The following is a 124,046-nucleotide window of genomic DNA, read 5'->3' on the forward strand; positions in this document are numbered from 1 at the left end:
GTAAGAGCCAAGAAAATATAAAATAATTAAATGGCCATTTCTTTAATAGCAATCAACAAATATTTGCCAAAAAGTAAATCGTTTTACCCATAGGTAATAAAGTTAATATCTGTTACCACAAAACTGGAGGTCATCAGCATCACCATTATTGATTCCTACTGTCTGGCTCAGGTTCAAGGTCTTCTTTCCCAAGAGGCAGGCACAGCAAGAGGTTCCTCAGCGTTGGGTCAGAGCAGCCTGCACAAATTAGGCTAACAGTTAGTTTAACAAATTCAGATGACAGTGTAACCAGTGGGGAAATGTGCAAAAAGAACCCTCATGTGGCCAGAACATTTGAATAAACAAAATGGTACAATGAGTTCAGACAGAAAGAGCACATTGTTCCTGGAAACACAGTGAAAGTTGTATTTTCAGAGAAGTCGAATTTCAAGGGGTGAGTTAGAAGGGGAGGACGTCCTGGTGGAGGCGTCAGCGTGGCACAGTGGCAGAATTCAGAGGGTGTATGGAGATCTGTAAAAGTCTGGGTGACAGGGGTGCAACAAAAGCATGATGGACACTGAACCACAGTCACAGATTCAAATCCTGACCAAACCTCACACTGGTTTTTGACCTTGGGAAAGTCACTTTATTCTTTTAAAGTCACTTTACTGGGAAAGTCATAATTATTTTGAGTTTCGGTTCCTCCTGTGTAAAATGACTATAAAATACTTACATTTTGTGCTGTGAGGAGGAGAGGGAATATTTGTAAAGTATTTGGCAGGGAGTGCAGACACTCAATAAATGGTAATAAAATTGGTTAGAAGGTTTTGAACAGAAGAAGTGAATGAGCAAAGCAGTGATTTGGGAAATTAACGTAGAATCTGTGATGAAAACGGGCTGGAGAAAGAAAGTACTAAGTCGAAAACTAGTTAAGATGCTTTTTCAATCGTCTGGATGAGAGGTGGCAGGGGCGGAGGGCAAAATAGGACATCGTCGGTGGAGATGCAGCAGCCAGGGGTCCCTAAGGGCGGCGGCTACAAAGCCTGTGAACCTGATATAACACCTGCCTGGGGACAGGGCCTGAGGGTGGAGGCCGGGCAAAGCACGCGAGGAATCCGAAAGTTCTGCAGTTTAGCGCCCAGGTACCTGAGAGAGGACACGGCGGGGGACAGTCTGGGAGGGTGGGGAGAGGGGTGTTCACCACCGCTGCCTAAATCTCACACCGGGGCGCATCTGTTTCAGGCCCCCAGGGAAGAGGTCAGAGTCAGTACTGGAGGCAGGGCGAGCAGAGGTCGACCAACTCACCCACCGCTCCGCGCCCCTGGCAGGCGGTCGGGAAGAGGCAGAGCGCGGCCCCTGCTCCGCCCCTCCCGCCGAGTCCCACCTCCCCGAGCGCGTTCCGAGGGGCGGAGCCCGAGGCGTCCCGCCCACCCCCACCCCCGCTCGCCTCGCCTATTCGTCACGCTACACCCTCCCCGCTCGCCACGCCCATCCGTCACGCCCCGCCCGCCCCCCCCACTCCGGGTAGACCAGCTGACACCAGCCGCAGCTGCCACCCAGCTTCTACCCGCGCATCCAGAGCGCCGCGGCGACACCATGTTGGGCGTAATCAAGAACTCGCTGTTTGGGAGCGTAGAGACTTGGCCTTGGCAGATCCTGAGCAAAGGGGGCAAGGTAGGCCCACAGGGCTGCCGGGGACCGGAAGGGGGGCCGCGCCCACCGCACCCTGTTCGCGGCTGGAGCGTGGACAGGTGGGGCAGGAACGTGCCCGGGACTGTGCGTTCTGGCGTCTGCCCTGACCACGGCCCTCCGATGCCCAGCGCTTGGACTGGGAAGGAGGGGAGTAGGAGGTCGGGTGCAGCGGGGCGAAGGGCTCTGCTGGGAGGAGGGGAGACAGAGGCAGGATGGGTTTGAGGGGAGAATCCCAGCTTACCGAGATGGACTGCGCCTCTTGAATGCATTCGTCCATTTAAACATTCCAAACTTGATGAATATTTGTTCGCTGAGAGGCCTTCGGTTGCAGGAAAGACTGGAAAAGTGCTTGTCCTTGAGAAACTCCCAAACTGTCCTTGGTGGAGAACTGAATATAAAAGAACAAGATCTGCGCTGCGAAGGAGATAACTGTTCAAGGCCGGGAGCGCAGGGGAAGGAGCAGTCCGTTCAGCCAAAGGGTGATAGTGGGGCCTGCGCAGAGGAAGTGCCGTCAGCTAGGCCTCCGGGGTGTGCAGGAATGCACAGAAACAAGAAGAGCCCGTGCAAAGGCCCAGAGCTGTCAAATGGCTTGTTGGCCTGTGGGAGTTGGACGCCTAGAATACAGGATGAGTGAGGAGGGCATCATTGCAGTTTTCCCCCAAATTAACATTAGTGCTCACCCAGGCAAATTGGACTGCCCCCTGGAAACAAGAAATCTGCCACTAGACGATCATCTCCTTGTGGACAGGTACTTTGCGCACCTCGCGGCTGTATACTCAGCTCCCTGCCCAGTGCTTCATCTATTAAAGGACCGTGTTGTCTGGGGGGCCAAAATCAGGTACCCATTACATTGATCATCACACAAAAGCCGTCAACTAGAGTCTGGACTCTTCAAGCAGCTATAGCCAGAGGCCTGTTACTTCATCTGTCTATATCTGTTTCCTTAGCCTTACGTAGAATAAGCACTTTAGCCCTGATCAAAGGTGACCTATTCAGGTGCCTACAAGCAGTCAGGCACATAATGAAAGTGAGTGACAAACTATAAGGCAGGGTGCGAACTGAGGCAAGTTGGAGACAGAGAAGTCAAGTCCCCATCTGCAAACGGTAATTCCAGGCAGTTGTCATGCAGTGATGTGAACCAGGGTTGCTGGGTTTTTAAGGAAAACCAGCAATCCAGACTCTTCATGTGAAATCTCTAAATTTAAAATTTATTCATTCAACAAATAACTGTTGAGTGGGCCAGGTACTCTTATAGGCAACGGGGATAAAGCAGTGGACAAAACTGGCAAAAATCCCTTTCCTCATGGAACTTCTTTTTTAGTGACTAATGAACAAGGAAGTCAAGTATTTCATGTATCAGGTGGTGATCAGTGCTGTGATCAAAAATAAAGCAGGGGGGCTTCCCTGGTGGCGCAGTGGTTGAGAGTCCGCCTGCCGATGCGGGGGACACAGGCTCGTGCCCCGGTCCGGGAAGATCCCACATGCCGCAGAGCGGCTGGGCCTGTGAGCCATGGCCACGGAGCCTGTGCGTCCGGAGCCTGTGCTCCACAACGGGAGAGGCCACAACAGTGAGAGGCCCGCGTACCGCAAAATAAATAAATAAATCAATAAAAATTTAAAAAAATAAAGCAGGGGAGGAGGGACTAGAGAGTGTTAGGGGTGAGGCTACGGTTTTAAGTAGGACAACTGTGTCAGGTTTTTTTTTTGCGGTACGCGGGATACTCCAGTCGTTTGGTTTTCTGTTAGCCCCTTATAGTACAGTGTCACCTGCCACTGATTTGGTGTCTCCAGGGATAAATGCGGCTCCCTGATCAGTATCTTCCCTCAACATTTGATAAGAATATGGAGCCATACAGGATATTGTTACCAGGCTGAAGCAAATCATTTAACCTGAATGAACCTCAGTTCCTGCAACTGTAGAAAGGGTATCAAAATATCTTCCCCATCCACTCCCAGAGTTGCTAGAAATATTAAATTAAGAAACATGAAAATGATTTGTAAACTAATACGCCCTACAAATGTAGTAATATTGTTATGTGGGAACTCATTTCAGCTCCACTCTTACTAGCTTCGTGGTCACAGCTCACTTAACCTCTCTGACGCTAATCACGAGAGAAAATAATAATCCACGTCTTATAACATTGTTTTGACATTTAAAGGAGAAAACCAATTATAAATTGTTCAACAAAATACCTAGCACTTGATTGTTCGCTTTCCCTTAGTTTTCCAGGTAATTTGGGTTAAGTTACTTAACCTCTCAACCACTCTGAACCCTGAAATCCCTCAGCTGTAAGATGAGAATGACAGTGCCTTAATTGACAATTAATTAAACAGTCGAAGATTCTTGTCATCTTTTTTAAAAAAATATACAAATTTGGGGTTTTGTTATTGTGAAGAGAGCCTCTTTCTGAAATGATCTCTCTCTTGCTGGAAAGAGTCTGGGTCAGAAACCGTTGTTCACTTTCCTGGGTGAATGAATATATTACACAGGGTGCCCCATGCAGCTCAAAGTCAGGCTCAACCAGATGTTCAGAGCTGATTCCAGGCACCCAGTGGGGAGGCCCAGGCTGCTGCGGACCTTATCAGGTCCTTCTGCGTTTCTTGGGGAGAGAGGAGGATGCATAGCTCTCTGTGTGGGGTTGGGTGGGTCTTGTGGGTACTGAGAACAGGACTGATATTAGTAATGGACATCTTTATGGGATTTGTTTTCAGCCTGTGCACACTGATTAGGACCCCACTGCCTGGCTTGGAATCCTTACCCCACCTCTTGCCACTGTATCTTGGGCACGTTACTTAACCTCTTGTTTTCATCCGAAAATGAAGATAAAAACACTTACTTCTTCACAGGGGTGTTTAAAATAATACGTGACACATAGAAAGTACTCAGTTAGGTTGATCATTATTATAATAATTATTGTTGTTTTCTTATAGTGAGAAAGCTGGCTTCCCAAATCAGCATGTATGCCAACCACAGCAGGTGGCCAGAGAAAAAAAACAGCCTTGCAGAGGACCTTGCAAATCTCATAGCAAGAGGCATTCTTGCAACATCTCTGTCTGGGACTTGAACTTGACCAGGGTTCCCACTGAATGTTGAAAACTGCTATTTGTGGCCACTGGCTGAAATCCTCATCTAGTTACTGACGTGGGAGCACAAGCTAGCTGAATGTGGGGTGAGGGAAGGCCATTATTTTGTTACCCGTAACAAGGAAATGCACTCAAGATGTTAAATTTGAAGAATCACATGTGCTAACCGTGTTAACGTAGGTGCTTTATTTTCTGCAGAAATAGAACTCTATTTAAATTCAGCTCCCTGGAAAATCAGAATAGTTGGATAATATCCATCTCTCAGCGCTAAATTTTCATAGTGATCCAGTGGTTCAAATGAGAAGTTACAGACATAGGTGCTATGAAAACAGGCAGTACCTGTTGGAGAACCACCTTCAGACAATGTGGCGCAACCTTCCTCCAGGATGGATATATATAGTTAGGCTAGGTTCTCATCTCTCCAGCCAGCTATGACTACCATATTCCTTTCATTAAAGCCAGGCTTCACTCCACGGCCTCCTTTCCCACAAATCCTTATAGAGGGCCTACTATATATGTGTGTAAGACGTGGTCTTAGATGCTGGGAGATACAGCGGTACACAATACAGACAGTCCCTGACCCCATGGGGCTTACGATTGCAGTTGGAGATTAAACACACTATTATTCTGTTACAATTTCCATGTAATTATATTCCATTATAATTCCATTGTAATTATATTCCATTATAATTCCATTGTAATTATAATTACAATATACTATGTTGTGAAAATACAAGGGCCTATAAAAATATGGGGAACCTGTTTTAAACTGGGATCCTCTCTGAGGAAGTGACTTTTAGGTTGCGACCTGTTGGGTGACTGGGGATTCATTGGGCAGAGACAGGAAAGGAATCCCCCAGGCAGAGGAAGAGGCAGGTACGGAGGCCCTGAGGCAGGAATGACCGTGGCGTTGAAGGAAATAGCAGAAGGCCAGTGAGGAGGTGCTCTGGGTATGGCCGGCAAAGTAGGAAGAAGCTCAGTGGTGCCTGGACCATCACAGATAAGTTAAGAACTTGGTGAATGACAGCGTTTAGTCGGGGGATTAATTAACATGATTAATTTATATAGAATGTTCTGTGTATGTTCCCTGGGCAACACAGCCTCATTCACAGCTTTGGTTGCCCCTTATGCTGATGCATCCTAACTGATCCAGGCCCCTGCTGAGTCCAGACCCTTGTGCCCAACTGTACAATGGACAGTTCGCTCATCTGTAACAGGAGACAGATAAACCAGTGGATTTGTAAGCGCCCTTCCAGCTCTAGTGTCACCTGTCTTTGAAGTTCGTGGGAAAGCAGGATCATTCAGGAAGGAGAGGTAGAGTTGAGCTCAGCCTTAAAGGATGGTAGACTTGTCATGGGGGCTGGGCTCCCTGGATCAACCTGGATTCCTCTCTCTGCAGCCGTTCCTTTCTGGCCGTGGACTTTTCTGCCTCGGGGAACAAGCTGAGAACATGCTCACTCAAGACTCAGACACACCTGCAAAACCCTATATTTAGATTACAAAAGTAGGTTGAACTAATTTGGGGTAGATGAAATGGACTTGCTGTCAGATCACCATCACTGGACTAATGGTTCCAAAATCCAACTCCCTGTGAGAGCCTTGAGATCTTTGGAAATCTGACCCCTGCCAGAGTCTCTGGCCTCCTTTCTTGCCATGCCCTGCTGGACAGTTCTTGCTCCAGGGGCAGTGAACTACTTATATTTTTCACCATCATCATCATGTTCTTCAGCTCTTTGCTTTTACCCCTAGGGTGCCCGCTACCTGAAATTGCCCTCCCTAAACTATCAGAGCATTTACTACATCATATAATAATTATGTAATTCTTCTCACCATCCAACGAGACTGCCCGTATCATATTAAGCTCCAAATCTGTAGCACCTGGCAGAGGTTTTCAGTAGATGTTTATTCGATGAATCAATGCATCGGTGACTGAATGCCCAGTTGGATGATCTGTAAGCACCTCAAATTCAGCTTGGCCTACCCCAACTTGTAAACAGACACCCATGTCCCCCAAACTAACCTAGGTGGTCCTCTTCCATGCTCCCACACTGCCCTGGAGCACCTTTCCCCTTAAACATGTCGTCAGATTATAACCTGTTTTCCTGGCTACTTCTATTAGACCATGCCTCCTGATGTCAGGGACCATGTCTTTCATCTCTTTAGTTGTTGGTTGAATGAATAAAGGAAGGAAAGAAAACAAGGAGAGAGCCAGCCAGCTCTTTCTCCCGTGAGAATTGGTCATTGGTTTCTTCATTTGTAAGAGAAGGGGCTGCATTGAATGGCTTTTGATGGCCCTGTTCTGAGTGTGACACGAACCTACAAATGTCTGTCAGAACTAACTACCTCAGTAGCTACAGAAAGAGGTTAAAAAAATACCCAGTTCATCCCCTGTGGAGCATAGAGCGTTGTGACAAGCATTAGACCAGAGTTTGGGGATTTGAATTCTGGTTCCAGCTTCACTCAGCAGCTGTGTGGTCTTGGGCAACTCAGTCTCTCTGGTTCTTCATTTCCTCTTTGGTAAAATTAGTTTGATTGGGTGAACCTTGAAACCTCTTTCAGGCTGAAATTCTGTGACTCACAGAGTGACATTTCTGGAATTTAAAACATTTTAAGTGGCAAGACTCAGTGGGACCTCCAAAGAAGGCTGGGTCTGGTCTCTGCTATGACAGACAGGGCCAGAAAGAGCAAAATACCCCAGGTTTACGTAACACAATTTGCTACTGAAGGCTCTTTGGAAGTGTCAGACTCACTAAGGGGAGGGCCTCATAGCAGTCCTCAGAATTAGTAGGCACAGTACCGCAAAGTCAAGGCCAGTTTGTGGCCTCTCGATTCTTGGTCTGGTGCAATTTCCCCTGCCCCATGTGGAGGGAAGTATATGAAATTGGCGCTCAGGGTTTATGTTCAGATTTCCCTGACCCCTTTCTCACTACTCTCCTTCAATTTTGCATTACAAAAACAATAGGTGTTTTTGCATTCTAGGTATACAATTATAATATTAAGTGTACTTTTTCAGACTGTATAGGCCACTCACAGTCCTACCCTCCTCTAGAGATTCATTATATCCCCTTGGAAGTTGAATCTTCAGTCTAAGATGTTGTAGGAAGGCCTGTTTGACCAGCCCGGGACAGCCAGGTCCTCTATCATGTGTCTATTTTTTATAATCATTAGTAAGAGAGGCACCTCCTTAATCAATAAATAAATATCTTTTGAGCATCTAACATGTAAAGCTCTGGGATATAGTTTCTGTCCAAAAAGAACGTCTAGCAGATTTTTCAAACTGTACTGGTGTTCCATTACCAGATAGTAAAATTAATATAGATCAAGGTTTTTTTTCTTTTAGTGGACTAGACTAAAATTCACTTGAGTAGAGCAGAATAGAAATAAACAGGATAGAAAGAAAAGGCATGTTGCTATGGAGAACAGTATGGTGGTTCCTTTAAAAACTAAAAATAAAGCCACTATGTGATCCTGAAATCCTACTGCTGGGCATATATCCAGAAAAAAACATAATTCGAAAAGACACATGCACCCCAATGTTCACTGCAGCACTATTTACAATAGCCAAGACATGGAAGCAACCTAAATATCCATCGACAGTTGAATGGATAAATAAGGTGTAGTGTATATACACGATGGAACGTTACTCAGCCATAAAAAAGAATGAAACAATGCCATTTGCAGCAATGTGAATGGACCTAGAGATTATCATACTAAGTGAAGTAAGTCAGACAAAGATATATATCATATGATATCGCTTATATGTGGAATCTTTAAAAAATGATACAAATGAACTTATATACAAAACAGAAATAGATCCACGGGCATGGAAAACAAACTTATGATTACCAAAGGGTAAGGTGGGGGGAGGGATAAATTAGGAGTTTGGGATTAACATATACACACTACTATATGTATTAAATAGATAACCAACAAGGACCTACTATATAGCACAGGGAACTATACCCAATATTTTGTAATAACTTATAAGGGAACAGAATCTGAAAAAGAAATATATATATATATATATATATATATATATATATATATAATTTCTGAATCACTTTGCTCTACTAACACAACATTGTAAATCAACTATACTTCAATTTGACAAAAAAAGAAAAGACATGTATCATAATGCATCCAGTCCATAAGGGTGAAGTGTTATTTTGTGAAGCTTTGCTTCAAACGTGTATGTTCATGATAGGGTGTGGTGTAAAAATGTATTTCTTGTTATGGATTGTGGGTTTTTTTTAAGTTTGAAAGCGCTGCCTTACAGTATGTTCAGGAATACAAAATTTTTTCATATCAGACATCAAATGATGAGGAGGAGTAAGAGGAGTGAAAGAGAGCTGTGTGGGTCTATAGGGAAAGGGTAATGACCTTAGGACAGAGACTCAACACAGAGAGGGGATCGCTGCCAAGGAGGAAGGGTTTGGGGGGGAAGTGACAGTGCAGCTGGTCATTGAGGGGCATGGGGGGTGTGACTTAGTGAGACAGATTGGGAAGAGGAATTGCATCTGGGAGTACAGTGTGAAAAGAACTACTCTGATGCTTCTTGAATTGCAGCCCTTCTACTAGATTGAGGCTAATCTTGGGGCCATAGAGTTTTGTGGGATTGTTGCTGTATTTCTTTGTTTCCTCCTTCTCAATTTTCTCTTCTCTTTTCCTGGGTCTCCTCTTATTCAGAGGTTGGATCTCTTGGCTTGATCCTTTGATTTTCTTTTCTATTTTCTACTTCTTGGCCTTTTTACTTGACTTTCCAGAATATTTCCTTCAATTTTCTCTTCTAGCCTTTCCACTGAATTTTTCCTGTCTGTTATATTTTTAATTTCCCAGAGCCCTTTGATCTCAGAACGGTCTATTTTTATAGCATTCTGGGGATGTTCTTGTTGGTTTGGGTTGTAATATCTCCTATTATTTCTCTGTGAATATTGATTATATGAAGATTTTTATGCTGTCTCTACATCTGTAAGACATCTCAGAATCTGTTTGTCATGGCCCTTCATACTCTGGCCTGTCTCTTCCCTGTCACCAGAGTTGGGCTCTTTATGGAAAGTTCCTTAGCAGTGTGTGCCTCTGGTAACTGGACTTTCACTGTTTCTAGAGTCATCACAGGTTGCTACTTTATATCTCTCAAGCGCTGCATATTCTCTGCCTCTAGGGAGAGGTCTCCTATGAGGAGAGGGCCTGTGAAGGTGGGAAGTTTGCCACAGTGGAAGTGACTGATAAGCCTGTGGATGAGGCTCTACGGGAAGCAATGCCCAAAGTCGTCAAGTATGTGGGAGGCACCAATGACAAGGGTGAGTATCCCTGAAGGATTGGCTCTGGTCTCATAGGCCAGGGCTGCATAGTCTCACGTCCTCGATGGAAAACACAGGGAGGGGCCACAAGGCACCTGTCACTACCTGTTTCGGTGGCACGCGAACTTGCTGTGCTCCGTGGGCAGGGAGGCTCTGGGAAGACCCACTGACTTCATGCCAGCCTTCCCCGACTTTGTGGGATCCCCGCTCAGTAGCGCTGAGTTCATGCTTCTCTTCCAGGTGTGGAGATACAACGCTGATTGTTTGTTTATTTGTTATTTTTTAACCCTACAGTGCTTATCATGTCTTTGGATTGGTGGACTGGGTAAGGTGTGCCCATGATAAGCCAGGCCACAGAACAAGGCCAGCTTCTGACATGAGACCTCTGCCCCCAGGCTGGCAATCTCCAGAGTCAGCCCCCTGGTAGCTCAGATTGTGTGGGGATACTGAAGATCAGTGAATGATGATTATGGCTCTGTTCTGGCAAATAAAGAGCCTGAGAATTCTTAGGCTGCTCCCCTCTTAGTCTTGGCAGTCCGTGGGAATTCCCTGGCGGTCCAGTGGTTAGGACTCAGCGCTCTCACTGCCAGGGGCCCAGGTTCGATCCCTGGTCGGGGAACTAAGATCCTACAAGCCGCATGGCATGGCCTAAAAATAATAAACAAACAAACAAATAAATAAATAAAAAGACTTGGCAGTCTGTGCTGGCTGCCTCCCTGTTTTTAAAATGAGAGGCCTGAAGTTTCAGTGTGCCTATTAGCATGTAAACCATATTTAAGTACGAATTTAACTCTTTAGCTAATTTGTCCTGCACTTTGGAATCAGTGCAAACCCAAAATGGGTCAGAACACAAGGTGAAGAAAGAGACAATGTGTTGAATTTTTAGGATATATCTCAAGCTGATAATTGAGAAAGTTAGAAACTAGTATTAACCTTAGTAACATTTACTAGGACCAAAGTAATCAGGCTTTGGATATAAGTTGACCAGTAGGAGGTCAAGAAGAAATCTTTTCCTTCTTAGCACTGTCATAACATTTTCTTTAGAAGAAAATATGTGTAAAAATTATAAACTCATTAAAAATTTTTTGAAAATAACAAAACAGCACCCCTAATCCATCTTTTCTAATATAATCACTGTCATCTTCAAATGTAATTTTTAGGGCTTTTTAATAGGTTTTTAAAATGTAATCATAGTGTTTGTGCAATACATCCTGCTTCTGTTACTTATTTCATGATTATTTTACACTGTAGTTAAATAGTCCTAAGCATAACTATTAGTGGATAAGTCAAATTGCATCACGTGCCTATAATTTACTTAGACATATTCCTATTTTGAACGTTTATATGAATCCCAATTTTTCACAATTATAAATTCTGCTGCAAGGAAAATCCTATTACCTATAGCCTTTTCCCTATTTTGGATTATTTCATTAAAATCAACAATTAGATAGGAAGTAATTAGATACTGATATATTTACAGTCTTAAATATATATTACCAAATAGTTTTTTCCAGACGAGTTGAATCACTATGCTCTTACCTCCAATATATACAAATAAGAGGTGTTTTGTCTGTGTCTGATGATATGTTTTAATGCCTGAAATACTTATTATAAATTTCAAGAACAACAAATATTGTCTTGGAAGAAGAATGAGACCAGCAGATGGTCCATGGGCCTGAGTAGGTTCTGTCTCTAACAGCCACGTCCCTCTGTGGGGTTTTGTGTTTTCAGGAATCGGGATGGGGATGACGGTTCCTATTTCCTTTGCCGTGTTCCCCAGTGCCGATGGGTCCCTACAGAAGAAATTAAAAGTCTGGTTCCGGATTCCAAATGAGTTTCAAAGCAACCCACCAGCTCCCAGCGATGACAGCGTTAAGATCGAAGACAGGGAAGGCATCACTGTCTATTCCACGTAAGGAAACGATTCTTTAGGCATACACGGGTAGCACTTGAATCATCTGCAGTGAGCATTTGCACTTTCTTTTTCCAGTTTTGAGATGGAATTGACATATAATATTGCATTCGTTTAAAATACAGCATAATGCTTTGATATATGTTTATCTTATGAAATGATTACCACCATTTAGTTAACATCCTTCATTAAACAAAGTTACAAATTTTTTTCCTGAGATGAGAAATTTTTTTTTTTTACAAATTTATTTATTTATTTAATTTATGTGGCTGCATTAGGTCTTCGTTGCTGCACGCGGGCTTTCTCTAGTTGCGACGAGCAGGGGCTACTCTTTATTGCGATGCGCGGCCTTCTCATTGCGGTGGCTTCTCTTGTTGCGGAGCACGGGCTCTAGAGCACAGGCTCAGTAGTTGTGGCGCACAGGCTTAGTTGCTCCCCGGCATGTGGGATCTTCCCGGACCAGGGCTCGAACCCGTGTCCCCTGCATTGGCAGGTGGATTCTTAACCAGTGCGCTACCAGGGAAGTCCCCATGAGAAATTTTAAGATCCACTCTCTTAGTAACTTTCAAATATACGATACAATATACAATATTGTTAACTGTGGTCACTGCTGTACATTACATCCCCAGAACTAATTTGTCTTATAGCTGGATGTTTCTACCTTTTGACCACCCTTAGCTAGATCTCCCACCCTCCACCTCCCCACCCTCCGGCAATCACCAATCTGTTCTCTGTATCTGTGAGTTCAGTTGTTGTTTTTTTTAATTCCACGTATGAGTGAGATTATACAGTATTTCCCTTTCTCTGACTTATTTCATTTAGCATGATGCTTTCACAGTCCAGCCATGTTGCTGCAAATGGCAAGATTTCCTTCTTTTTATGGCTAAATGATATTCCATTGTATGTATGTACCACATCTTCTTTATCCATTCATCTGTCTATGGACCCTTACGTCATTTCTACACCTTGGCTATGGTAAATAATGCTGCAGTGAACACAGGGGTGCTGATACCTCTTCAAGCTAGTGATTTCATTTCCTTCAGATATATACTCATAAGTGGAATTGCTAGATCATATGGTTGTTCTATTTTTAATTTTGTGAGGAACTTCCATACCGTTTTCCACAGTGGCTGCACCAATATACATTCCCACCAGCAGTGCATAAGGATTCCGTTTTCTCCTCATCCTCACCAGCACTTGTTACTTCTTGTCTTTTTTCATAATAGCCATTCTAACAAGTGTGAGGTGGCATCTCATGTGGCTTCGATTTTCATTTCCCTGCTGATTAGTGACGTTGAGCACCTTTTCATGTACCTCTTGGCCATTTGTATATCTTTTTTGGAAAAATGTCTATTCACATCCTCTGCCCACTTTTTAATCTGACACGCGTTCGATCCCTGGATATAGAGAACATCCCCTCAGCTTAAGCTGAACATCTACATTAGCCACAGCAGGGTTCTGGGAGATTCAGAGAATATCTAAGTCAATCTGTAGTTTGGGGTCATGAATATCTGGGGAGCATAAAGGGCTAGAGATACTTCACTTTTACCCCACACTCCCCTTGAATGCCAGAAGGGCAGGGAGCGTTTGCCAGAGCCAGACTGCTACCGCCTTAGTTATTCATGGTCTGTGGGCCATTCAGCAGAGCACATGCGCCTCCTATTATTCTACTCCTGTTTCCAGGGCTTTACTTGGGGTCCAGTTCCCTTGACTTTAGAGAATAGCAGGTGCAAGTGGTTGCGTGATTTTATTCTTTAGGCCTCAACCTCCCTGCAGAAGCCGGGTCTCTTCTAGATAATCAGTGACTCCCCAGTTGTTAAAATCCTCCTGTGTGACAGGAGCCTCCACCTCTTCTGCTCCAGCCCTCATTCAGGCTTTCCAGCCTTCACGGCAGAGGCTGCAGAGAAAGCAAACTCTATTTAAAGATACCTAGACTATCTATTCCCAGAGCTGGGACTAGGGTGAGGAAGCGGGCACACCTGTTGTGCAAAATTTAAGGAGACACTGTCTCACAGTTGTCCAAGTGTATGTAGGGTTGGCCCTGAGAGTGAGCACCTCCTTAAATCTTGAGCCCCAGGTGTCTCAGCTGTCTCATCCTAACTTCCCACTCTGTCGTCTCCATCCTCTTTCCTGCGTCTTGGGAGGCAGCCTGGTGTAATATGATGAACAAGTATATTCTAGTTTGAATCCTGGATGATGCTTGGGAAGTTACTCAGCCTCTATAAGACTTGGTTTTCCCATCTTGTAAGTGCTCATAATATAATCTACCTCACAGTATTATTGTTAGAGACTATCTTTCAGTATTTACTGAGATGCTATTTATAAACTGCTTAATGTGTATGACCTGTAGTAGGTTTCAGTAATTATTTCCCTTTGTCCCTTCTTATTTCATAAGAAATGAGGTTGACATGATTAAATCAGGTCACATAAGACTTCAAGCAGAATGGACTAGTTTCTAATCATTTCTTTTTCCAAACCCAGGATAATAACTTGGTCCCATTTTTTTCTTTTGCCTTTAACTTTTTAGTAGGGAAATTTTCAAACTTATAGAAAGATAGAATAAGAAAATGAAACCCTACGTACCCATCACTCATCTTTAATGAGAATTAACTCAAGCCCAATTTTGTGTCATGTGTATCCTCACAACTTCAACCTGGTCCCGACCCTAAATTATTTTTAGGCAAATTCCAGGCATTATATTATTTCATTCATAAATATTTCATTGTGACTACTGAAGACTTTTTAAAAATACAAAAATAATATCTTATTATTCCTAAAATTTTAACAATTCATTACTGTTATAATAATTTTAAATATCCAGTGTTCAGTTTTCTCCTACTAGCTCATAATTTGTTCCTACAGTTTGTTTGAATCTGGATCCAAATAAGATGCATCCATTGCAATTGGTTGGTACATCTTTTAAGCTTTTATTTTATCTGTTGATTTCTCACCACCACACGTTTTCATTTTTCCTTGCCATTTATGGATCATTTATCCTAGTGTTTCCCACAGTCTGAATTTTGCTGGTTTCCTTACTGTGGCATTTTAACATGTTTCTCTGCCCCTGTATTGCCTGAAATTAGTAGTCAGAACTAGAGGCATAATCAGATTCAAGTTTGAGTTTTGGGCAAGGATATTTCAAAGATGGTGTTGTGTACCTCCATCAGGGGCTCATGATGTTTGCTTGCCTCTGTTTTTGTGATATTAGTGACCTTAGATCACCATTTCCCAGATGCCACGTTTCCTTAGAGGTTGTCAAATGATAATATTCTCTATTTTTCCTTCTTCATTTATTAGCCGGAGTACTTTGGTAAAGAGAAACTTCCCTTCATCTACTATTTGGTTTCCCTGAGATAGAGTTGTAGAAAAAAGGCCAGATACCTTCTCTTTAGCTTGATGCCTTCTCTTTATCCGTTTTCAGAATAATGATTTCATTTCTTAACATCCTCCAAAGGGGAGGCAGTGTTGATCTCTGGTTTTTGAGTACCGATATAAACATATGAATTCAAACATAATTGATGTGTTTCAGTTCTTTGCAGTTATTATTCTCACTGATGCTCAAACTGTCCCATCTTTGGCCAGTGGGAACCTCTTCAAGTTGGTTTCTTGGTCCTTTTGACATGACCCTGGTAATCTTCAGTAACTTCCTTGGTTTCTGGTAGGACAGGATATTTCAAGCACATCTTGACATTGCTTGCTCTAGAGCTGGAATTAGCCATTTCTCCAAGGAACCTGGTTCCTTATGGTGGGAAAGGGAATCTCTTTAAAAGCTACTATTCAAGCCAGGTCTATCGAAGTTTCCTTTACTGCAACCTAAACAGAGAGGAGAGTGACAAAGACGGCATCTAGCCTGGCTCAATGAATTTTTTTTAACCTGTTAGCATCTGATCCTGTTAGCCTCTGTTCATTCCTCCACTAGCCACTAGGTGTCACTGCACAGTCAAGTGTGCGTTTAAAAGTACCTTTCTGTGGAAGGCAGAGTGGATGACATAATAGAAGGCACAAGTACTGTTTCAAATACACAGTGCATCCTTAACTCAGTCTTCCTTTTTTATGACCTTGTGAAGGGATGTCCACTGATTAGCAGTATGTATTACCAATACTGTTTAAATGAATAGAAGGCTATGAAAAATTAACGTGATCAGAGTTTTCTCAGTATTCACAAGAGGCAACAGAGTTGTCCTCACACTTCGATGAGTGGCCTCATTCCAGACCACTGTCCTCCCTCTGTGTTCTATGAAGGCCACTTAGGTTAGAGCTCAGCCTCCTCAGTGCAATTCAACAGAGACCAACAGCAGGAGAGTTTCGATGGTGTTAACGAGACTTTCATGATCTTAATGAAATGTCTGGGTATAAAGGAAAGAGTTGGAAACAAGGAGCTCATTGTCGGGGTGACCTGTGCTCCAGGCTCAGCTCTACCACTTAATGGCCAGAGGACCTTTGGCATCTCACCGAGCCTCTCTGTGACTCAGTGTCCTCATCCGTGAGATGGGGGTAAGAGTAGCGCCCCATGGGGTTGTTGTGAGGATGAAATATAATATCCGCAAGTGCCTGCATGTTGCTAGACGTTAGGGAAACACTCAGTGAATGCCAGCCTGTTCTCTTCCTGACTTCACCACCCTCTGAGAAGTAGGTCAAGTTGTACTAGAGTTAACAAAAAAGTCAAGCTACTGCCGATACACTGGAGTTCAAACCTGAACTCTAGTAATTATGAGTTTTATAACTTTGGGTTTCTGAGCTTCAGTTTTCTCATGTATAAAGTAGAAATTAGGACGCAGTTTAGGGAGGGTCCAGTGAGGTTGTGCATGTGACGGCACTTTGTCGGCCCTGAGGCAACACCTCTAGGGCTGCCGATGTTGCTTCTCTCTCTCTGAATGACCAGGCCCCAACTGAGGCCACTAGCAGCTTGGGAAGTTCGGCCTAGAGGAAGAGGAGTTTGGAAGAAAGGGTCCAACTGCTAAGCCTCTATGGTGTTCCCATATTACTGCCTAGGAGAGCTACAGACCACTACAGGCCAAGCTCCTAGAGGGTTCCAACGTTCATCTGTATCACAGGAGGTTTGGGCCATGGGTGACATAATACAGCCTTGCCTACTTGGCCTGCTCAACACGCAAGCGCTCTCCTGTCAACCTCCAGGGGCCTCACCCGACCATCCTATTGAAGATAGCTCCTCTTCCTTTTCTGTCCCCTTACTCAGCTTTAGTTCTCTCCACATCACTTACTGTCACCTGCTTTATATACCTATTTGTTCATTTATTTACTGTCCTCTCCCTCACTAGAATGTTCTTGCGGGCAGGGCCTTTGGCTGGTTTCTAAGTGCTCAGTTAAAAGTTGGTGAATATTACATGCCTGTTGGATATTTTTCATAAATTGCAAAAGAATATTTTATGACTTAGCACCCAATTGAATGTGCCTCATTCTAAGTTTGTAAACTATGTTGTGCTCACTTGTGTCTTTTCTTTATCCAAATAGTACTTTACTAGTATTGTCCCATTTGTAATTATGTGGAAGTTTTCAGAATAGTAAATAAATGCTTGTGGATTGGAAAAAAAAAAAAAAAAAAAGTTGGTGAAAAAGGGGAATTCCCTGGCGATCCAGTGATTGCGACTCCGCGCTTTCACTGCCGAGGGCACGGGTTCAATCCCTCGTCTGGGAACTAAGATTCCACAAGCCCCGTGGCCAAAAAAAGTAAAAATAAAACAAAACAAAAGGGGGGATTTGAGGGCTCTTTAAAAAATTTTTTTAATTAAAAACAGAAAACTTGGTGAATAAGTAAATGAATGAAAGTCTTGGACCTTGCCACCTGCCCTCCTCTCTCAAGATCTCGGCCCCTCTCGACAGCTTCAGCTTCAGCTGTCACCCTTCCATCAGTAACTCTCCTACCTGACCTCCATCCAGCTCCCTTAAGCGTCTTACCATTCCTCAGACTCAATGCAAAGACAAAGGCGAGGCCATTTACGCATTCATTCATTCATTCAAAAAAATCACATCTTCATCATTCATTTACTCTGTGCCAGGAAGCGTTTTAGGTGCTGAAAATATAGCAGGGAACGAGCAAAGCTTCTGCCCCTTGAGGTGGGAGAAACATTGTAGCGGGGAAAACAGACAAAAAGCAAATGTCTCGAGATATTTCAGGACAGTGTCATTCCAGAGATAAGAAGTGGTATCTGAACTGAAATTATAGGGAAGCCTATTTCTACTCAAAAACAAATAGATTCGGGACTTCCCTGGCAGTCCAGTGGCTAAGACTCCCCACTTCCCATGCAGGGGGCTCAGGTTTGATCCCTGGTCAGGGAGCTAAGATCCCACATGCCGTGCGGCACAACCAAAACAAAAAATAGAATAAAGTGAATAAATAGATACATGTATACATACATTCTGGCATAATGTGTCTCAGAGTAAAATGGACAGATGATGCGGTGCTGAAGCCCTAGCCCTGGAGGAATTCAAATACCATCTGAACAGATGTGCGACAATTAGGCACGCAACGTTTGTCCCAAGTGGCAAGTTTGGCTGCATTTGACAAATGTTTATTGGGTACCTCTGCTATTTAAGCCCCTTCCCCTCTGAGTGCCCCGCCAGTGATAAGATTCTGTAACTAAAACCTAATCCATCACCATTCACTCCCCCCCACAGCTGCTCAGTTGTCCCTTTGGTCTAGTACTTGGAAGGGGCTTCAGTCACTATTTGCAGGTGGGTGAACCCAGATCAACATGGCTAGTGCATCGCCGGGTAAGCCTCCTCGGGTGGCTCCCAAGTCAACGTCTGAATGGAACTCACATTCCTTCCCACATCTGACCCCCAGTGTTCTGTCTTCCTAGAGGCCCCTCCGTCCTACCCATCCCGTCCACATCCATCCTGACTCCTTCATCTTCCACGTCAGTGTTGGCCGAGTCCTAGTCACCTCCTGGCTGTGCCTTCCCCTCCATCCGCACGGCCACGGTCCTCATCACCTCTTGCCTGAACCGTTGCCGAGGCCTCCTTCGTGTTTCTCGTCCCTCCACCTGTGCCTCTTCTGAGATGTCCTTTTGTCTCCGCCAGCCCTAAAGCACAGGACCGATCGCACTACTTCCCCCTGCTGTTTGGCTCTGGCTGTGGGCCTCGCCTGACTCTGCCCGAGGTTTGGGACCAAGGCCAAGATAGTAATAAAATAAGAAGGGAGATGGGTGGACTTTGGGTTGGGTCCCCAAATGTTTGGCCAGGCAGTGAAGCCTAGTAAAATGCCTTGTTGTGGTGTGTACTGTCCTCCACAACACAGCCCCACTCCAGGGGTCTGCCTAGCCTCAGAGCATCCCACCCACACCTCCCAAGCCCCGCCTCAAACACACACACATACGATATCCACTCCCAGACCTTTACTCACTCTCCCAGCTCCTCTCAGCCCTTCCCCAACCTCTGCTCACTGGAAGCTCTGTGAGGGCAGGAATTTTTGTCATGTTGTTCATTGCCGGCATCAGAAGAGACGCTCAAGAGATAGCAGCTTGATATCACGTCCGTAGCATCCTCCCCTAAATGTTCTAAGTCAAAACCAATCCTTCCCTGTTCCCTGCCCCCAGAACGTTCTGTGTGTACCTCCGTTCTGGTGTTTTCTCCTGCCCTGCCTAATCTTTATGTGTGTCTCTGTCCTGGCCCAGGTAGAAAGTCTTCCCCATCGTCTTTAGGACTCTATGCTCTCGAGAGCGTGTGTTTCCCGCCTGAGCGATGCTCAACTCGATAAGCCTGGTTCAATCTGATTGAATGAAATGCCACACGGGGTTAAGCTTCTTTCCTGTTGATGTGGAATTATCAGCTCTTCCGTCTTATGCTTCTCCTGCTTAGCACAGGGCTATGTGCGTGGCAGACTATCTTGTGAAAGTTCTAGGCCACGTCGGATGGTCAGGCTCAGAGTCATTCCATCTCTCCTCTTCCTCGCTGCGTGCCTGCTCCAAGCACTCCCTGAAAGATAACACGTTCTGATTTTTCAGACCTTGGACCAAAGTCTCCGTCTGTTAACCCGCCTCAATGACGCCTGCGTCATCCCCCCCCAACCCCAACTCTTCCAGACCTGTTTAGACAGTTCCTTTTGTATTTCTGGAATCCAGGGCATGTGTGTCCTTCCTCGGTTCCCATGGTAACCAAATTCTTGGGAATACTGAGCTCTGACTACAGAGCCCTGGTGGTGAGCAGCTTTGAAGAGGGAGACTTAGACACTTGTTAACAGGCTTGCAGAAATGATGTATAGACTTCCTGTTGCTTTCCTTTGAGAAGCTCAGAGCGCTTTGCTTTACGGAGCATTCCTTGACTCACACTCAGATGTGCCCGTGGGCTTGGAGAACTGGAGCGGCAGCATGGTTATCCTCCGAGTGCTGCGTGGAAGCTGAGCCTCCTTCACGTCTTAGGGCTCTGCGCCTGGGAGGGTTTGGTTCTCTGGCTTGTTCGTGCAGTTCTGTGATGGGGGTTTGGGTCAGCTGGTTAGACTGGCAGCGGGGAGCACACGTGATCTGTTCCGCAGCTCATCGAGCTTTGCTCGTTTCCCAGTAGAATGCTTCCTTGATGAAGCAATAGGGAAATTTTCATCCTCATTATGAGCATCTTAGCCTGGGAAAAAATATAAAAAGTCAAGGGTTTTTTGTTGTTTTTTTTTCTGGTAATGAATTTAAGAATCCCTGAATGATGACATTCTCTGCATCACTCTCTGCCGGGTCTCCTTGGACTCAGGTGGGTCCTTCTCAGTGGCCTTTGCCGAGTCCTCATCCTCCTCCCAGCACCGGGGGACTAGGATTTCTGAGAACAGCCTGCTGACTTTCTGTATGCTCACCACGTGGGCCTCATCTCCCTCTTCGCTGTGACCATAGCCAGCACCTACTCACAGGTGACGCCCAAGTTTCTGTCGCTAGACCCGTCTCTTTGCCCGGTCGTATCTCTGACTCCAGTTCCTGCCCAAGTCTAGGGAGGTTTCGCAGTGCCCAGCACACACTTAGGGGCTCAATAATTGTTGCACGAATTCGTTTCATCGAGGCACCTTCATAGAAATATGCCCCAAACCAGATGAAAAACCCACCGACCCCTCCTCTCCAAAGGGACTCTTCAGCCCCGAATCCCCCTTCTGGTTGACGGTGTCAGTTTCCATTCAGAGACTTAACTGGAAGCCCTGGAGAATCCTTGACTCCCTCCACCCCACCCCCGCCCTGGCCTCTCCCCGCCCCATGCTCACCTCCCACATTTGCCTTTGTCCAGGCCTCCGTCATCTCTCCGTCACTCCGTCAGCTGTTCCTGGCCTCCTGTGACTCCCTTCCCCTCATCCCCCCACCCCCCCACCCAGAGGGGTCTCTCCAAAATACAGTCTGATCACGGCAGTCCCTTAACTTTAAAACCCCTTCCTGAGTCCATCTTTGCCTCTAAGGTCAGGCTCAGAGTCCTTAGCGTGACCTTCAAGGCAGTTTCCAACATGGCCCCAGTCCATGCACTTTGTTTGAATTCCCACCACTGTGCCCTTAGTAGGTGCTTCAGATTTTATTCTACGAGTGAGTGAAGATGGAGGCCAACAGACGTTGCCCTCATCTTTAGGTCTATCCACCTGAAGACAGCAACTTCCGTCATTTATCCCAGACTGTTCGTTTAGCCAAGAGGTCTAGTATGTGTGATAGGTGCTCAGAATACACCAGTGGGCAAAGAGTGACAAAGATCCCTGCCCTCGTGGGGCCTGTATTCTACCAGGGGCCTCAGACCATAAACAATGAATAACTTATATAGTATGTTAGAATCAATTATATAGTATGTTCGAAGGTGAGAAGTTCTGAAGAAAGAAAAGGATAGGAAGGGAGGGAGGGAGGGAGGGGAAAGGAAGAATGGGGAAGGGGAGGGTGGTTACAAGACTGAAAGCATTTTTAGAGGCGGCCTCATTGAGAAGATGAGGTTGTTAATTGAGCCAGTTCATCCTTAAGGTCTCTTGCTCGGTTCAGGATCTTACTTTACATCCCCATTATGTCTCTCACCTCGGGCGTCAGGGAACTGAACGACGGTTCTGAGCAAATTGCAAAGTAACAACAATAGCTACTGTTTGCCGTGCGTTTCCCACGTGATGGGCAGGAGGCTGAGTGAGGAGTTTGCAGGGTTTTCTCTCCTTTGATCTTTACAACCGCCTTCTGAAAGGGATGCCCTCATTCCTACTGAACAGAGGAAGGACCTGAAGGTTAGAGAAATGCAAGCATTTGCCCAAGACCATGAGCTAGACGGTGGCGGAGGTAGGATGTGAGCGCACGGCTAGCCCTTTTGCCTCTCAACTGATGAATGAAGATATTTGAGGACCACTCCTTTGGACGTTTGTAGAAACCAGTAGCTTAAAGAGCCAACATCATCGATTTACACAGAAAACAGCTTCGTATCGCAGCGTGAGAGGGGGCTGCAGAGGCGTTTCACACCTGATCACCCCACCCCCATCCAGCATCTGATTCGTTTCAGACAGGTGGTCCTCAATCTATAGACATTCTTCGAAAATAAGCCCAGTGTCTTACAGGCTTTTATTGTCAGAACAATCCTTCCTTAATATTCATCCTCTGCCTCCTAATCCCGTTTTATCTCATTTGAGCCTCAATGAAGCTAGAACTCACCTTTCTCCATCTGCCTTATAATCTTTCTTCAATGGACTTGAAGGACCAAGCCTCCTGTCTCCCAAACTGGTCTCAGCCCTGTCCATGTTCTGTAGCCATTGTCTAGACATTAGAATAACCTACTCCTTAGAGATGAAATCCTGGGTATTTTCAAAGCAGTAACCCTGTAACCAACGTGCTGAATGCTTAGCGAGCATGACTAACCGCGTATAAAAGAGCAAAGCATGAGTCAGAGAACCCCACCCAAAATAATGCATTTGGCCGAATCCTGGCTTGGTGCAGATTCGGACCTTTGAGTCATAAAGCTCGTTAGAAATGGGGTGTGTTTGACGCTAGTAAAGATTGTAATGCAGCCCCAGATTTAGAGTGCTATATTTAGGATAGGTAACAGGATGAATTTTGGAGCGCAGGCAGGTGACGTAAGGAGAGAATAATAGTTGTGAAAAGACAAACTTTATTGCTTCTCTGTCTCCACCTTCTGCCATCAAGAGAAAAGCCTGATTAGGAAAAATCATCTTTACTTACTAGAAAAAGAAGGCTTTCCTGATTTGAGCAGGAGAAGGGATTTATTAGAAGTGATTTCTTTATCTGGGGCATACTTAAAGCTTGCCTCGGGGCCCTGCCTTTGGTAGCTCTGTTTTTGTTTGTTTGTTTGTTTTTTAACATCTTTATTGGAGTATAATTGCTTTACAATGGTGTGTTAGTTTCTGCTGTATAACAAAGTGAATCAGCTATACATATACATACATTCCCATATCTCCTCCCTCTTATGTCTCCCTCCCACCCTCTCTATCCCAGCCCTCTAGGTGGTCACAAGGTAGCTCTGTTTTTTAACAAAGCTGCTACTTGTCCTTAGAACTGCTCTGCAGTGGGAGAAACATGAGCTCCAGCTCCACCCTAACTCCCTTGGTTCTCCTTGCCGCCAGCTGGCGACAGAGAGGCAGGGAAGAGAGGTGACTGGAGCAGCAGAGGAAGCTAGAGAAAAGGGTAAGGGCATGGCTTTGGGAAAAGTCAGCCTCCCATCTCTTCACGAAATTTCAGAAAGGGAAGGGAAGCTCGCCTGTAGTACAGGCGACTACAGTACCGGTTCCAGACTGGTTCCAGGGCCCTCACAGATACCAAAATCCAAGGATGCTCGAGTCCCTTATCTAAAGTGGTGTAGTATTTGCATATAATCTACATACGTCCTTCCATCTACTTTAAATCATCTCTAGATTACTTATAATACCTATTACTGTAAATGCTGTGTAAATAGTTGATGGCACATGGCAAATTTAAAGTTTTGCTTTTTGGAACTTTCTGGAATGTTTTTTTTTTCCCCCAAATATTTTCAATCTGCAGTTGGTTGAATCTGTGGGTACAGAACCCCCCGATGCAGAGGGCCGAATGTAGTGTGTTTCAGGCCCTGCATTAGAGTTTCTTACATCCGTGATTGTAGTTAATGCTCATAACCGATGGGAAGAAAAAGGAAACATGTCCCTGTTTTACAAACGAGGCTCACGCTCAGTGAGATCCAGTCCACCCCTGTAGGAAGGGGCGGATCTGAAATCTTGCCAACTAGAGCATGCTTGTCGTAATAAGAGTAGTGACTCTTTTGAAATCCCCCCATCTCTCTGAGACCCTGTCCTGTCTGAACCAGTGACTTGCTCTGTGTCCTCAGGGAGTTTGGCGGTTATGCCAAGGAAACTGACTACGTAGCTCATGCCACCCAGCTGCGCACCACCCTGGAGGGCACAGCCACCTGCCGGAGTGACTTCTACTACTGCACTGGGTATGACCCTCCCATGAAGCCCTACGGACGTCGCAACGAGGTCTGGCTGGTAAAGAGCAATGAATAATTGGCTGAACTAGAGCTCCCTGGATGCTTGCGTCTGTGCCCACTTCCTCCAGGAGGAAATGAAGTTCCCTGTGCAGCTCCAGCAGGGCCGACTTTCCTTCAGAGCCAATCAGTCACTGCCAACTTCCTGAAATAAGCACGTTCCAGATCCTGAGACTCTTGTTCTCGTGGAGGGAAATAAGGTACCCACGATACATATGCCTCCTTCTAAATGACTTAGAAAATTCCGTGCTAGACCAGAAAAACCCAGCAGCATTTTCCCAGCTCTCTGGATCCCTAAAAACTGATTTTTAAAAATTATTGAAACCGTATTTTTGTTATTGAGGAAGAAGTGTGATTTACGTGTGATCTTTCATCTCTGATTCTTATAAGAGCTTTCTTTAAAAAGAAACTGGAAATAAAGATCTTTGACTTAAACAGCTGAGACGAATCCTGTGTAGTTATTTTCCAAGATTCCACAGGTGTATAGATACTATTGATGGTGTTTACTGTCGCAGGAATCCTGTGTTTACAGTTCCAAAGTCCTTCAGAATAGAAGCCCAAAGATCCCAGGGAAGGAGGACATTCACCACGTGCTTGATCGTCTCTAAACCACAGACACTTACTGTGACTGTGTCACAGTGATTCCATGCTCTGAAGTTGAGGAAACTGTTTGCAGCTGTGGGCCACAAAGGGTTCCAGGGACCACAAAGATAGACCAAGAAGAAAAAAATCACTACCCCAGATGCATAACTGTGGAGACGGGAAGAACTGCCCAGAGGGTTTATGCAGGATGATGAGATGAGGTTAGAAAAGCTGGGGTCCAGTTTCATTAACTCAAGAGGATAGAAGTGAAAGAATCAATGTGCATCTTGGCCAGCAGAGAAGGAAAGGGGACTCGAGGCTGTGAGGGGCGGTGGGGAAAGTAGCTAAGCTGGAACCAAGTGCCTGGGTGAGCCAGTAAGGATGAGAGCCAGTGGGTCACAGCACTGGGAGGGCGTGCCATCCTCCCAGGGTGCGCAGGGCCAGTCCTGTCAACAGTCCTCCATGGGGTTTGCTAAAGAGGAATGAGAGCTATGTCTTCACCTTTCCTGGCCACCTTTCAAAACAGTGGTCTCTTCTAGGGGATGGGCTTCCCCCTTTCTGAAGATCATTGGGAAATCACAGTGGCTACCGGCCTTGACTGCTGTCAGAGGCCATGCTGGGTGCCTCCCATGCACACTTTATGAGGGAGGTGCTGTCATGACCCCCATGCACATGAGGAGCTGAGAGTCCCAACATTTGTAATGTTTGGACTTACTCATTTCCTTTTGTTCCATCTCTCACACTTGATAATATGTTTGATGGGAAAGAGGTCGGCACCTGCTTTGTTCTCCATTATATCCCCAGCACTCAGCTCAGGGTCATCCATCATTTAAGAATGAATTAAGCTGTAAGTAACAGAAAACTAAACCAGCAGTAGCTTAAGCTAATAAAATTCTATTTTCTCATGGAGCAGGACATCTAGAGATAGGTCAGTGGCTCAGTGCTTACGCCTCTGTACTTGCTTTGCTCTTTTCCTCATGATTACAAGATGGCTGCAAGCTCCTGCCATCTCATCCATGTTCAGGGCTGGAAAAGGGGAGAGAAGGAAAGGCTGTATTAGCTGCATCTGCCCCATTTTATGAGGAAACAAAAGCTTTCCCAGAAGTTGCCCTAGCAGATTTCCACCTACATCTAATGGACCAGAACTGACACTTGGAGCCACCCATACCTGCCACGGAGATGGGGAAAGTGTGTGTGTTTGGCTTTCCAGCCTCTATGCTGGGGAGCAGCAGAGGAGAATGATTTTCAGAATGGCTTTGGGGTAGCTAATCTCCAGGGTTTTCTGCAAAGGGACGATGACTAGGTGTGTACATCTGGAATCAAGAGTTAGGGAAGGTGAGACATGAGAGACAGCTGGAGAGATGGGTTGAAGCCAGGTTACAGAGGATCTTAAAGGTTTTAATTCTGCATTTTCACTTCCGAGCCAATGCAAATGGCTCGGGAGCACTTTGCTGCCTCTCTTCCAGGGTCTCCTGCTCCTTTGCTCTCGTCTATCCCTAAAAACCCCAAACAGTGGAGCATCATCGGGTGGAGAAGGGAGGGCTTTCAGGCTCCTGCCCCACAGTGAGGACACAGGTGACTGACGGGACGGCATCAAACAGTGAATTAAGAAAAGAGAGGGACAGGAGCCAAGGAAATAAGTTGTTTATCCTCATTCTGGATTAAATAATGAAAAATAGAACAACAGAGACCAGGGTTGCTAGTTGCCAATCTATGGACTAATGAAGCAATCTATTTTGTTTTTTAAGATTTTTTTTTGATAGGGACTATTTTCAAAGTCTTTATGAATTTGTTACAATACTGCTTCTGTTTTATGCTTTGGTGTTTTGGCCCCAAGATATGTGGGATCTTAGCTCCCTGACAAGGGATTGAACCCACACCCCCTGCGTTGGAAGGCAAAGTCTCAACCTCTGGACCGCCAGGGAAGTCCCTAAAGCGATCTTTTTTCCCCAACTCCAAACCACTTTCTTGTCCGTATCTTTCCCAAAATAGAGGTCAATGAAAAGACCCTCTGGCCCCATCCCTCTCCTCCTCTCCCTAGAGGAGTAGAACATATGGCCGGTATTTTATTTTTTATTTTTTTTATTTTTGCGGTACGCGGGCCTCTCACTGCTGTGGCCTCTCCCGTTGCAGAGCACAGGCTCCGGACGCGCAGGCTCAGCGGCCATGGCTCACGGGCCCAGCCGCTCCGCGGCATGTGGGGTCCTCCCGGACCGGGGCACGAACCCGCGTCCCCTGCATCGGCAGGCGGACTCCGAACCACTGCGCCACCAGGGAAGCCCTGGCCGGTATTTTAGATTGTTGTATAATTAAGTTTGAAAACAGTAAACAGTAGAGATATTAGCAAATATTCAAACTGCACTCTAGGTGTAATGCTCAGAATCACAGCCTTAAGGCCACAGCCTCCCTGGAGTTGCATGTATAAGGATGCTCTGCCTTCCACCACAGACCATCTTCCTGTGCCATTAGTATTCTTGTATGCAACTCATTGTGTACATGTATACAACGGAATACTACTCAGCCATAAAAAAGAACGAAATAATGCCATTTGCAGCAACATGGATGCAACTAGAGATTATCATACTAAGTGAAGTAAGTCAGAAAGAGAAAGGCAAATGTCATATGATATCACTTATACGTGGAATCTAAAATATGACACAAATGAACCTTTCTACAAAACGGAAACAGAATCACTGACATGGAGAACAGGCTGGTGGTTGCCAAGGGGGAAGGGGTTGGGGGAGGAATGGAGTGGGAGGCTGGGGTGAGAGATGTAAGCGATTATATCTAGAATGGATAAACAACAAGGTCCTACTGTATAGCACACGGAACTATATTCAATATCCTATGATAAACTATAATGGAAAAGAATATTAAAAAAAGAATACATATATGTATAACAATCACTATGCTATACAGCAGAAATTAACACAACACTGTAAATCAACTATACTTCAATTTTTAAAATATTGATAAAATTGAAAAAAAATTTTAAATGTCCCTTGTATGTTCTGTGAGTACCACCTCATAAATTTTGTCCTGCATGTACCACAACACAATTCTACACTTTCCTGCTTATGTGAGTGTTTACAGGCCGTCAGGTGATTATGTATAAATACCGTGGGACTCTTGGCTGAGCTCAGGGAGCTGGTCATCACCTGTTTAAGGAAGACCTCCTTCATTTACATTTGGCTTCTCCACTCTTGAGTAATGTTACCTTGATCTTGAGCACAATAATTAAAGCTTCATAGCATGCCACACGGATGGGTATTTATTTGGTCGAGTGTCATGGGTTTTGCCTTTGAATGTATATCCTTGACAAACTCCAGGTTTTTCCTTTAAAGTATTTGGTTTCTATAAAAACCAGCATTCTCTAGGAATTAGGGGATAGTCTCAAGCAGTATCTACAAATGCAGAATCAAGAACCAATCCGTGGGGACTTTCCTGGTGGTCCAGTGGTTAAGACTTCACCTTCCAATGTAGGGGGTGCGGGTTCGATCCCTGATCAGGAAGCTAAGATCCCACCTGCCTCGTGGCCAAAAAACCAAAACATAAAACAGAAGCAGTATTGTAACAAATTCAGTAAAGACTTTAAAAAAGGTCCACATCAAAAAAATCTTAAAAAAAAAAAAGGAACCAATTCATGTAAGGTGAAAATGGCCAGAGTTGACTGAAGGTGTGGCAGGCGTTGGTGTGGGCTGTGTAGAGCTATCGCATAATCAAACATCAGGTAAAACTTGAATTACCAGGCTTCCCTGGTGGCGCAGTGGTTCTGGGCCCGTGAGCCATGGCCGCTGGGCCTGCATGTCCGGAGCCTGTGCTCCACAACAGGACAGGCCACAGCAGTGAGAGGCCCGCATACCGCAAAAAAAAAAAAAACAAAAAACAAACAAACCTGAATTACCTTTTCCTTGGCAATGAATTAATTAGACCCTCATCAAAAAGTCAGTTTATGAGCTGGCCCAAACACAGCCACTTCTCAGACCATGCCTCTTCCTCTCTCTTGGGTTCCTTACCCTCCAGCAGAACGAGAATAAATGCTGGTTCCCCTGCACTGTTCCCCACTTTACTCGCTCTGTTCCCACACCTAGAATCCACCCCCCACGTCTCCCTATCCATCCTCTACCCATCCCTCGAGTCCCAGCTCAAGAGTCTTTGAATTCTTCCCTGAGCCCTCCATTTACACCCCTCTTTCTAGTGATTTATAGTCCCCACGTCACCCCCTAGCATAACGGTATGTGTACAGTAGACACTCAATCTTCTTAATGTAGATCCATTTGAATTTTTAAAAGTAAGTTATTGATAGCTAACATTTATTAAGCATTCACTGTGCAAGCTCATTACACGAATTACCTTATTTATTAGACACCACAGTCCTATGAGGCAGTCACAGGCACTGTCATCTCTCCCCATTTACAGATGAACTGGAGCAGCTCAGAGAGGTTCGTTAACACGCTCCAGGCTACACAGATGGTACCCAGCTGAGCCAAGAGTGGAACGCAGGCAGTTTAACTCCAAGACCAAATACTACTAAACACTCAGTTCAATGTCTGTTTTCCTTGTCTGGCAAGATAGGAAATGAAGCAGAATGTGACTCTACACATGAGTGTACTGGGTGGATGCTCCCTCTTCCCCGTATCATTTATTCCGAGGCTCCGCCACAGTGGCAGTGGTATAATCCCTATGTCCCTAGGGCGTATGCCGCTGACCGGAATGCAGATAAACAAACTCCATGAACTTGCAACTCCAGAAACAGCACGGAGACCCAGCAGCAACCTGTTTGCCCCCTGTCACAGCAGCAGCCCTGTCTGTCTTCTCTCCCTCTATAGATTAAAAGTGAGCTAAGGGCTTACCCTGTGGCGCAGTGGTTGAGAGTCTGCCTGCTGATGCAGGGGACATGGGTTCGTGCCCCGGTCCGGGAAGATCCCACATGCCGCGGAGCAGCTGGGCCCGTGAGCCATGGCCGCTGAGCCTGCGCATCCGGAGCCTGTGCTCCGCCACAGGAGAGGCCACAACAGTGAGAGGCCCGCTTACTGGAAAAAAAAACAAACAGTGAGCTAAAAGAAGTTCTGGTGTACTAACACAGGACCATTGTCCCACATTAAATAATGTCTACAAAATATGGACTTTTTTTTCTTCAGGTTTCGGTGAGATATAATTAACATACAGCACTGTAGAACTTTAAAATGTACAGCATAATGACTTCCATACATCATGAAATGATTATTATAATAAGTTTAGTGAACATCCATCATCTTATATAGAAACACCATTAAATGGAAGCTCCCTGGTGGCCTAGTGGTTAGGACTCTGGGCTTTCACCTCCAGGACCCAGGTTCAATCCCTGGTCGGGGAACATCCCACAAGCCATGTGGCACAGCCCAAAAAAAAAAAAAAAAGAACCAACGTTGAAGAAATAAAAAAATATATATTTTCCTTGTGATGAGAAAACTTCAGGTTTACTCTCTTAACATCTCTCCTGTGTAACAGACATCAGTGAGAATTCTATTTATCCTGTTGTGCATGACATCCCTAGGACTTACTCATCTTATAACTGGAAGTTTCTACCTTTTGACCACCTTCATCCAATTCCCTCTCCCCCCACCCCACGGCATATGTGCCTCTGAACATATAATGCATGTATGTAATCTTGTTGTCTCCACTCCCAGAGTCCTTTCCTCCGGGCTGCCACGCTGTGGACTCACACAGGGTATTTGCCGTGTGAGCAGACCCACAAATAAATGGGGTCTCCTGAACCAGAGGCAGAGCCCAGCAGAGCCTCAGCCACTCTAAGAATCCGGAGGATCCTTCAGCACTTGGATGCATCTGCAAGGGCTCCGTGGAGGAAGGAGGGTTTGGGGAGTCGGTTTCATCCTTAGCAGAAGCAGCTTGGTACGCAGTGGAGGACGCCTTCCTTGCCTCCTGGCCTCTCTCTCGAGGATGAGGATGTCCCACCTGCCAGACAAGGCGGATCCTGTCACTTGTGCTGGGAGCCAGGTCTCGCCCTTCCCTCGGAATTCCCATCTGTTTCACTCCGTCCTTATGACTTCAGTCTCTCCCTCTTCCGTGGCGCTTTCCTCCTACCACATAATCGTGCTCCCTCGCACGCTCCAACGTGAACAGACGAAAGCCTTGCCTCGGTCCCATCTGGCTTTCCAGGCACCATGTCAGGGCTCCCATTTCCCCCACAAACTGCCTAACAAGTCACTCCGCGCACAGTGTTCGTCTCCGTCGCTCCATTCATACACAGGTACTTCCTCTGAAACTGATCTGCATCCACAAAGTCCAGCAGGCACACTTGGTCCCCACTGGGTTGGATACTCCTCTGTACCAGCTGACACTGACACCTCTCCTTCCCCCTTGAGTTCCTCCTTTGGCACCTGTAACCTGTCAATCTGCAGGTGCACCCACCTCTGACCACTTCCCTCCTTCCCTCATTGGCTTCTGTCTCCCGCCCAGCCCTTAAATGTTGGCGTTCTCCGAGGTGGGGGAAGGGAGGATGACCTACTCTGTCCCCTTATTACCGCATCATCTCTGCACACTCTCCCAAGATGAGCCCATCTGTGACGATGCATATCACACCCACTGGTTCTCTGACCATCCATGTCCTGGTGACTCCCAAGCGCTCATTTCCAGCCCATCTCTTTTCCTGACTTGATTTTTTTATGCATCCCATCTCCTTTCAACATGTGACCCTCAGGCATGCAGAAGTAAGAAATGGGTTCATTGCTGAGACATACTCTGAACTGTCCCTCAAGTTTTGTCCTGCATGTTTTGTGACAAAAAGCATAAAAACTTTGAAATAACCACTTGTACGGTCTCATAAGGCACTGCTAAGATCCATTCTCTCTTGCAGGAGGTGGAAGTATTCATTTATTCTTTAAGTTACACACATCTCAGAGTACAGAAATCTCAAGTATTTGTCAGCATGTCTCACCAACTAAATGTGATTTTCCTGAGGGCTGATATTTAGTAGTATTCATTTCTGTACTCTCAGCTCCCAGTGAAAGCTCAGTGTATGATTGTGGGATGAATAAATGAATGATTATGTTTCCCGATTCTTGCAACTGCTGAAAGCAAGCTGGGAAATAAGGATGCAGAGGGATAGCCAGCCCACCTGTGTGCTCTCCAGCTTGGTGTATATCTGCAATGCCAACAGGAAGCTGGACATAAAAAAAGTACAAAGAGGCAGAAATAAATCTATAAGCTCCAGATGCACAGATCCAACGAACTGCTTGATGTATCCACACAAGTAATTCACAGATTTCTCAGACTCGACATGCCCAGAACAGAAGTCTTGATTCAGACTCTTCCATCCCCCCAAACCTTTTCCTCCCTCCACCTTCCTCCACTCTCTAAATAGCACCACCATTTATGAACTTGCTCAAGTCAAAAAACCAGAAATCAGGGCTTCCCTGGTGGCACAGTGGTTAAGAATCCGCCTGCCAATGCAAGGGACATGGGTTCGAGCCCTGGTCCAGGAAGATCCCACGTGCCACGGAGCAACAAAGCCCATGCGCCACAACTACTGAGCCTGCGCTCTAGAGCCCACGAGCCACAACTAATGAGCCCACGTACCACAACTACTGAAGCCCACGGACCTAGAGCCCGTGCTGCACAACGAGAGAAGCCACCGCAATGAGAAGCCCGTGCACCACAACGAAGAGTAGCCCCTGCTCGCCACAACTAGAGAAAAGCCCGCGCGCAGCTACGAAGACCCAACGCAGCCAAAAAAAATAAGTAAAAAGATAAAAATAAAAAAACTGGAACTCATCCTAAGAGACAAATCTTCCTTATTTGCTGGATGGACCTCAGGCAGTTTCCCCTCCCCACGCAGCTATCATCTGAGGTCAGAACATTCCTCCTGCCAACAGGGCCATTCCCCCCCCTTCCCCAGGAAAGCCCCCATTTCATCTTGATGGCTTGGCCTCCCAGTGTCTCTTACAGGAGATGGAGGGGCGGGTGGGGAAGAGTGGGGATCCTCTCCTGCGGCACGAATTCAGCCGCAGTGCCCGCAGCCGTGCCCGGTCAGGAGTGGGACTCTGGGAGAGCACACACCTTTTGCTGACTCCGCCTCTAAGTCTTCCCCCTTCGCCCTGCTTTAGCCTGTGCTTATTGTTTGTGATATTTGGCTCCGCCCTCTGGCTAAACACATTCTGAAGTCCTTCTCATCATTCATTCATTTCACAGGTATTTCCCGAGCCCCTGCCATAAGCCAAGCACTGTTCTGGGCAATTAGATTTATCAGTGAACAAAACAGACAAAGACCCTTGCCCTTGTAGGGTAGGGAATAGAGAGAGTGAACAATTCTTTGTTACATTATATTTTAGAAAGCAATAAAGGCTGTGGAAAATTAAAAAGTAGAGCGAGGGGCTTCCCTGGTGGCGCAGTGGTTGAGAATCTGCCTGCTAATGCAGGGGACACGGGTTCGAGTCCTGGTCTGGGAGGATCCCACATGCCACGGAGCAACTGGGCCCATGAGCCACAACTACTGAGCCCGCAACGAAGAGTAGCCCCCGCTCAACACAACTAGAGAAAGCCCGCGTGCAGCAATGAACACCCAACGCCAAAAATAAATAAATAAAAAAATTTTTAAAAGTCATTAGAAGAATGAACAAGCCCATGAGTGAGTTAATGCCAACAACATATTTCTAGGGAGAGGTTCTAGGAGTAAATAAATGGGCTACTTTAATATGTAAGACCTAACATTTGAATTTAACATAATCCTTTGCACGCTGATAATTAAGGTATAAAAGTCCTTTAAAATTCGTAGTACTCTTAGGCTAAGCAGTCTTACTTAACTTTTGGTGTGGTTTATACCATCATGTTGCTTTCAAAACTCTTTAACTAAGCCCAGACCAAATGATCACAAAAATCCATTTTTCCTTTATGTAAATAGACCCACAGGGAAGAGGAAACATTTATTAAGCTTAAAGAGATCAAGACACTTGCCCAAGATCATAGCAAACATCCAACTCAAGTCAGAGGGTGAGCAAGTGCTCATTTGATGAGACTAGTATTTTTCAAGCTTCTTTTTCATCCCAACCCAGCATCAGAAATACATTTTACCTTTCAATCCAGAACGAGCGCTCACACATACACACACGTAACACATGTTTTATGAAAAGGTATTTCCCATTACTACCAATGGTAAAGTAAAAGCAGAGTAGGGGAGAGAGGGAGGGAGGAAGAGGGGAGCACAGGTGATTTTTAGAGTAGCGAAACGATACTATATGATCCTGTAATGATGGATACACGTTATTATACATTTGTCAAAATCCATAGAATTTACAACACAAAGAACAAATGTAAACATCAGAAACAATAGACTTCAGGTAATAATAATGTATCGATATTAGTTCATCAATAGTAACAAGTGTACCATATTATTTCAAGATGTTAATAATAGGGGAAACTGGAGTAGGAGGTGGGAAAGGGGGAGAATGGGAACTCTGGATGTTACACTCCATTTTTCTGTAAACCTCAAACTGCTTTTTCTAAAAAGTCTGTTAGGGACTTCCCTGGTGGTCCTGTGGTTGAGACTCCATGCTTCCAATGCAGGAGGCATGGGTTCAATCCCTGGTGGAGGAATTAAGATCCCACACGCTGTGCAGCATGGCCAAAATAAATAATAAAAAGTCATTTTAAAAAGCATAGCAGAGACAACATAACATAGTATTTTATTGATATTTATATAGAATGTAAAAACTTTAAATAACAACACAGAAACAAAAATTTAGACATGATTTTTATTTAGTGAACAAATGTGCTTACCTGTTTGTAAATTCATTCCATGGACTACCTGAGGAGAAAGCAGTGTGTACATCCGGTACACTGTTGGACCTGGTTCTTTCCCTTTTTAAATCCAAACAAAATTGAAAACCCTAAAAATTCACCCAGATAGGTTGTTGTTGATTAGTAATATAGTAATACTCTCTATTTAGCACTGGACATTTTTCTTTAATCTTAATTCACATGATAAACATAATGTCTTTTTATCATTCTTCAGTATAAGAATTAAATGCGGGCTTCCCTGGTGGCGCAGTGGTTGAGAGTCCACCTGCCTATGCAGGGGACACGGGTTCGTGCCCCGATCCAGGAGGGTCCCGCATGCCGCGGAGCGGCTGGGCCCGAGAGCCATGGCCGTTGAGCCTGCGCGTCCGGAGCCTGCGCGTCCGGAGCCTGTGCTCCGCAACGGGAGAGGCCGCTACAGTGAGAGGCCCGAGTGCCACAAAAAAAGAAAAAAAAAAAAAAAGAATTAAATGCAATCATTTATTATCTTCGTTGTTCAAGTTTAATTCAATTATTGATTCACAGTTTTGAAAAGCAAATGGATCTTGTTCTTTTAAATATTTATTTATTTATTTGGTTGTGCCGGGCCTTAGTTGCGGCATTCAGGCTCCTTAGTTGTGGCATGCGAACTCTCAGTTGCAACATGCATGTGGGATCTAGTTCCCTGGCCAGGGATCGAACCTGGGCCCCCTGCATTGGGAGCGCGGAGTCTTAACCACTGCACCACCGGGGAAGTCCCTCAAATGGATCTTTTATTCAAACATTTTTCTTTCAATCTTCATATTTTCCTCGAAAAAGTAATGATTGTGACCTTGAGAGAAAAGCAAAATGTAACAATGCATATCTCTAACTTTATTTCATTCAAACTGACTTTATAACCTTCCATTCTATGTGTTACAATTATGTTGGGAACATACAGCAGCTAGAATTACCTTCTTTATAAGGAAAATTTAAAGACTTTGGAATGAACATCCTTTCGATGGAATGCTGGTGCCTCTGAGATTACCTGATCCTATAAAGATGTGTGCCTTTGGCTTCGACTAGGCTATTTTAGAACTCTATAGAAATAAACTTTAACTTGTAGAAAACTCATAGCAATGCAAGTAAGTCTTGCATTTGACATGTACATAAATCCTGTTTAGCGAAGGTTTAACTGAACTGCTGGAACAAGAGGATCCATTTCTCAACTGGCTTTTCCATTCCCATGTCTGGTGCTTTGGCCATGATGGCTGGAAGGCTGGACTCAGCTGGTGCTGTTGACCAGAGAACTTACATGTGGTCTCTCGTGTGGCTTGGGATTCTAAGAACAAAGCAACTGTGTCTCAGGAGAAAGCAGCCAGAGACCAAGCATTCCAAGGGACCAAAACTGAAGCTGCAAGGCATATTTTGACCTAGGCTTGGTAGAATTTGCACATCATCACCTCCACCCCATTTTATTGGTTACAAGAGAATCACTAAGGCCAGCCAGGGCTTCAAGTGGAGGGGAATTCGACCCCATCTCTTGATGAATTACAGCCATCTTTTAAAACCACCATGTCTTTTGGAATCCTTGAATGTGTTTGACATGTTAAAATATATCATGATTTTCTTCCAAAATTGTACTTAAGAATGTCCCAAAATCAGTTAAACGTGCACTTTTATTATCCAAATACCATGTCCAAAAATATCTGCCAAATGAGACAGTTTTTCAATTCAAGAAATCTACATCTTATTTCTGAGTGTATGTGTTATGCTTAGCTTAGTATTTTACCATCTGGCAACCAAGAATTCCACCCTGTACGTAAGTGGATATAGCCAGCTCCAACATCTGAACAAAATATGTCTAAAGGTTTTGCTCACTGGCATTTCATTTGATTTCAATACATTTGTGAGGTTCAAGTAAAATTTCTTTAGGTGCCAAAGCTTCATGATGAATAAACCATGGTTGTTAGTCATTTTTGTGGTCATATTTGTTGTCTAAGCTTGTAATTCCTCTACAGTTTTCCAGTTTAAACAGCTGAATTAGCAATATATTTTTGGGCTTCCCTGGTGGCGCAGTGGTTAAGAATCTGCCTGCCAATGCAGGGGACATGGGTTAAATCCCTGGTCCGGGAAGATCCCACATGCCACAGAGCAACTAAGCCCATGCACCACAACTACCGAGCCTGTGCTCTAGAGCCCGCGTGCCGCAATTACTGAAGCCCGTGAGCCACAACTACTGAGCCTGCAAGCCACAACTACTGAAGCCCACGCGCCTAGAGCCCATGCTCCGCAATAAGAGGAGCCACCACAATGAGAAGCCCGTGCACTGCAACAAAGAGTAGCCCCCGCTCGCTGCAACTAGAGAAAGCCTGCACACAGCAATGAAGACCCAATGCAGCCATAAATAAATAAATTTATTTAAAAAATATATATATATTTTTTCCAACTCAGAGATCATATCTAATCCAGTTGTAAGTGAAATTAAACACCACCAAAAAATCCTTTTGTAGGAACAAAATTGTGTTATTTGTAATGAGGTGGATGGACCTAGAGTCTGTCATATGGAGTGAAGTAAGTCAGAAAGAGAAAAACAAATACCATATGCTAAAGCGCATATATGGGATCTAAAAAAAATGGTACTGATGAACCTAGTGGCAAGGCAGAAATAAAGACTCAGACATAGAGAACGGACTTGAGGACATGGGGAGGAGGAAGGGTAAGCTGGGACAAAGTGAGAGAGTAGCGCTGACATATATACACTACCAAACGTAAAATAGACAGCTAGTGGGAAGCAGCCGTATAGCACAGGGAGATCAGCTGGATGCTTTGTGGCAGAGGGGTGGAATAGAGAGGGTGGGAGGGAGACGCAAGAGGGAGGGGATATGGGGATATATGTATATGTGTAGCTGATTCACTTTGTTGTACAGCAGAAACCAACACAACATTGTAAAGCAATTATACTCCAATAAATATATTTTTAAAAAAAGAAAAAAATCCTTTTGTCACTCATATCTGATCTAATCGAAAGTGTTGGAAATTTATATCAGTGCTTTTATCAAGCTGAATCACAAACTCTATATCAGACTATAATTGCACTAAAGCGTTGCTTCCCTATGTTCTGCACTAGTACAGATTTGGTGAGATATTCTGAGATATTAAGAGGTTTAATTTTTAATTTGTCAGCTGATCTATCATTTTACCCTCAAAAATCATATGTACTATTCCATACATACTGGAAGAATAATTTTTAGCAGCTGTATGACCCGTTTACCTTTTTGCCACTTAATACATTGTTAAATAGATTATTAGAAGTCTCTTTCATTAATAGTAGATGACAACTTAGAAATCATTGATAAATTTATGTATTTTCCCTTCGGAAACGTGAGGGACTTATTGACAGGTGACCATGTTATTTTCTCGGGTGTGTTTTTAATTTTGAAGATTTTAAATTTTCATTTGTAAAAATTTCATCACAACTTATATAATGTCTCTCATTTTTGTTAAGCTTTGCATATTTTATTAAATCACACTTAAATTATCTTCATTATAAGGTTTTGCATCTACTTCGTCCTTTTCAGAATGCAGCTCAAATAAAATAAAAATTTTTATTGGTCAGCATTTTTCTCAATAATGTCATGTTTACACTTCCAGATCGAGAAGTTGAACTTGAACATACCTCTACATTTTTCCCATCATCTTCTTTCTACTAATAATGATAAAACAACCCAGTATAAGAGCAATGAATATTAGTTCAATTAAAATGTTATAATAGGGACTTCCGTGGTGGTGCAGTGGTTAAGAATTTGCCTGCCAATGCTGGAGACACGGGTTCGGTCCCTGGTCTGGGAAGATCCCACATGCTGTGGAGCAGCTAAGCCCATGAAGAGTAGCCCCTGCTCGCCGCAACTAGAGAAAGCCCACGCGCAGCAACGAAGACCCAATGTAGCCAAAAAAAAAGTTATAATAGCCACCAACTGGGGAAAAAATGTCAGATAACTTCCTTCCCCCCAAATACTCTGAATACTAATTAAATAATACTCAGTTGAGAGTCTTCACAATTTCCTGACCCAAATAAAACACTGCGGTTCTTCACAACTAACTGCACATTATAATATACAATTAAACTGTACAACATTAACGTCCTGATAGGAAATTGATCAAGTTAGCCATCATATACCAGAAAACTGAAGGAGATGCCCAGGGCCAGCTACATAATTTGCAGGGCCCAGTGCACAATGAAAATGTAGGACCCTGCTTGGACATAAGTCAATCCCCCGTTTCCAAGGGCCCATCACCCCAACCCACGTCAGACAGGTGAGCCCAGTGGAATGTGGCAGCCGTCGAGAGACAGGGGAAACCAGGTGACGCAGTGCACCTGGGGTGGCATGGAGGGGTGGCTGAGAACCTGTCCCAGAGAGACAGGGAGGCGATGAGACATAGACACCATGGAAGGCAGGTCATGCATGAGCCAAGGCTCCAAGCCCCCAGTGCCCGCTCCATTGTCCCATCTGACTTCACTGATAAAACACAAATTCAAAGATTAAATTAATAAGAATTTCAAAACAGTGACAGCAAAGCATTAGATTCCAAGTACAGGACACTTCTGTGTGTTGGGCCCTGAACAATGGCACAGGTGGCCCCCCCATGAAGCCAGCCTTGGAGAGGGCAGTGAGCAAAAGAATGAATGACGTTCCCGGCTAACTCACCCCATCTCACACAGCTAGCTGGTGCTCACATGGTTGCCATGACAGCTGTTTGGGGATGAAGGGTATGTGATGCGCTCTCCTAATCTTTTTTTTTCTTTTAGGTCATGACCAACTTATCACATCTAAGGGCTTATCTCTCTTAGGGCCTGTCCTCACGAGGTGAGAAGTGTCAGGAAAGCAACCTGGTACAGCAGCAAGAATGGGACCAGGAGTCAGACAACACTGGGGCGCGTCCCTTCGTCACTCTGGGCCTCTGCTTCCTTATTGCTAAATTCCTCATGTTATAATGGTGGCTTCCTTATTATTATTATTAATGAAAGGGTTAGACTAGGTCACCTCTAACATTCCCTCCAGCTCTGTTTCTGGGAGAAGGAAACAGTGCAAATAGATGTTTGGCAAAAGGCATTTGGCCTCTTGACTGTTTTATCTCCATTTTCAATGGACTCATTGTAATCAGTATAATTTGATTTATCAAAGCCATATCTGAGCTGTTTGGTGTGATGTTGTCACCACATAAAAGACAAAAGTAAAGAGGTGTGAGTAATTTGGATGTGTGTAAGCAAAGGAAGCCCTCATTTCCTTAGGGCCCAGAGCAGATAGGCTAATTCTATGACTCCAGATTTTAAAATAACAGTAATTAGTACCTGTGACAGTTCTTTTATCTAAGGTGTTCATAGGGCTTTGTTGTCATTAACCCATTAATTCACCTGCCTCAAGCCATCATGGGGTCAGGAGGAAGCTCCTTAGAAGACTAACACACCAGGAACTCAAACCTCACAACAGTGAGCAATGCCATGACTAAAGGCCAGCCAGAACTGGATGGGAGGAGAGACAGGGTCACCAAAATAGTCCTCTTGGAAGAATTAAATGGGAAATCTTCCTGTTGGTCTACTAACAGCAGTTTCACAGCTCACAGGGTCTTTGAGTGAATCCTCCTGGATGTCACATTTTAGCATCTGGAAAATTCCTTTACGCTTAACGTAAACTTTAGATTAGCTTTTACAGCTTCAGACAGACCGTGATTATGCCCAAAGCAAGTAAAGGGGAGGACTCTTCTCCCTAGAATCATCTTCTCTCAGAGGAAGAAAAAAGCTTTTTAAAGTTAAGGAATCTTGGGACTTCCCTGGTGGCGCAGTGGTTAAGAATCCGCCTGCCAATGCAGGGACACGGGTTCGAGCCCTGGTCCGCGAAGATTCCACATGCTGTGGAGCAACTAAGCCCGTGCACCACAACTACTGAGCCTGTGCTCTAGAGCCCGCAAGCCACAACTGCTGAGCCCACCTGCCACAACTACTGAAGCCCGCGTGCCTAGAGCCCGTGCTCCACAAGAGAAGCCACCGCAGTGAGAAGCCCGCACACCACAAAGAAGAGTAGCCCCGCTCACCTCAACTAGAGAAAGCCTGCGCACAGCAACAAAGACCCAATGCAGTCATAAATAAATAAATAAATTTTAAAAAATAAAAAATAAAGTTAAAGAGCCTTTATATGATAGAACACCACTGCAGAATGAATTTGTCCAGGATTTGTTAAGATTCTGATTTATTGGCAGGTGGTTTCCATTTAAAAACATTGGTTGGAAAACCACACTGCTAAAAAGTACCTTCACATGGCCTGGAATTCTATCATTAGAATCCTTCAATTAATCAACCCATCCATCACCTAGGAGGTGCTCCCCACAGGGCCAGGTGCTATGGGGACATAAAATGTGGAGCCTAACCCCCAAGCAACTACAAGCCTAATCAAGGGAATGAGACCATTACAAATAAAAGTAATTAATAGATGTATTATTTAAATTCATTTATTGCTTATAGTTATTAATAAATTGATTAATACAAATAAAATGGGCAGAAAATATTATTTCCATCATTTTGGACAGCACAGACCCTCCATGTTGTAGAGTTCCCAGCAGGAGTGATCAGTGAGGCCCAGGGTGATCAGGGAAGCTCACAGAGGAGATAAGATGAACTAGACCTCAGAGGTGGGGAAAGTGTATTTGGGTAGGAAGCAGGATCAATGGGAATTGAGCACAGAGGATAAGTGGGAGGAAAGCAAAAGGCAGTTCAGGGGCTTCCCTGGTGGCGCAGTGGTTGAGAGTCCGCCTGCTGATGCAGGGGATACGGGTTCATGCCCCAGTCCGCGAAGATCCCACATGCCGCGGAGTGGCTGGGCCCGTGAGCCATGGCCGCTGGGCCTGCGCATCCGGAGCCTGTGCTCCGCAACGGGAGAGGCCACATCAGTGAGAGGCCCAAGTACCGCAAAAAAAAAAAAAAAAAAAAAAAAAAAAGCAGTTCAGGACAGGGACAACCTCTAAGAGAAGGCAAGCAGATGGGAGTGAGAAAACCAACCTGAATAAAACCCAGGGTCAGGAGACCTGAAGGAAATATGGTTGGATGGGGGAGGGAGGGGCCAGATCACAGGGACACTTGAAACCACACTAACAAGCACTGATTGGGGTCTTCAGAAGTCCTCTGTCAAATGCAAATATCCATATATTCAATATCCTATAATAAACCATAACAGAAAAGAACATGAAAAAGAATATATATAAACAGCAAAGATATATATATCTCTGAACCACTTTGCTGTACACCAGAATCTAACATAGCATTGTAAATCAACTATACTTCAATTTTAAAAAATTAATTGTAGATAACTAATAGGGACCTAATGTCTAGCACAGGGAACTCCACTCAGTACTCTGTAATAGCCTACATGGGAAAGGAATCTAAAAAAAGAGTGGATATATGTATATGTATAACTGATTCATTTTGCCGTACAGCACAAACTAACACAACATTGTAAATCAACTATACCCCGATAAAAAATTTTTTTTAATAAAATAAAAATAATAATTCATTTAAAAAATGAAAGCAGGGAAAACCTCCAAACATTTTTTTAAAAGGCTAATATCCAGGAAAAGAACCAAGGAGTTAAGTAAATTTGAAGAGGAGCTTGGGGGGTGGCCTGCGGTCAGCATAGCCTGGACCCTGTACTGTGCGCTCTATTATACATCACCACAGAGAAAAAGAATATGTTATACCCATATCAGCTGGAACTTTTACCTGCAAGTTCTCCTATCTTGGGCCCTGGGAAAGACCCAATGGAATGAGACCCAGAAAGAGTACCTTCTGATGGGGGTGAGGAGAGCAAGGAGAGAGGGAAATTATACCAAAGGCTTTGGCAATCCTGGAAGAGCTGGTCCAGGTAGGGACCCCACTTGATGGGCAGCCAAAGCCTGAAGAAGCACCTCCACAGGAGAGGAAAAGAAACGGGCAGAGCAGAGAAGACAAATCTCCCCTAATTCACACTGATGCCAACCACTGGCCCTTTTAATGTGCGTAACCCTTCTTTATGGCCCAGTAAACGTCTTATTCCTCTGGGATGGATGCTCTTTTGGATCTTATGATCAAGATGTAGGGAAGACTGGAGATGGCTTTTTAGGGAGCAGGTCAGAAGAAGAACAAAGTGTCCTCACGTGAGCCCAACAGAGGGCCTCTCACAGCCTCCAGGTCACATCGGAGGCTGTGGGGAGGAGGCGGTCTTTCCTAAAGCCACACCCCTTTATAGGCCCTGCAGGAACCCGAGTGCGGGCCTCCATCCTTTCGCCCATTTGGGGAGAGATTAAAGACGCTGAGGTCGTCTCCTTCTTACTCATTGGCAGTTACAACCTCGCAGCCACTGCAGTCTCGGCCTCCAGCGTGCACACAGAGGAGGTAAGTGGGACTGAAGGGGCCATGCCTTCAGCTGTCAGCCTGGGTCACTCCAGGCAGCTGGCTTGGGAATAGCTGGAAGGGAGTAGATCTAGGGGTATTCAGCTGCAAGGTACTTGTTTCCAAATGAATGTGTGTGATGTTCTTCTAGACAACCCCAGGCAAGGCGTAGAGTTTGGCGCTAAACTCTCCAAAAAGTTCATCGAAGGCAGAGACCTTTTTGTAAAATTCTTTGACAGACCACCAGTGGGTATTTAACTGTAATGAGCTGCCTTGGATTGACTTGAATTAAAAGAAGGAAGAGTCATTAAAATGACTGGGAAACATCATCTGCCTGTCTCCTTCGAGCTGTGCCTCATGTCTTGAATGAGCAAATGGTCCATTCATGTTGACAACCCCTGTTCTGGAGCCTCTATAACTGGAGTCCTAACCATCATGCAAATGTTGTCACATGCCCGATTTTTATGAAAAAGATTCCGCCTTAGCCCTCAAAAAGCCTTGGTGGAAGTTATGACGTGAAAATTCATGAGTTATCTGGAGCCCCTAAGCGAAGATAGTTCTCCTTTCCCAGCAGGATAGAGCTAGGATAGTTTTGAGGGGTTGATAGTTTTGACCTATTTCATTCAGTAGGTCCAGGTGTCTTCATGTGGGAGTCAGAGATGTTATAGTGTCCTGCCCAAGACTACGCAACAGGGGTTCTTGAGGGTGCAGGTAAAGTTATGAAGTTATGTTTGTTCCTGGTTTTTTTTTTTGTTTTTTTTTTTGCAGTACGCGGGCCTCTCACTGTTGTGCCTCTCCCGTTGCGGAGCACAGGCTCTGGACGCGCAGGCTCAGCGGCCATGGCTCACGGGCCCAGCCACTCCGCGGCACGTGGGATCTTCCCGGACCGGGGCACGAACCCATGTCCCCTGCATCGGCAGGCGGACTCTCAACCACTGCACCACTAGGGAAGCCCCTGTTCCTTTTTCTTTTACTTTTTTTTTTTTCCACGGGAACAAAAGACCATTCTCGTGAGGTCCACCTACAAGTCACCATGTATGAGTTCTGCAAAGAGTCCACTGGGGACTATAACTTCCTCTGTGACACCACGGGAGCATGGGGCATAGTTCTGGAGTCCCTGGCAGCAGTTGGCATAGCAGTTACAGTTTTGCTGCTCCTGGCATTTCTCTTCCTCATGAGAAGGGTTCAAGACCGCAGCCAGTGGAATGTCCTCCCCACCCAGTTCCTCCTCCTCCTGGGTGGGCTGGGGCTCTTCAGCTTTGCTTTTGCCTTCATCATCCAGCTCAATCAGCAGACTGACCCTATCCGCTACTTTCTCTTTGGGGTCCTCTTTGCTCTCTGTTTTTCGTGCCTCTTGGCTCATGCCTCCAACCTGGTGAAGCTGGTCCAGGGTCAAGTGTCCTCCTCTTGGATGACAATTCTGTGCATTGCTATCGGTGTCAGCCTGTTGCAGACGATCATCGCCACTGAGTATGTGACTCTCATCATGACCAGAGGTACGATGTTTATGGATATGACACCCTGTCAACTCAACGTGGACTTCGTGGTCCTCCTGGTTTACGTCCTCTTCCTGATGGCCCTCACGTTCTTCGTCTCCAAAGCCACCTTCTGTGGGCCGTGTGAGAACTGGAAGCAGCACGGAAGGCTCATCTTGGTCACCGTGCTCATCTCCATCATTACCCGGGTGGTGTGGATCTCCATGCTCACGACAGGCAACCCAATGGGACGACCCTGTCCTCTACATCGCCCTGGTCACTAACGCGTGGGGTTTCCTGCTGCTGTACATCATACCGGAGCTGTGCTTTCTCTATAGATCGTGTCAGCAGGATTGCCCTCTGCAAGGCAATGCCTGCCCACTCCCAGCTTATGAACGCAGCTTCAGAGCGGAGAATCAGCAACTCTCAAGAGGTACTTTCCTGGGGAGCTTGGGGAGGCTCTCCCGTAAGAGAAGCAGGAGAAAAAACAGGGCAAGAGGATGAGCCAAGAGAGAAAGAAAAGGGAATGGTCAGAATTTAGGTGGGTGACTACATAGCTCCAGCCTGGAGATGGGGACACTCAGAGTCAAGGTTAAACTTTTCTGAATAATCAGTTCCTCCGAAATACAGAGATTTATGGGGAGAGGCCAAGACAGAAATGACTCAAAGGCCCTAAATAGAAAGGGTGTGGCTCTGAGTAGCCATGCTGGATAAAGAAAGGCACCCACTATAAAATGAATTAACCAGCCCCAAATTAGGCGTGGGCCATGCCATTGCATGACATACCATGCTAAGTGCAGATGTTTTGGCCATCAAGTGCAAAAGCAACCCTGGCACCAGTGACTGACATTTTTCAAATTTAAGTCTCAAAGCCGACTTGCCCAAATATCATAACAGACTGATATGTACGACTCATCACCTCATTAGAGTCTCAAAGCCCAATAACTTCTGGATTCCTACTTTGTAAATCATTCACTCCTTGAAAGCCTTCGAGGTTTACAAAAAGTGACAGGATGAGCCATTAAGTCAGAATTCTGAGCAGAGTCTCAGATGTGTAATCATTAATAGAAATAAAGAACTTGCTTATGTGACATTTTCATAATAATTTCTGGGTCGGATTTGTATCCTTATATAAGACCAAGCCACCTGACTCTATACTGTTAAAGAATAAAATATATTATCCATGACAACAAGGAGGCTTGGACCCCCATAACCTGGGGGAATTAGTGGCTAATTTCAGTTTTCTGGAAATAGGTCAAAACTCATTAATCCCTTTCTGAAATATCTGGCCTATCATTCATAACCCAGTATCACAGTTTTACATCAAATTTTGTGTCTTAATAGGCATCTGATTTCTCACAGTGTATTTGTAATGTGCAAAGATGATGTTATTTTATATATTGTATAGCGCACATTATGCTCACCAGGCTCAAAAAAAGTAATAGAAGCTTTCCTTTTAAGTCATACACTTTTTTTGAGCTGTACTCTATGGCTAATTACATACTCAACTTCAATCCTGTTCAGATGGAAGCATCCATTCATTCTTTTCAGTTCAGTTGACCATGAGTTGGAAATTGACACTATACATCCTTCTCTTAAGAGTTTTTCATTGCTTTTGATGATGTGAGGTTTGGGGCAGAATCACAGAGTTGATCTTTCTTGAAACTACTTCTCATAGTTCTCACTGAAAAATAGGATAAAACTTCTTCTGTTTGCTTTGTTGCTGTTATGTTTCCAGGAAACAAAAGTCAGAGAGAGAGAAAGAGAAAGTTCTTAGAGTTTCATAATACCCAAAACGCACTGGGACTTGTAATGATCAATTTTCCATACGGCCAAAAGACTAGGCAGGTGTTTAAAGTGTTCTAAGAAGTGTCTTAGTGGAAAAGCAAGAGCTTTCAAAAGCACAATGTTTCCTTATAACTATCCTATTCCTGGAGCATGGTTAGAAAATCCATTTCTGCCAGTGATAGCCATTGTCAACGTAGCTCAATATTTTGTGGCAGAAAAAAAATCGATAGTGTAGAAAAGAACATATAGATTGCTCTCCAAAACTAGGCAGAATAACCAGAAACTTAAGCTTAGAGAAGGAAATCAGAATTTAGGTCACCTAGAAAAAGTACAAAAATCAAAACTTAGAAGAATGATTAAAACGCAAGAAACAGTACAGGATGACACCTAGCTAGGAAAAACATACAAAGAGATACAAAATAAATAAGAGCCAGACCAGTACAGTATAATAACAATAACTCAAAAAATCCTAAGTGTTGCTGTAGGTCATGAACTGACAGTGGGAGCGCAGCTCACGGCTGTCTGTTTTTGTTTGCTCAAGGAACAGTCATAGTGTTGTGTAAACAGACAAGTGGTCAGCTGGAACAATCAGGTTGTTGTTCTCAGCATCTGTCAGTCTCTGACAAGAATACCCGTTCCAGCACCGAGATGCACTGATGAGAATTGTGGGAGAGGCTGGGTGGAAAACCACAAAGAAGATGAAGGGGTTATAACGTCAGACCTACATGGAAAGGTTAGGACAATGAAACTGAGATGGTAGTTCTCAAGCTTTATGTGCCTTTCTCATGGACATTCAGGTTCTCTCTAAATTCTGTACTGAAACACAACATTTTGTTCCAGTCCATGAGGCGTGCATTTGTCATGTGACTCTTCTGATTTATAGCTATGACTCCAGTCACATAATTATTTGATTTACCACTGGGTTGTGAGACCAGAATTATTCAGTTGAAAGAAGAGTTAGACAAGGGATTAGCAGGGAATTTCACACGTATGAATACCTCTCTCCAAGAGGCTGTTGTCCTGCTTTCTGTCTCCAGCTAAAGACGAAGGGTAGAAATAGACTCAAATTGAAGCACAAAGCATTTACATTAAATACAAAACTAAGAGTCGGTACACGCTGAAATAGATGAGCAAAGCGGATTAAGGACTTCATTTCCTTGGAAGTCTTTCAAAAGATTAGTCTTTATCTCTCGGAAGTGGCTTAGGGACTTAGTTCGAAGATATAAAAACATCCTGATGGAGAATGAAAATGAAATCAGGCATATTACTACAAAACACCAAACAAATGGGTATAAATATTCTTTGCCCCATGTTATAAACGTGTTTCTTAAAAACTGTAGACTGGGGCTTCCCTGGTGGCGCAGTGGTTGAGAGTCCACTTGCCGATGCAGGGGACACAGGTTTGTGCCTCGGTCCGGGAAGATCCCACATGCCGCGGAGCGGCTGGGCCCGTGAGCCATGGCCGCTGAGCCTGCGCGTCCGGAGCCTGTGCTCCGCAACGGGAGAGGCCACGACAGTGAGAGGCCCGCGTACCACAAAAAAAAACCCAAAAAACTGTAGACTGATTGAACTTTTAAAATCAATTGCTCTTTTAACTGAGAATTTTAAATGTGATATAATTTGCAAAGACCTTAAATATAGAATATCAGCCATGAATCTTTGTTTATGAAGGGAAAGCTCCTGTTCTAATTATTGCCTGCTTTATCTGTTTTAGATGAATTAGAATATTGTTATATCAAGTTTGCTAAAAGCAAGACCCCTGTATATTTTAAAGGAGCACATAATTGTGGGTATTTTTTCTATCCTGTGTTTAAATATCTACAGACAAATCTAGTATGACTTTTTGAAGGTATTAAGACAGAAATTATGAGGCTATGAAATGTAAAAATGGGTCAATGAATATCAAATGATGTAAAATGAGAGAAAAATGTTCTTGCAAACAGAGGTCCTTCAGATTGTTTTCCTTACAGCAAGTACCAGGCATACCAACTTTTGGCAAACATAGCCTTTTTTTGGACAATTCTCAACATTTTTTGCTTTAAGGTGCCCGCCTTACTTGGAGAAACCAAATTTGGATGGTCCCAGGCAGCGTCATTTTTGTTTGTTCTTTCAGGGGGACAAGCCTGAACACCTCTCTTTGTCACTCTCTAGAGCTACAGGTCACAAAGAGTGAACTGGCGTAAAGTACAGAAGAAGACGTGAGTCTGGGCAGGATTTGCTTGGTGTGAGGACAGACCAGGCGAGGATAATGACATTCTCCTTGTCATGATGCTTGTGTGACAAGGATAATGGGGCAGCAGAAAGGGTGCAGACCCTGTCCTCACATGCCCTGCTTCGAGGCTCAGCTCTTCGAGGCTCAGCTCTGCTTCTTACCAACACTGAGACCCAACCAAGCTCCCCAACCTCTGGGAGCTCAGGCTCCTCGTGGTGAAGTGATGGCCATCGTGTCCCTGCCCCCTCCAGGTATCAATGTAAGATCTTACTTACTCAACTCGGATCCATACCAGGAGCTGGTGGCAGGATTAATAGAGAGAAACACTCAACTTTTTGGTAAATTCATGAACAATAACTCAAGCTGGAGAATTAGGCTTCTCTGATTTATGATCTGGTCTGATGAGACTATTGGAAGAACACGGGTTACCAAGGGGCTGAGTGGGAAGGAGCCTTGTTATGCTGCAAGGAACAAAGTTAAACCAAGGATTCCGTTCATCTCTGCTGAAAGAAGAATGTTTTCTTTTCACAGGATTCAGTCCCTCTAAAGAACACCCATAGGAGAAGGATGTCGGAGCATCAATTATAACTATACCACTACCACCATCACCAATTATAATATACAAAGGAGAGCACTATGGTGCTTTCTGTATTTCATGTCCTAGTCCAAGGGCTTTATGGATATTGATAGATGTAATCTTCAAAGCAACCGTATGAGATAGATTGACTATCGTGATCGTGACGAGCCCTCTTTTACTCCCATCAGGAAACAGAGGCAGCAAAACATTAAGGAAGTTGACCGCAGGTAACACAGCTAACAAGTGAAAGGGCAGAACAGTCCGTGCGCTCAGCGCTGCAGCCGCCAAGCAGGAACAAAATGACACGGCTACATCCCAGACCATCAAAGGACAACTATGTATCGAGCAAGGACCTGGTCTAAGAGACAGACACAGCTCTCCCAATCCCCACCGCCACAGCCATGACAGTATATTCCTTTTTTTTTTGCGGTACTTGGGCCTCTCACTGTTGTGGCCTCTCCCGTTGCGGAGCACAGGCTCCGGACGTGCAGGCCCAGTGGCCATGGCTCACGGGCCCAGCTGCTCCGCGGCATGTGGGATCTTCCCGGACTGGGGCACGAGCCCGTGTCCCCTGCATCGGCAGGCGGACTCTCAACCACGGCGCCACCAGGGAAGCCCGACAGTATATTCTGATGCAGCTGAATGTCCCTGAAAGAAAAGGCAGCTTGAAGGGTTTGTGTGAGGGTGAAGAGATGCAAGCTCACGGCTTTTTGCCTTGGGGACAACAGGGGATTATAAATACGTATGAGTGTCAGATCTGTTCTTATTACCAGTTGTCTAAATGTATCCTGGGCCACGCTGGCTGCCTCTCTGAGTCACTGTCTAGCTCCAGCAGCCCAGGCTGCCCCGAGAACTGGGCTGGGTCTGTCAGCATCATCTGGACGCCCAGATGGGTGTACCAATTTTAATCCTTGCCTGCAAAAACAGAGGGACACTGCTGAGTAGGACTGGAAGTAACTTGCATTTGTGCCGTGATGGCTTGAAGACACACAAATCCGAACAGCTAAAAATACCACTTTGGGACACAATTGTTTTATTATGAGGATCAGAAGTCACTAAGATCCAAGAGGGAAAGCCGTGCTCAGACTGTTTGTTCAATGAACTGTACTAGGCAACTCTAACTAGGTTAAACCCTCTGGTCTGTTATCTGAGAATTTGCCTTTTCCTGGAATGACACACAGACCAGGACATAGCTATATCATTTGCTGTAATTAATCCTCCAGAGGGCATTTACACGAGAAAATCTTTACTATCTCCGCCAAGAATTTCTCAGATTACTTTCAGTTTCCAGTAATCCTGCAAAAAACATTCTTGTTAATGGCTAAGAGGGAAGATGGTAAAGTAGTTGTGATATGGATAGGTTCAACATTTTTTTCTTTTTTTTATTATCAAAAGATTAAATGATGGTGAAATGATAATATTTCAAGCATAGTTTTGGAGAGTATTATCCCCTATGTTGCCTCAGAAAGCTGATGATGGCATTTCTTCTTTTGCAGACTGTTGATCCCACACAGGAGGATTTCATCCCTTGGGCTAAAGTAAGCCCTCAGCAAGATGCAGAATTATAAAGTCCACAGGAAACACGAGTAGTGAAAACCCAGAAGATCATCCTAATGTAGCCCTGATGGGCCACTGGAAGCCCATCTGCCAACAAAACATCGGCTCATCCTTCCTTCCCTGCCACCTAGTCCTCTCTATCCATCTGGACCCTTCATCAGGAGACTGCCCTTTCAAGCATAATTACAAACTTGCTGGCCACCCTACCGTGACTATGTGTCTCTTTCTTCATTCTTTTTCTTTTTTTTTTTTTTTTTGGCTGCATTGGGTCCTAGTTGCACGTGGGATCTTTGTTCCAGCGCTGGAGCTCAGTAGTTGTGACACACAGGCTTAGTTGCCCCGCGGCATGTGGGATCTTAGTTCCCCGACCAGGGATCAAACCCGCCTCCCCTGCGTTGGAAGGTGGATTCTTAACCACTGGACCACCAGGGGAGTCCCTCTTTCTTCATTCATGTAACTGAAAGATTCCCTTCCCCAGTAATGCTAGGACAAATTGGGACCTCTTACTAATGGGACCGAAAGACCTCAGTTTGATGAAATTAGGGTCATGCTAATATGACAAATTATAGATGTCAGTAGCAACTTAGTACTGGATTACCCCCTAGTCATTTTTATAAAGGGGCCCTAAATATGATTGACCCAGAATTTGCAATAAAATTATAGCAGAACCCTCAGGATCTCCACAATTGTGCATCTCATGGGCTTGCAATCTGGCAGGTTTCTCCCGTGATGTTAGCACCCTCATGACAGTGAGTATGGCAGCTGGTGTGACTGAGGTCAATGACCTGCTTTTTTTTTTTTTTTTTTTTTTGCGGTACGCGGGCCTCTCACTGCTGTGGCCTCTCCCGTTGCGGAGCACAGGCTCCGGACACGCAGGCTCAGCGGCCATGGCTCACGGGCCCAGCCGCTCCACGGCATATGGGATCTTCCCGGACCGGGGCACGAACCCGTGTCCCCTGCATCAGCAGGCGGACTCCCAACCACTGCGCCACCAGGGAAGCCCAATGACCTGCTTTGATGAACTAAAAACAGCAAAGGAAGAGCCACCCGAGTTGATGCTCATAAAGGATTTCAGGCGTACACGAAAAGCAGAGTCCACCTGTCTTGATATTTCTAATGCACTGATGCCTCTGCCCTAATTACTTTTCCTTCATCCCTCATGCAGCTTCACATCCTTCCCAGTGGATATATCCATCCTTAAGACCCATTTGTTAGATATAACAGGTATAACAGGACCAGAGTCAGAGGCATGTTGCCCTAAGGGTTTTTAGAGTCTAATTCAGCCTCCCATCTCGCAGATGAGAAAACAGAGCCTCAGAGAAATGGAATGACTTGTCCAGAGTCACACGGTAGTTTGTATTGGGCCAGATCTTCTGACTCTCAGGCCACTCCTCTCTCACTCTACCAGGCTTCTCCATGCCTGTATTTCTGTATTAACAAGTAAGGCGTGCACCCTTGAGAATCAAATGTGATATTTCAGACCAGTGACTGTTGAGCGCCTGCTATGTGAAAACACTTTGAAAAGAAACTAAGACTCCATATATTGAAAAAAAGCCCTTTTAATGACCACTGCACAGCATGGATGAGTATGTCCCGAGCACCTGCAAGGTACCAGGAATTGTTCTCGGACTCAGTCCTAGGCAGACAAGGCACACAACACTGCTCTGACGGGGCTTACGTTTTTCGTGGGGGAAGATAACACAATGCAGAGAATTTCAGAACACCACTTCCTCTGTTATCAAGTCCAAACACATACTGCTCACAGCACAACAGGCCAATCAGTCCAGAGACAAAGTGTTGGGGCAAACAATGGCAACTTTATTCGGAAAGTCAAAAAACCGAGAAGATGGAGGGCTAATGTCCTAAAGACCATCTTAACTCAGAATAGAATTCAGGCTTCTTCTATGCTAAGGGAAAAGGGGAAGCGGGAGGGTTCAAGATTAAAGGATAAAGGTGGATTGCAGGCTTCTTGGAGCCACCTGGCCTTCAAGGGAAGCATAACTGTGTTCTTCTGCTTGCTCACGTAGGCTGGATCCCGAGGCTTCTGCAAAACTTCAAGTTGCTAGCAGTTATTTTTACTTTACCATTCTTACCTCTGCTTAGTTGCAAGGTTTCTAGGCTGAAAGAGAACTTATCTATAAGTAATAGTCATAACTAATCCAGATCCAGTCCGTGGTATAGAAACTTTCTTCAGGAGCTTAATGAACTATTTGGGTACAAGCAACATTTCTCTAATGTTTAACTCTTGATGTGCAAGGCTAAAGTAATGGAATACACATGCTGAAGAATAAGAGAGGCAGTTTCAACATGGTGTTAGTTCTGTTCTTCCTCTGTTACACCTCCTTTTACAGACAAGGGGAGGGACTTGCCCAGGATAATATAGCTTGTTAGGGGCAGAACCGACTAGAATCCAGGTCCCCAGCTGCTGTTCAAGGGCTCACCCTCTACACAGTGTTCCAGCGATTTCATATATTTTTCTGCTGCACTCAGATTACCTGCTCCTTTTTAAAATCTGTGCCCTGAGCAATGTTCTCAGCACAAGCAAGCACCTAGGTGAACGACCAAAGAGTTTGACCTTCTGCTCTTATTGGTAATAAAAGAATAGAAAATGTTTAAACATTAAGACTCTGACCTACTGATTAGGTGGCACACTATTCAACAAACCACATAAGAAACCTAATTTGAGAGAGAAGAGCAAGCCATGCAGGCTTACATCTGCTCTGGAGGAAAACCATCATCACTGATCCTCCCAGATTTTATCCCCAAAGTGATGACAATGACACCTTCAACATAATTTTGTTTTGTTCAGTTTTGTAGGTGAGAGGTGTTTGTCAGCTGACAAATGTCAATAAACCTATTAAAGTCATATAGGATGGGACTTCCCTGCTGGTGCAGTGGTTGGGAGTCTGCCTGCCAGTGCAGGGGACACGGGTTCGAGCCCTGGTCCGGGAGGATCCCACATGCCGCGGAGCAGGGGAGCCCGTGTGCCGCAGCTACTGAGCCTGTGCTCTGGAGCCCGTAAGCCACAACTACTGAGCCCGCGAGGCACAACTATTGAAGCCCATGCACCTGGGGCCCGTGCTCGGCAACAAGAGAAGCCACCTCAATGAGAAGCCTGCACACTGCAACAGAGAGTAGCCCCCGCTCACCGCAACTGGAGAGAGCCCGCGCACAGCAGTGAAGACCAAACGCAGCCAAAAATAAGCACATAAAATAAATAAATTTTTAAAAAACTATTTATGATATGCATATTATACTCAATTACTCAATTCAACATGGAGTATCTGAAGATCTATCATTTACTGAATGCAAAAGCTGTTTATTCACTTAAATATTTTAGGTCATCCTCTTCTGATTTTATTTTTCTGATTTTATTCATTTACCGAAAGAAAGGGTATCAATGAAAAAATTCATTACAAAATACCTTCCTGCTGGAGGGAATTCCCTGGTGGTCCAGTAGTTAGGACTCCATGCTTCCACTGCAGGGGGCCTGGGTTCAATCTCTGGTCAGGGAACTAAGATCCTGCATGCCACGCGGTGTGGCCAAAATAAATAAATAAATAAATAAATAAATAAAATGAGATAAAAGAAAATAAAACACCTTCCTGGTAGAGCATGGCTGGTTTGCTCAGTAGAGCATGGTGCTAATGGAATACCTGCCCAGGTAGAATTAATATATCCTTCATCTTGATGAATTTTTTCCTGATCCAGAACATCAAAGATTTGTTTCTCTCTACATTAAATTTCATGATCTCTCCATAAGCTTAAAGGGTCTTTTACTTATGCCTTATTTCAACCTGTGATCTGGTCAGGTTAAAGTTTCCTCATTCTCTCTACCCATTATTCCTTCTTCTTTCTTCTTTTAAACAAATGCTCCCTTTTCCTAGGATTATATCTACTTCATATTGGCCAGATTCATGCCTTCTTATCATTCTTTTCCTCCTTCCACAATCAGCTCCGAATCTACCTTTTCCCAGAAACTTTCTCTGATGACATGGAGACACAGGGCTGTCACACACCAAGGCTTACTTAACTTATGGCAGAATAAAAGTCTCTTTTTTTCTTCAAACTCAGATGGTAAACAAGATACTTCTGTAGCATCTTTCTCTGAATAAGCCTAATCATCTATTTCAAAAGTACACAATTCATGAGAAATAAACTAGAAAATCTTGTTTTCTCTTCCTGTATTTTGTATCTGAAAGAAGTGCTTCTCAGTTAACACTAAATGGGAGTGAGCATCCTTAACTTCTGAGAAGTCAAGCTTGACACCTGAGTAAAGAAAGACTTTTTCTTGGAGTTGTTTAAAATGTCTTTTTTAAAAAGATATTTATTTATTTACTTATTTGGGCTGCGTTGGGTCTTAGTTGCATCACGCAGGATCTTTCGTTGTGGTGCGAGGGCTCTTCACTTTGTTGCGATACACAAGCTTCTACTTGTGGCACACGGGCTTAGTTGCCCCGTGGCATGTGGGATCCTAGTTTCCCAACCAGGGATCAAACCAGCGTCCCCTGCATTGCAAGACAGATTCTCAACCACTGGACCACCAGGGAAGTCCCCGGAGTTGTTTAAAATGTCTTAATGGCTCAGACCAGTTTTAAGCTGCTGGTCTCCAGTGAGAGATCATGTTTGCTACTCTTCAAAGATAGATTAGTTAGAATTATGTTTGCATTTTAACCTATATCAGAACTTATTTATTCAAAGGACTTCAAAGCGACTACCTCAGGAGGCATAAAGATCACCATTACTTAAAGCATTATTAGAATGCCTTTCCTGGACTGCCTTCAAGAATGTCTCAGAGGGCTTCCCTGAGGGCTTCCCTGCTGGCGCAGTGGTTAAGAATCTGCCTGCCAATGCAGGGGACATGGGTTCGAGCCCTGGTTCGGGAAGATCCCACATGCCGCGGAGCAACTAAGCCGGTGCGCCACAACTACTGAGACTGTGCTCTAGAGCCCACGAGCCACAACTACTGAGCCCACGAGCCACACCTACTGAAGCCCGTGCACCTAGAGCCCGTACTCCGCAACAAAAGAAACCACAACAGTGAGAAGCCCGCGCACCGCAACAAAGAGTAGCCCCCGCTCGCCACAACTAGAGAAAGACGGCGTGCACCAACAAAAACTCAACGCAGCCAATAAATAAATAATAAATAAATAAATTTATTTAAAAAAAAAAAAAAAGAATGTCTCAGGAAAATCAGAGGGATTGGGTTGCTAGGATGTCCAAACTGTTAGATCAGAGAGGTGAGTTCAGGAATGAATTTCTACTGCTGATCTCATCCATCACTCAAAGAACTACCAAGTACACTTTGGAAATACCATCTGCTATCTTTCTGGATTTTTTTGTTTAATCTTTATGCACAGGCAAGGTACACACTTGCAAGGCATGTTGTTATTTTGCAGATGAAGAAATTGAGGATCAGGGAGATTAAGCCACTTGACCAAGGTTTTAGATAGTAAGAACCTAATTCTGGCCACGCCACGCAGCATGTGGGGTCTAGTTCCCCAACCAGGGATCAAACCTGGGCCCCCTGCACTGGGAGCGTGGAGTCTTAATCACTGGACTGCCAGGGAAGTCCCTGGATTTTTCTAAAGATAGTGGAACTATTAGAACTTGAACCATATTTAGGATGTGGTTAAATCAAGTCTGGGTTTGGAAAAGAATCCTCTGGGCAGACTTTTTTTTAATGTGAAAATTTAGAGGATTATATTGACTTTTCTATGTTCTTAGAGAAACCCATTCCCATCTAAACGTTTGATATTTGATCTGAGATTTATTCACATTTTTACACATGAATTCTTTAATTGGAGGTTAATGTAATTTTTCATTTCAACAGGATTTTCACATGATTACAGACACAAATTGTGGAGTCACAAGTTCTGTGTCATCACAGGACTCAAGATAAACTAAACTGGTAGGAATTTCAGTTGCCATCCATTACTGTCCACTAACTGTAGGATATGGAGTCTATGCTGTGAAGCAGATAGAGAAGAAGCTATCCATTTAAAAAGGTGTAAAACACAGACAAAGAAAAGATACAAATTATGCCATTGCATATATATTTCAGTTTGTAGAACTGACACTTCTTAACTGTAACATGTTCTTTATATGATATAAATGCACTAAGGGAGCACATTGTGCTTTTAAAATTCCTTTTTGAAATTCACCCCCTAATTATTGTTATTAAGAGTTGAAGACTTTGTACATCTTCCACCTGCGTATAAGGAGGCGGGCTGGGCTTTTTAAAATACATGCTACAGAGGGAACGTTTGGATGTAGTTTCCACCTGGACTTTATTTGCATGCAGAAGAAACTTGTATAGACTTCATCTTCAGCTCATTTTAAAATTCCTTAATGTCTAATTCAGTGGCATCATTCCCAGGGCAATTTGTTTCTGGAAAAACTGAGCTTTCCAATTTTTGTTTTGAATATATAGCTGATTCAGACTGAAAGAATGTTTTCTGTGGTTCTGTTCTTATTAGGGGTTTGTTTTAAAAGCAAATGAAAATCTATGGAAAAGAAATGAGAAGATACCTATAGCAGGAGGAGATCTTAGAACATAAAGATTTGGGTTGACTGGTGCATTAGGCTAATAATAATGCGTTTTTAAATAGAACTTATTTTTTAGCATCTTACAATTTACAAATGGTTTTCACATCCACTGTTTATCTCATGTGATCTATTGGATGGATTCGACAATTTATTTATTTATTTATTTATTTATTCTTAAGATACTAAGAATCTAAAACTGCCCTTGGGCCACCATCACTTGGCTGTGTTGTACAATACAATCTGAACTATAAAATAAAATAGACACATACCTCCAAAGAATCCTTATTTATGGACAGAGATGTCACTGAAAGGTTTCCAAAGAAGACTGTGCTTTAGCTATAGCCGTTATTGCCATGTCCTGCTGTTGATAATGCATTTTTCTGAAGGCTAGAACAACTGGTAGAAATGGCTATTTAGGAAATAAGAAAAGTCAGTCAATTTTATGGAAAATGTCAATTCTGGGAGTCAGCAGTGCTGTTTGCCAAATGTTTCCAAACTCTCCTGCCATCCAGGCCCATGGTAGGATGGCACTTTTTGTCCTTTTTGAGGTTGGGTGGGACCACAACATTAATTCTGGCCAATAAGTCGGAGCAGAAATGATGTCATTTCCAAAGCTGATTCCAGGCAGAAGCAATTAATTGTTGGTCCAACAAGGTCAAGAACTTTTTTCCTCCACCATGTGGCAAGCAGAGAGCTTCAAACAGTGGCTGCTGCATCCATCTGGGTTCCATGATGAACATACGGTGTGAGCAAGAAATAGAACTTTCTTATTGTAAGCTGCCCAGATTTGGGGTTGTTACCTCCGCCTGCCCAGCCCAGCCTAGCCTGACTGACTGTCATAGCCACTGAACCAATTGTCTGGTACCTTAACGTAAAACAAGGAGGTACTTGTCTGAATATTTTACTTTACCACTTGTTCTTCCAGTGTTCTACAAAGGCACCCTTAGATTAAAGAAAAACCATCCTGAATTTAACTGATATAGGCCAGACCTCTCTGCCAGACGTGTAGCTTTACAGCTGTTCACATAATTACACTTCACTGGGACAGCTGCCATCATAAAAGCTTGCAGAGGGCGAGGTGGTAACTTAGAGTCACTCTATCTCAGAGACCGAGGGCAAGAAAGACTTCCCAGTAGAGGTCAAAGCTTGAGCTCTGTCTTACGTGGGAGGCAGCTAGGAATTCATGGGGCAGATGACGTTGGGAATGATACTTTGAGCAGCCGCTAACAGGGCGTCTTTGTTTAAGGTAGAAAAACGTGCCCGCTCTGGGTGGATGAATCAGAAAACATGCCCGCATCCCCCAGGGATGCAGCCTATGCTAAGGGCACGGAGCTTGGTAAGCAGAGCAAGGCTGAATTCCAGCCCCACTCACCATCTCAGCCAGGTGTCTTGGCGCAGTGCAGACATCAACAACAACTATGCCACTGACTGCAATGACCCAGATTTGCAGGGCTGAAAACATGCCAGTGCAAAGGCATAGCTGCAAAGAAAACCAAGGCGTATTGGAGAACTGCAAGGCATTCATTATTGCCAGCGCAGAAACACACAAAGCGGAAAGCAGTAAGAGATGAGGCTGGAGAACTGGGCTTCCTCGGCTCACACCGGGCTTATATCCCAAAAGCAGGAATCTGGATGTGGGTGTGAAGGACAGTGAAAGGAGCGGCCGTTCAGCCTGGAAGCTGGGGCAGAGGCATGTGTATCCCTGAGCACGCGTATCAACAAATCCTCCCACATTTTGAACCTAATGGAAAAAGTTAACAAAAGGTCTCCAGTCAAAAAAAATCTAGAGCCCTTCATAGCACAATCTGTTCACACGCCTTTGTCAACCCTCATAAACCCCTGGGAGGGACCTGACAGGCACACCAGCCCGGGAACCGCAGCCTGATTGGAAAAAAATTGTTCCTGTTGCAAAATAACGCAGGGTCGTGAAACAAACAAACCGTGAGAGCCTGTTTTTTATAAAATGTCTCTGTGTTGTTGATCATGGACTTTTTGCACTAATTTTGGTTTTTTTAAATATTGTAATTTATCTTGATGACTGAGGGTTTTGGCGCTCCCTTGAATTTTGTGCCGGAGGCAAGAGCTTCGCTCTCCCCGCCCTGGCCCCAGCCCTGCGGATGGATCAGATTTGCCTGGTGGGAAAGGGTGGGACAGCGGCTGGAGAGGGAACCCTGGCTGATGTTAGAATTACTTAGGAAGTTTTAAGAGCTCTCCATGGCCTGACCTCACCACAGACCAATTTAAATCAGAATTTCTGGGAGTGGAGCCCAGGCATGGGTATGTGTTTAAATCTTTCCAGATGATTCTGTTTTGCAGCCAGGCTTGCAAACCACTGCAGTTAAACAGATATTTAGGCTTCGCTGTACAGAATGAGGAAGAGGCAGGGGCCAGGATCCTGACCTGGGTAACTCGGAGGATGATGCTTCCACTTTGTGAAAGAGGTGACCCCAGGTGGAGGGTCCAGGAGGAGAAACAGATCTGGAAATGGAGAGGACAGCAGATGAGTTGTTTTGAACCAGTTGAGTTGGAAGTGGAAATGCACAGATGAATATAAGGCCGTGGAGTTCCACCAGAAACAGAGAGTTTCGGGAATGAGCTTAGAGGTGGAGGTGGGTGTCGTGAGAGGAGATGAGCTTTTACGGGGAGCATGAGGAAAGGGCCCCAGAATGCCTAGTGGTGGAGAAGCCTGCTCCATCCCTAAGGGGATTCTCTCCTGATGCCGTTGCTTCCATAGCCACTTCCACCTTTAACACTGGGAGGTCTCCTCCAAGATCCCTCCAGAGACGGAACCCGAGTCCTGTTTGCAGAATCACACTATAGCTTCCAAAACAAGGAAGACTGAGCGTCTTCCTCTGGGTTTGAGTTCAAAGGTGGGGAAGGCAGCTGCTGGGGCTCGCCTGGAAGATTGGTGAATTAGAAAATGAGGACACATGTGGCTAACTCTCCAACGCCTTTCCCCAAACCTGCCCAATCAGAACAATCATCCGGGATCCTTGTTACAAATATAACATCTCATACCTGGATCCGGACCTACTAAATCAGAACCTCCAGAGAGGGCCCGGGGACTCTGCCTTTTCAACAAGTTCCCATGTGACTCTTAAGATAGTATGAGTTTGGGAAGTGCTGCTCTGTTGACAAGAGAAAGCTTCCTCTTTGCTCTGGTTTGGAGCAAGGACTGCCTGGGCTTTTCCAGTTTGGCCCGAGAAGGCAGAAAGTGATTGGCTTGATATCGCATAATCAATGGAAATATTTTATGAGTCAGTCCTGTCCCTAGGGACACTCAGCTTCCAGTTTGCATCTTCTTCTCTCCCCTTGTCCCATGTAATGTTCAGCTCACTCCGACCCCACGCCTACCGCATCCCTGCTGACCCTCGCCCACTCCCATCCAGTCCCAACCCAGGACACACTCACCCAGTTTTCCTAAGAGAAAATGTTGCCAGAAGCAGCTTACTGCCTTGAAATTTAAGAAGATAAATCCTTTCCGAGCCTCTTTGCTGACACTCTCATCTATTTCCAGTTTGGTTTGTACAGTCTGAAAGGTCCTTGTTCATCCATTTGGTTCAAGTCAGGTTAGAAAAGGAATGCACTTGAAAAAAAAAACGATTGCCATAGATTTTGGTGGGGCTGGGGAGGGGGGAATCCATCTAAACTGCTTCTTTGATTTTTGCCTTGGGGGCTGCTTTTCTCTTTTCTCATATTTGAAGTTTGTTCTTATGTAGTTCTCCTAGGAAACAGCACTTTCCCAAGCTTGACAAAGAAAAGCCTCAGGGAAATAAAACTTGGACGTGATGAAATGCACTCAGCCCAAAAAGTAAAGAATTTCCTTTCTTTCCTCCAAGCTTCAGGCTTGTGAATAGCTTTTATCACATTGGAGTTAAGTGTTCTTGTATGGAAAGAAACAAAAAAATCGGATGGTTGATCAGCTGAAATTCATCACAATTATTTAAAGATAAATGACACCGAAGACACCAGAGCAAACTAGAGGGAATCTGACAGTGGTGCTCTCTGAGGGAGGTGCCATAATCCTAATTAGCCTGTGACAAACAAAAAAATTACCTTTCTCCCCCCAAATGTATTGGTTCCTACAACAAATTCTCCTATGTGTGCAGGCACTGTGCTAGGCCCTGGGGCTACAGGAGGAAACAAAACAATTTTCTGTCCTTCTAAAACATTCAGAATAGTGGGAGAAGCACAAGTAAAACAACACAGAAATGTAATTGCAAATTATAAGCGCTCTGAAGCAAACATACTGATGACTCAGAAGACCAGCTGCTAGGGGAGACCAGCATTAAATAGACTGGAGGTGGGAGGCCTCACTAAGGAAGCGACATTTGAGCTGAGATGCAAATGTTGTGAAGAGGAAGGGCTGCAGCGGCGGGGGCAGGGAGACTCCAGGGAGAGGTGTGTAGAGCTGGGCCCCCTGGAGGGAAGAACTGATGGGGAAACTTGCCTCGGAAATGAGTGATTGAAACGTTAAGAACTCGGGGACTTCCCTGGCGGTCCAGTGGTTAAGACTCCACGCTTCCACTTCAGGGGACACGGGTTCGATCCCTGGTTGGGGAACTAAGATCCCACATGCTGCGCGGCACAGCCAGGGGGGAAAAAATATATTAAGGACTCTACGTGGAAGGTTCAGAACCAGATAGGAGAGAGACATTAAGTGGAATAGACGACAAGGGTGGCAAAATGTTGATTCCCTAGGCACTGCGGCAGCAGGCAGGGTTTGGGGAGACCAGAGACCCAGACTGGCTACGTGGAACAATGCACAGCAGTGTCCATTTACCCCTGTGTGCCTTAAATTATTTGTACCACTTCTAAGTGTCCCAATAGGTGAACTGATTTGAAGGCCCTACTTGAGGCTTTAGGCCCAAACCGAACCATCTCATGAAAACCTACTTGGGATTAACCTTGACTAGGTATTTAGGTTATATGCTCAAATTTCTTCACTGTATATGGAAAGGCTTTCTCAGACTGGAATGCATTTCTGGCTGATGGGACACTCTGAGAAAAGCAGGGGTCTGGGAAGCTGGAGAAAGCGGGGTAATGCCGTCTGGCTGTGACCCAACCCTTAGGGTACGTGAGATTGTGGAGACCAAGGTCACAGGGATGGGTCATGCACCCTGAGTAAGGGACAGTGGTTGGCATGCATCCCTTCTCAGCTACGCACTCAGCAACCTTCTGATCTGCTACTGATTTGAATGGAAAGATGTTTTCTTTGGAGTGATAATATGTATGCATACAGGCAGCGACTGGGATCATGGATAATCGCTTCATCACGCTTGTGGGAATGGCTCTCCGTACCTTACAGTTCCATCTGATCTGTGGCTATAGGCAAGGGTAGGTATGTGTATTGCCGGGGGGAGGGCTGGGGGGTGGAGTGCACATGTGCTTAAACAGGCGGACACCTCACACATGTACTGGGATTTCAGAGACTCCCATAGGCTGCTGGAAAATATATTTGCAGGGCATGAAAACTCTTCCATTTATCCCTTACGTGGACTTGATAAAGAACAATTTTTTTTCTTTTTAAACCAAGGCCAATTTTTTTTTTTTTTTTTTGGCCGTGCCATGTGGCTTGCAGGATCTTAGCTCCCTGACCAGGGATCAAACCCAGGCCTTGGTGAAAGCCCTAACCATCCTAACCACTGGACCACCAGGGTATTCCCAAGAACACTTTTTCCCCCTATCCTCTTGTTTTCTCCTAAAATTAAATGCAACACACACACACACACGCATGCACACGCCCCAGTGACCTGGGGAAAATAAACGGGTTCCGGTTTGGTGTGTCACTGCCTCCAGGTGTGGTGTGTCAGGAAAATGAGGGGAGAGAGGCCCCAGCCAGTGCCTTTGAAGGGGGTGCGGAGTGGGGGGGGGGAGGGGCAATGCAGTCTGAAGAACCACATGCCGGGGCCTGTGCCTTCAGAGGCTGCTTCTCCTCACAGCGTCCCCCTCTTTCATGATTCAGGGAACTCAGAGGGAAAAAGAGCCATTCTTCATAGGAGGTTCTGTGATGAGGTCAAACCTCTGCCCAATATCACAGAGAGTTCATGACACTCTGGGAACTGGAACTTAATGTTTTCCTGAATTTCTGATTCTTAAGTCCTTAACTTTTATTTCACCTTACAATGCTTTTTTCTTCATTATTTTGCCATTATTTGGTTGATGTTACAACCCTTCCTCCCGCCTTTCAACCCTCTCTCCCCATCTCCTCACCCCCACGCCCACACTTTCTCCCCAACACAGACTGGGTCCTCCCCCTCCCCTCTCCTCCCCCTTCCTCCTCCTCTTCTTCTTCTGCTCCTTTTTCTTCTCCTCCTTCTCCTCCTTCTCCTCCTTCTCTTTCTCCTCCTCCTTCTCCTCCTTCTTCTTCTCCTCCTTCTCCTCCTTCTCCTTCTTTTCCTTCTCCTTCTCTTTCTCCTCCTCCTTCTCTTTCTCCTCCTCCTTTTTCTCCTTCTCCTTCTCCTTCTTTTCCTTCTTCTTCTCCTTCTCCTTCTTCTTCTCTTTCTCCTCCTTCTTCTCCTTCTTCTCCTCCTTCTCCTCCTTCTCCTCCTTCTTCTCCTCCTTCTTCTCCTTCTCCTTCTTCTCCTTCTTCTCCTTCTTCTTCTTCTTCTTCTTCTTCTCCTCCTCCTTCTCCTCCTTCTCTTTCCCCTCCTCCTTCTCCTTCTCCTCCTCCTTCTTCTCCTTCTTCTCTCTCCCTGTCTCTCTGTCTCTGTCTCTGTCTCTCTCTCTCGACTAGCTAAGTACAATCAGATGCTCCCTCTGACCCTCATCCTGGTTCCCAAGTGCTCACAGACTTCATGGGCTCATGACTCAGAGGACTAAGCTCATGCTGTACAAGCGCAACCCACAAGCCTTTTTGATTTTGCTGAGCAATACAAATCATAATGTTCTTAGGCCATGAATCACCCTTGAAGAACAACATGGATTAGTAGTTTTTGAACTTAAGACATAAGTTTACTCTTTTGAGTAAAGAACTAAATCAGGCAATATTTCGGGCATGGAGTGCATGTACCCAAGGCAAGGGGTAGGGGCACACTGGTTTTTATAAAGTTCAAGTATCGTTGCAGAGGATTCTACATCATCATCATCATGTCCACAGTAATGCAAAATTAAACATAGCAAAAACTCTATTCACAAGGCACCTTCCATTCTAAAGCAAGGCTATGAAGAAGGGTTCTGTAAAATACAACTACCAGCCAGGGGATGGATTAAGACACCCAATAATAACACTTACTAAAAGGTGAGGGCACCAAGAACACCAACGCGGCAAGTAAACATCCAGAGCCCTGAGGGTTACAAGACGTTATCTAGTCCGGCCTCATTCCTAACACAGAATTCCCCACATCATCCTCAGCAGAGCACCCTTGACCTTGAACACTTCCAGCAAGAGACAACCCACCACTTTGCAGGCAGCTCTTCTGGGATCCATCTCCCTAGAATTTCTAATCCTGGAGCCGTCTGCTGTGCTGCATGATGACAGGTAGTTGAGGCGGGCTGGAGCTGTGCATAGGAGACCCAGAGGTGGCCCTCCAGCTTTGACTCCCAGCCCTCCCATTTGGCAACTGTGTCACTTGGACACTAGTTAAACTCTTAATGCTTCCATTTCTGCAGCTGTTAAATAAAGGGAGATGATGATCATAATAACTCATATGGTTTTTATAAGTATTAAAATATATGAAACAAGTAAAGCACTTAAAAGGAGCCTGGCATAGAGGAAGCACACAATAAATGTTAGCTGTGATGATGGTCATACACACTGCAAAGTCTTCTCCTTTCCAGATGAAATATCTCCAATACCATCAACCATGCTGTATATCATGTAGTTCTAAAAATAGCTCCTCCGTTAGAAGCTCCTCCATTACAGTGAGATGCACAGGAATGGATTTAATATTCTGATGTGGTATAACCTGCCCCAAGTTCAGTGGGAAGAGTACCTGCCTTAACCTAGACTTCACAATGGTATCAGGGCTGCCTTCGACTGAGTTGGCTTTTTGTCTGCTTGGTCCTTATCAGTCTTATAAACACCTAAAACTACCAGGTTTTTTTCATAAAAATTGCGGTCGAACCAAGTCTTTCCAACCTATACTTATGTAATTTATTTTGGAGGCACGAATACATTTACATCTATTAAACTAAATGCTTGGTCTGGGACCTTTATTCCAGTCTACTGCAATACATTTGTATTCTGGTTTTATTATTCAGTCTTTCCTAATTTTGTGTCATGTGAAAAATTTGAGAAATATGCTTTATTTTTATCCAAGTGGTCAATAAAAATGTTACCCAAACAGATCCAAAAACAGAGCCCTGTGGGACACCACTAGAGACCTCAAGCTAATAAATGACCTTTTCTTGGATGTTTGACTTATGACTCCACCTAACTCTATGATCATTAGACCTGCCTTTTTCATGAAGATAGCTTGTTCATAAAGATATCATGCTAGATGCAAACTATTATATATAGAATGGATAAACAACAAGGTCCTACTGTATAGCACCAGGAACCACATTCAGTATCCTGTGGTAAACCATAATGGAAAAGAATATGAAGACAAATATATAGGTGTATAATTGAATCATGTTGCTGTGCAGCAGAAATTAACACAGCATTGTAAATCAACTATACTTCAATTTAAAAATTTTTTTAAAAGATACCTGCTAAAACAATGTATGCTTTTACTATTTCAATTTCTTGTGGGTAAAAAAATAGTTGATCTGGAATTATTCCTCCTTAAGAGAAAGGAAGTAGCTTTACATAATCACAGGGTATGGTGCTAACTTCTACCACCATGTCCCAGAGCTCAGGGCATAGCTACATGGGTTTCTCAGAGCTTTTTAAATTGAGTTGATAAAAATCCAGCAAGTTTGATAGATCATATTATGGAAGGGGATCTGACTCAAAGCAGCTGGTAACCAAATTTCATTCAAGTTTCATCTTCTTGGGCTTCCCTGGTGGCGCAGTGGTTGAGAGTCCGCCTGCCGGTGCAGGGGACACAGGTTCGTGCCCCGGTCCGGGAAGATCCCACATACCGTGGAGCGGCTTGGCCCGTGAGCCGTGGCCACTGAGCCTGCGCTCCGCAACGGGAGAGGCCACAGCGGTGAGAGGCCCGCGTACCACCAAAAAAAAAAAAATTTCATCTTCTTTTCTGTTGAAGATCATGGTTGGATCTGGTGCTTGAGATCCACTCCACACACACAACAGCTCCTTACAAAGTTTTCCTAAGGACTGCCTCCGAAATCTGCCATCAGAAACCGCCTAGGGTGGTGATCATTTTGTAATGAATATAAATATGGAATCACTATGTCGCATGCCTGAGACGAATATATTGTAAGTCAATTATACTTCCATCTGAAAAAAAGAAAAAGAAATCGCATAGGGAGTGAGAGATTGCCAAGGGGATCTATAGCTCCAGGCAAAGGAAAAGAACAGGGGCTGGGTATGGGTTTTTGACACAGGCTGGGACTCAAGGAAGTGGAAGGATTATTACAGCAACTGGGAAAATGAACTGTTGCCTTTCCCTTGCAGCCCCTCCTTTGACAGAAGGAGGCTCGTGTGGCTTGGAGGTTGCGGAGGAGTGACCTGAGGTGACCCAGAAAATGTCAGTCCTCACCCAGCCCCTCTCCCCACAGCTTCCATGCCCCGGGGGAGGGATGCCTGGAGGAGAAATCCGGGGGCAGGAAAAGCATCTGGGGAGGCAAAGGAAGATGAGAGGAGAGCTTAAAATATATGCTGACCACAGTCATTTTGTCTGGTTCTTTCCTCAAACACCCACTTTGGGAAAAAAAGTGTCTAAAACGGACCACACAAGTGTTGACAGTAGAAGGAGCACGGTACCAGAAATCTGAGCCCAGTTGTCTTAAGTCCTTCAGGACTGAATTCCCTCCTCTGTAAAATGAGGGCTGTGGTTACCAGCTACGGAAGCTCTGTGACCTTCTCAAATGCTAACGTTTTAGGCAGTGGAGTGTCCCACTCTGAAGGGTCGGGGAAGTGGTGGTAATCAGGAAGTTGCAGAAATTGGGGTCAGGCACCCATCCTCTGCCACACAGACTCCTCTGCATACCTGGAAAACCTGAAGCCAAGGAGGCAAAGCATTATCTGTCCCCATGGAAGGGATGCCAGAAAATGACCACAGGTGGACCACAGAATTTCCAAAGGCGGCTGGCTATACCCTGGAGGCCGAGTTCCCAGATCCGGGATCTCAGCAATCGACATCTGAGAAAGATTTTTCTGAAGCTGCCACCTCCAGTTCTAAAGTAATCCCATGTTTCAGGTTGGGGCTGGAACAGTGGCAAACCTGCAAACCCGGTAGCAACAGGAGGAAGTAGACAAGGAGGGGAAGATTGGCGGGGCGCAGTTCAGTTCTCAGGGATGATGATAAGTCTAGAAATGACAGGAGAAACCCCAGAACGCATGGGGAGGGGATTTCACCTCTGCATTTCCAGGGCCAGACTGTACTCTTGGTTTTGGCAAACTTTCCCTGACAAAAGCCAATGTTCTCACCACATAAATACTCGACATTAATAACAACAGCCTATGAGACCAGTATCTGTCAAGATGCCAGGTTGCATGCAGATGAGCTGGAAATACCTTGGAGAGTTTCACAAAAATGAGACACAGGGCAGTGAAGCTCCGGGAAAGGAGATGGAACGTGGATTCTTTAAAGAAGGTGGGAGGGAGGATGCAAACAGCTCACACGTTCAAGCCTTTTAAAATGGGACACGTTTGCCTCAGGCCAGCTGAGTAGCTGCAGCCCTGCCTCGTACCCTTCACAGAAGAGCAGCTGTGGACTTACGCTGAGTCCCTGAGGGCCGATACCTGAGGCGTCACCGCCATCCAGTGGAACCAGGGGGGATGACCGCTGTGCACGGCCTCAGCCTAAAGCGAGAGGCAGAGACGACACTCGGTCTATTTCTCAACTGACAGTGAAAGATGAGGGGAAGCTTGTTGAGCTTCATTTCATTATCACCCATTTAGTTACAAGGAGATGCCGGTCTGGTTTCCAGCAATCAATCAACTGGCGTCACTCAAGGACCAGGCTGGGCTAAATCTGCATATTCTATTTCAGCCCAGGTGGAGATGGAGACTTACAGGAGGGCTTTGAAACACTCTTCTCAGTAGCATAGCGATTCTCAGATTCCCAAGCCTCCAGTCCCTGAGATGTCCCTATTTCAATAAAAAGCGTTTCATTATGTCCAGAAGACAGAGACCTGAAGTCAGGTTAGCATGGGTGACGGGACAGGGGTGACAAGTGCTATTTGAATGGGCAGCATTCTTCTGCCACCTGGAAAGAAAAAGAACTGTGAGGTGATGATCTAGTTGTCCAAACTGTACTTCTTTCTTTTTTTAATGTTTTTGGCCACGCCACATGGCACATGGGATCTTAGTTCCCCAACCAGGGATCAAACCCATGCCCCCTGCAGTGGAAGCGTGGAGGCTTCACCACGGGACTGCCAGGGAAGTCCCCAGACTGTATTTCTTGGAGGAGAAACCAATCTCCAGCGATGGGTGCCACTTCCATGCCTTCTCCTGGTTTTTTTTTTAATTTGTTTTTGTTTTTTTTAATTTAATTTATTTATTTATTTATTTTTGGCTGTGTTGGGTCGTCGCTGCTGTGCGCGGGCTTTCTCTAGTTGCGGCGAGCGGGGGCTACTCTTCGTTGTGGTGCGCGGGGTTCTCATTGCAGTGGATTCTCTTGTTGTGGAGCACGGGCTCTAGGCGCACAGGCTTCAGTAGCTGTGACACGTGGACTCAGTAGTTGTGGCTTGCGGGCTCTTGAGCGCAGGCTCAGTAGTTGTGGCACATGGGCTTAGTTGCTCCGCAGCATGTGGGATCTTCCCGGGCCAGGGTTCGAACCCGTGTCCCTTGCATTGGCGGGCAGATTCTTAACCACTGCGCCACCAGGGAAGCCCCCCTCTCCTGTTTTTGAAGACGCTTGAGGATGGTCATCATGGGGCTACAAAGGCCTGGCACATGCTTTCCTTAATAAGAAAGCAAATCCAGAATATTTTGTGCCTTTACCTCTCACTCAGCCCCCTTTGCTTGGTTGACAGGCCAGAGACAGAGGAGGAAAGAAAAGAGGGAAGGAAATACATGTTTCTTGAGTATCCACACTGTGATAGACAATATCCATGAAACGATATTGTTTTCTCTTCACAACAAACCTCACTGGGTTATGGCCTCTTTGGGAAGACTTGAATAGTCTAGAAGGATCCAAATCATCATTTGAAATTCCCCTTTTCAATACAAAGCTGGGCTAATGTGAGTGCGAAGTCATATGGGAAACAATCAACTAAATCTCTGTGGAATGTCAATATCCCTAATTCGGCAAGTCATTAATTCCTCTCCAACCTCTCCCCAGAAAACTGGGTTTTCTTTGTGATGAGAGCAGGCTCTTAGGTGGTCACTCCCTAACTCAGCTATAATCTCGTCAAGGTCATTCAGTTTCTGTGCATGGAGATTTCTTTCTTTCTTCTTCACCCAAAAGCGAGTTTCAATTGCCCTGCCCCACAAAGCCGTTTCTGGGATTAAGCAAATGATCATTGTTAGGTGCCCTTGTCTTTTCCGAGAGATATTATGAACCAATTCTGTCAAATTAGGGATCTGGATTTATCCCCTCCTACCATTAAACCTCAGATGAAACCAGAAACTGCCTTTGAGGTCTCTTCCCTGTCTGACCCGGGCTGCCAAACCCCATTCTGAAGTTGCCACTTCTCTGTTTCCTGGAGCAAAACCTCAGGTCCGTGACCCTTCCCAGCTTCCCCCTCACCTTTGCCGCTCACCCCCAAAACTGGGGAACACACACTTGTCGTAGACGTAAGGAGGAGGAAAGACAGGTCAAGTCCACGCCCAGTGGGACTGAACCTTGAACTTCAGCTCCCACGTGAAGACGAGAGCTAGCCTGCGACTCTCCCCGTGTCCGGTGTCCACCGCTCACACTGCCACAGCAACAGTCCAAGAGCTGCCACCACACCTTTATTGCATCTCCAGTGAAGAACGGTGAGTAACTTATTTTACAAGGCACACTCCCCCGTGAGTGGACAATACCCACTTCCAGAACGCAGGGGGTGAACACGGTCTGAGGAGCGAGGGAATGGGAGAAGAATCAGTGCTTAGAGCACCGAGCAGAACTTAGAGCAACCCAGTGCACACATTCTCCTGGCAGAGAGAAACTGGGCTTGTCCATGCTGGTGAGGGCTGGAGGGAGATCTCCCGGTGAAGCACAGGGCAGGGAGGTGAGTCTGGGGACCAACAGTGAGTCTGGGAGTGAATTGGCGCTGGGGACCCTGGTTAGGCAGCATCACAGAGGTTAGCAATTTTCGGGTGACTTTTAGCCTCTGCCATCCGGGCCTGAAGGGAGGTGTGGGTAAGTTGGCTTCCAGTGTAGATGTGGGTGGGGTGATCTGAGAGACAGGCCTTTGCTGGTTTGCTCAGGTTTGCAGCTCTGCTCTGAGCCAAGCGATTCTCACAGAATCAGCCCACAGTTGGAAAAGTTGGCTTCTGAGGCTGATTGAGCCAGTGTGTGGTCAGATGACCAGAGCCTGAGTCATGTGTAAGATGGCAGGGATGGTTAGCCTGAGTCATGTGTAAGATGGCAGGGATGGTTAAGGGCCACCCTGAGTTGCCCGAGACTCCCACTCGAGAGAAGTAGCCTAACTATGGGACAAAGGAAACAAGTACAGTGCTGCTGAGAACTGCGGTCCCGTCGGTCCTCATTAACCCCAGAACAGAAGAATCACGGCTGAAGGCTGCAGGGAGGCGAGGTCTTCCTGTGATGTTCTGTACAGCTTCCTGGGAAGACTCAGGACTCAGCCCACATCCCATGAACTCCCCGCTGGCTCTGCTGACTTGCTGTGTTCATCCCACCCTTCGGGACATGTTAACTGACATCTTTCCTTCCTTCATAGTCACTGTAAGGGCTAACCCCACTCTGGGCCCGCGGAATGGAGAAATCCTTTGGGGAGTTCCGATTCTGAAAAGAAAACACCCATATTGTTCAACCCACTCCACTTCCCGGCCATTGCCACAGCACTCTGCACTCCAACCTGGGCAGGAGTCTAACTTTCCTTCCCCTCCTCTAAGCCCTCCCCTGCCCTGCACTCCAGTCTCCTGTCCCAATCCCATGAGGCAGATTACAGGAAAGTAGACCCGCGATCCTTTCTAGGAGGCATCTAGGGGCCATCAGAGTGGCAACATCATCTAGTCCCAAAGGACAAATGCTCCTGGGGTGCTAACACTGCTGATGAAAAAGGAGAAAGAGCTCACCAACCTGCAGCGGGAAATGGGTGGAGTACAGGGCATAGAACGTGTCACCTGTCTCTTCAGTACCTGAAACAGACAATGCGGATTAGGTAAATGTCAGGGTTCCCTCCTTGACAGCCCCCACCTGTGCTCGCCCCAGTTGAGTTATTTATAAAGCATGATGCTTTATCCCTTTAATCCTCTGTCTCCCTGGTAGATGGTCAGTTTCATGTGGAGGAGACTGCGTCCTCAAGCCCAGGCACAGAGTCAGCCCCAAACTGGTTGAACAAATGAATAACTAGCCACGTATAATCACTAGGGAAATGCTTTCCAAAACCTCTCCAGAGCCCTCCTCATCCTAGGACCAGTCCAAAAGCACTTTTTTTTTTTTTTTTTTTTTTTGCGGTACGCGGGCCTCTCACTGCTGTGGCCTCTCCCGTTGCGGGGCACAGGCTCCAGACGCACAGGCTCCGTGACATGTGGGATCCTCCCAGACTGAGGCACGAACCCGTGTCCCCTGCATCGGCAGGCGGACTCTCAACCACTGCGCCACCAGGGAAGCCCTCCAGAAGCACATTTGACACCAGTCTTTTCAGACATAGATCTGGCTGGAGGTGTACCTAGAGAGAATCTCACTGGAGATTTACCCACTTCCTTACCTGCCCAACCAGGGGGGGAAAAAGTCATGATTTTCTTTATGAAGGGATAGAACCTGTGAGTAATTGTTTTCTGTGTATTTAGGGGAAATCAGAGGGATTTTTTTTTTTCACCGCACCACGCAGCATGTGGGATGTTATTTCCCCAACCAGGGATGGAAGCCATGCCCCTTGCAGTGGAAGTACCGAGTCCTAACCACTGGACCACCAGGGAAGTCCAAAATCAGAGGGATTTAAACTCAGGAACAGACGAGTAAACACATACGCTCATCATGAATACGATTTAGGCAACTCCCTGGCAGTCCACTGGTTAGGACTCGGCGCTTTCACTGTCATGGCCTGGGTTCGGTTCGATCCCTGGTTGGGGAACTAAGATCCCACATGCCGCAGGGCACGGCTAAATAAATAAATAAATACAATGTAAAGCAATCCATTTATTTCCCACCAAATTTACCTGCTCAGTTTACTCAATAAATACTTAAACACCTTCTGTCTGTAAGATATTGTGAGGAATAGAAGGATTAATCAGAATGACTCCTGCCCTGAGGGTGCCGCTGGAGAGTCCGGAATACATGACAGCTACACAAATAACTATGCAATGAGACAGACTCTGATAAGGTCTAGAGTTAGGCGGGCAGAGCAAAGGCTGAGGGAGACTGGGGAATACGGACTCTGCAAAAGGGCAAGAATACGGAGGGACGCGTCAGGCAGAGGACAGACGCTCTCTGAGCCCAGACACGCAGGCAGGAAACTGCAGGGACTTGGTTTGTTTGAACTGACACACAGCTTCAGGGGTAGTGGGTTCGGGCTGTGAAAAGCCTCACCAAGGATTCAGGAAATGCAGTGGATGCTGGGGCGCCAGTGAGGCGTGTGGGCAGGAAGGGGTGGTGGCCAGAGAAGTATTTTAGGGAGGGGAGGCCGGCAATGGCCAATGGGATGAAGGGAAAGAAGCATTAAAGGACAGAAGACTAGGGACTTCCCTGGTGGTCCAGTGGGTAAGACTCCGAGCTCCCAATGCAGGGGGCCCGGGTTCGATCCCCGGTTGGGGAACTGGATCCCACATGCCACAACTAAAGATCCCACGTGCCGCAACTAAAGATCCCACGTGCCGCAACTAAAGATCCCACGTGCCGCAACTAAGACCCTGCACAGCCTAAATTAATTAATAATAAGGGAAGGAAGACTAGTTAGGGACCAATAACACAGAGTCCAAGCGTGAGGTGACAGAGTGAGAGTGTCCACTGGGAATGCACAGGAGGGGGTGGGTGGTAAAATCTCCCCTCCGGCCCTCCCCCTCCCTTCACTCTTCCCACGGCACAGGACCAGGGCTGCCGAGAGAAACACCGGCAAGCTTTGCACTGAAGGCTTCAAGCGCAAAGAAATTTACTAGCTGGAGCTATGAACCTGGCCTTGGAGGTCCCTCACTCCTGTCCCATACCCACTCCCTTCCCCTGATTAGGCCCAGAGGCTGATGTAAACCCAAGAGACCAATAGTTTCTGGCTATCAGTGCAGCCTGGCTGCTCAGGACTCCAGACAAGAGCAAAATTCCCTCCTGTGGGCCCCAGATGGGCAGTAAAATGTATCTCTTCAGGCTACATCGAAATCCTCAGTAAATTTATGGAGATTCCCATGGGTTGATGATAAAAGAGCTTTCTCCCCACTCTGTGCTCTGTGGTCACTGCACGGCTGGGTTTTGTGCACTCAAGTCTACAAAGGCTCCACATTTCTGGAAGGACTGCCTAGTTGACATTTATAAAGAACACTATCTCACCCACTTGTCTCTGGGAATTTATCTAACCATTCTTTTTCCATTCCTTTGCTCCATTTTGTTTTGATTCAGAGAAATCTACATGGTATTGGGTAGAACATACTAGATAAAGACCACCAAGGCCAGCTTCTAGTTCTACTTGTCTCTAATTCGCTGGATGAGTTTTTCTTTTTTTAATTTTTATTCATTTATTTGTTTATTTTTTGGCTGCATTGGGTCTTTGTTGCTGCACGCAGGCTTTCTCTAGTTGCAGCGAGCGGGGGCTACTCTTCATTGCAGTGTGCAGACTTATTGCGGTGGCTTCTCTTGTTGCAGAGCATGGGCTCTAGGTGTGCGGGCATCAGTAGTTGTGGCTCGCGGGCTCTAGAGTGCACGCTCAGTAGTTGTGACACACAGGCTTAGTTGCTCCGTGGCATGTGGGATCTTCCCAGACCAGGGCTCGAACCTGTGTCCCCTGCATGGGCAGGTGGATTCTTAACCACTGCACCACCAGGTAGGTCCCTCTAGCTGGACGATTTTAAGTAAGATCTGAGCCTTGGGGACCTTATCTGTTCTATCGGGAGTATGGCCTGGTAATCTTGCATGTTCCTTACAGTAATAATATCTTATGATTCTCCCCCATTTTCCCACAAGGGATTCTCTACCCAGCCAGGCTCTATACCTTGAGTGATTCCCTCTTGCGAATAAGCTACGTTCTCCACACCATAGCTCTGCTTCATGAGCTGAGGTTTACAGAAAGCATCCTCCACAGGGTAATCCATGGGGTTCCGTTGCTTTGTGAGCAGCTGAAGCTCGGGTGCAATATAAGCCAACAGGAAGACCCAGCCATTGGCCACCAAGGCTGAACTGAGGATGGTGTCATCCCACTGGGGGCCAGGGGTAGGAACAAAGAGCAGGGTGATCCACGTCACCCAGATGGCAATGGAGAGGAGCGTAGTGAGGTAGATGTGGGCCCCGTGTCTCTTCCAGCCAGAGAAGGATCCCCGAAAGGTGAAAGAGGCCGTGAAGAGGGTCAGCATCATCAGGAACAAGACGTAGATGAGCAGCATGACAAAGTCCTCGTTGCGCCGATGAGGAGAAAGCTCAGAGAAGATGTTGACGTTGGTCCTGTTCATGGTGAGGACCACATACTCGATGGCGATGACATCCTGCACCAGGCTGAAGGCCAGGGCCAGGCCCAGCATCGCCAGCATGGAGAGGGGCTGCCTCCCTTGGACCAGCTTCGTCAGGTTGAAGGCGTGAACCAGGAGGCAGGAGAAGCAGAGGGCAAAGAGGATGCCGAAGAGGAAGAAGCGTGTGGGCCCCGTGCTGCCGTCGAGGCTGATGATGAAGGCAAAGGGGAGGCCAAAGATCCCCAGCACACCCAGGAGAAAGAGGAACTGGGTGGGGAGCACTTTGCGCCTGTTGGAGTCCTGCACCTTACAGATGAAGACCAGGAGGGCGATCATGAAGGCCACCGAGGTCACAGCACCCACCGCAGCCAAGGCCTCTAAGACGATGCCCCAGACTGCCTTCTTATCACAGAGCCTGTGGTACCTGGGGTCCAGGTCCGAGCGGCAACCATCAGGGGCAACTGTGCCCATTCTCGTCCTGCAAGAAAGCAAAGTTGCAGGTGGGGGTGAATCTCCCCACAAACTCAGGCACAGAGGACCAAAAACGATTTGGAAGCTATTTTCGTATATTTAGCCAGGGTTTTGCCCCTGAACTTACAACGTTAGATCAAGCTACTAGCTGTTCTCCACCTCTCATGGCAAATTCTAAAGGCTGATGAAGGGAAGAAACAATCTCAGACCTTCCTCCCCGCAGTTTAACTATATTAATATTTACCCTGAAGCCAGAAGGCCCAGGGCTCTGATGAGGTGTTTCAGAGTCACATCTCAAAAAATACGTCACAAATAACTTGCCAGGGTTCCTGATATGTTTGGCTAGTGTTTCCTTAAGAACTGGTGAACATGGAAATAGGTAACCATAAAGTTAACACTTTGGGAACTCCCTGGCAGTCCAGTGGTTAGCACTCAGGGCTCTCACGAGTGGGATCCAGATTGGATCCCTGGTCAGGCAACTAAGATCCCACAAGCAGGGCAGTGTGGCCAAAAAATTTAAAAAGTAAACACTTTAAACATAATTTGTCAGTCTCCAGTTTTTTTCCACCTTGGGCCCAGCCTCAGATATTATTTGTGAGCATCCCATTCTCCCATGGACAAGAGGAGTTATCTGAACTGTAGATTTCTCTGCGGAAGGCCAGCCTTCCCCTCTCAGCCACTGGGTCCTCTTCTTCAGCTCTGAGGTCACATATTCTTTTCCCTTCTTAATTAAGGCTTGTAAGGATGGCTCTGCTAATCCAGAAAAGCAATGGAAGGGGTCTTCCCTGTCATAGGGTTGGCCACGCATTGCGGCTTCTTGGATCTTAATTCCCCAGCTAGGGATCGAACCCATGCCCTCGGCAGTGAAAGTGTGGAGTCCTAACCACTGGACCGCCAGGGAATTCCCCATAGTGAGCTCTTAATTAGCTACCTGTTAGGAGGGATGGCCTGGATGACACAAAAACAGTGGGTGACCCAGCAAAAAATATTACCAATAGCTAATGCTCATTTTTCCTATGAATCAGAAACCCTTCTAATCACTTCTCATATATATAGATTTATTAGTTTAATTTGATAGCAATCCTATTAGGTAAAAATGATTATCCCTATTTGACAGATGAGGAGACTGAGGCAGGGAGAGATCAAGTTACTTGCCCAACATCACACAGCCAGGAAATGGCAGATGCAGGATTTGAATCCAGTTTATCTGGCTCTAGTTGAGGATCCCTGGTCTTAATTACTATAGGTGCTACCTCTCCAGGGAGTTCTAATTGGCCTTAGAATGCAATCTGAGATATTCCCTCCACCTTCTTTCCCTCATCAGATGCCCCATAAACCAGCTACTTGTGGTCCTAATTCTACTCTCTTAGTTCAGCCCCACGAAGGGTAGGTGCTCCCAGGTGACAGATGATCCACAAAGCAGGTAATCTACTCACCCACTCAGGGATAATCAGACATCGACTTGAGGTAGTGCAGCTTACTGCCTATACATCTGTCCTTAATCTCCCAGATCTGCTGCCTTTTTTCCTTCCACAATCTCCATGTCAATTTTAGACCCAGCTGATTTCCCAAACCCCAAGAAATCGAATTCCTAGGGATTCAGGGCACACGTGGGAAGATGAGTTGGGAAATGGGAAGGGAAAGGAGTTTGTATATTTCCTCAAATGGATGATTCTCAAATTCCAAAGTCAGTGTCAGATAAGAGGTTGAAATTCAAGACCGCTGTGGTTTTAACAGCTTCTCAACAAAACTATAATTTTTTTCTGAACTATATTACTGTTTATAAGTTTCTATGGCACAATTCTTTTTGATTTGTTGTATACAATGTATGCATGTAATTTTTTTTTTTTGCTCTAGTTTTTCTTTTTCTGATAGGATTGCTCACTCAACAGAGAAATCTTTTGAATTGACTAGAAGACAAATATTGGGGGGGCGGGGAGCGGGGCCAGAGTTAAAAGAAGGGAAGGCTCATTGAGACCCCCTCCATAGAAAAGCACAGGTGAAAGCTCTTGGCCTCTCCTAGTGCCAAATTGGGAGAAAATGTGCATAAAGAAATCAGCAAGAAGAAGACAGCTAGGATTGAGAAGCAGGAAAAAGCAAAAAATATCCAGAGTCCTGCCTCTTTCCTTATAGCAGAAAAAACAGCTCAGAATTTCTGCACCACATACACATAAATGTTTACAAACAAGATTTCTCGGGCCCTTCACAGTACTGCAGGGGTGCTGTGATCAACCCAAGATGAAAAAGAACGCCCTCCCCTCCCCTTCCATCTTGTCTCTTCAAAACCAAATCACAAAATATGACACAAATGAACTTATCCATGAAACAGAAACAGACTCACAGACATAAAGAACAGACTTGTGGTTGCCAAGAGGGAGGGGGTGGGGGAGGGATGGATTGGGAGTTTGGGTTAGCTGATGTAAACTATTATATGTAAAATGGATAAACAAGGTCCTACTGCATAACACAGGGAACTATATTCAATATCCTGTAATAAATCACAATGGAAAAGAATTTTTTCAAAAAAGATCAAGGACTTCCCCGGTGGCACAGTGGTTAAGAATCTGCCTGCCAATGCAGGAGACACGGGTTCGATCCCTTGTCCGGGAAGATCCCACATGCCGCGGAGCAGCTGGGCCCGTGAGCCATGGCCGCTGGGCCTGCGCGTCCGGAGCCTGTGCTCCGCAACGGGAGAGGCCACAACAGTGAGAGGCCGGCGTACCACAAAAAAAATAAAAATAAAAATAAATAAAAAATTAACGATGACCCTTTAATATCAAATATCCAGTTAGGGTTCATAGTTCTCAATTCTCTCAAACGTCTTTTTTTAAAACTTCTGAGTAAGTAATTTTCTATCTGAGTGACTAATTTTTTTGGAATTATCCTTCCTAATTCACCCTCTCCACCCCTTCCCCAGCATGACAGCGATTTTGCAATGGGTCTGAAGTGTCCTAAGCACTTTGAAATTTGTCAGAGAGAAATCAAACTCACCAAACGCACTCACAAGCAGGTCTGCACTAAGGAGGCGCTGGGTCACATAGGGAATGGCCCAGATGAGCCAGCAGGAAGGTGGCTGGGGACAAAGGACAGGGCTCTGAGAAGCTGAGGTCTTCTAGCAAGCAGGGTTTGAGGAAGAAAAGGGAAGCATCAGCATTTAGGATTAGAAACCGCCAGGAGCTAAAGCAACAGCCTCCCAGAAGAACCTAAGGGCTGGAGCAGATGGAGAAAATGAAATGGAACTGGTGGTCACGGGGACATCGTATGACCAGAGTCATAACCAGATTGTGGTCCGGTTATGTCTGCTCATAACCAGAGTCAAGGGCAGACAGACCTACGGGAATCCCCTGGTGGTCCAATGCTTAGGACTCCGCGCCCTCACTGCCGTGGCCCGGGTTCAATCCCTGGTCGAGGAACTAAGATCCCACAAGTTGCGAGGCACAGCAAAGACAAAAAAGGGCAGAGAGACCTAGGGTCCAACCCGGAAAGGACTTGCTCCTACAAAGACCAAACGGGGGCAGCCCTGGCCGCGGCTGGGCTCCTGTCTAAGTGACCCCAGGTGTCTTCTGGTAGCGTGGATCCTGAGCAAGCAGAGCAGGTAAGCAGAGGGAGTTACTGGAATCCAGTCATTCACTCCCACTCACTTCCCTGATTGACTAAACCCTGCACTCTGGAGGGAGACGGTGAGGTTTCAGCGTGTGCAGCCTCTGGCCTGAGACACGAGACAGGACTTTGAGTCATGAGGGTGAGACCCTCTTCACTTATTACAGAAGCTGAGCCAACTACCGCCTTCCAATAATCCACCAACACCCACAACCAAGACCGACCCTGACATCCCTCAGCACTGCCTTAAACCCTTTTCAGGTGAGCCAAGGCATGACAGGTTAAAAAAACAAAACCGCAGGAGGGAGGGAAGGGAGAGGGAAAGGAGGAAGAAGAACCAGAAGCCGGGGCTGAGGGGGAGGGGAGGACGGGGAAGGAGGGGGTCGCGGCGCTCAATTCCCAGCCCTGTGACTCCGCCCCTTTAGGAAAGGGGTTTCAGCGGCCTCTGTGTGCGGACACCGTCTCCTGGAACCCCGATCCTCTCCAAAGCGGGGCTGGGTGCTGCACGAGGGGGTCTGAGCCCATGTCCAGTTCCTCTGTTCACCCCTCTGGGGAACTCCTTGTAGACAATTTCCAAATCACTTTCCCCCTCCCCCTCAGCCTCCTTCCTGCCCCATTTCCTGTCATTAAAAGAATATGTGAATATTACTCAGCCATAAAAGGAAACGAAATTGAGCTATTTGAAATGAGGTGGATAGACCTAGAGTCTGTCATACAGAGTGAAGTAAGTCAGAAAGGGAAAGACAAATACCGTATGCTAACACATATATATGGAGTTTAAGGGAAAAAATGTCATGAAGAACCTAGGGGTAAGACGGGAATAAAGACACAGACCTACTAGAGAATGGACTTGAGGATATGGGGAGGGGGAAGGGTAAACTGGGACAAAGCGAGAGAGTGGCATGGACATATGTACACTACCAAATGTAAAATAGATAGCTAGTGGGAAGCAGCCGCATAGCACAGGGAGATCAGCTCGGTGCTTTGAGACCACCTAGAGGGGTGGGATAGGGAGGGTGGGAGGGAGACGCAAGAGGGAGGAGATTATGGGGATATATGTATATGTATAGCTGATTCACTTTGTTATAAAGCAGAAACTAACACACCATTGTAAAGCAATTATACTCCAATAAAGATGTTTAAAAAAAAAAAAAAAAAGAATATGTGCCGCAAACTCCTAACCAAACCCCAGACCAGGGCTGGAGGTGAGGTTGAAGGGTCTGAGTACGAGCTGGACTCAAGACGCAGGGTGAACGCTCACCTGCCAGACAGAGCCACAGGGGTGCTAGAGCAGGACTGGCCCTAGACTGGCCTTGACACACGGCATTGACTGGGATGCAGGGACGAATGCCAGCATGTGAAGGGTCTCTCAGCTTCTCCTTTGCAACCTCTGAGACTCCTCTTTCCCCAGAGAGGTGGGGAGGTGTCTGGAGTTACTTACGTCCAGACCTAGTAGGTTGCCGAGCTGACTGTTTGCGGCCCACCCCAGATTATCTGAGCAGGAATTACCCGCGACCCTGAATCTTGCCCAGAGCTGACCTTATGTTCCTCCTTAAGAGATCTGTCTCCTTCTGTCGTCTAAAAAGAAGACGACGATACATGTATAACTGATTCACTTTGCTGTACACCTGAAACTAACACAACATTGTAAATCAACTATATCCAATAAAAAATATTTTTAATAAAAATAAAATAAAAAGAGGACGATCCTGACCTCTTAGGACAACTGCCTGGGGAATGAGATCAAATAACTCAAATGTTTGTCAAAGCTGGGCCTTCACACCATCCCAAGCCAGGCAAATTGGCAATTTCCTAGCATTTTAATTTCCTCTCTATTCTTGGAATTGCCACATTCAATCAGTAGTAATAACAATAGTCACAATATAAGTATGATTAACACTAATGACAACCACTGTCACATACTGAGTCCTCTTATGAGCCAGGCTCGATGCTGAGTGTTTCTGTTTTCTATGTGTGTTCACTCATTTACATGCTTTTACATCTATTTTCTTATTTAATATTCCTACAACCCATTTTATTCATGATAAGACTGACTCTTGGAGAGATGAAGTTACACATCCAGTGTGAATTAGTTAGGAAGAATATCCCTTTATGAGTAGTCTTAATTAGAATTTAATCTTTTGTTTCATCTCTAAATCACTATTATGCTCTCTGAAGCCTTTCTCCCCGACTCCAGCTTCACTCTATTTTTTTTTTTTGAAATTGAAGTATAGTTGATTTACAGTGCTGTGTTAGGTCCTGGTGTACAGCAAAGTGATTCAGTTATACATATGTATATATTCTTTTTCATATTCTTTTCCATTATGGTTTATTACAGTATATTGAATATAGTTCCCTGTGCTATACAATAGGACCTTGTTGTTTATCCATTCTCTGTATAATAGTTTGCATCTGCTAACCTCAAACTCCCAATCCATCCCTCCCTTACACCTCTCCCCTTGGCAACCACAAGTCTGTTCAAGACTCTCTCTATTTAAACCACATCTAAGAAGTCTCCAAAATAAGCAATCCTGCATTTGGTCAATCTCCCTGCATTTGCTGTGTTAAGTGTACAAATCATGCAGACCCGCAGACAGAAAGTGTGGCCGCTGCCCCTAGGAGCACCAACAGAGTCACACTGACATACAAATAAGGGTTGCAGAGTGTGCAGGGAATGCTGAGGGTACACGGAAAACAGTGACCCACTCTACCTAAAGCAGTAGAAAAAAAAAAAGGCTTTAGAGAGGAGACCAGGGGGAGATGAGGCCTGAAAGATGGGCAGGGAATGGTGGGAGATTTTAAGAAGGTAGAACCAAATGGAACTTAAAAATACAGGCTCGTGAGGAGAGATATCCAGTTTAACTTTGTTAAATCTAAGATGAACTGGGAGGACTTCCCTGGCAGTTCGGTGGTTAAGACTCCACGCTTCCACCACAGGGAGCACAGGTTCGATCCCTGGTTGGGGAACTAAGATCTTTTTTTTATCGGAGTATAGTTGATTTACAATGTTGGGCTAGTTTCAGGTGTACAGCTAAGTGATTCAGTTATACATATACATATATTCATTCTTTTTTAGATTCTTTTCTCATATAGGTTATCACAGAGTATTGAGTAGAATTCCCTATGCTATACAATAGGTCCTTGTTGGTGATCTATCTCATATATAGTGAGGGGTGTGTGTGTGTTCATGCCAGATTATGCCCTCTTTTTACAGTGGAGGAAACAGAGGAACAGAGACATTAAATAACTTGCCCAAGATCACCTGGCTCTTAGAAGCCAGGCTCCTGGGAGTTCCCTGGTGGCCCAGTGGTTAGGACTCAGCACTTTCACCACCACAGCCCGGGTTCAATCCCTGGTCAGGGAACTGAGATCCTGCAAGCTGAGTGGCGCAGCCAAAAAAATTTTTAAATAAAAAATAAATAAAAGCCAGGCTCCACGACACCAGATTGTGCTGACCCTGCGTGCTTGAACATGTGAGTCTGAGGCTCAGGAGAGGTTTGGGCTATGAGCACAGATGGGGGGTCACGGGCTCATAGCAGGTATCGGAAGGCTTTGGAGGAGACCAGATCACACAGGGAGCATGCACGGCAGCAAGAGAGCCAAGGACAGAACCCTGGGACACCGTCTCATGGAAGCAGGAGTCAGCAAAGGTTGTTCAAAAGAAATTGCCAGGGTTTGTACAAGAAATAAGCCCGGCTGGTTTCCTAGAAGTCAAGGAGCAGTTTCCCAAAGAGTGGTTGATGGAGTTAAATGCTACAAGGGCAGCAAAGAAGAGAAGGCGTGGGAAGGAATCTTTGGGTTTAGCAATTTAAAAGCATAACAAAAGAAAAATAAATAATTAATTAAAAGCATATCAGCTCCTTTTTGTCTGTTATAACAGATTCAGCCTCAATGTAAGTTTCAAGGCTTTTCTCCAACTGGTCCTCCCACCCACATTTTCCTGGTTTCCTAACTCCCCTCCCCCCATCTATGCAAGGTAAGCAAAACTGCCAAGAGTATTTTCTATCTGGAAGGGAACTGGGGCTCATCTAAGACCCTCTCTTACAAAGTCGCTCTTTGCCTCATCACGTGCATTATTCTCCTTGCCAGAAAGACCCTTCTCCTAGTCACAATTCATGTACCATGTTTCTTAGAAACCTGACCCAAAACTTACCTCTACCTTGAGGGTTTTTTAATGATTAGTCCCATCTCATTCTAAATTTGTAGATCTCTTCATAGTTTTTACAATTAAGTATTTCTCGGTGCTCAAGTTTTTCCATATATATGTCATATCTTATACATTAATATCAGTGCTAACTCGCCTATCAGATAACAAGCTTCTTAAGGAAATAGAGCAAGTCTTCTATTTGTTGGTATCTCCCTATGTGCTCTGCACAGTGGTTGTTGAGCAAATGTTTTGGAGTAACACTGAGTGTGAATGTAACTCAAAACAAGTTATTCATTAGCAAGTATGAGTAATGGGGAGGAAGAATTTGGGGAGCTGAATATGTGCTGATGCTAATGCTTATATTTTTATATAGGCTGAGCTCTAAGATAAGGCTGGAGTCCCACAGAAATTTCTCTGCCCTAAGTGAAGGATTAGCTGTAAATGGAAGGTGTCTACAGGGAAATCTCCAGGATCCCCTCTTCTGGGTAAGCCATCCGTATTTTGATGACATAAAGGTGATGCATCATGGCAACAGCTTATGAATAACATCTGAATAACATCACTGAGTTGAATTTCTATGTAGTAACTGGGAGAAAATAAATCATCATTCCACCACAGACAGATATAAACAAGTATAACAGCAGTGTTCATCCCAATTTATTCACTTTTGGAGGTATTACCATCTTCCTCTGTTCTAAACAATGCATGTGAACTTTAGATAAATTACTGAAATATAAAATAAAATACTGGAAGTCCCCTTCTTTAACTTAAGATTTTGAATGAAACTACTAAATCTCTTAGGCCCAGAATTTTAAGATATGAAACTTCCAGGAAATAGGTGGATAAAGTGAAGGCCTCTACTGGTATACCGCCTCAAAGCTCTCAAAGACACCTTCTTTCAAGTATTTTATTTCAACATATGAAGGTAACATATTTATGTTCCCAAGCTAAACTTATCTCTCCTTACAAGCCTTTATTTCTAAACCCTGAGAATGGTACTACCATACACTCAGTGTATCTAAAAATACAATATAGACTATCTAATGTGGGAGAAGATAGAGAGAGCAGACCACATGGCCAAAAATTAGGTGACAATAGCAAGCAACTATTATTACAATAAATGTAAATGGTAATTTATTATTTTGAAAAGACTAAATCAAACCATATTATACCTATAAGAACCTCACCTAAAACAACGAGATTCAGAAAAGTTGAAAGCAAAAGAAAGGAAAAAATGAAAATAAGTGCAAAAAAAAGCAACAATAACAGATATGTTTATTTAGCAAGTATTATGTATCAGGTACAAAGTTAAATAATAGCTTGCTCAAGGTAAGAAAATTAAGTTAAGAGTTGAGTTATTAATATCACACAAAGTTTAGTCAAGACTAAAAGCTATTATATTAACCTCAAATCTTTTTTAATAATAATTAAGAATACTCCACACTGAAGATGCAACCATCATAAACTTTTACGCACTGAATAATATAGCACCAAAATACCTAAAACAAAAGCTACCAGAAATACAAGGAGAAATCAAAAGAAATACTATAGCTACAGAAACTTTAATACTTCTTTATCAGTCTTCAGCAGATGAAATAGAAAAAGCAAATAGTAATATGGTAAATTTTTATAAATGTTGTATGGATCCTTTAATATGCCCTATCTTCATATTTTATTAGATCTCTACTATTAATCATGTAATTCAGATCCTCTATATCTGTGATCAGCAAACATTTTTTGTAAAGGACCAGCTAATAAGGAACTTAGAAAATGGCTTTGCAGGCCATTTGTTTGCAGCTGAGAGCAGTCATAGATGATACATAGACAATGAGCATAACTGAGTTCCAATAAAACTTTATTTACAAAAACAGACTGTGGGAAGTGTTTAGCCAGGAATGTAGTTTACCAGCCCTCTCTATATGATTCCTTTTATTGAAGTGGTCATGGAATGTTTATAAAAACAGCATATTCTAGACCACACCAAAAAAAAAGTCTGAAATAAGAAATGTAAAGGAATGTACATCATGCACAGAAATGTATATAATCTGACCACAGGCAATAAAAATAGGAATATAAGTAGAAGCAAAAACACCAAACTACTCAGAAAATTTGAGACTCCTCAAGCAAAATTATTATTCGATTCATTGTTTTTAAAGGCCCTATCATACCAACACATCATTTCCTACCCATTTCCTCAGCTCAGTCTGTGGATTTTTAAATAGCAGTGGACCTGAAGACAAACCCCCAGAATGAGAATAAAATCACAGTCAAAACTTCTTCACACCCTCTTGCCTGCAATTCCCACTAAGGAGTGGAATACAAAGAAGCAGACTCCAATGAGGACGCCCAAAGAGACACATACAGATAGAGAAGGGCTAGAATCTCAGCCCTGGGAAGGAGCTGGGGGCCTTTCCAAGACCTCTAAGGAGGAACTCAAGGCCCAGCCCAGGCCTCCTCACAGCTACATGGCCTGCAGAGCTGGGATGAGAAATCAGGCTTCCTGACTCAAGGCTAAGAGCACTTCCCAGGAATGTTAGCTTGTTCTGAGTTCTGCTCATTCCCATCTGCCCTTGGAGCACCCACCTACCTCTCCACACCCCAGAGCAGCCTCCTTCCTGGGTGACACCTCTGCTGACCCTCCTTCCCCGACCCCCCTCCCATTTCTTCCCTCTCCTAGGAGAAGCCAGCACACAGACCAGAGGGCGGAGTTCTGAACCCCCATCCTCACCCCTCCCCAGGCCCCTCGTATCTGAAGTGGCCCAAGTATTCCCTTTCAGGAATGAGTTCACAGGCCTGGCTGATTCAACCAAACCCTTCAACAGGTGTGGCGTTTACAAAACCCTCAGAGGCAAAAATCAGTCTGGAAAGAAGTCAGGAATGGAAAGTCCTTCAAATTCCTTGAACCGGAGCTGCTTCTCCTTCCTTCTCGCATGGATGTTTAAGGGACCATCTTGGACAGTTTGGGCTCATTCCCGAGTCCCATCTGGTTGGTGCCTGAAGGTGGGCTATTACTGGACATTCAAATGGACATTCAACCCAGGGATCCAGAGCAACGCAAGGGACAGCAGAGGAGGGAATGCTGCAGAGCGGAGGGCCACACTCACGTCAAGAGAAGGGATGGCTTCTAGAATCTACTTCCCAAAATTCAGAAAGGCACACTTGTCGTGGAAAGACAAAATAAATGGACACTTCACAGTACCTGGGTACTCAAGGTACCAGGGCTCACCATCTCCTTCTTCCGGCCCACCCACGCAATCCCCTGCCATTCCTCTAAGATCTTCCTCCTACTTTTCTCTTCCCCTGGACTGACCCCAGAACAGCTCACCCGCCTGGCCAGGGTTCCACCTACTCAGTTTGTTCAGTGTGTCTGAGCAGAAACTATTTATCCTGATTATCTTTTTGCTCTCTGCCTCTTAGCCTGGGAAGCCCGGGAAGGGGGTGTGGGATCTGAATTGAATTAAACTACAGGAATTCCTTTCCTGGGATTGTTTTGTGCTCCGAGCCAGCTGCAGTCCATTACCAGGGTTTCTTTCCTCTTGTATCCGCCCCCCTCTCCCAGCGCCGCTCTCCCCACCGCGCGTCCCCCCCGGAGGATTTCAGTCCCGAGGCCGGGCGCGTTCTGTGCTCGGTGCGCCTCACTTACCCTGGTACCTTGGCTTTGGCGAGTGAACTTGGCGCTGCTTCCCGCGCACAGAGGCAGCACAGGAGTCCCTCGGTGGTGCTAGCGGAGCCCGCGGGCAGCAATCCCGCCCTCCCGGCGCGGAGCAGTTATAAAGGCGGCTGTCGCCGGAGGGAGGAGGGAGAGAGCGGGTGAGCAGACACACAAGGGGCGGGGGAGGGTCAGGGTGGGGTGGGGTAGAGGACACGCCTATTCCAGTTCCACGGCACCGCGTGCTGTTATGAAAATAAAGTCCCCGTGCCAGGGAATGAGCCCAAAGCCTCCTGACGTCAGCGGCACAGCCACCCTTGAAATAGGTGGTGGTGGTGATGGGAGGGGGCACCCAAGGCACCCATCCCGCCCCGACCCGGCGCATCAGCAGCTCAGGACGTCCCAGGACGGTGGGGGGGGGCGGTTAAAGAAAGGAGTCAGAGGGGACTGCTCAGTATCCGTCCTGCCAGCTGTCACCTCAAGGAGGGAGCCACACCTGCCCTTGCTCCGGGCACTCCTGTGCACCCAGGGTAAGGGCTAGACAGCTCGCAGCGCCTGAGTGACTCCTGGGTCCTGGGGCCCCTGGGAAGCTAGGCCCGGGACAGGAGGAGCTGCCCACCCGCTCGGATCTCCTCAGCCAAGGCAGGTGAAGCCAAGTAAAAGCCTCCTTCCTGGGCCCAGAGTCAGCTCTGCAATTCCACCGGTCAGAGCTGTCCCCAGACGGGCACCATGAAGGCTGCCCCAGTGCGGAGAGATGGGGAGACGTTTCCCTCTCTACTTTCCTACTTCTCTTAAAGCCTTGACGACACAGGTGGAGGAGAATGTGGATGCCAGATAAAATTATGAAATAAAGGAATTTGCCTTTGGTGTCTGGCGCCCCCTCCCTCCGCTGCCCACTCCTTGGCCATGATCAAGCCAGTCCCACTGAAACCTGCCTTTATTGACTTGTCAGACAATCCCTGAGCGGCTGCCTCCTGGGTGCTGGCCTCAGGCAAGGCTCTACCCCACTGCCTGGCAGGAGGGCACTGTGCACTTTTAAGGTGCTGCTTAGTTAGCACACTGGTCAGCTACCTGGGATACTGTGCATATAATGAACGGGGAGGCCTAGGGCTCCCCGGCTTTCTCCCCACGTCTCCTCACACCCCAAGCTTCCAGTCTTTTTAAAGGTGACTTTTTGGAGACAGTGCCTCCACCTTTGTTAGGTTTTTATTTCTGTCTCTCAAGAAACCACAGCCAACGTCTTGAGTCCTGGAGCACTTCCCTTGAGGCCTGCAGCTCAAGTCCACGGGCTCCTCTCCCAGGCTCCTAGGCGTGCGTGTGCGTGTGTTTGTGTGTGTGTGTGTGTGTGATTGTCACGGACTGGAAATGACAGTGCTTTTCAGTGTGTGCCATCTGCTAAATCAGGTCTCCTCTCCTGACCACAGTTTTCTCATCTGCTGAAGGAGGAAGTTGAACTAGTTCAGCTTTGTCCCACAGGTATGTCAATCAAGCCACGGAGGTCAGCCACATGTGTAATTTAAACTTTCTAGCAGCCACATTAAAAGAAATAAAAAGAAACAGGAGGAATTAATTTTAATGATGTATTTTATGTAACCCAAGAGACCCCAGACATTATCATTTCAACAAGTAATCAATTATTATTTAAAATATTAGTGAGCTACTTTACATTCTTTTTTTTTCAAACTACATCCTCAAATGCCCAGTATGTGTTTTATGCTTCCAGCCCTGACCAGATAGGACCAGCCACAGTTCAAGTGCTCAAAAGCCCTGGACCAGCCGTTTCTAAGGGCTCTTCGGGCACTGGCATTTTAGGTGTCTGGATCACCAAGGCTAGGGTGAGGTTCATGACATCAAGAAAATGATGTCAGGGCTTCCCTGGGGGCGCAGTGGTTGAGAGTCCACCTGCCGATGCAGGGGACACGGGTTCGTGCCCCGGTCCGGGAAGATCCCACATGCCGCGGAGCGGCTGGGCCCGTGAGCCATGGCCGCTGAGCCTGCGCGTCCGTATCCCCCTACCTCCAACATCCACAAGAAACTCGGAGAAACCTAATGAGAAAGAGGTGCGTGTGTTTTGTTTTTCCTATTGCTGCTCCTTCCCTAGTGCCGGCTGGCTGGATGGCTGGCGGGTCCAGGGCTGCGTGCAGGACAGCTTTGTGGGGATGCCTGTTTTGAAGCCCTGCCCTCGGTCGCCTGTGCCCATTAGTCTGCGCCTTTCTGTTGACTTCAGGTTTCCCACCGTGTCCTCTTAACACTCTCCCTTCTACCGTCCTTTTAACCTGCTTTCCTCCTCCCATCCCTTTATCAATAGCCAGCCCAGCGCCAAGCCAGGACTGGGGTGAGGCACTCAGGGCACAGAATTTAAGGTGACACTAACACAGCCCTAAGGGCGGGCGCCCTCTTAAAATCTGAGCCCTGGGTGCCTTGCGCTGCCCCAGAATCCTTGCGGGTCCAGCTGTCTGAGAGGTGGGGTAGGGCTGGGAGGTAGGCTGAGGAGGGCGGGGTAGCTGAGTAATCGTGAGACGCCCCCAAGGAAGGCAGGGAGGGACCCAGGAGCTGAAATAATTCATTTGCTGATGGTCCAGAGAACAAGGTTGAGGCCCTTGGAAATCAGTGGGAGAAAGACCATAAGGGGAGTCTGGAGACCCAGGTACAATCCAACTCAAGTTCTCCTCCTCTGAGTGTTACCTGGCTTCGAGTGACAGGTGGCATTGTTGAGGGACACAGAAGGGAAGCTCAAGTGACTGGAAATGAGGAGAGAGAGGCTCACAATAAGGGCGCTTGTTCCAGAGGCTGGAGGGCACCTTCATTCAGCTGTAAGGCCGGCAGAGGTCACTTTCCATGAGGAGGGGCCTGGGTCTGGGAGCCCCAGAACCAGTCCTCACTGACGCTTCCCTTTCCTGCCCAACCATCGCCTCCAGGACCCCATCCTTGATTGCAGGACTGAACCAAGAATGCGGTGGCTCTCCCAGTGCCCTGGTGCTCTGACCCCTTCACCAAGGCCACCTCAGCATCTGGGGCTGTAGAACCTCAGGGCAGGGGCTGCCCCTTTCTCTCCCCACACTTCCTCACCAGCAAGATGGAAGGTGCCACCTGCCCGCCCCCCGCCCCCCGACCTCCATGAAATCCCATTTAAGAAGTACAGTGAACTTCCCTGGTGGTGCAGTGGATAAGTCTCTGAGCTCCCAATGCAGGGGGCCCAGGTTCGATCCCTGGTCAGGGAACTAGATCCCACATGCATGCCGCAACTGAGAGTCCTCATGCCACAACTAAGGAGCCCATGTGCTACAACTAAGGAGCGGGCAAGCTGCAACTAAGACCCAGTGCAACCAAATAAATAAATAAATATTTTTTAAAAAAACAAATAAGCCTGCTCCCTTGGGAAACCTGTAAGCGAGTAGACCCTTGTGGAAACGCCAGGTGAGGTTGAAGTGGCCTTTTATTTTATTATTATTATTTTTTGCGGTATGCGGGCCTCTCACTGTTGTGGCCTCTCCTGTGGCGGAGCACAGGCTCCGGACGCGCAGGCTCAGCGGCCATGGCTCACGGGCCCAGCCGCTCCGCGGCATGTGGGATCTTCCTGGACCGGGGCACAAACCCGTGTCCCCTGCATCGGCAGGCGGACTCTCAACCACTGCGCCACCAGGGAAGCCCAAAAGTGGCCTTTTAAAACAAAAAAAGAGAAGCATCTGAGGAATTCCCTGGCGGTCCAGCAGCTAGGACTCTGATTTTCCACTGCAGAGGGCACAGGCTGATCCCTGGTCAGGGAATCCCATATGCCATGCCGCGAGGCACAGCCAAAAAAAAGGAAGCATCTGAATTGGAGGAGAAAAACACAGGGTCATTTTCTGTCCTCAGGTCATTACACTCATGGAGTGGAGGGGACCACTGAAGCTCAGCTCCGGCCAGCTTCCTGCTACTCGTGGCTTCTCCACCCAATCACTAAACCAAACAGGAAGCAGCTGAGAGCCAGCTACACACCAAGCATTGCAGGGAACGTAACACACGTATGAGAAAGATGCTACTCTGTCTCTATGCCTGAAAGGAGTCTCAATGTTTTTTACAGCCCTTTAGCAGCTGGGGATGAACTTCTATATAACATGCTAGGGACTCATAAGAAAACTGCCTTGAAGGAGCTCAGTCTGGAGGAGAGATGGATGTAACGAAACAAATGTATGCATTGTGTTACATGTTATGCTGAAGGAAGGAGCACACGGGGCCACAGCTGGGCATGAAAGGCCACAGCGTTCAGGGTAGCCCTCCCCCAGGGGGTGAGGCTTCAAGGAAGAGTAAGTTTTTCAGCTGGAACAGCAGGAGGACGAGTGACAGCCTGGAGGGCCTTCCAGGCTGAGAGGACAGACTTTGCAAAGGCATAGAGGTTGTGACAGCCCTGCCCGTCAGTACAGCGTGGACACTGAGTGTGGACAGCGGGAGATGAAACCGGACAAGTAGACAGTGGCCAGCTGGAGTGTGGAGTCCCTGACTCACCCTGGAAGCAGAAGGGCACTGCAGCAGGAAGCAGGTGGCCCACCTGACCTTTGAGAATGTGTGAGATGGGCAGCCCCTCCGGCGACCGGTGTCTTTTTTTATTTCTTGGCCGCTCTGCATGGCATGCGGCATGTGGGAGCTTAGTTCCCCGACCAGGGATCGAACCTGCACCCTCTGCAATGGAAGCGCAGATTCTTATCCAACGGACCGCCAGGGAAGTCCCAGCAACCGGTATCCTTATAAGAGGACACGGAGAGATGCACAGGCACAGATGAGGCAGGGACACAGAGGAGGAGGCCCCAGGAAGGCAGAGGCAGAGATTGGAGTTATGCTGCCACCAGCCAAGGAGCACCAAGGATGGACGACAGCCACCAGAAGCTTCTCCCTCAGAGCTCCAGAAGGAACCAGCCCTGCCCACACCTGGGCTTCAGAGTTCCAGCTTCCAGAACCCTGAGCGAGTAAACTTCTGTTGTTCTGGTCTGACAGACTTCATTACACAGCCCTAGGAAAGTAAAACACTGAAATGGAGATGATTTTGCATCAGCCAGCAGGTCCTGTGAGCTGCTAAGAAGAGCCCGCCTAGTGCAGCAGGAGTCCCAGGCCTTCATCTTGACGTGGTCTTGGTTCCATCCTCCCACCTCCAGGAGATGGAAGCAAAGAAGTGGAACACACAGAGGGTAAACACTTGTAGCACGGGAGACACAACACTTGAGGCCCTGGCATGCAGCCTGTGGGGAACCTGAGCTTGCAGTCAGCACGCTGGCCCAACACCAGCCCTGCCTGTCCCTGCCTGTCCTCTGCCTCGTGTGGTCGGGCCATTAAAAATGCCGGGGTTACAGCTCACACTTGCCCACCTGTTCTGGGACTGACTTTAAGACTGTGCTCATACTCAGGGTCTTGATTCCAAGGAGAGTTATGAGCTAAAGCTGCCATGCGCACCCGAGAGGTGCCACCAGTGACCCCAAGGCTGGAGTAGAGAATCCCATTCAGTGCCCAGACGGGTTCGGTGACTGAGAAACCCAATGCAGCTGGCAGTCTCCTCTTTCAGCTCCCTCGCACCTGCCCAGTGGATCTGCCCTGACCTCTCTCTCTCTCTCTCTCTCTCTCTCTCTCTGGTTGTACTCAGCCCAGGGCAGGGAGGCAGTGACCAGGGGGGTTCGCAGTGCAATGAATTTGAATGGTGACCCTTGGGGTCAGGAAGATCTGCTCTGAATCCTACAAACAGCTCCAAGGTCTACTTCCTCATCCGAAAGAAAGAACTTCATTACATTGAATTCACAACGTTCACAAGCAACATTTAGAGTTACGCAAGGTGCGTAGGAGACATTCAGTAATATGCATCCACTCACTCATGGATTTCCAGCACTGAAGGCAGGAAGGCAGCTTCCTGAGTCTGTACATGAAAGACAAGTAAAACGGTGAAGCTGGCAAAATTGTCCTTCAGTATCTTGCCCTTGGCAGTCCTCTCCCTCATGTCCAGTTACCCGAACGCCCTTATATTTTCCATCAGCTGCTCAATCAAAAAAGCTCATTCGAACCACAGTGTCCAAGGACTGAAAGGATTGCCTTTTGCCCCTCCTGGGAGTATTTTCTATTAAAAGAAAGGCTTTACCAACTCCATTCAGCAGTAAAGAGAAACGAACCACTGGTACATACCGCAACATGGATGAATCTCAAGAACAACATACCAGGGAAGAGGAGGAAAGAATACAGACTGTATGCTTCCAGTTCTATAGAATTCTAGAACAGGCAGAATTTATCTATGATGACAGAAAGCAGATCAGTGATTGTCCAGGGCCAGGGGTGAGGGCTGAGGATTTCCTGCCCCCTTTTTTGGGGTGATGGAAATGTTCTAGATCTTCATTGTAATGGTTGTTACACAGCAGTATGCATTTGTCAAAACTCAACAAACCACACCTTAAACATGGATGCATATATGTAAATTATACAGGTATGAAAATGATTTTAAAAGAAAAAAGGAGTCTGTTAAAGAGGTTGATTTTTTTCTTTTTTAATATTTCTTTCTTTCTTTCTTTGGTTGCACCAGGTCTTAGCTGCAGCAGGCGGGCTCCTTAGTTGAGAGGTTGGTTGATCTTAACACTAAAAACAATGAATCTCTCAGAATAGAATTTTAAGGAAAGTGAAGGATGACGGAGCCAGGCCGAAGAGGGCATTTCAGGAGAACGTTCTGGTGAGACCAAATTATTCGGTGTCCCTTCCAGGCAAAAGAAGCTATTTGGGGAATGTGGTTAAGACACTGAATATTTACGATGCAATGATCACCCAGACTCCTACCTGTTCATTTTTCCCTCCCTGGCTTGAGGCTAGGATATTGAATCATTCAAAAAATATGTATTGAATAACTCTACGTGCCAGGAACCGTTCCAGAAGGTGGGGATTCCATCCTGAACAAGACGAAGTCTCTGTGCTCATGGAGCTGACATTTTAGCAGAGGGAAGAAAACAATAAGCAGGTGAATAGGTTATGTTCAGTAGAGTTGGGAGGTAGGGTTGGAAGGAGGGGATAGATGCTGTTATACACAGGGGACCAGGACAGCCCTCTGGGAGAAGGCAACATTTAGGCAGAGACCTGAATGCAGTCAGGGAGTGAGCCTTGCGGATCTCTAGGAAAGCATCCCAGGCATAGGGAACAGCTAGGCAGGGCCCTGAGCTTGGCATGTTCATGGAACAGTAGGGAGGCTGGAGAAAGGTGCAAGGGAGAGAGTGGGGCAGGAAGAAGGCAGATCAAGTCCAGCCTTGGAATCACTGCGAGGTCTCTGGCTTTCACCCTGAATGAGACGGGAAGCCGGTGGCGGTGAGGAGGGACATTTTACGAGGGTCACCCTCTCTGTGCTGGGAATGTGCGTGGTGGGGGTGGGGGGCTGGGGGCAGGGCTGGACAGTGCGAGGCCACTGCTAGGCAAGGAGGCTGCTTGGAGCAGGCGTAGCAGTGGGATTAGTAAGAAGTGGCCAGATCCTGGATACATTCTGAGGATAAAGCCAACAGGCCTTGCTAGTGAACTGAATGTGGGATATGAAAGAAAGGAAAGGAATCAAGCATGATTCCAAGGTTTGAAGCTTTGGATATAATTGAAAAGAAATTCCTTTTGTTCTATGTGTTATCAGGAAACAACTAGAGTCCTAGGACCTTTTCCTCTGAGCCAGGGAAAGAGCTGGGCCTGGACCAGAATGACCCAGCCCTTCTCCCTGGTCCTGTCTACCCCTCATTCCTTCTGACTTCCTTCTCTGAGGGCACTTGGCATCATTCTCAAGTGGTATAAAGGTTTCAGAGCTGCTTATTCTGAAGGGTGGAAAGTAGAAGGGAAAAAAAAAAAAAAGAAACAACTAGGACCCTTATTACTAAATTCTTCTTTAAAGGACCATCTTTTCAAAATAAGAAATGGAACAATGCAGACAACTGAATGTTTTGTGGGGTTTTTTCTCATTTCTCTTCTATTTTTTTTAACATCTTTATTGGAGTATAATTGCTTTACAGTGTTGTGTTAGTTGCTGCTGTACAACAAAGTGAATCAGCTATATGCATACGTATATCCCCATATCTCCTCCCTCTTGCGTCTCCCTCCCTCCCACCCTCCCTATCCCACCCTTCTAGGTGGTCTCAAAGCACTGAGCTGATCTCTCTGTGCTATGAAGCTGCTTCCCACTAGCTATCTATTTTACATTTGGTAGTGTATATATGTCCATGCCACCCTCTCACTTCGTCCCAGCTTACCCTTCCCCCTCCCTGTGTCCTCAAGTCCATTCTCTACGTCTGCGTCTTTATTCCTGTCCTGCCCCTAGGTTCTTCAGAACCATTTTTTTTGATTCCATATATATGTGTTAGCATACGGTATTTTTTTTCTTTCTGACTTATTTCACTCTCTATGACAGAGTCTATGTCCATCCACCTCACTACAAAAAACTCAATTTTGTTTCTTTTTATGGCTGAGTAATATTCCATTGTATATACATGCCACATCTTCTTTAGCCATTCATCTGTCAGTGGACACTTAGGTTGCTTCCATGTCCTGGCTATTTTAAATAGAGCTGCAATGAACACTGTGGTACATGACTCTTTTTTTTTTTTTTTTTGTGGTACGCGGGCCTCTCACTGTTGTGGCCTCTCCCATTGTGGAGCACAGGCTCCGGATGCGCAGGCCCAGTGGTCATGGCTCACGGGCCTAGCCGCTCCACGGCATGTGGGATCTTCCTGGACCAGGGCACGAACCCGTGTCCCCCGCATCGGCAGGCGGACCCTCAACAACTGCGCCACCAGGGAAGCCCTCCCATAGGTTTTTGGTCGTCATGTTTTCATTGTCATTTGTTTCTAGGTATTTTTTGATTTCCTCTTTTATTTCTTCAGTGATCTCTTGGTTTTTTAGTAGCGTATTGTTTAGCCTCCATGTGTTTGTATTTTTTACAGTTATTTCCTGTAATTGATATCTAGTCTCATAGCACTGTGGTCAGAAAAGATACTTGTTGCGATTTCAATTTTCTTATATTTACCAAGGCTTGATTTGTGACCCAGATATGGTCTATCCTGGTGAATGTTCCATGAGCACTTGAGAAGAAAGTGTTGTTGTTTTTTGATGGAATGTTCTATAAATATCAATTAAGTCCATCTTGTATAGTGTGTCATTTAAAGCTTGTGTTTCCTTATTTATTTTCAATTTGGATGATCTGTCCATTGGTGAAAGTGGGGTGTTAAAGTCCCCTACTATGATTGTGTTACTGTCAATTTCCCCTTTTATGGCTGTTAGCAGTTGCCTTATGTATTGAGGTGCTCCTATGTTGGATGCATAAAGATTTACAATTGTTATATCTTCTTCTTGGATTGATCCCTTGACCATTATGTAGTGGCCTTCTTTGTCTCTTGTAATAGTTTTTATTTTAAAGTCTATTTTGTCTGATATGAGAATTGCTACTCCAGCTTTCTTTTGATTTCCATTTGCATGGAATATCTTTTTCCATCCCCTCACTTTCAGACTGTATGTGTCTCTAGGTCTGAAGTGGGTCTCTTGTAGACAGCATACGTATGGGTCTTGTTTTTGTATCCATTCAGTCAGTCTACGTCTTTTGGATGGAGCATTTAATCCATTTACATTTAAGGTAATTATCGATATGTATGTTCGTCTTACCATTTTCTTAATTGTTTTGGGTTTACATTTGTAGGTCTTTTCCTTCTCTTGTGTTTCCTGCCTAGAGAAGTTCCTTCATCATTTGTTGTAAAGGTGGTTTGGTGGTGCTGAATTCTCTTAACTTTTGATTATCTGTGAAGGTTTCCATTTCTCCATCAAATCTGAATGAGATCCTTGCTGGGTAGAGTAATCTTGGTTGTAGGTTTTTTCCTTTCATCACTTTAAATATGTCCTGCCACTCCCTCTGGCTTGCAGAGTTTCTGCTGAAAGATCAGCTGTTAACCTTATGGGGATTCCCTTGTATGTTATTTGTTGTTTTTGCCTTGCTGCTTTTAATATTTTTTCTTTGTTTTTAATTTTTGATAGTTTGATTAATATGTGTTTCAGCGTGTTTCTCTTTGGGTTTATCCTGTATGGTACTCTCTGTGCTTCCTGGCCTTGATTAACTATTTCCTTTCCCACGTTAGGGAAGTTTTCGACTATAATCTCTTCAAATATTTCTCAGTCCCTTTCTTTTTCTCTTCTTCTTTTGGTACCCCTATAATTCGAATGTTGGTGCATTTAATGCTGGTGCATTTAATGTTTTCCCAGAAGTCTCTGAGACTGTCCTCAATTCTTTTCATTCTTTTTTCTTTATTCTGTTCCCTGACAATTATTTCCACAATTTTATCTTCCAGCTCACTTATCCATTCTTCTGCCTCAGTTATTCTGTTATTGATTCCTTCTAGTGTATTTTTAATTTCAGTAATTGTGTTGTTCATCACTGTTTGTTTGCTCTTTAGTTCTTCTAGTTCCTTGTTAAATGTTTCTTATATTTTCTCCATTCTGTTTCCGAGATTTTGGATCATCTTTACTATCTTTACTCTGAATTCTTTTTCAGGTAGGTTGCCTATTTCATCTTCATTTATTCTGTCTTGTGGTTTTTACCTTGCTCCTTCATCTGTAACATTTTTTTTTTGTCATTTCATTTTTTTTTTTTTTTTTGATGGGTGGTGCTGTATTCCTGTCTTACTGGTTGTTTGACAAGAGACATCCAGCACTGGAGTTTGCAGGCAGTTGGATAGAGCTGGGTCTTGGTGCTGAGATGAGGACCTCCAGGAGCCCTCACTCTGACTGATATTCCCTGGGGTCTGAGGTTCTCTGTTAGTCCAGCAGTTTGGACTCGGAGCTCCCACCACAGGAGCTCGGGCCTGACCTCCGGCCTGGGAACCAAGATCCCGCAAGCTTCACGGTGTGGTAAAAAAAAAAAACAAAAGGAAGAAAGAAAGAAAAAAAGAAAGGAGCAGTATAATATCAAAGACTAAAAAACAAAATAAAATTAGAAAGATAAAAAATAAGTTAGGAAAAATAAAACTGTAATTGAAACAACTGGTCGCTGGAGTTCCTCCCGTCCCCTTAGGTGTCTCTGGTCCCCCACTGGTGCCTGATAGGTGACACAGTTGTGAGGAGATGCAAATTCTGCATCCTCCTAGTATGCCATCTTGACTCCACCCCCTACCAAATGGTTTTGATGCCACACACAAAGTGCAAGAGGCAGTTTCAAAAATATAAAGATCTAAATATTGAAATTTCTAAGATAGTTTAATGGTTTATGGGGTCAGTTGTGGGATGAATATTTGAAACTGGGATGATCCTATAAAACGTTATAACCGCCAACTTTCCCCAACAGAATGATGCTTTCTCAAATGCTTTCTCATTGATTTTCAAAAGAATCATGAAATTAGAAGTTATTTCATGGTCAAGTCACTTGCACCAATGCAGCTGAGTTGGATGGATTGGAACATTTTCATGGTGAAGCAGGAGTTTGGTAACACAATCAGATGTAAGATTTAGGATTTTTTAAAAATTAATCAGTTAGTTAATTTATTTATTTTGGCTGCTCCAGGTCTTAGTTGTGGCATGCAGGATCTTCATTGCGGCGTGGGAGATCTGTAGTTGTGGCATGCGGACTTCTTAGCTGAGGCATGCGAACTCTTAGGTTGTGGCATGCAGGATCTAGTTCCCCGACCAGGGATCAAACCTGGGCTCCCTGCATTGGGAGCGTGGAGTTTTACCCACTGGACCACCAGGGAAGTCCCAAGATTTAGAAATTAACATAAACTTTGTCAGTCCCTAGAGTGGTTTAGAATAAGTCATTCATTATTTAGCCAAAGGGGGAAAGTATCAGAGGAGCATAAATGATAACTTTTCCCATCTTCTTTTTATCCTCTTTGGTACCATCTTCCAAACGTTTACCGTCTTAGGGTTTTTTTCACAATTGTGCATAGTGTTGATTCATTTAGATTCTCATGGAACCACAAATTTCTTCCTCTGCCTTCAATCCATAACATTTATCTCCCAGCAAAGTAAATAAGATGAGAAGAATGAAAACATTTCTACTGACATCGATTGAGGCACCCCAGAGTTTCTACCTGGACAGACACAGAAGGCCTTCACTTCTAAAACTGTTTTCAAATAAACTAACTCCCCAAATGCCCAAATTTACCTTTGTCCCTAAAGGCTTGGCTAAGACCCATAGAAGAAAAGTGACTTGTCCAAAATTTACTTGATGAGACAATGGAACACGGGAAAAATATCCCTAGCAAGATAAGAAGGTCAGTAAATGAAGTTCATTCTCCCTTGAGTGCAGAGGCGCTATTTGGCTTTCCAGTACGGACTGGCCTGAAGTGTTTAAATATACATATGTTCTTTGCTGCAGCCCCCATCACGACTTCCTGAGTTATCAAGAGAAGAATGAAGGACCTGAGGGGAGAAAGAGGTAAGAACCAGCTATTGATCGAAGGCCTATTTTGTGCCAGCCCTTTTTCAGTGCAAAAGGACTAAGGAGAACTATCCATGTATCCTCTATAAACTTGTACAAAACACCTACTATGTGTCGGGTATGTATAGTGTTTCAGATGAAATGGAATCAATGAGTAAGAGGGCTTCACCCAGATCAATGAATCACCTCTACATCAAAATGTCCTTATGGGGCTTCCCTGGTGGCACAGTGGTTGGGAGTCCGCCTGCCGATGCAGGGGATACGGGTTCGTGCCCCGGTCCGGGAAGATCCCACATGCAGCGGAGTGGCTAGGCCCGTGAGCCATGGCCGATGGGTCTGCGCGTCCGGAGCCTGTGCTCTGCAACGGGAGAGCCCACAACAGTGAGAGGCCCGCATAACGCCAAAAAAAAAAAAAAAAAAAAAAAAAAGTCCTTATGGGTTGGAAAATTAGCAGATTATCACCTTGTGTTGCCTGTCCTTTGTTTGCTAAGTGTATTCAGTGTGTTGGAGGGGGACTGCAAGGAATATGGCCCAAAGGGCTAATGTCCCAGGGGGCTGGAATGAGAGGGGTCCCCAGTCTGCTTTCCAGCCCCCAGGCCACATCCCTGTCTGGTTCTGGCCTCATCCCAGAGATGGGCAATGGCTAATTCCCAGGACAACACAAACCCAAACCAGAGTGAAACTCCTGTGGAAAGATTCTGGGCTGGTACTTGGGCAACACCCCGGGGCCCCCACCAGCAGAGACACACTGCCGTGGCACCTCTAAACCACCCTGGCCCACGTCAGGTGCAGAGCAAAACAAGGGTGCTATTGGGCCTGCCACCTACCTGCCAGCCACTTCCTCATTTCTCTGGTGCTATGCCAAACCACGACTGCTTGAAACGTCTTTTCAAGAAAATGATGGGTGTGACCCTGGGAGGGAACCGTGTAAATAGGTACCTACAAAGGTGAGTATTGAGAAAAGAAGACGATTTTAACAGAAAGTGGGAGAAGACCAAGCTGCCTTCATCTTGGTAAAGATGAAGGCCCCAGGTATTTCTGGGTATGACTACTCAGTTTCCCAGAACCAAGGCTTGTCTTGGATCCCTTGAGAAAGAACTTCTGAATTAAGACCTAAGGAAATTTTATTTTCCCATTGTAAAGAAATTTGGCTCTCCTCCAACAGAATAATAACCATACTGTGTGCATGTGATATACATATATATACACATGCTTTGCAATGTTGAACTGTTAGTTAATAATATTTGGGGGTGAGGAGAACACCTAGCATAATGTGTCTGGCCCATGATATAGCATCAGTAATTAGCAGCTCTAGGTGGGAATAAGCTTAACCAATAATAGGACTGAAGTTCAGAGAATGAGAGACATATCTTAAGTCCCAAATCTAGTGAACTGGAGAGTCACAACTAGAACCTAGGTCACCAGACTCCTGTTCCAGGCATCCAGCTGTTGTATCACCCTAGTTCCCATCTCATGACTTATTTAAGGAGAACAACTTAGAGAGCAAACTCTTTTGCATCTTGCATTTTTAAAAATCTTGCATTTTTACTCCCATCCACCAAAAAAGTGGAAGAAATTCCTTGATATTCTCAAGGACCACCAACATTTCCTATTTTCAGTAGTGCAGGGGTTCATGGTCCATGGACTGTATACACACAGACACACACCAGGGATCCAAAGATGAATTTCAAGCTGAGAACCCCTCTCCACTGTCAGAAATACATGTGCATTTTCCTTGAGAAAGTGCCATAGGGAATTCCCTGGTGGTCCAGTGGTTAGGACTTTGTGCTTTCACTGCCTAGGGCGCGGGTTTGATCCCTGGTCCGGGAACTAAGATTAAGACTCCATGCTTGGGCTTCCCTGGTGGCGCAGTGGTTGAGAGTCCGCCTGCCGATGCAGGGGACACGGGTTCGTGCCCCGATCCCGGAAGATCCCACATGCCGCGGAGCGGCTGGGCCCGCGAGCCATGGCCGCGGAGCCTGTGTGTCCGGAGCCTGTGCTCCTCAACGGGAGAGGCCACAACAGTGAGAGGCCCGCGTACAGCAAAAAAAAAAAAAAAAAAAAAAAAAAAAAAAAGACTCCATGCTTCCACTGCAGGTGGCACGGGTTCGATTCCTGGTCAGGGAACTAAGATCCCGGGCATGCCGAGCAGCAGGGCCAAAAATTTAAAAAAAAAAAAAAAGAGTACGGTAGTGATATACCAACAAGGGCCTGGCTAGAAAATGCAGGATCAGCCCAGGGGATAAGCATTTTCCCTATTTGGGGATTTTATTTAAAGCCTATCTGTTTACTACCCAGGATCTTTTCACTAAAATACACAACATCACGGAATATACATAAGAAGGAATGGTTTCTTTTTAACCAGTGTAATGGACTTGATGTTTGTGTCCCCCCCAGATCCCTATGTTGAAGCCGTAACACTCAATGATGGTGTTTGGAGGTGGAGCCTTTGAGGAGTAATTAGGGTTAGGGTCATGAGAGTGGGGCCATCATGGTGGGAATAGTGCCCTTATAAAAAGAGACACCAGAGGGACTTCCCTGGAGGTCCAGGGGCTAGGACTCCGCACTTCCACTACAGGGGGCATGGGGGGTTCCATCCCTGGTCAGGGAACTAAGATACTAAGATCCCGCATGCCACACGGTGCAACCAAAAAAAAAAAAAAAAAACTGAGGTCATGTGAGCACACAACGAGATGGTAGTCACTTGCGGTCCAAGAGAAGCAGCCTCGGGATGAAATGACCTTGCCGGCACCTTGATCTTGGACTTGCAGCCTCCAGAAGCATGAGAAAATAAATCTCTGTTGTTTAAGTCTCCCTGGGTATGGTATTTTGTTAAGGCCACCCGAGCAGACTCAGACAACCAGTTTAGGGGCTTCCCTGGTGGCGCAGTGGTTGAGAGTCTGCCTGCTAATGCAGGGGACATGGGTTCGAGCCCTGGTCTGGGAGAATCCCACATGCCGCGGAGCAACTGGGCCCGTGAGCCACAACTACTGAGCCTGCGCGTCTGGAGCCTGTGCTCCGCAACAAGAGAGGCCGCGATAGTGAGAGGCCCGCGCACCGCGATGAAGAGTGGTCCCTGCTTGCCACAACTAGAGAAAGCCCTCGCACAGAAACGAAGACCCAACACAGCAAAAGTAAATAAATAAATTAATAAACTCCTACCCCCAACATCTTAAAAAAAAAAAAAAAAAAAAGACAACCAGTTTACTTTCTTTTTCACGATCAGGACACCTGCTCTCCAGAGTTTTCCGTTTCCGCAGCACTTGTGTTTTCTGTCTCATGTTCTATCTTTCCAGAAACTCTTCAACGCGGGTGTTATCATCCTCAATTTACACATGAGGAAATCGAGGCTCAGAGAGGCAAGCGGCCTGCCCATGGTTCAACCTTCAGAATGTGACGCCACGTCCACACAGCTGGGCCCTCCTCACTCCAGAGTCAGGCCGTCTTTGGGGCCTCCCTTTGCCCTTGGCCTCCTCGTCCCCTGCGGCTGACTCTGCGGGGACCTCAGGGCTGTGTCTCTACCGTGTTTTCCCTAGACCTCTGGCGGCCTCCCTGCTGGTCTCGCCCTGCTGAGCTCATTTGCAGCTGGTGCTGCCCTGCGGCCTTCAACAGCCTGCTTTTCCACAGTTTAGGTTTGGCAGGAACTGCGGCTCCTCCCTTCTCTTTCCCAAGTGAAAAGAGCTGACAAACTGACTTCGCTGGGGCCAGGCTGACATCTCTGAGCAAACACCTCCATTCACCACTTGTTTTCCGTGACTCGGATATTTGGTGCCACTGCTGTCTTTCTACCCATTCCGAGATACATCACTGGGCATTAGCCAGGGACTTTACCTCATTTCCTGGTTGCAGCTCACCTGGAATCTTAGGGGCTTCTAAAACAAGCTAGGAAGGAGAGGCTCCCTGTCCTGGGTCTCCTGCCCCCGCCCCACCCCACCCCCACTAATTCCACATCCTTCCCCATAGCTCTCTGTGTGCCAGCACCTTCCCTGTCTAACCTGCTCTTTTGTTTTGTTTGTTTTCTGTTTTCAGCTTACATCTCTTGGGAACCTTCTTATGCCAGACACAGCATTATCTCAGTCCTTCACATCCATTACCTCAATCCTTTCCCCACTCCCAGGAAGAAGCTGATAAACACATTTACGGCAAGGAATATAGGACAGGTAAGTTTTAATGGGTTAACCCTGGGACACTTTAGCGGAAAAACAGAACTTCCACCAAAGCTGTCTGTCGCTGTAAATACAAAAGTATTTACAGTTAAGGAAGGCAGTGCATGCTTTGATTTAGTTTGATAGACAGGAGGTACCTTCCTTTAAGAGCTTGAGTCATGTTATCAGGTGCTCAGTCACTTGTGGCCTTTTTTGCAAGGCTGTTTCCTTGGCATATATCATTACTCAGTAGATTCAACACAATGGTACTTATTAAGCACCTGCTGTGTGAGGGGATTATATTACTCTGGGAACACAAAGGAGGCTGCTGAACTCTTTTTCTTTTACTTAATTTTATTTTTGGCTGCGTGGGGTCTTCATGCTGCGCTCAGGCTTTCTCTAGTTGCAGCGAGCGGGGGCTCCTCTTCGTTGTGGTATGCGGGCTTCTCATGGTGGTGGCTTCTCTTGTTGCAGAGCGCGGGCTCCAGGCGCGTGGGCTCAGTAGTTGTGGCTCACGGGCTGTAGAGGACAGGCTCAGTAGTTGTGGCACACGGGCTTCGTTGCTCCATGGCATGTGGGATCTTCCCAGACCAGGGGTCGAACCCGTGTCCCCTGGGTTGGCAGGCAGATTCTTAACCACTGTGCACCCCCTTGCCAAACTCTTGAAACTACAGAAAGTTCATGACTGTCCCTTTACACCTCTCAGGGGAGAAGTGTCATATCTTTCTGAGATTTTCAAGGACCTTCAAGTCACTTGTTGTTCAGAATGACTGCTTTACAGATTTCAGTTATAAGCCCCCAGGTGTTAAGATACTTTGTAAAAAGAATGAACGTGGAAGCAGAACTAATACGTAAACACATAGAAAAATGAAGTCCCCTCTCTCTGTTACCATCTGTCATGGAGGCATGCTGTGACCTTGGGGAACAGAAGGACCCTCTCCTCACTTGCACTCTCTCCTCTGCTCATGGAGCATCCACCTGGACTCAAACAAAAGGAGCAGTTATCCAAGCTACTCCATCTAAGACACTTGACTGAGTCGGAAAGGCCCATGAACTGACCAATCTCTTCTTTAACCTCATCCATGTGGTACTGTTACTCCTTATACATCTACTGTTTAGTGTGTTTTCTTGGCTAGATTTGCCCTGAGTGAAGGGAGTCATCAAGAAAAGCAATTTTTTTGTTTGTTTGTTTGTTTTTTTGCGGTACACGGGCCACTGTGTGGCCTCTCCCGTTGTGGAGCACAGGCTCCGGATGCACAGGCTCAGCGGCCATGGCTCACGGGCCCAGCCGCTCTGCGGCATGTGGGATCTTCCCGGACCAGGGCACGAACCCGTGTCCCCTGCATCGGCAGGCGGACTCTCAACCACTGCGCCACCAGGGAAGCCCAAGAAAAGCAATTTTTTAAGTTCATGCACACAAACACACACACAGACACTCATGTACATATTTATATTGTAATTTAGGTCAACAGACACCCTGCTTTGCCAACCGGTTCATTCATTCATTCATTAAATAATCAACCTTTATCGTCCTACCTGGAACCAGGCTCTGGAGTTAAGGACAGAGTAAAGTAGGTTCCATACTTAAGGCTCTCACAGTCTAATGAGAGACAGACATCTAAGCACTTGATTACAAGACAGTGAGTTAAATGCCAAGAAGTAAATAATTGGAAATTCGAAAGAAAGAGGGCAATTTCTCCTGGAAGGATAAAGAAGGCAGGAAAGGTTTCACAGGAAAAGTGACTTATGAGCTGAAGAATAAGTGAAGACCAGACTAATAAACAAGACACAGTGCATGCTGCCCCCCCCAGGGGGCCACCTCATTCCTGTAAAGCACTCACCCAACACACACTAATCCAACACCCAAGCATGCTAAGCACTAACCATACAGCCTTCAACTCTGCGATGGCAATAACACACAGTCAAAGCACCCATGGCCTCTTCCCCTTTCCCCTTTCCCCACGGAGTGAAAAAAACTATTTGCATTGCAAACATCTTGGCTGGGGTGGCAGACACTTTACAGCAGGGGTTGGTGAGCCCAGGCACTTTATAAGTCCAATTCAAGCCTACTCCCATTTCTGACTAAGTGAAAGCCAGACTTTGACATAAGCTGTGTCAGGAAGGCCCATCTAACCCCCAAATCTCCCGCCAGAAAGAATCGTGTCATCTGCCTAAAGGTGGACCATGAACATTAGTAAGAGTCTTACTTCGGTTTTGGGGTTTTTTTTTTAATTTTTGAATTTTATTTTACTTATTTTTTATACAGCAGGTTCTTATTAGTCATTCATTTTATACACATCAGTGTATACATGTCCATCCCAATCGCCCAATTCATCACACCACCACCCCCATCCCCCCGCCGCTTTCCCCCACCTTGGTGTCCATACATTTGTTCTCAAGAGTCTTATTTTGAGATGCCAGGGTGCCATGAAACACCAGTATTTTTTTTTCATTAAAAAATTTTTTTTATTTTGTTATGTCTTTATTGGAGTATAATTGCTTTACAATGTTGTGTTAGCTTCTGTTATACAACAAAGTGAATCACCTATATGCACATATGTCCCCATATCCCCTCCTTCTCTAGCCTCCCTCCCACGCTCCCTATCCCACCCTCCTATGTCATCACAAAGCATTCAGCTGATCTCTCTGTGCTATGCAACAGCTTCCCACTAGCCGTCCATAGTACAGTTAGCTGTGTATACATGCCAATGCTACTTTCTCACTTCTTCCTAGCTTCCCCTTCCCCCTCTGTGTCCTCAAGTCCGTTCTCTGCGTCTGATGAAACATCAGTATATTAATCTGGTCATTAGATGATTATTATTCATACCTTGTGTGTAAATTATAATTCAATTCTCCTCTCCTTTTTTTAAAATTTTTAAATTTTTGGCCTCACAGCATGGCACGTGGGATCTTAGTTCCCCAACCAGGGATGGAACCCATGCCCCCTGCATTGGAAGGGCAGAGTCTTAACCACTGGACCGCCAGGGGAATCCTCTCCTCTCCTCATAGTTGCTAGATATCATCCCCCTTTGGAGCCCACTCTGCCTGCACCTGTGAAGAGACGGCAGAATCTGGGCACTGATGCCTCTCCACGGCCCTGAACCCAGGCCTGGCTGTCTGCTGGAACAGCAGTTTGAAAGTCCGGGTCGGTCCAGTCTCCTCAGCCCTCACTCCCAGGCAGACTGGCAGGGCCCCACCTTGCCTGGAGCCTTCCTTTGCCCCGTGCGGCTGTCCCCCATCCCCCCTGAGAGCACTTCCTTAGGGATCCTGACCTCAGGTAGCTGCACCAGGAGCTGAAGAGGGAAGAGGGAGAGGCCTGGACAATACATTCCCACTGTTGACAGTGTTTCCCGGGGAGGCCCTCTGGGAGGGAACATGGGGGACTGAGACACAGTCTGTGGAGAGTCATGGGCAGGGACTTTCCTGACGGTCCAGTGGTTAGGGCTCCGCACTTTCACTGCTGAGGACGCAGGTTCAATTCCCAGTGGGGGAACTAATATCCCGCCAGCCGTGCTGTGCAGCCAAAAAAAAGGGATGGGCAAAGTATCCCAGGGCCCCATGTTGTTTTGTTTTTTTAAACTTTTCTTTTTGTTTGCCCTGTATATTTTAATTCACCTTTTTTCTTTCAGCTTTTTGAGTTTCGTTGTTTTATTTATTTATTTGATATTAATTAAAAAAATTTTTTGTCACTCCACGCAGCTTGCGGGATCTTCCCTGACCAGGGATTGAACCCTGGCCGTGGCAGTGAAAGCTCCGGATCCTAATCACTAGGCCACCGGGGCAGTCCACCAACGTTGTTACTGGTCCTCATTCACGTTCCTGTCTCAGGCCTTTAAACAGCCCACAACCATGGCTGCCGTCCACCACATGCCGGGAGGAGGCCCATATGCACACGTTTTCACTGAACCCGCACCCTCGGCGGGGAGAGCGTGGAGTCCTAACCACTGCACGGCCAGGGAAGTCCCCAGCACACGTTTTCTCATTTAATCCTCACCACAGCCCCTGGAGGCAGGCATTACGTGTCTCCCCACTTTACAGGGACAAAATGGAGGCTTCCTAAGGTTCAGTGACCACAAACCCGGCCAGGAGGAGAACCAGGACCCACCCCAAGTCGCCCTGACCAGAGACGGGGCTTTTCTTCCCCACCGTTGAGGTGAGTGGTCACTCTCTGCAAGCATTTCTGTGGATTGAAACTAGACCTCTAACCCCGGAAGGGAGGCCCAGCCCAGCAGGTCTGAAGGCTCCTGCTGTCCCCAGGGGAGCTTCCTGTGCACCTCAGTCCCAGCCTCCCCCCACGGCGCCTTCAGAGGAAACCAGGAAGAAAGAGGTTTCTGATGCCACCTGGAGGGGAGTACAGGCTCCCGTGAGGTCCTCCTCTGAAGGGGGCGGACAGAGAAAGCTTTCGCATCGGCTCTTACTCAGCATTTACTGAACAATATCTTACTGGACATCAACTAGGTCTCACGTTCTGTGCTAGGCCCTGGGGTCACCGAGATTTAAATGAAAACCAAAGCATAGGCCCTGCCCTCAGAAAAGGTCATGGTCTCACCTGTAGAGGGGACAGGTGGGTACACAGGTGCTACGAGGCAGGAAGTGATGACACAGGAAGCAGCTGGGAGCCAGATCAGCTGGGTTTTAGTTCTGGGTGTGTTCGGTACATGAGTGCGGTGGGCCTTTTTGAACACCTGTGCGTTTCTGTTTCCCTGGAGGTAAAATGTGGATACGAGGACCTACCTCTTAGGGTTGTCGGAAAGATTAAAGACAAATGTAAGGGAACTGTTTAACTGAGGACCCTTCCCACTTGGCTCCTGAACAAATGCCAGCCTTCACAAGCTTGGGCAGGGAACTTAACCCTTTCCTCCCCAGCTTCCCAATCTGTAAGTTAGGGCTAACACATCCTCCAAACTTCTAGATCTGTCCCTCAACAGAGGCTGACTGAAAACTCTGAGACGCGTTGTGGCCACAATGGAGGGAAAACCATCAACCCTCAGAGGGCTTCCAGTAAAGCTGGGAGATGCTCGGAGTAGCGTCCTGTTGGGGGAAGGACATACACAGCACGTGAGTAAGGGTGGAGTTATATGGCGCCTACACTTCCTCTGGAGTTCTTTAAAAGTTGCGGGGGCGGACATAGGTGTGGGGCAGTGACCCACAGGGGCTAAAAGAGTGAAGAGAGGTTCCCACAGACGTGGGACCTGAGCTGTGCCTTGAAGGATGTGTAAGACCCTATCGATCAAGGCCCCACGTGGAATCAGAAGCAAGCATGGGGTGTTCTTGGGCAAGAGGTTACAGTGGCTCCTGTCAGAGGCTATTTATTTTATTTATTTATTTATTTTTTAAATAGACACCTAGCCATTTTATTTTATTTTATTTTATTTTGCCACACCACGCAGCATGCGGGATCTTAGTTTCCCAGCCAGAGATTGAACACGTCCCCCTGCAGTGGAAGCGTCGCGTCTTAACCACTGGACCGCCAGGGAAGTCCCTGTCAGAGGTTATTTGAAACATAATCTTAGACCTTCAGGGTCCCCTAGTTCAGTGGATGAGACACCATGGGGCTCATTCTTTGCCCAAGGTCCCCTTTGCTGCCACTGGGGTCCCCTGTTCCCAGCTGTTCTCAGACCTTCTAAGAACTGTGGGCTCTACAGCCAACTTTTGTGTCTACAAAGAATATTTGAGAATCACAGCTTGAAAGGCCAAGGAGGCCCCAGCAGAGTAGCCAATCAGACCTTCTTAGTGTTTTACACACCAAATAAACCAGAAAAAGCAAATAAACACTGTCAGTCTGACCCAAAGGAGAACAGGTGAGGCAGTTATGAAAGATGGGGTGTGACCCTTCCAATACAGCTGGGAAAAAGCGTCTCCTTCAAAGAGATTCACTCACCTTGCTCAGTCTCCCTTGAGGGCAGTGGCACCTGAGGCAATCTATATATTATTAGCAATTGTTGGTGTAAGTCATGGAAATGGGACCCATACCTCCCAGCTAAACCATCTCTGCCCATTTACTTGTAGCTACTTATCTGTCTCCATCAAATTATACACATTAAACTGGTGCCTAAATAAACAAGGGAAAAATGTTAATGTCCTGGCAGGAAATTCCTGTGTAATTAGTCAACAGCTCCAGTTCCTGCTGTGTCATTAACCAGCACGGTGACCTTTAGCAGGGCCACCTCTCTCCAGCCCTGTAATCATCACCTTAGGCCAGGCCACTTTGTCCCTCTCCTGGACCACACAGCTTCCTACTGATCTCTGTCTCTAGTTTTTCTCCTCCCCCTAGTCTTTCCCACTCTGGAGATCTTTAGTATAAAGATCTTCCTAAATCCCAAATCTCATCAACTCCCCCCTCCTTAAAATCTCTTCATTGACTCTTGGACAAAATTCACACACCTCTGCACAACGTACAAAGCCCTGCTCTGGCCCCTGCTTATCATTCCAGACTCTTGTCTCCCCCTTCCCCTTTTGGAGTCCTATGTTCCAGCTGTGTTTAACCTCCCACGTTCCCCTTTATGGTACTAACAATAACCAATGTATTGAGTGTTTTCTATGTACGAGATATTGCTCTAAACAACTCTTCATGCATGAACTAACTTAATCTTTAGAACACTACTGGATAATGCTGTGATCATCTCCATTTCACAGATGAGGAAACCGGGATGCAGAAAGGTTAGATAATTATCCAAAGTCACCCGGCAAGTAAGTGGTAGAACGTGAGTGCACCATGCTTACCGTCCCCTCGTCCCCTCTTCTTATCTCCAAGTCTTTGTACACGGGGTCCCTTCCACCTGGAAGACTTCTCTTCCTACCCTTTCTCTTCCCCAGCCTTTCACCACTTGGCTAACTCCTACTCTTCATCTGAGATTCCCCATGTATGTATCTCCTCCTCTGAGCTTTCCCTCCCCAGACTGCCCTCTCCCCAAAGAAGGCCCCCCACAAATGATGTCTCCTGACACTCATGCCCTGATGTAGTCCTCTCACGTATTCAATCTCAGCTGGCCCTGTGACTCACAACAGAATATGGTAGACGTGATGCTAACTTCTGGGCCTAGGTCGTAAGAAGCCTGGCAGCTTCCACCCAAATCTTCTGGATCACTCACTGTGAGATAAATCAGACACTATGTAAGACGTACCTCATGCTCTGGGGAAGCCAAGGTAGCCACATGGAGATAGAGAGATACCCAGCCAATCCTCAGCTGTTCCAGCCATCCAAGGCCATGCACCAGATGGGTGATAAAGCAAGTGTCTTGGACGTCCAGCTTGGTTGAGCCTTCAGATGACACCATCTTCAGCCAGCCACCAACTGACTACAGCTGTATAAAAGACCCCAAGAGGGAGCAACAGAGCAAGTCCAGTCAACCCACTGAACTGTGATTTGTTATTTTAAGCCACTGATCTTTGGGGTGGTTTTGTTAAACAGTAATAGATAATCAGAATGATGGGGATACAGTGGTGAACAATAGATTGTGTCTATCCTCAAGGAAGTCTTAGTCTAATGGCAAAGTCAAGCAAACAGGCAAGTACAGCACAATGTGATGAGTTCGAGTGGTGGGGTGAGAGCAAGGGGATGACTGTCCAGTCCTCAGCACCACCAAGCTGAGAACCAACAGAAGAAAGCAGAATGGTGTGGGTGATAAAAAGCATGGGCTTTTGAATCAAAAGGAGGTCTTTGAATCCTGGCCCTGTACTTGCTTTTGGAGTGACTGTATTACATATATATCACTTGCGCTTAAATATAGTTAAAGTTAATTACAGAAAAAGAATATGGTCCAACACTAAGCCAGGCTTGTCAAAGTTCACATCAAACTAACACAGCGGAAAATTCCCTCTAGACATGTGACCATATCTCCAGGCTGTACATTTTATGACTAAATCATTCATTCTATTCCATTTACTGGAAAACCCATATCTTTGGGAGAGCATGAAGAGGGGGATTATTCCTTAGACTTTGGTGCATACTAAACAGGAGACTGGACTGGTCACTGTTTCAGGGCGAGAACTGAATCTTGTTCATCCTCGTTTCTCTGATGCTGATAACGGCATCTGGTACATGGTAGATGCTTACTAAGGGTAAGTTGAATGAATGAATGAGTGAATGAATGAACGAATGAATAAAGGAGAAGGAGAACTCACAATATGAAGTGCAAGATCTAGGCTGAGAATTTTACCTAGAATATCTCACCTACTTCTCATAACCACCCTATGATATAGGTTATATAGCTACTTCTGATTGAAACCACTCTCCAGCATTCAACACCTTGCTTTATATTACTTGTACCATGGACTCAGGGATGATCTTTTTCATCTATTTGTTTTGGCTGCGCCATGTGGCATGTGGGATCTTAGTTCCCCAACCAGGGATCAAAGCCTCAACCCCTACATTGGAAGCGCAGAGTCAACCACTGGGCTGCCAGGGAAGTCTCCAGGGATGATCTTTTTCAGAAAGGAAAAGTGTGGCTTGACTTAACTAGCTAGAGAGGACTTTCACTGCCACACAGAGTTTATCTTCAAATCATAACATGAATATGTAAATAACCTTTGAAAGGTAAGGTAACTTGGTGAAGGCAATCTAGCTGAGATAACTGTCCAATAACTGGAGCAGAATGAGGGCCAGGCATGTAGATACCCTCAGAATCATAACTGAATATTTGCAATTCATGGATGAAAGGAATCTCAGGCTGGGAGATCAAACAAGGCATCAGGAGACAAAGAACCTCTCTAGTAAAACAGAAGGCTCTGCATTTTAGCTTCCTGTCAAAGAGGGGATGTACCTATATCAGTCTGGGTCCAATCAGGAGGCAAAAACTACACAGTAATTTAACAGGGAAAGTTTAACATAAAGAATTATGAGGCTAAGATAGGAGCGTAACTATAAGATGTAAAGAGAACTCTAAACGGTACTTTAGGGAATTCCCTGGCAGACCAGTGGTTAGGACTCAGTGCTCTTACTGCCAAGGGCCCAGGTTCGATTCCTGGTCGGGGAACTAAGATCCCGCATGCCACATGGCATGGCCAAAAAAAAAAAAAAAAAAAGGAAACGTAGTTTTTATTTGTCCAGCTAAAAATTAGAGGATTTATTACCAAGAAAGAATGGATGGAACAAATATTGGAGTACAATTAGCTGTCTCTGTCACGAGGATTATCAAAAAAAGGATTTGATTAGCTAATACATGCAAAAGATTTGGCATACAATAAGCACTCAGTAAATATTAGTTATATTTTGACAGAGTTTTCTCAGTGTATGTATTCTTGGGAGCTACTTGCCCTCTGCCTTGAAATGCTTCCTCTCACCTCTGCAACTCTTTTCTATCATTAGGCCCCTCCATGTTCTAGCTGCAATGTGGAGTCTTCCTTAACTTATCCTTCAACTCATTCCACCAATATTCATTGAGTGCCCATTATGTGCTAGGCATGTTACTTGGTGCTGAAAGTACAATGATGGGTAAAAACATATTCTGTCTTACCTCTCATTGTGCTTATAAAGTAGTGAGAGAAACAGATACCAATCAAATAACCAGGCAAATATAATACATGACAAGTGTTAGTTACCAAGTTACCAAGAGATGATACTAGGAGGATTTAACCTAGTCAGTGTTGTCAAGCAAGACTTTCCTGAGGAAGGGTATGCCTGAGCTGGGATCTGAAGGATGAGTAGAAGTTGCATAGGTGAAGAGAGCAGAAGAGGAGAGCAGGTTGAGAAAACAGCATGTGCAAAGGCCCTGTGGCAGGCAAGAGCTTTGGGACTGAAAAAAGGCCCATGGGGGAGGAAGGACAAGTGAAAGAGTTGCTGGAGAGGTCAGTGGGGCCATGTAGAGCCTTGTAGGCCATGCTAAGTGGCTTTGTATTTATTCTTTCTCCAAAGAGCAATGGAAAGACAATGAAGGGTAGATGGGTGGGTGGGTTAGTTGTTGGTTTGTCTTTTTGAGGTTTGACAAGTATTGCTTCACCTAGCAAAGAACTCTGGGAAAAGACCAGAATTATTGACAAACCTCCACTTGGGCTGACATTGTCTGCCTCCTCTGGACTCATTTACTCTGTGTTGTTTTTGTGCCCCCTTCCCTGTGCAACCTTGAGTAAGTTATTTGCTTGAGCTTTAGCTTCCTCTTCTGAAAAGAAAGATACTGACAGTAGCTACCTTTGAGAATTTTTGTGTAAATTAGATTAAATTAAATCATGCATATAAAGCACTTAGAAAAGCATCTGGTAATAGCATGGGCTCAGAAATATTAGCTGTTGTTATTTTACTATTACAATGTAAGCATTATATTATTTCTTGATCCATTCTTTAATTATATGCCATATAACCAGCACTCCATTTTAATTTTCTTGAATCATCCTTTAACTGTATACTTAATTTTAAGTACACAATTTAAGACTGAAAGCTCCTTAGAGGTAAAAGCTATGAGCTCTCTCATCATCTGTCATGCTGCTGACCTAAATATTTGTTGATTGATTAGTTTTTCAGTTTGATCTGCATCTACTCCCATTTATTTATTTATTTATTTTTTTAACCTCTTTATTGGAGTATAATTGCTTTACAATGGTGTGTTAGTTTCTGCTGTATAATAAAGTGAATCAGCTATACATATACATTTATCCCCATTTCTCCTCCCTCTTGTGTCTCCCTCCCACCCTCCCTATCCCACCCCTCTAGGTGGTCACAAAACACCGAGCTGATCTCTGTGTGCTGTGCAGCTGCTTCCCACTAGCTATTTTACATTTTGGTAGCGTGTATATGTCAATGCTACTCTCTCACACCGTCCCAGCTTACCCTTCCCCTCCCCGTGTCCTCAAGTCCATTCTCTACCTTTACGTCTTTATTCCTGTCCTGCCCCTAGGTTCTTCAGAACCATTTTTTTGTTTTTAGATACCATATATATGTGTTAGCATACGGTATTTGTTTTTCTCTTTCTGACTTACTTCACTCTGTATGACAGTCTCCAGGTCCATCCACCTCACTGCGTTCTTCCAAACGTTCTTGGTTTGGAAGAATCAACATTGTGAAAATGACTCTACTATCCAAAGCCATCTACAGGTTCAATGCAATCCCTATCAAACTACCAATGGCATTTTTCACAGAACTAGAACCAAAAATTTCATAATTTGTATGGAAACACAAACGACCCCGAATAGCCACTCCCATTTATTTTGAATGATGGACGCAGCATAGGAAAGCGGAAGAATGATGTGGGCAGGTGAAAAGAGGTCGGAGAAGGGAATTAGGTCCTGATTATGAACATTGATCTTCAGAGTTGAGTGGTCCAAAGTGCACATGCCAGGGTGCACTCAGACACTGCTCAGGACCCAGAAACAGAAATCATCATCGTCACGATGATTACCGTCATCATTAATATTTACTGAGTATCTATGATTAGTATATGTAGGGTCTACAGTACATGTAGTGTATATTAGTAGTGTCTACGATTAGTACATGAATTAATTCTTTTAATCCTCACAGTAGCCCTGTGAGGGTGGTATCGTAACTGCTACCCCCATTCTACAAGAAGGAAGGTACAGCAGTGCAGAGAGCTTACACACCCCGTGTGTTACAGCCCACACGTAGCACAGCCATGTCACGGAAGTACCGAGGACTCGAGGTTTCTGCCACCACCCTGGGTCGGTGCAGGCCTCCCTTTGCCGTCCCTATTCCTTCACAGTCCCTCCTGCATCGGGCCTGCACCGCAGGCAGCAGGGTGCTGCCCAGGCCAATCCTGGTTGTGTGCTGCCCCGCCTAGTCAGAGGTTTAAGGCAAATCACCTCAATTCTCCATTTGCCGTTTCCTAATTTGAAAAGCAAGAGGTGAAAAGAAGGGCCTCTCATCAGAAATCCACACTTCCACAGTGTAGATGTGAGCTGTAGCTGTTCTCCACATTTACCTCTCAGCCGTTGGGATAAGGTCAGACACGCTTCTGTGCCATACATTTTCCTGAGTTTTCCTGGCCTCCGTAATCCCACTGCACCCCCTGTAGCTAGGGACTTGGTTTAATGCTGTGCTTTGTACAGTACTTTGTGCATTTTGGCAACTGATAAAAGTTAAATTAGAAAACCTTATGTGGCATCACTGCATTTATTTTGGCTTTTTAAAAAAATTAATTATTTATTTTTTTAAGTTTATTTAATTTATTTTTGGCTGGATTTGGTCGTTGCTGCACGCGGGCTCTCTCTAATTGTGGCGAGTGGGGGCTAGTCTTCGTTGTGGTGCGCGGGCTTCTCATTGCAGTGGCTTCTCTTGTTGCAGAGCACAGGTTCTAGGCGCGCAGGCTTCAGTAGTTGCAGCACACAGGCTCAGTAGTTGCAGCACACAGGCCCTAGAGCTTGTGGGCTTCAGTAGTTGTGGCATGTAGGCTCAGAAGTTGTGGCTCGTGGGCTCTAGAGCGCAGGCTCAGTAGTTGTGGTTAGTTGCTCCACGGCATGTGGGATCTTCCTGGACCAGGGCTTGAGCCTGTGTCCCCTGCCTTGGCAGGTGGATTCTTAACCACTGCACCACCAGAGAAACCCTATTTTGGCTTCTAACTTGCAGAAGAGACCCTCATTTTATTTTTCCAAAATCAGGTGATGAAGGGGCAAATGAGCCAAGCCACTCCAAGTTGAATTGACAGAGAGCTGAAGGCAGAGATGAATGAGTATTTTTATCACCCACTTAGGTAGCTCTTCCAAAGGAAAGTGGGAGAGTCATGCACCATTTAACATGGCGGCGATCCTAGGTTTAGGTTCAACACCAACCAAACCTGTCTCTGATTCACAAGGTGTGCCAAAAGAAGATGCTGCCTACAGGGCAACCTGAGTTGAAAATAACAGTACAAATTCATAATTTTTTCCTCCTGAAAAAAATATACAAGGAACGGCAAAACAATAGGAACAGAAAACAAATGAGTATTAGGAAATCTTCGGGGGTTCTAAGTGTTCTAAAACTGAATTATGGTGATGATTGCACACATCACCAGACCAGAAAGGGTAAGGGTGAGGTAGGATGGTGGGTAGGGGGAAGGGAAGGGGTGTCTGGAGCAGAGCCAGGCTCAGCCTAGGATCCTGAACCTGCTAATCAACAAAAGTTAAATGTCCCAAACCATTAGGAAATGGGTCATATAACTAACGAGAAACCGTGAGACATTGCCTTCTATAGATTTTCATCTCCCTTTGATATAGCAATTATCACTGCATCAATTATGTTACAGTAATTTGCATACTTATCTTTTCACTCCCACTAGGTTATAATCCCCGTAAGTGTAGGCACTGGGATTAACTGTTTATGAACTCCACAGTGCCCAGCTAATTGAGGATATTCATTCAATACGTTATATTTACGTTACTTATTTTTATTTGTTTTTGATAGGTATTCACATGGTTCAAAACTCAAGTTACTTAAGGGCATATATGATGATTTTGCCTTCCTCAGCAACCCCTGATCTACTGGCAACAAATTTCCTCCATGTTGTCTGAGAAAGTCTTTGTTTCTCCTTCATTTTTGAAGGATAATCTCACAGAATTCTAGGTTGGTGGGATTTTTTTTCTCTTAACGTTTTAAATATTTCTCTCCATTTTCTTCTTGCTTGCATGGTTTCTGAAGAAAAGTTGGATGAAATTCTTATCTTTGTTCCTCTATAGGTGAGGTATTTTTTTCCTCTAGCTTCTTTCAGGATTTTTTCTTTATCTTTGAACTTCTATAATTTGAATATGATATGCCTAGGTGTATGATTTTTGGCATTTATCTGCTTGGTGTTTTCTGAACTTCTTGCATCTGTGGTTTGGTGTCTGACATTAATTTGGGGAAAATATTAATAAAGAGAGAAAACCTAAAAAGAAACCAAAAACAAATTCTAGAACTGAAAAGTTCAATAACTGAAATGAAAAAATTCACTAGAGGAATTCAAAGGCAGATTTGAGCAGGCAGAAGAGTTAGTGAATTTGAAGGAAGGACAATGGAAATTATCAAATCTGAGGAAAAGAAAGAAAAAAGATCGATGAAAAGTAAACAGAGCCTAAGGGACCTGTGAGATACCATCAAGAAGACCTGCATACACATAGGAGGAGTCCCAGAAGGAGAAGAGAGAGAAAAGAGGGCAGAGAGAATAGTTGAAGAAATAACAGCTGAAAAACTTCCCAAATTTGATGAAAGACATGAGTATAAACATCTAAGAAGCTTAATGAACTCCAAGTAAGATAAACTCAAAGAGATCCTCACTGAGACACATTATAACCAAACTTTCAAAAGGCATAGACAAAGAGAGAATATTGAAAGCAGCAAGAGAGAAGTGAATCATCACATACAATAAGAGTATTAATATTATTGAACCTCAATAAAATAAGATTATCAGCATAGTTCTCATCAGAAACTTGGAGGCCAGAAGCCAGTGGGCTGATAGATATACTCAAAATGCTAAAAGGACAACAACAGAAAACCTGTCAACTATGAATCCTAAGTGGCAACTGTCCTTCAAAAGTGAGGGATAAATTAAGACATTCCCAGATAAACAAAAGTTAAGGGACATTGTGGCCACTAGACCTGTCCTGCAAGAAATGCTCAACAGATTCCTTCAAGGTGAAATGAAAGGACACTAGATATTAGCTAGAAGCCATATGAAGAAATAAAGACCTCAATAAAGGTAAATACATGGGCAATTATAAAAGCTAGTATTATTATAACAATGTTTTGTAACTGTACTTTTTGTTTTCTACATGATTTAAGAGACTAATACATTTAAAGAAAAAAATTATTTGTGTAAAAGCTATTATTACTATAACTTTGGTTTGCAACTCCAAATCTTGCTTTCTACATAACTTAAGAAACAAATGTATTTAAAAGAATTATTAGCTCATGTTTTGGGGCACACAATATATAAAAGTCCAGTTTTGTGGCATCAACAGCAGAAATGACTGGGGACAGAACTGTAAAGAAGCAGAGTTTTTGTATGTTATTGAAATTAAGCTGGCATAAATTCAAATTAGAGTGTTATAACTTTAGGATTTTAAATGTAATCCCCATGGTAACCACAAAGACAACAGCTAAAAGGAAATGAAAAAGGAAAGGTAAACACTTCATTACAAAAAATCAACTAAACACAAAAGAAGACAGCAATGCAGAAATGAGGGACCAGAAAAAGCCATAAGGCATATAGAAAACAAATAACAAAATGACAGAAGTCCCTCCTTATCAGTAATTACTTTAAATGTAAATGAGTTAAACCCTCCAGTCACAGGACAGAGATTGGCAGAATGGATAAAAACACATGATCCAATCAATCCAATCCAATGTCTACAAGAGACACACTTCAGCTCCAGAGATACAAACAGATTGAAAGTAAAAGGATGGAAAAGATATTCCATGCAAATAGTAACCAAAAGAGAGCAGAGATGCTATACTAATATCAGATAAAATAGACTTTCTTTCTTTCTTTCTTTCTTTCTTTCTTTAGGCTGAACCAGGTCTTAGTTGCGTCATGCAGGATCTCCGTTGCGGCATGTGGGATCTTTAGTTGCGGCAGGTGGACTCTTAGTTGCAGCATGTGGGCTTCTCAGTTGCAGCATGTGGGCTTCTTAGTTGTGGCATGTGGGCTTCTTAGTTGTGACATGTGAACTTTTAGTTGCAGCATGCATGTGGGATCTAGTTCCCCGAACAGGGATTGAACCCGGGCCCACTGCATTGGGAATGTGGAGTCTTACCCACTGGACCACCTGGGAAGTTCCAACTTTAAAACAAATAAGTTTACAAGAGACAAAGAAAAGCGTTATATATTATAAAATGTTCAGTAGAGCAAGATGATGTAACAACTATAAACATTCACGTACCTAATGATAGACCATCAAAATATATGAAGCAAAACCTGGCAGAATTGAAGGGAGAAAAACTTGTACAATAATAGTTGGAGCCTTCAATACCCCACTCACAGTAATGGATAGAACAATGAGACAGAAGTGAGGAAATAGAGGACTTAAGCAACAAACGAATCCAACGAGCTCTAGCAGACAAACACAGAACATCCTACCCAACAAGAGCAACATACACATTCTGCTCAAGTGCATGTGGGACATTGTCCAGGATAGTCCACAAATTAAGTCTCAGTAGACCTTTAAAAACAGATGCCATTCAAAGTACGATCTCTGATCATAACCAGATGAAGCTACAAATCAATAACAAAAGGAAAGCTGGAAATTGACAAAATTGTGGAGAAACTAAACAACACGTTTTTAAACAACCAATGGATCAAGGAAGAAGTCACAAGGAAAATTAGAAAATACAGGGTAGTGAAAATGAAAATACAACTTACCAAAACTTATGGAATGTGGCAAAAGTGGTGCTATGGGGAAAATGTACAGCTATAAACACATTAAAAAACAAAAACAAAAAGGGAGGAAAGAGGAAGATCAAAATACGATCAAAAAAACAAGTGCAATGATAAGAAAATAGTTACACATGGTAAATGTTCATCTAGCTATATTAATAATCACTTTAAATGTGAATGGTCTAAACATACCAATTTAAAGACAGAGAATGCCAGAGTGGACCAAAAAACAAGACCTAGTAATATGTTGTCTACAAGAAATCCACTTTAAATATAAAGACACAGGTAGATTAAAAGAAAAGTGATAAAGAAAGGAAAAATAAAAATAAAACCAACAAAGACCTCAAATCAACAACATAATTTTACAACTTAAGAAACTAGAAAAAGGAGAAACTAAACTCAAAGCTAGCAGGAGGAAGGAAATAATAAAGATTAGAGCAGAGAGAAATATAGAAAACAATAGAGAAAATCAATGAAACCAAAAATTGTTGCTTTAAAAAGATCAACAAAATTGACAAACTTTTAGCTAGATGGACTAAGAAAAAAGAAGGCTCAAATTACTAAAATCAGAAATAAAAGTAGAGGGACTTCCCTGATGGCACAGTGGTTAAGAATCCGCCTGCCAATGCAGGGAACACAAGTTCGATCCCTGGTCCAGGAAGATCCCACATGCTGCGGAGCAACTAAGCCATTGCACCACAACTACTGAGCCTGTGCTCTAGAGCCCAAGAACCACAACTTCTGAGCCTACACGCCACAACTACTGAAGCCCACAAGCTCTAGGGCCTGCATGCTGCAACTACTGAGCCTGCATGCTGCAATTACTGAAGCCTGTGCACCTAGAGCCTGTGCTCTGCAACAAGAGAAGCCACCGCAATGAGAAGCCCGCACACAGTGACAAAGAGTAGCCCCTGCTCACTGCAACTATAGAAAGCCTGCATGCAGCAATGAACACCCAACGCAGCCAAAAATTAAAAAATAAAATAAAATAAAAAGAAATGAAAGTGGAAACATTACTCCTGATTCTTCAGAGATAAGAAGGGTTGTAAGAGGTACTATGAACAACTGTATGTCAACAAATTGGATAACCTCAATGAAAGGGACAAATTCCTAGAAACACAAGACCTTACCAAGATTAAATCATGAAGAAATAGAAAATCTAAACAGATCTATAACTAGCAAGGAAAGTAAACCAGTAATAAAAATCTCTCAACAAAGAAAAGCCCTGGACCTGATGGTTTCACTTATGAATTCTACCAAATATTCTTTAAGTGACTTTAAACCTCTTTAAAGAACTGATACCAATCCTTCTCAAACTTTTTCAAAAAACTGAAAAGGAAGGAATACTTTTTTTTTTTTTTTGCCATGCTGTGCAGCTTGTGGGATCTTAGTTCCCCAACCAGGTATTGAACCTGGGCCACAGCAGTGAAAGCACCAAGTCCTAACCACTGGACTGCCAGGGAATTCCCAGGAAGGAATACTTTCTAAGTGATTATCTGAGGCCTGGATTACCCTGATACCAAAGCTAGACAAAAACACTACAAGAAAACCACAAAACAATATTCCCCATGAACATTTATGCAAAAATCCTCAACAAAATAGTAGGAAACAGAATTCAGCAGCATATTAAAAGGATTACAAGTGACCAACTGGGATTTACTCCTGGAACGCAGGAATGGTTCAACATTGGAAAATTGGTTGATATAATGTGCGACATCAACAGAATGAAGGGGAGAAGACACGTGATCATATAATTAATGTAGAAAAAGAATCTGATACCCTTTCACGATAAAAACATTCAGTAAACTAGGAGTAGAGGAAACTACTTCAACATAATAAAAGCCATATATTAAAAAGCCATAGCAAACCTCATATGCAATGATAAAAGACTGAAAGCTTTTCCTGTAAGACTGGGAACAAGGTAAAGACGTCCGCTTTCACCCTGTCTATTTAACATCGTACTAGAAGTGCCAGCCGGAACAATTAGGCAAGAAAAAAGAAGTAAAAGGCACCCAAATTGGAAAGGAATACATTATCCCTGTTTGCAGCTGATTCAAAACTGAGCAAAGGACTTGAATACTTTTCTCCAAAGAAGATATACGAGTGGCCAGTAAGCACATGAAAAGATATTCAACATCACCTAGGGGAATTCAAATCAAAACTGCAATGAGATTCCACCTCACACAAATTAGGATGGCAGCTAACAAGAAACAAACAAAAACAGAAAAAAACAGCTTTTGGTGAGGATGTAGAAATTGGAACGCTTGTGCATTGTTTGTGGAAATGTAAAATGGTACAGCTTCTGTGGAAAATAGTTTGGTGCTTCCTCAAAAAATTAAAAATAGAATTACCTATGACCCAACAATTTCCCTTCTGGGTATATATACCCAAAAGAATTGCAAGCAGGGTCTCAAAGAGATATTTGTACACCCACGTTCATAGCAGCCTTATTCACAATAGCTAAAACATGAAAGCAATCCAAGTGCGCACTTAACAGATGAATGCATAAGCAAAATGTGGCTATACATACAAGTGGTCTATACATACAACTCTTTATTGCCTTCTTTAATGGAAAGCAATTCTGCAATATGCTATAACGTGGATGAACCTTGAGGACATTATGCTGAGTGAAATAAACCAGTCACAAAAAGATAAACACGGTATGATTCTACTTACATGAGGTACTTAGTCAAAATCATAAGGATGGATAGTATAATGGTGGTTGCCAGGGGCTGAGGGGAGGGGAGAAAGGGGGCTTATTGTTTAATGGGTAGAGTTTCAATTCTGCAAGATGAAAAGAGCCATGGGGATGGATGGCGGTAGTGGTTGCACAACAATGTGTATGTATTTAATACCACTGAACTGTACACTTTAAAATGGTCAAGATGGTAAATTTTATGTTATGTGTATTTTACCACATTAAAAGAGAAGTGGGGGGAAGAAAAACCTGCACAGGAATGTTTATAGCAACTTTATTCATCATTGCCAAAACTTGAAAGCAACCAAGATGTTCTTCAGTAGGTGAATGGATAAACTATGATACATCCAGGCGATGGAATATTATTCAGCGCTTAAAAGAAATGAGCTACAATGCGATGGAAGCTAATCAGAAAGGCTATATATATACTGTATGATTCCAACCATAGGACATCCTGGAAAAGACAAAACTATGGAGACTGTAAAAATATCAGTGGTTGCCAGGGTTTCAGGGCACAGGGAGGGACAAACAGGTGGAGCACAGAGGATTTACTCTGAAAATACTCTCTGATACTACAATGGTAGATACACATCATTATACATTTGTCCAAACCCACAGAAGGTACAACACCAAGAGTGAACCCTAAGGTAAACTAAGGACTTCAGGTGATTATGATGGGTCAATGTGGGTTCAGTGGTTGTTAATTAATGTACCACTCTGGTAGGGGATGTTGATAATGGGGGAGGCTATACAAGCATGGGGACAGCAGGGTATATGGGAAATCTCTGTACCTTCCTCTCAATGTTGCTGTGAACCTAAAACTTCTCTCTAAAAAACAATTTTTTTAACTATAAGGATATATCAGAGTTTTGTTTGAAAATTAATTTCAGAATGAAACGTAATTCTTCCAAAGGACTGTTGTCAGAATAATTTCCTAGGGCTTTAGTCTCCAACTTTCCCAATAGTGCACCCCTATTTAACATTTTTAAGATACTTCCATACTTATGTAGAAGTTGTCATTAAAATAATACTTTATGTGCATTATAAAAAATATACAAGAATAGAAATTCAAAAAGGATGAGTTAAAAATAAATATAAGTAAAAATTCTAGTATCTTCTTCTCATACTCCGATAAATTGTCATACACTCCCCTGGATGTCTGTGCCCCAATGTGGCCACGGCTCCTTGAGGTCAGAGGAAAAAGAAACGAGTCCTGGCCATGGGCCACTGACCAGTAAGTGACTCAGGGAGTCTGCAGAGTGGAGGAGAAGAGGCAGGAAATGACGGTACTCCTGCCCGGTATCATAAACTCCGCAGCCTACATCAGGCTATTGATCTCAGGAGACACGCTGTCTCCTTCTTTCCTCTCCCTCCCCAAACCAGGTAATCAGCCCAGAGGTGGCTCTTCTCTCTTTCCCACGTAAACTGCTGGCCTGAACCTTGTCCTTTTGGGGCTTTTGGCCTCCTTCCAGGCCGCCCTTGGTGATCACATCAATTGGAGGTCACCTGGGCAAAGATGTTAAAGAGGTGAGCTATGAAATATGACTTACCGGTACTCCTCCCAAGAAAGCACCTGGAACCTGGTTGGGGACAACACTGGCATTTGTGAGGAAAATTAGGCTAACC

The 124,046-nt window shown here is 45.2% G+C and overlaps 3 protein-coding genes and 2 long non-coding RNA genes across 6 annotated transcripts; 2 read left to right on the plus strand and 3 right to left on the minus strand.

Moving 5' to 3' along the window:
• Window positions 1–1,499: 1,499 nt before the first annotated feature.
• Window positions 1,500–24,815, plus strand: HEBP1 (heme binding protein 1). The gene is made up of 4 exons (XM_082636517.1): window positions 1,500–1,653; window positions 9,917–10,055; window positions 11,787–11,967; window positions 24,217–24,815. The coding sequence occupies exons 1-4, from the start codon at window positions 1,576–1,578 to the stop codon at window positions 24,392–24,394; spliced, it is 576 nt and encodes a 191-aa protein (XP_082492643.1). The 5' UTR covers window positions 1,500–1,575; the 3' UTR covers window positions 24,395–24,815.
• On the minus strand, window positions 19,597–22,718 carry LOC309812636. Of its 2 annotated transcripts, none has more exons than XR_014295354.1 (3): window positions 22,557–22,718; window positions 21,942–22,112; window positions 19,597–20,544 (listed from the first exon to the last, which is right to left on the minus strand). It is a non-coding gene; the product is annotated as an uncharacterized lncRNA (long non-coding RNA). The 2 variants fall into 2 exon arrangements; XR_014295355.1 differs by having other exon boundaries at window positions 21,942–22,115.
• A 17,718-nt stretch (window positions 24,816–42,533) lies between the features above and the next one.
• Window positions 42,534–45,437, plus strand: GPRC5D (G protein-coupled receptor class C group 5 member D). Its single transcript, XM_082636516.1, is given in 2 exon segments — window positions 42,534–44,845; window positions 44,847–45,437. Coding segments are annotated over 2 exon segments (1,251 nt in total). The 5' UTR covers window positions 42,534–43,853; the 3' UTR covers window positions 45,106–45,437.
• Window positions 45,438–55,871: 10,434 nt separating this feature from the next.
• Window positions 55,872–63,537, minus strand: LOC309812635. The gene is made up of 2 exons (XR_014295353.1): window positions 58,657–63,537; window positions 55,872–58,004 (listed from the first exon to the last, which is right to left on the minus strand). It is a non-coding gene; the product is annotated as an uncharacterized lncRNA (long non-coding RNA).
• A 6,704-nt stretch (window positions 63,538–70,241) lies between these two features.
• GPRC5A (G protein-coupled receptor class C group 5 member A) lies at window positions 70,242–87,068 on the minus strand. The gene is made up of 4 exons (XM_082636518.1): window positions 86,919–87,068; window positions 74,607–75,535; window positions 71,549–71,607; window positions 70,242–71,251 (listed from the first exon to the last, which is right to left on the minus strand). Exons 2-4 carry the CDS (start codon window positions 75,526–75,528, stop codon window positions 71,159–71,161), a joined length of 1,074 nt encoding a protein of 357 aa, XP_082492644.1. The 5' UTR covers window positions 75,529–75,535; window positions 86,919–87,068; the 3' UTR covers window positions 70,242–71,158.
• Between the last annotated feature and the right edge of the window lie 36,978 nt (window positions 87,069–124,046).

Source organism: Mesoplodon mirus (genome assembly GCF_964341445.2).
Source record: "Mesoplodon mirus genome assembly, chromosome: 11".
In the NCBI taxonomy this organism is placed as follows: Eukaryota; Metazoa; Chordata; class Mammalia; order Artiodactyla; family Ziphiidae; genus Mesoplodon; species Mesoplodon mirus.

What these genes read in the sequence shown, in the direction of transcription:
- HEBP1 (XM_082636517.1), top strand. Translation starts at nt 1,576, where the DNA reads ATGTTGGGCGTAATCAAGAACTCGCTGTTTGGGAGCGTAGAGACTTGG. An exon ending in TCCTGAGCAAAGGGGGCAAG is followed by an intron (nt 1,654 to 9,916) that starts GTAGGCCCACAG and finishes CTCTGCCTCTAG; the next exon opens with GGAGAGGTCTCCTATGAGGA. An exon ending in GGGAGGCACCAATGACAAGG is followed by an intron (nt 10,056 to 11,786) that starts GTGAGTATCCCT and finishes TTGTGTTTTCAG; the next exon opens with GAATCGGGATGGGGATGACG.
- GPRC5A (XM_082636518.1), bottom strand. Translation starts at nt 75,528, where the DNA reads ATGGGCACAGTTGCCCCTGATGGTTGCCGCTCGGACCTGGACCCCAGG. An exon ending in GCAAGAGGGAATCACTCAAG is followed by an intron (nt 71,608 to 74,606) that starts GTATAGAGCCTG and finishes TGTCTGTTTCAG; the next exon opens with GTACTGAAGAGACAGGTGAC. An exon ending in CCACCCATTTCCCGCTGCAG is followed by an intron (nt 71,252 to 71,548) that starts GTTGGTGAGCTC and finishes TTTTCTTTTCAG; the next exon opens with AATCGGAACTCCCCAAAGGA.